This window comes from Rattus rattus, chromosome X (genome assembly GCF_011064425.1).
Source record: "Rattus rattus isolate New Zealand chromosome X, Rrattus_CSIRO_v1, whole genome shotgun sequence".
Classification (NCBI taxonomy): domain Eukaryota; kingdom Metazoa; phylum Chordata; class Mammalia; order Rodentia; family Muridae; genus Rattus; species Rattus rattus.
Window position 1 is genome coordinate 128256316 of NC_046172.1, and position 137277 is coordinate 128393592.

The window sequence follows — 137277 nt, forward strand, 5'->3', positions numbered from 1 at the left end:
TCAAGTCTATCATCTATGAAGATTAATCTTATGATTAACAGTTCCTTGGCTTTTAAAAAGCATATTCTTAAAACATATTCTTCTTGTTCTGAAGAAACGTTTTCATGTAGACCTTTTCTCACAACTTTGGGGAGATAGCAGTTTCTGGAGGTTGAATCTAAAATTTAATTCATGCCAGCCAAGTGCTCTACCACCAAGATAACTACATCCCAAATCCCCATTTTACTTTTGATTTTGAGACAGAGTCTCACTAAGTTTTCCAGTGTGGCCTTGAATTCACCCTGAAGCACATGCAGGCCTTAAACTTTCAATTCTCCTACCTCAAAATCCTGAGTGCTGGGTGGAATTACAGAACCAACAATTTTCTTATTCTTAGAATGGGTTGTTTCCAAGATTTTTTCCCAATTAGCCACACTGGCCAAGGGCTACTCCTCAGAATTTCCTAGAGACCTACAGAATGCCCTAACACATCCTTCTAGCCCCTCTGACAAATTCTAATTGAAGTATAAAGCCAGCCTTGCACCACCTAGATGACTTCCTGGGTAGAATATTTCCATGAATCACTCAACTTGAAGCTGTTGCAAAAGCCTCTTTCAACTCTGGGATTCTTCTGCTGAATGATAGAGAAGAGAACTACACTGCAATAAGGCTAGATGTAAGGTCTAGGTCATCAGACAGTATGTGCGAGACCACAATACAGCTTCCTGGTAACATCTGTGATAGGATCTTATAGTAGGATAGTAGGGGGATTAGGAAGCAGAGTGCTGAGGCAGGTACAGAGGGTGTTCCTTAGGGAAAAGGCAAACCTAAAATTCCTTGACCTCATAAGGAAACAACTTGATTCTGTATGGGGGGAGGGGAGTACTGAGCATTCATTCTGTATGCAGAGGCCTCTGGGAGAGGGGCCAGCACAGAGGGAGGGGGATGCTGGAAAATCTGATTTTGCCAAAACTAAAAAAAAAAAAAAAATTCATGAAGCAGCTGCTTAATGGGGAGAATGTCTGTCTCTCTGTGCTTCTCTGTGTGTCTATGTCTGTCTGTCTCTCTCTCTCTGTCTTTCTGTCACACACACACACACACACACACACACACACACACACACTCCTGCCCAAGAACTTTCTCCTGTCTTTCCTTAACACAGTATCTTTTCCAGAGATTCTTACAGCTCCATTTACAGGGATAGAGAGGGCACTGTCTTTTAAACCCATCCAACAGCAACTTTTTTTCATTAAGCACTTTGTATGTGGTCAAAACTGGGCTCCACCTCCTCACCATTGCCTACTTTAAACTTCTATAGAGGATTGGCCAGTGACCTTTACTAAAGTGTCATCAAGGCCAGCCTAGAGCTGACCAGAGTATTCACTATCACTATCATTTAGAAAACCCATGGGTTGCAACCCCTCTAATAAACCTCTATCTCCAAAAATATTTACATTATGACTCATAAGAATAGCAAAAATTATCATTATAAAGTGGCAACAAAAATAATTTTATGATTGGGAGTCACTACAACATGAGTAACCGTTGTGGTCACAACAAGGGTCACAGCATTAGGAAGGTTGAGAATCACTGATTTAAGAGATCAGGCATCCCACACACCTTTTCTGCATGTACCCCCTCTTCTAGATGTCTCCAGTAAAGGGCAGCTTACACCTAGAGCCACATGACTTTTCGTAGAATATAATGGTCATGCTCACTCTTCAAGGCAACCTTTCTCTGATCCAGATCCTTAGTGAGCCTCCGTCAATTCCCATGGTTTGCCTTTAGGCCAGCAGTTTGGAACCTCTGGGTTACTATTCCTTTGGGTCTCACATATTAGATATCCTTCATATTAGATATTTATAATTTATAATAGCAAAATTACACTTATGAAGTACAACACAATAATTTTATGGTGGTGGTGGAGTCATCACAATATGAGGAACTGTATTAAAGGGTCGCAGCATTAAGAAGGTTGAGAGATGGGGTTGGGGATTTAGCTCAGTGGTAGAGCGCTTGCCTAGGAAGCGCAAGGCCCTGGGTTCGGTCCCCAGCTCCGAAAAAAAGAACCAAAAGGTTGAGAGATACTGCTCTAGGCTTTGCACATTGTCTAGGCCTCTAAGGTCACACCGAGCTTAGAGACTCTGCCAAAGAAGACCTCTCCCCACAGTACTCCTCAAGGCCCAAGGTGGATGGAACAATGAGTTAGGCAGGTACAAGGTATACCCATCTACATGCATCACACAGCAGGCACCTTCTGATTGTGCCCATTGGCATGCCCTGGACCTTTGGAAAGCTGCTTGGTCCTACAGTGTTGGCGGCCTCTTGTCCCAGTGCTAGCCCCATTTCCTCCCGGATGGAACTAGGCGGCAGAGAGGACGGTGGGAATGGGCCTGTACAGGTGTGCAGGCCAGGGCCATGGAGCCTGTGAAGACCAGCGGAGATGGGTAGCGAGTGCCAGGGGTCTGTGGGTGGTTATGTAGGTGATGAGAGTCCTGTATGACAGCACTTGTGCACACAAAGAGCTCGCAACAGCGTCAGGCGCTGTGGAAAGGTTTGCTCTCAGGATTGGACTCTTCGCATAGCTGTGGACCAGACTGTGGTTGAGAATCCTAGGCACTGGAAATCAGAATGAAGCCACAAACAAAGGTGTGTAAGATCTCACAGCTTGGGAAATCACAAGCCAGTTTTGGTCTGCTGAGAACACTTGTCGCCCCTCTAGCACGTTGAGCTTTAGCACCCTCAGATATGACTAGCTAGCCCCGCCCCTCAGCTGCCTAGCTCTCAAAGGAAGTCTCAGCTGCCCCAAAATCTCTCCCGCAAGCCCCTCCCTCTTCCTGTTCGAGTCAATCTCACACAAGTGTGACGTTTGTATTTGCCAGTCCAGCCTGCTAGACTGGTCTGTACCGGCCGCTCCGGCGGATTTGGGCCTGCCCTGAGGAGAGCGCGCAACCTGCGTAGCAGCGGCTGTGACGCAAACGTGACGGCGGCTTGACGCGCCCACAGCCGCTCTTGAGGCGCTGGCGCTTCCTCTGCCAGGCTCCGAACTGTGCGTTTCTTGGGCCCTGTGTATAGGTGCCGGCCGCCCCTGGCGTTCAACACCGCTTCCAGGTGCCGGCCGTGTCTGCCATGGACGACTATGCGGTTTTGTCCGATACTGAGCTGGCTGCAGTGCTACGCCAGTACAACATCCCGCATGGGCCTATTGTGGGTATGCTGCAGCCGGTGGCGCTCAGAACCTCTCGGTCCCCCGCTTTCCCGCGCTCCTCCCTGAGCGTTCTTCCTACCTCCTCCTTCCCTCAGGTCCCCTCCCCGTGTTCCCTTGTGCTCTTGGGGTGCTCGGCTCGCACCCCCTGACCGCTTCGCACCCTGTGTCTGGGCAGGCTCCACTCGCAAGCTCTACGAAAAGAAAATCTTCGAGTACGAGACCCAGAGAAGGAGGCTTTCGCCCCCCAACTCGTCATCGTCTTCATTCTCCTATCGGTTCTCAGGTGAGGCTCCAACTGCACAGCCCCAAAGAGCAGCTTGGGGCACAAGGCGCACGGAGGGAGGGTGTGGCTGAAGCTACTGAGGGAGTAGGGGGAAGTCTGGAGATTGAAGGTCCTGTACCTCCTCCTCCACATGCAGACTTGGATTCAGCCTCCGTGGACTCAGACATGTATGATCTGCCCAAAAGGAGGACGCCTTACTTTTACCAGAGCAAGGGTAAGGCAGGTGTGGGATGGGCACTGATGTCTTTATCCCATGCTTCAGGGATTTGGGCACAGGGAAACTCCAGACCTCACCCCCTTGTACCAGTTCTCAGTGGCTTCAGAGAGGAGAAACTGGCACAGCACACACACAGACTAGGGGGGGCAGAAGGTGGCAAGAGGCCTGGTAAGGGGCACCACTTTTTCCTCTACCACTGTTTTCTTCCTCAAGACTATAATGATGACTACTATGAGGAAAGCTATTTGACTACCAGGACATACGGGGAGCCCGAGTCTGTGGGCATGTCCAAGAGCTTCCGCCGGCCAGGGACCTCACTTGTAGATGCTGATACCTTCCATCACCAGGTGAGTTGTCTGGTAGGCATACCTGGGGTGTATGTAGCCTTAGGGAATTCTAGGTTTGGATAGTTCAAGGAGATACTAGGTGCAGAGAGTGGATCTTAGGCCTTCAAGTATGGTTAGGATCAGCATACAGTTGTTGGCTCAAAAGTTCTACGTTGGAACCTCCAAAACTATTAGATTTGGGGATGAACATATATAGCTCAGTAGAAGAGCATTTACCTATGGTTTCATCTCCAGCAGCACACACAAATGTTTTGGAGGTTTTGGCATTTTTAAAAATTTAATTACTTTAATTATACCTATGTGTAGCCAATTTTTTGTTAGTTTGTGGGTTCCCCTCACCCTTTCACCCCCAATCATTAGATAGAGAAAGAAGAGTGGGGAGAGAGCTAAAGATCCCTGAATCTAATTTCTTTCTTCCTTGTGTCTTCTTTGACCCCAGCTACTAGCAAACTGTAACCAACCCCACCTATTGGGGCTCTAGTATTTACATACCCTCTGAAAAATTCCCAGAATTCCAAATACCACAAAATTGCAGAAACTATCTGCAACTCAAAAGCATGAAGCAAATCATAGCTGCTGTAAAACAGCCCCATATCCCACGTCTAGGGTTAAAATAAAAACATATTCTTATAATATTTCTGTGTTTCTTAAACCAAATTTCAAGAATTCTCACTACATGTATGTGTCTGTGGGTAGTATGCATGAGTGCTGGTGCCTACAGATGCCAGAATTGTCAGATTCCCCTTAGATTCCCCTTAGAGCTAGAATGGCAAGTAGTTGTAAACTGCCTGATGTGAGTGCTGGAAAATGACCTTAGGTACCTAGGAAGAACAATAGGTGCTTTTAACCACTGAGGCATCTCTGCAGCCCACAAACTTTTATGATCTGAGCATATATAACAGCCCCTGTACTCTAGGATGTAGGTTTAAGCCTCCTGAGAATCCTGGGGAATAAAAGGATGGTGGGACAAAGTTGACAAGGTTTGTAACTGGGTGGCAAGACCCCACAGTTAAAGAGGGCATGGACCCAGAATGATGGGGGGGCAATTTTCTGCCCCCTACAATGTGACTAGAGTAGGCTAGCCAGAGACATTTGGGGAAACCATTCTTTCCCATTTCTAATCCTAATTATCCGGCAGGTGCGTGATGACATTTTCTCTTCTTCAGAAGAGGAAGGCAAGGATAGGTGAGTAGTGAACACATGTAGGGATAGGGACAAGTTTGACACTCAGACTCTCCTGCCTACCTGTCCCCTTCTTTTGCTACAGGGAACGCCCCATCTATGGCCGAGACAGTGCCTACCAGAGCATCGCACACTACCGCCCCATTTCCAATGTCTCCAGGAGCTCCCTGGGCTTATCATATTATCCTACATCCTCCACCTCTTCTGTGTCCTCCTCTTCATCTTCTCCCTCTTCATGGCTTACCCGACGTGCCATTCGACCAGAAAAGCAGGCCCCTACTGCTGCTCTGGGCCAGGATCGACAGGTCCCACTCTGGGGCCAGCTGTTACTCTTCCTGGCCTTTGCTGCCTTTCTGCTCTTTGTTTACTATTCCATACAAGCTGAAGAAGGCAACCCCTTCTGGATGGATCCCTAAGGGTATTGGTTTCAGAGCAGCTCTTAACAAGAGTTTTGGCTGACTGCCTTAGCAGTGTTTGCTGGGGGTGGGGGGGTAGGGGCTTTTTTGTGTATTCTAGTTAGAGGGTACAGGGCCTAGCCTACGGCAGTGCTTGTCTCCACCTCATCTTGCCAAGGAAGCAGCAAATGCTGGCTTTCCACAGCCCAGTAGGCCCGTATGTACCTTCCTCTGGAGCCTCCTAGCCTTATTGCCTCTGACTCTTAGGGTATGGGGATCTGGTGGGGAGGACCTCACTTCATTAGAGGAAAACTTGGTGGTGGCAGTGGTAGTTGTCATGCATGCCTGTTTGTTGTCACCTTTTCAGGGGGTATTAACAAGGCCATCCTGGCTTTGCTTTCGTGGACACAATAATAATCATGTTTATTTTTACCTTGTTGTTTCTTCCTACTGGGATGGGAGCTGGGCTGCCATGGCACAGGTGCTTGGTTTTAGGTCTCAATAATCAGTGTGGCTTTTCCCTTTGGTTGTGCTTGGTCTTGGGGAAGGAATCAAATGCTACCCATAGATAAGTCTATGTTTTGGTTGTGGGTTTTATTTCTGGGCCAACTCCCTGAAATACTTATTATAACCACTTAGAAAAATAACTACCATGTAATTAAATGTGTAGATAAGCCTATGGGAAATGTAGGCAAAACTGCATATATGATCATATATGCAGATACTTTAGTCAGGAGAGGCTAACACCAACATCTGAGGTTACCAGGATAGAAAAGATATGAGGCATCATGCCAGTACATTGTTCAGCTCCTGGGATTGGTGGCATGATAATAGATTCAAAGGCTACAGTGCACCCATGGCTATTCTAATTCTTTGCCTGTTTATTCTTGCTCAGTTTTTAGATTTTCTTTGGAGATAATCTTTTTGTATACTGTGTTAAAATGTCTCTGTCCTTCCTTATCTGCCTAAGGTACCTACTGATTGGTTTAATAAAGAGCTGAATCGAGGGACTTCTGGGCATAGAGAGGGACTCTGAGGTCAGCTAGACATGGAGGAAGAATAGGTGACTGGTACTGAGGATCAGTTGTGAGCCATGTGGCAGAATGTAGAATAGTATAAATGGGTTGATGTAAGTTATAAGAGCTAGTTGGGGGTAAGCCTAAGTTAAGGCCAAGCTTTCATATTAATGAAAAGTCTTTGTCATTATTGGGAGCTGGCACTGACCTGGGTTGCCAGATGTAACCAAGCTGTCTCTTTGGTACCAGTTCCCAATAATGACATAGATACCTTTTATTATGAAAGCTTGGCTTTAGCTTGCTCACTCTCAACTAGCTCTTAATTTTTTTAGATTTACTATTATTTTATTTATATGAGTACACTGTCACTCTCTTCGGACACACCAGAAGAGGGCATCAGATCCCATTAGAGATGGTTGTGAGTCACCATGTGGTTGCTAAGAATTGAACTCAGGACGTCTGGGAGAGTAGTCAGTGCTCTTAACTGCTGAGCCATCTCTCCAGCCCCCAGCTCTTAATTTAACATACTTCTACATTCTGCCAGGTAGCTCATTACCTCTCCTCAGTCCCATATGTCTCAAATCTTCTACCTCTGACTTTCCCACAGTATTCCTTTCTGTCCAGAAGTCCTGCCTATCCTCTAAACAAGTCAGGAGGTGCATTGGGCAGGTGAGGAAGGACATACACACCTTTACACAGTGAGTGATTATCCCAACAGTTTTTCTGTCTTGGATACATAGTATATAATATTAAAAGGTGTGGTTTTTTTTTTTTTTAAATCCAGGCATGGTGCTACACACCTTTAATCTCTGCACTTAGCAGAAACAGAATGATCTCTTTGAATTAAAGGGTACCCTGATCCAGGACAGTGTCTCAATATGAAAATTTAAAAGATTAAATTCTGGGCTTCAGAGATAATAACTCAGTGGTTAAGAATATGTTGCTCGGGGCTGGAGAGATGGCTCAGATGGAGAGAAGAGCACTGACTGCACTTCCAGAGGTCCTGAGTTCAAATCCCAGCAACCACATGGTGGCTCACAACCATCTGTAATGGGATCTGATGTCCTCTTCTGGTGTGTCTGAAGACAGCTACAGTATACACACACACACACATAAAAAAAAATATGTTGCTCTTTCAGAGGACCCAGGTTTAGATCCCAATATTCACATGGTGGTTCATAAACAGTCTGCAACTCTACTCTCAGGGGAGCCAATGCCCTCTTCTGACTTCTGTGTGTACTAGACATGCATGTTGGGTATTATATAAACATATGAAAATGAATAACTGTACATATGAAAAAAAATCCTTAAAAAAAAGTCTTGGGCTGAAGAGAAGGCTCAGTGGTTAAAAGGCACTGACCGCTCTTCCAGAGTTCCTGAGTTCAATTCCCAGCTACCACATGGTGGCTCACAACCATCTGTAATGAGATCTAATGCCCTCTTCTGGTGTGTCTGAAGATAGCTACAGTGTACTTATAATAAATAAATAAATAAATAAATAAATCCTTTTTAAAAAAAAAATCTCAAAAACAACAAGAAATCCAAGATAGAGTTACATATTTTTAAAAGCTCATTTCTCCTGTTATCTCTCTTCTTAACACAGCTTATTTTTAGGGTTTTTCCAGACAGGGTTTTTCTTTGGGTAGCCGTGGCTCTGCTGGAATTGAAGATGTAGATCAGGTTGGCCTTGAGCTCAAAACTCAGAGATCCAAATACTGAAATTAAATGTGTGCACCACCACTGCCAGGATTAACAAAATAGTTTTATTAATTGAGATTTTTTTGTAAATTTTATAGAATATATTGTATTTTTCCTGGTAACTCCCCTTAAGTCCATTTAGAATTGTTTGTATGTTCATGTGCTTAGGGCTGACCACTTGTAATTGAATAACCTATCAGAAATCTTGTATCTAGAGAGGAGTGATTTTTCTCTCTTGTAGAAGATCCAAGTTCATACTCCCAGGACCACATGGTGGCTCACGACTGACTATGACTCTAGTTCCAGGGATCCAATGTTCTCTTCTGGCTTCTTTCTGTACCCAGCATGCACATGGTACATACATAGACATGAAGTCAAACCACTCCTAGCCATAGTTTTATTTTAATTTAAAAAAATACATGAGGATGGCTAAATATGTAAAGAAAATTACCAAGCCTAATAATGAGAATCAACCTCTGTAAGTCGTCCTCTGACCTCCATATGAAAGGCATGGCAAATAATATATTTTAAAATCTGTGTTTGTTATTTTGAGTCAGGATTTCTTTGTGTAACCCTAGCTGTTCTGGAACCCACTTTGTAGACCTGGCTGGCCTTGAACTCTGAGATTTGCTCTCCTCTGCCTACTGTTACTTTAAAGTGACCATAGGGCCAAGCTTGGTGGCACATACTTTTAATCCCAGCACTAGAGAAACATGGGCAGGTGGATCTCTGCATTCAAGGCCAGCAAGGATTACACAGTAAAACCCTGCCTCAAAAAATAATATATGTGGGGTTGGGGATTTAGCTCAGTGGTAGAGCGCTTGCCTAGGAAGCGCAAGGCCCTGGGTTCGGTCCCTAGCTCCGAAAAAAAGAACCAAAAAAAAAAATGATATATGGGGTCTGGTGAAACAACTCAGTGGTTAAGAGCCCTTACTAATCTTCAGACAGGTTCAGTTCCCAGCATCCATGTCTTACATCTCCAGTACCAGGTGATCCCCTTCATAAATATCTGCATCTATGTGATGTGCACATACATTTTGGTCATACAAAAATAATATAGGCCTGGCAGTGGTGGTGCAAGCCTTTAATCCCAGCACTCGGGAGGCAGAGGCAGGAGGATCTCTGACTTTCAGACCAGCATAATCTACATAGTAAGTTCCAGGATACTCAGGGTTACACAAAGAACCCTGTTGCCAAAAAAGTTTATTTAAAATAAGGTCTTCCTATGTAGCCTAAACTAGCCTGGAACTGACTACCTCTGCATCCCCAGTACTGAGATCATAGTCATGAACCACCTCTGTTTAATAACATTGTTTTGTGTATTTGAAATAAAAAGGAAAGGATACAGGCTGGTAATATACATGTGTAATTCCAGCATGAGAAGCTGAGGCAGGAGGATTGTTAAAAGAGTGGAAGATTAGTCTGGGCTATATGAGCTCCAGGCCAGCTAGAGCTACAAAGCAAGACTGTCTAAAAAATAGTGGATATAGTGGTATACATCTTTAATCTTAGGGAACTGGACATCCTCTTCTGACCTGCTTGGGTACCAGGCACACACCCAGTGCACATGCAGACAAAACACAAAAAAATTTTTTAAGTGTTTAAAATAATGGGAGTCTCTTAATTTTACTACTGTGAATAGACACCATGACCAAGGCAACTCTTATAAGGACAACATTTCATTGGGACTGGCTTACAGGGTCAGAGGTTTTGTCCATTATCATCAAGGTGGGAGCATGGCAGCATCCAGGCTGGCATGGTGCAGGAGGAGCTGAGAGTTCTACATCTTCATCTGAAGGCTGCTAGAGGAAGACTGACTTCTAGGCAGCTAGGGTGAGGGTCTTAAAGCCTACATCCACAGTGACACACCTACTCCAACAAGGCCACACCTCCTAGGGCCACTCCTTGGGCCAAGTATATACAAACCATAACAGAGTGATGGAACATGCCTTTAATCCCAGCACACGGGAAGCAGAGGCAGGCAGATTTCTGTGAGTTCAGCATGGTCTGCAGAGTGAGTTCCAGCACAGGCAGAACTACATAGGGAGACCCTGTTTTTAAAAATGTGATTATGTATGAGTACTCTGTTTGCATGTATATCTGTATGTCAGAAGAGGGCATCAGATCCTATTATAGATGATTGGAAACTACCATGTTTACAATCTGGAAGAGAAGCCAGTGCTCTTAATCACTGAGTCATCTCTCCAGCCCTCATAAAATTTTAAAATAATAAGTAAATATGGGGTTGAGGGTTTAGTTCAGTAGTAGAGCACTTGCCTAGATAGAATGCTTGTTTAGCAAGCATAATGTTCTTGGTTGAACCCCCAGTACTACATAAGCTGGGTGTAGTGGTTCACAGGGTAAGTATAGCACTCCAGAGATGAATACAGCAGAATCGGAAGTGCAAGATCATTCTCAGGTATATTAGTAGTTCTAGACCAGCCTGTGATTCTGTGACTGGGGAGACAGTCTCAGAAAAAGAAATGATCCAGAGAACCAATACTCTTTTAAAAAGAAAGAAATAATGCAGAAAAACATGAACCAACTAGTCATGGCGGTGTGATGCACACCTGCAATCCAGCACTCTAGATATGGAAATAGGGATGGCAAGGTAGAAGCCAGCCTGGGCAACTCAATGAGATTGTGTGTAATACTCCCAAAAAAGAATGAGGTGGGTTTTGTTTTGTTTTTTAACCACTCACAGCCTGTTTCTCTAGTTGCAAACAAACCATTTCCACTGACTGCTTCACCAGCACCCATCATTGTACCTATAAACCAGGTTACTGCCTTCTGCTCCTTTCCATCTTAGTTCCAATGTTAGGTACTGAAGTCTGGCCCTAGCTGCACAGTGTTAGTGTTGAGCATGCTACTTCCTTATAAGTCAGTCCTAAGGATGTACAAGTTCTGCCATTGGTTCTGTATATGGGATATCAGAATAAGCAGGTAACTTCCCAATAGCACCTTAGAAGGACATGGTGACAGCCTCCTGCTGAAACAACTGCTTACATGGTATACTGAGGAGAGACTTAATGTTTGGGACCAGGCAGAAGCAGATAGGGCATAACACCTGTACTGGGGCCTGTGGTAGTATCAAGGTTGACCTCCCAAAGCTCTAAGGCAGTAGGTGGTGAGGGGAGAAGGGACAGCATAGGAAGGGGATCTAGGTTCAGAAAAGTTCAGGGATAGGTAGGGATTGCTGTCAAGCTTTGGAACAAAGGGAGTCCACCATCACTTCAGGTCCCAAATCTGTTGCAGGTAGGTTGAATTTAACAGCTATCTATGTGGCAATTTTATGTTTTCTGGCATGGAGTAAGGAAATAATGACCTTATTATGTCTCCAATTTTCATTTATTCATTCCCTCAAGAGCTCCCAGGTTCATCCATGGCCAAGGACCAAATAGAAAGTCCATGGGGACTGAAGATATAGCTCTGCGGTTAAGAGCACTGACTGTTCTAAAAGATCTGGGCTCAGGTCACAGCAACTACATGGTTGCTCATAACCATCTGAAACTCCACTTCTGGGGAATCTGATAACTTCTGGCCTCCACAGTCACCAGGCACGTACATGGTGTATATATGTATATGCAGGCAAATACTTAATGCTCATAAAAATTAATGAAAGTGCTCCTGAGGGCCCTGAGCCTTTCTAGGGCACTCTAGAAACTTGCCTGGGTTATTCTCAGACTCACAAGGCTTCTCATTTTGGCTTGGTCTTCAACCTCTAGCTTTTAAGAGCTCTGAGGGTTGCAACACCGTGTTTCATTGAATCCTAAGGGTTCTGGTACCTCAGAACAGCACATGAGTGCCTAGACATGAGCTAAATGTTGTGCTGCAAGGCTTATGAAGGCTCTGTAGGGCTCCAGAACCCACTTTCCAAGATCTAAGGGGGAGCTGTGAGCATACTTCCTAAAAGTTCACGGTTACAAGTGGTCAAGACTTCAGATGAATCTAGGACTCTACATCCCTCCCTCGGCACTCTAGTAACCTATAGAGACAAAGCAGGGTGTATGTAGTTGCCCAAAGTGTCAACAAGCCTCTACTACCATGTAAAAAAGCCCATGGAAGTGCAATGTGCACAGTCACCATGACTGTGCTGTGCTAGGCCCTTATGAGAAGGAAGGAGCCAAACAGTGGGGTGTGGGAGTAGGGGGAATAGGAGAATTGAAAGTGCAAGAAGAGGGGGTTGGGGATTTAGCTCAGTGGTACAGCGCTTGCCTAGGAAGCGCAAGGCCCTGGGTTCGGTCCCCAGCTCCGAAAAAAAGAACCAAAAAAAAAAAAAAAGTGCAAGAAGAGGTCCAGGAAGGCCTGTGACCTGTAGGGCAAAGGAAGCAGGGTATACCCATGAACTAACATATAGAAGGGGCTAGCCAAAGAGTTCTTGTCCCTGAATTCCATGTGACAAAGCCAGAATTTGTACTAGGAGGGTACCTGCTAGGCAGTGACCACCTAGGGTGGTCTTGTGAACCTCAAGCTGACCTTTACAGCCAAGAATGACCTAGAACTCCTGATTTTCTGGCTTCAACTCCAAGTACTGGGATTAGAGTTGTGTGTCATAATACCCAGAACATTAAGTGCTAGGGATGGAACTGAAGGATTTGTGCCTGCTAGGCAACTACTGTATAAATAGATCCATGTCCCCAGTTGCTACCATCTCTTCTGAAGGAGAACCGAAATGTTGAGAGACAATAGGGCACTTGAGAGCAAAAATAGGATGGAATTGTCACCATATATTTTCTTTTTGTGCTGGACCCAGACTTTTTTTTTTTTTAATTCTTTTTTTCGGAGCTGGGGACCGAACCCAGGGCCTTGCGCTTCCTAGGCAAGCACTCTACCACTGAGCCAAATCCCCAACCCCTGGACCCAGACTTTCAATCCCTAGTACCAACATGTGTCCTGTCTGGGGATAGCTGTTCCTAGAAGACACTGCCCAGGAGACAGGCATACGCAACTAGATAAGTCCTTCCCTTAGTCCATTGGTATTGTTGGTCAACAGCCAGGATAGAGAGGAGGGGCCGACACTCTGGGAGCCTTCAGAAGCTACCCACCTGCACAGGGCGCAAGAGATAGCAAAGGCAAGTCCAAAGAGATGCAGCTCTAACAGAGGGGAACGAGACAGTTTCCTCCTCTACTTAGCTAGGATTCTGCATCCTGGGACACCCAAGGCCCAAATAACCAAGAGCCTCTTACCCGGCCAGTCCTAGCACCAGTTCTGCCTGCATAGGCTTTCACATTCTCTTCTCAAGCCAAGGCCTGACAAAGTTACTCAGGGGGAGTCACTGTCCAAGGCTGGAATTAGGTTAAGCAGGGTGCCTGTCTCCTTGCCTCTACACCATACACAGAGGGCTGAGACCCCTGGGGCTGTAGGGGAGTGAGCAGATGTCTGACTGGGGGTGGGTGGGACAGGCTTCTTAGTATACCTGGTCAGAGGCTCCAGGCAGTGAACTGGAAGATATCAGGCCAGGAGGCAAAAGGTAAAGAGATGGTGCCCCATACTGGCCAGGAGTCAGGCATATGACACCCCAATTATGCCTACCATCCTTAATGGGTCCTTTAAAAAAAAGAATTAGCTTATTTTGTGCATAAGCCAGAAGGAGGCATTGGATCTCCTGGCTCTGGAGTTAGAGGTTGTGAGTCACATAATATGGATGCTGGGAATCGTCAATTCCAGGTCTTGTGGAAGAGGAGCAAGTAGTTTTAAACACTGAGTACATACCATTCTGGAAAAGACCCAGTCATGGTAAATGCAGGTCTCGAGGCTACCAGGAAGAGGCAGGCCAGGTGCACATTTGTGACCACTTCAGCTGACTGCTCAGCCAGGCCACATGGCCTAGAATCGGGTGGGGTGGAGATGCGCAACCACAACTGATTCACGCCCTGGCTCTGTTGGTCAACAGGCACTAGAAGCCTAGGTCACAGAAGTCATGGTCTCATGACCAGATGCCCTCCACAGCCTGACCTCCCACCCAGTGAGACCAAGAAAGAAAATGGGTTTGTTAACTCCAGCTGGAAGCAGGGCCCAGAGACTGCAAGTTCAGGCTGGACTCAGGGCAGGGCAAGGCATGGGTGTAGGTGTACTTTTTGGGCTACTTGATTAGGTTCTTATATCTACCACCCTTCCAAACCCCCAACACTAGGTAGGAGAGAAGGAAGGTTAGAGGGGGGAAGGGGGATAGATCTCTTCAGACTACTTCCTGCTGATTATGGGTGTCGAGCGCGCCCCTTGGAGCAAGCCAATCTCCATAGTTAGGGTATATTCAACCAGTAATCTGGCAATCCACAGTAACAGCCATAGCCACAGCACTAGTAAAAGCAGCAGCAGCAGGTGGAGCCCTGCTTGGGGCTCTGCATTTATACCTCTCAAGGGTCTTCAGAGTCCCAAACATACTATATATACTGTCTGTAAAAATCATGCCCCTCCTAGAGCATGAGACAATCATAGTAGCTGTGGGACTATCCTAAGCAGTCCTGTATTCCATACCTGGGATTAAAACAAAACCAAATTCAAAAAACAAAACTGGGTTTTTTTTTTTTTGGTTCTTTTTTTTCGGAGCTGGGGACCGAACCCAGGGCCTTTGCGTTTCCCAGGCAAGCGGCTCTACCACTGAGTTTAAATCCCCAACCCCAGAACTGGGGTTTTAACGAAACCAAAATGCTCAGGACAAGGGGGCAGGCCCAGCTGACCATTTCTCCTCCTTTAGTCAGCCTGATAGCCCAGACATTATGCTCAAAACCCCACCCACTCCCATAAGGAAAGGGGGACAATGCCTTCAGTAGAGCTCCCTGAAGGGTGGGGACACAGCGTTTATATCTCACCAGGATCCTTAGGGTCCTAGTGGTCCCGGACACACTGGGAGCAGCTTCTGGAGACCCTGTTTTCTGAGAGCCTGGCCATGTGGTTCCATGTCTACTGGACACCTAGTGGAGAAATTAGAGTAGGGGGGAGCACCCGATATCCCAGGATGGGTACACGAACCAAGTGCCAGCTAGCACCTGTTAAGACCATGCCCATTTACAGAGAGGCCCATGAAGGGACCCATGGCAAAGGCACCAAGCAACATGTGAGCAGGCAACCTGAACACCCAACCCTGGTTCTCTGAGACCATCCCAGACAGGAGAAGCCTGGCTCCTTGCTGTCACCTTATTCCCTACCTTCTAATCAAAGCATGGGAAAAGTAACTCATGCTCACCTGGAAGACAAAACTCTGAGAGTGCTTGTGTAATGAATCTGGCTGTATCTCAAACAACTGAAGGACACTGCCCTGTACTCTGTCTGACAGCATATCTCATGTAGTACAAACATCCTCATGAGGGAAAGCCTGGGAGACCTTGCTCCTGGGGATCAAAATTTGCAAAGCAGGAGCCAGGCAGTGTCAAACCTTCAGACATATAAAATAAATACATTTAAGGACTGAAGAGATGGGTTAGCTGGAAGAGAACTTGTTCTTACAAACGATCTGAGATTGGTTCCTAGCACCCACAGGGAGGCTCACAGCTGACAGTAACTCTAGTTGCAGGTGATCTGACACCCTCTTCTTTCTTCTGCCAGCTTCAGACATGTATGCCATACACTTACGTGCATGCATGCAAAACACTCATACGAATATAAGTACATGGTTGGCTGTGGTGACACAGGTCTTTGATCCCAATACTCTGCACATATAGGCAGGTAGATCTCTTGTCAGATGGAGGCCATCCTGATCTACATAGTGAGTTTTAGGTCACCCAGGGCGACACAGTCAGATCCTGACTCAAGAACTAAATGTTTAATTGAAAAAGTGGTCAAAATATATGTTTAAATGTTTAAAATAAATCTAAAACATAAAATGTCAGAGACAAGAGGTGCCATTCATGGAGAGGGTCCTGAGTGAACCTAAGCTAAGCAATGCCCAGATTGAGTTGCAGAAGAATGAAAAGGGAAAAGGAAAAAGCTTGATTATCTGTAGGTAACTGAGAGATCATTTCTTCCAACAGTAGTAAGATGCTATGTCCAGGCAGGGTGTGGTGGCACATATCTTTAATTTTAGTATTGTGGAATCAGAATCAGAATCTGTATGCTTCTGATGTCATTCTGGTCAGGTCAGCCAAAGCCACCAAAAAACAAAAACAAAACATGAAAAAAACCAAACAAACCCTAGATTCTCATTTATCACTTTTTTTTTTTTTTTCAGAGCTGGGGACCGAACCCAGGGCCTTGCGGTTGCTAGGCAAGCGCTCTACCACTGAGCTAAATCCCCAACCCCTCTCACTTTCCACCTAAAGAAACAACCACCTCTACATCTACACAAATACCAATCAGGGCAAGAGGACTGTCAGGACAGAGCTGTCTTCTGGGGATAGATGGCAATATGTGGGTATAGACTACTGCTGTGCAGAAGCCTACAGGAGCTGTATAAGTGTCACAAGGAAGCAATTTGGCAGAAGCAAATTAGTAGCTATAGGTTGTGGCTGGGAATCTTAAATGTGTTGGAACGAGCTGGGCCCATGGAGCTGCACCACGGGAACCTTAGGGAGGGAAGTCTCCTGGTCCCTATACGAATAGAAAAGCTAATGGCTTTCTCTACAGTGTTGTCCCTATCATGTCTCCCTAAAGTGACACTGGACCCACGAATTCAAAGAGTCTGAGTGATTGATGATGCTCAGACACGTGCTCCTAGGTCAAAACAGTATTCCCTTTCTGGTGTCTCCCTAGATTGTAACCTTATATGGGAGAGTAGTTAGTGGTTAGCTGCCAATCCTCCCAGACGCATCCAAGTGTACATTTTTGAATTCTTCATAGTGAAAGGGTGAGCTACAGCTTGTTTTTCTTTTGGAACCTGGAGCAAAGGAACTCGGACTCTCCTACTAGGGCGTGGCACAAGGCATTGTGACCCTCCTCTGGCCAGCAGGAAGTAGTGATGTCGCCATCATCTTTGTCCAGTCTCCAATCTCCCTAAGAACACATCTTTACCCAAGAATTAGAGTGGGGCGGGCCCAACTAGTGAAAAGGACCGCGATCTCCTACGGAAGATTTTAATTGGTCTCTTGAACGCAATCAAGCGCCTATCATGGTGCTCTTTTGTTGGCTCTTCGATGCGGGTAGGAGCTTTGTGGGTGGGTCTCCAACCTCCCAGGTGACAAAAGAACTCCTGAGTCCCTACCATAGAGCGTTCGCGCCATTTCCTCTAGACTTGAGGAAGCCCTGAACCAATAATCTAGAGCCCTGTAAGCAAGGGAACACCTCCGTAACCGTCCAGTTCCACTGAGAAAGTCTTCTCTTTTCAAGTCTCAGAATATTGGTAGTCATTCCTTATAGCAAAACCTGTCAATGGCTCCCCGCCCAAAATGGCCAGGCGGAAGCTGATTTCTCTTGCCGATGTGTCGAAACCCCATTCGCCAGCACGCGGTTCCCTATTCCGGTATTCAGTCACCAATAGGGTCCGTGCATGTTTCGGTCCCGCCTGGTACACATGCGCAGAGCACCGCCGCATCTATGATTTTAGTGTCTGATAGAGCGTCGACACCACCCCTTGGCTGAGACTCTATGGTTCTTATACTGGAAGATAGGCCGCCTATATAAGGCATGCGCAGGCGTGGGAGCGTCTCTTTTCCTCTGGCGCGGTGAGTGTGCTCAGTTCCTTAGTCGTTTACAGTGGTCTCATAATTTTTTTTCCTTTGGGACTTTTACACTTATTCTGTGTCTGTATTTTTACTTTGACTATTTCATTACAGCCATCGACGATCCTAGTTGTCATCATGGGCCGCCGCCCCGCCCGGTGGTGAGTGTTGAACCCATGCAATTTTCCTACTGTGAAAACGGAGGAAAATTTGCACTTCTTTCAAAAGACTTTTATGGGTGGACTCTCCGCTACTCAGTGACCCTGAAGTAAATCCTCACCCCGGGTCTTTAATACTTTACTGGGAGCTTTGTCTTGTTGAGGCTGTACGTGGCTTTACCCAGAACTAGTTAAAGCGCTTGAGTAGAACTAGAAGCCTGTGTGTATGCATCCAACCCCACTGCCTCGCAAATAAGCCTTTTCACAAAGCCTACCATACCATACTTCTTGATGACTTTTGTGTCCATCTTTATTTCCCGGCCTTGAGCTCTGGTTTTAACCGGACACCATGGGCTGACCAGTCAATAAGCGCCGCCTAGCTGCGTGTCCTGAAGAGGGCGCCATATTCTCCTCACATGGCTAAGGCGGATATTCTGTCACATGCTCTGAAAATTGTGTTATCTCACCCTACTCTGGTTAGAGGGTGAACTTGGTGCTTGATTTCTTTGTTGTTTTGTAATTTTATGTAATCTGCTTAATAGTCTCCTTAGAATCAGTTTCCCTTCACGGAGACTAAATTCAGAGCTGGTTTAATCCTGTTGTCATCCTTAATTACATCTGAGTTTCCTTCCTCCTGTAGTTATCGCTATTGTAAGAACAAGCCATACCCAAAGTCTCGTTTCTGCCGTGGTGTCCCTGGTAAGTAATGAAAAACTGCAAACTGGGTCAGTGTTCTTGTCTAGTTCCCACTTGGGCACTCATACCACGTGTTTTTCAGATGCTAAGATCCGCATCTTTGACTTGGGACGGAAGAAAGCAAAAGTGGATGAATTCCCACTTTGTGGCCACATGGTGTCAGATGAATATGAACAACTCTCTTCTGAAGGTAAGACCCCTTTTTTAATTGGTACTTTATTCTGTGTACACTCTTTACGTGGTTGTATATTGTAATTTACCCGATTACATGACTACTCAGTCTTACTTCTATGGCATGCTGTTTCACTGCTATTGTTTCCCCATTCAGCACTGGAGGCTGCCCGTATTTGTGCCAACAAATACATGGTAAAGAGTTGTGGCAAGGATGGCTTTCATATCCGGGTGAGGCTCCACCCTTTCCATGTCATCCGGATCAACAAGATGTTGTCCTGTGCTGGGGCTGACAGGTAAGCTGTTGGAATCAAATAAGTTTTTGAGACAGGGTTTCTTTGTGTAGCCCTGGCTGTTCTGGGATTCTGTGTAGACCAGGCTGATCTTGAACCCTGAGATTTGCCTGCCTCTGCTTCTGAGCTTATTAAAAAAATACCACTGTCTTACAGTATTTTAAGGATTTTTTGTTTTGTTTTTGTGCAGCTAATTAAGCCGATCAAGTCCCTTTCCCCATGGGGACTTTGGTGTGCACTGGTTGCAAACAGCAGCCTCCTTGGTAGTGTATGTAGCCTATTGTCTATATGGGTTACCTCAAGGGACCTTGGAAACAGTTTTCTGGCAGTTGAATAATCAAGTGTCTGATCATAATTGCTGTCCCTGATCTAGGCTCCAGACAGGTATGCGTGGTGCCTTTGGGAAGCCCCAGGGCACAGTAGCCAGGGTTCACATTGGCCAAGTCATCATGTCTATCCGAACCAAGCTGCAGAATAAGGAACATGTGATTGAGGCTCTGCGCAGGGCCAAGTTCAAGTTCCCTGGCCGCCAGAAGATCCACATCTCAAAGAAATGGAATTTCACCAAGTTCAATGCAGATGAATTTGAAGACATGGTTGCTGAGAAGCGGCTCATTCCTGATGGCTGTGGTGTCAAATATATCCCCAATCGTGGTCCTCTGGACAAGTGGAGAGCCCTGCATTCCTGAAGGCTTCCACAGTGCTCTCCTATACCCTATCAAATCATGTTCAATAATAAATCTCACATCAAATCTGCTTATGTATTTGTTTCTGATTCTTTTGTTTTTGTTTTTTGTTGTTTTTTCAGAGCTGGGACTGAACCCAGGACCTTGCGCTTTGCTAGGCAAGTTTTACCACTGAGCTAAATCCCCAACCCCCTATTTCTGATTCTTAAATACCATGAAGTTTGTGACAACTTAGTGAAGTAAGCATACACGCAAAAGGTTAAAATTGGTGGCTTTATTGAACATTTTAAATGTAATACCAGTGCATGAAGATGTGGACATAAGAATTTTGAAGCAAGCCTAGGGGATGTTTTTCTTAGTTTTTTTTTTCAGTGTGAACTCATTTGTGTGAGTTGCAGAAATCTCTTTTAAGTATCATCTGAGCCCATTCCTACTGTAGCCTCCTTTGTCACTGGATTATCAGGCAAGAGAGCAGAGTTATACTACCAGCACTGGCTTACCTAGGATAGCAAGCAGCAGAAACTACATTAAAAAAGCTGTAGTTGACCTTCAGGTCTTGCTTCAGGAGACTACCAGTGTGGTGGTCAATCAAGTCAATGGCTATCTAGCCCAGCTGAGATAGTGACAGCAGCAGTAGAGTGGACAAACAGTGGGGTGGGATACCCTGAGCTGCCTTGTTCAGTTCCACTTCCACAGGATAATGGTCACTGATGCGAAGAGCCTAAGAGAACAAAACGTTTCGTGTCTGTGGCTGAGGGGGTTTAACAGCTCACCTCCACAATTCTGCCCTCACTCTTGTGCCAACCCAGTTTCTCTACCTCTTCCTCAGTCAGCTGAAACCTCCTGGGGAAGTCAAAGGTAGCTGCAGCCTTCAGCAGCTTCTGGCAACCCTGCCCATGCATCACAATTCGGTCATAGGTACAGTTAGTGCTGGCCCGCACTGTAGTGTCCTCCCCATCAGGAATCACCCAGTGGAAGCCTGCCTTAGTCCTGAGTAGCAGGCTGTTCAGACGTTTTTTTGCCAGTGATGCACAGTCTGCATTGAAGTCTCCAAGCAGAATCACATTCTAAAGATGAGACAAGCTGTTAAGTCTTGCCAAAGGGCAGTCCCACCATCCCCTCTCCCATGAAAGTTATTACCCCTACCTCATTCTGCCAGCGCTGGGAGACATCCAGAAACACATCATATAGGGCATTGAGCTCCTTCTCTACATCTTTGGGAGTGGTGTGGAGAGGAACCAGCACCACACTTGGAAGGACTGCAAGGCCCAGGAAGGTGAGGCTGCCACAGCTGCCAGCCCTTCTACACATCCACCTCTAGTTCCTCCAGGAACCAACCCACAGGAGAACCAACCACATCCCCCTCCCATTTCCTTGTACCAGGCCCAGACTTCTTCCCCCTCTTACTTTTGCTAGGAAGGGTGAACTGGGCCACAAATGGTTCTCGGGCAAAAATGTCTTCTGTGTCATTATACTGGTAGAAATTTAGGACCTGTGTCTTGTCAGACCTGGGAAGATGAAGAGGTAGGAAGTAGTGACCCCATATCTTATATAAAAATCTCAGAGCTAGTGCTTAAAGAGGAAGACTCCTGGCTCCTTGTTCTGCCAATTTCATGTGGGCAAAGCCATTTTTTTCCTAGAACTTCTGGTTCCCCCCCCCTGGGGCTGGGGATTGAACCCAGGACCTTGCACTTCCTAGGCAAGCGCTCTACCACTGAGCCAAATCCCCAACCCCAACTTCTGGTTTTTCTTTTCTTATTCCTTCTATTTTTTTTTAAAAAAGAAAAGTTCTATTATATAGCCCTGGCTGTCCTAGAACTAACATTCTCTTTCCTTCTCTCCCTCTCTGACAGGGTTTCTCTTTGTGTAGCCCTGGCTTTCCTGGAACTCCAAAAACTATGCTGACTTCAAACTCACAGAGATCCACCTGTCTCTGCCTCTGAGTGCTGGGATTAAAGGCATGGGATACCACTCCTAACTTGGAATTTTTCATTTATCACTGGGGATAAGTTTGCACCCTGTCACTGAGTTATGCCTACAGCTCCCTAGAACTGTTTTTGTTGGTTTTTAAAATCTTTGTTTTCTTTTTTCTTATACATTACATACTGACCTCAGTTTCTCCCCCCTCCACTCCTCTCCTCCAGATCCACTCCTCCATTTCCCTTCAAGAACAAACAAACAACAAAAAAAGCAGGCCTCCCAGAAATATCAAGCAAAGATGCTATAATAATTTACAACTAGGCACACACCCTCCTATCAAGGCTGACTAGGCAACCCAGTAGTAAGAAAGGGGCAAAAGGAATTAGGAGTTCCATAGCTACACAACCATGAGGTATATGCAGAGAACATAGCTCAGACCCATAAAGGGTCTGTGATTATCATTATCACTTCAGTCTCTGTGATTCTCTATGAGCCCTGCTCAGTTCATTCTGTGACTGTGTCTTGTGTTTTCGTTTTTGTTTGCTTCTTTTCTTTTCGAGCAGGGTTTCTCTGCATAAGAGAATCCTGTCTGTCCTTAAACTTGATTTGTAGACTAGGCTGGACAAAGATCTGCCTGCCCATGCCTCTTGAGTGCTGGAATTGAAGGTGTATGCCACCACTTCTCTTGGCTTAGAGATTTATTTCTATTTTATGCGTGTGAGTGTTTCTGCTGCATGTATGTCAGTGGACCATTGGTGTGTAGAGGCCAGAAGAGGGTGTCAGACTTTCTGGAACTGGAATTAATGATGGTTGTATGCTGTCGCATGGGTTTCTGGGAATAAAACCTTAGTCTTCTGGAAGATCAGCAAGTGCTCTTAACCACTGAGCCATCTCTTCATCTCACTTTTATAAGTTTTTTTTTTTTTTTGAGATACATTTTCATTATAACCCAATTGGTCTTAAACTCATGGGCTCCAGTAATTCATCTACCTGATTTAGCTTCTTGAATAGAATAACTGAGTCTTTAGACCACCCCCTAGAATTGTTGTGATGAGGATAGAATTCTTGACCCCTGTGCTCACCTGTAGATATACACATACTTTTCCTTGTATGTGCTGCGCCCCAGCAATGAGCTGTTTAGGAAGCTATAACTCCTGGAACTGCCAAATATACCAGGAAACAAACCCAGAGTTAGGGCTCTTGAGGCTCTAGATAGAATGCAGATTAGATTGAAAAGGTCCCTCTTTACCTTTGAAGATTTTGAAGTAGAAAGAGGACAGTATTCTGGGAAGAATCTACTACCTCCTGAAGCACCATGATATCACATCGGGCTAGGATCTGCAGGGAATCAGGAATACCCACTCAATTCAAAGGTGTCACCATGGAGGAGCTTGTATATGTAAAGATTGGTACCAGAGTGGCTGTAGACAACAGTGAAACTAGGAGAAACTCAGGAGAACAAACAATATCATTCCATTACACCTTACCCATTTTTAGAGGAGGAAGTTGGTAATTAAATGATGGTTGAAAGGCTTTTCACATCTGTACATTCACATTTCCAGATGTCCTCTCCTTTTACAGTTGGCAGGGCTGGGAGCTTTTGGTCAGGGTCCTTATGGACACAAATTTCTGAAACAATGAACTTACCTGAACTAAGGTATCCATCACTGATTCCTTGATTACCTTGGTCAGTGTCAGTCTGTGGGCATTGAAGGCACAGATACGAAAGGCATCAGTCCCACCAACCAGGAGAATGAGCAGTGAAGCCACGACAAGGCCACGCATTGCTATGTATGCATCAGGAACCCTCCTAGGGAATACAGGCTGTCCAGAGGGCATTGGCACTGCAGCTGATCTCAGCTAATTGGTGTTCTCCCTGCTGTTGGCACTGAACATTTCTTGAATCTCTTCCTGGGATGTATTTCAACTTCTGCACACAGAGCTTGACCACCTAATAAAATACATGTGCTGTGGCATAAAATTATCTCAGACTTTTAAGAACTTAAATAGCCAGAAGTACAACTGTTATTAGCCTAGATCCATAAAACTTTTTCATCTTCCCCAGGTGAAATTGTGTACTCAGTAAGTATAACTTCTTTGCCAAGATTAAGGTCAGGAGTTCATATAGGGTCAGTCCCAGCAACAAAATCTATCTGTCTATGTTTTGCCTTTCAGCCTATTTTTTAATATGTGTATATGTATATATGCATGACTGCATGTACATTTATGTGTGTGAACATTTGGAGGTCAGAGATCAACCCCAGGAGCCAACAACCCCTGGTTGGACTCACTGGATGGAACTCATGAAATTTGGCTAGCTATTGAGCCTTAGGGATCTGCTTGTCTCTGCCTCCCTAGTGCTGAAATTACAAGAACATTTCACCATGCCTGGCTTTTTACATGCATGCTTTACTGACTACCCCCAGGCCCTCTGCTTGTTTTTTTTATTATTTATTTATTTATTACAATAAATGTGGTCTTCAGACATACCAGAAGAGGGCGTCAGATCTCATTACAGATGGTTGTGAGCCACCATGCGGTTGCTGGGATTTGAACTCAGAACCTCTGGAAGAGCAGCCAGTGCTCTAAACCACTGGGCTACCACTCCAGCCTTCTGCATGTTTTTTGAAACACAATCTTGCACTGTAGCACAGCACAGGTCTCAAACTTGGAGCAATTCTCCTGTCAGCCTCCTAAGTGCTAGTATTACACGAGTTCATAATCACCATGCCTGGATGACTCATTCTTTTCTGTATGTTTTACTTACACTTCCCCTTTTGAGACAGGGACTGGTACATCTTAGTGTGTCCTCAAACTTGTCTATGTAGCTTAGGATGACCTCAAACCCTTGAGATTCCTTCCACCATCCAAGTACTGGGATTATAGGTATATGCCACCAAACCTAGAGAACCAATCTGTCTGTCTCTCTGTCTCTCTGTGTCTCTCCCTCTCCTCTTCTCTCTCTCCCTCCTTTCCTCTCTCCTTTTCAGTACTGAGGCTTGAACTCAATAGTCTTTATCTTTCTAGGTATGGTAGAGAAGCACTCTGCTACTAGATACTGCCCAGTCCTGAGATTCTGTCTTTCTTTCTTTTTTTTAAGATGTATTTATTAGATATAAGTACACTGTAGCTCTCTTCAGACACACCAGACCAGAAGAGAGCATCAGATCTCATTACAGATGGTTGTGAGCCACCTTGTGGTTGCTGGGATTTGAACTCAGAACTTCTGGAAGAGCAGTCAGTGCTCTTAACCTCTGAGACTTCTCTCCAGTCCAGATTCTGTCTTTCAAAAACCAAAAAAATACTAGGGATGGTGGCATTCTTTTGTAATCCCAGCATCTGGGAGGTGAAAGCAAGAAGTTCACAAATTTAAGGTATTCTTCAGTTATATAGTGATACCTGCTATATAGTTATATAGTGACACAAGCACAGTCACCATGCACAAGGCCCACTCTCTGGAACTGAAGACATTTATGGAAAAGAAGTTATCATTGAAGTTAAATGGAGACAGGTATGTACAAGGAATACTGTAGGGCTTTGATCCCTTTATGAATCTTGTGACTGACGAATATGTGAAGATGGCAACTAGTGGGCAGCAAAATAACATCAGATGGTGGTCATATAAGGAAATAGCATTATTATGTTAGAAGCCTTGGAAAGCATCAAAACAATAGCTCTTCAGCAGAAGAGTCCAGAAAGAGCCAGGTCATACACATTATATGAAACGTTTTGCTATAACTTTTGTGATAGTCAGGAAAAAAAAAACCCGCTCTTTCTGCCATCTTCTCTCACCGTCCCCATGGTATGAATGAATGTTCTGGCAGATGCTCTCAAGAACATCTACAATGCTGAGAAGAAAGGCAAATGCCAGGTCCTCATCAGGCCGTGTTCTAAAGTCATCATTTGGTTCTTAACTGTGATGAAGCATGGACACATGGGTGAGTTCAAGATCACTGATGATCGCAGATCTTGGAAGATTGTTGTGAACCTCACAGGAAGGTTGAACAAGTGTGGAGTTATAAGCCCTAGATTTGATGTTCAACTCAAAGACCTAGAGAAATAGCAGAACAATCTCCTGTTCTATCACAGCAGTTTGGTTTCATTGTGTTGACAACATCAGCTGGCATCAAGGATCATGAAGAGGCAAGACAAAGACATACAGGAGGAAAAATCCTGGGATTTTTTTTAATGTAAAGCATAAATAAAAAAGCCTCTGTGGGGTTGGGGATTTAGCTTCAGTGGTAGAGCGCTTGCTCAGCAAACGAAGGCCCTGGGTTGGGTCCCCAGCTCCGAAAAAAAAAAAAAAAAAAAAAAAAAAAAAAAAGCCTCTGTGGACTGTGAAAAAAAAAAAGAAAAAACCCCACAAACACCATTGTACCTCTGCTTCTGCATTTGTCATTTTGTCATCATAAAAGTAGAACACAGTTGTCTTTCTGTGACTGTCTTATTATTGAGTATCATGTCCTCATGGTTTATTCTTGTTGTATAACATGTCAAAATTATCTTTTTTAAAAAGCCTAAACCTTTCTTAGGTTTTATTTTTTTTCTTTTCTTTTTTCGGAGCTAGGGACCAACCCAGGCCTTGCGCAACGCTAGGCAAGCGCCTACCACTGAGCCTAAATCCCAACCCTTATTTTTAAAGATTTATTTATTTATTATATATAAGTACACTGTAGCTGTCTTCAGATACACAGAAGGGGGCATCAGATCTCTTTACAGATGGTTGTGAGCCACCATGTGGTTGCTGGGAATTGAACTCATGACCTCTGGAAGAGCAGTCGGGTGCTCTTAACCGCTGAGCCATCTCTCCAGCCCCTTAGGTTTTATTTTTAATTATGTGTATGAATGTGTAGGTCTATGTACATGAAGATGCCCAAGGCCATGCAGGCCCACTTACATATCTTGTCAGCCCAGAAATTCTCTTCCATTATTTAAAAAGATATATTTCACCTTCAATTATGTATATGTGTCTGTATGTGGGTATGTTCATATGAGTGAAGGTAGCTTCAAAGACAACACACACACACACACACACACACACACACACACACACACACACACACACATCAGATCCCTCTTAATCTACAGTTATAGAAAGATGTGAGCAACCCAATGCAGGTACTAGGAACCAAATTCAGATCCTCTGCAAGAGCAGTAAACACTGCTGAGCAATCTCTCCAGCCTCTCTTCTTCCTTTCTTCCAGTTTTTGTTTGTTTGTTTGCTTGTTTTTGTTTTTCAAGACAGGGTTTCTCTTCTCTGTGTATCCTCGGCTGTCCTGGAACTTACTCTATAGACCATGCTGGCCTTGAACTCAGAGACTCAGGTGCGTCTGTCTCCCAAGTACTGGGATAAAAGGCATTCACCACCAAGCCTGGCTGCCCTCTTCCTTCTTAAGGATGATTAATATTCCAGTCTATGCTTAGAAACACTTTGTCCATCAGCATTAAGGTATATCCACTACTTGAACTCTTATAGTTATTTATTTATGTTTTAATGTGTATACTGGGGATTGAAGATGGGGCCTTATATATGCTAACGACATGCTCTACCACTAAGCTATAGTCCTAACCCTGTAATGGTTTTTTTTGGGGGTGTGTGTGGCAAACTGACCTTGAACTTCTGATCCTCCTGCCTCTACTTTACCCAAACTGGAATTACAAGTGTATACCACCAAGCCTGGTTCATGCAGTGCTGGAGATAAAAACCCAGGGCCTCATATGTTAGCTATGTAGGGAGGGCTATACTATATAAGCCTCATAATTGGGCAAGCACTGTACCAACCAAATCACACTCCAGTTTATCAATTTTGAAAAACTCAAACACCTTTGTTTCCTGAAGCAGAACAGCTAATTCATATGAAAATTCTATTTTTAATTTGTAAGGTACACCAAACTTTTCCATAGCTGTTGTGCCATTTTATATTTCCACTAATAATAGGAATGAGGTCATTATTCTTTTAAGTTAATTGAGTACTGCTAAGTGGTGGCACACGGCCTTTAGTCCCAGTGATTTGGAGGCAGAGGCAGGTGGATCTCTGAGTTCCAGGCCAGTTGGTCTACAGAGTGAGTTCTACGACAGCCAGGGATACATGGAGAAACCCTGTCTCAAACAAACAAACAAACAAACAAACAAACAAACTGCTGTGCGCCATTTTCCACATAGGTCCTATTCCTAGCTTGAGCATAGAGAATTCCAGATTCAGGAAGGTCCAGTTTGTCCTATCCATATTATAAACTCAGACATGAACCTCTTCAGGCATTTCTTTTTTTCTTAATTTTTTTCACATTTATTTGTATGTGTTTCTGTATGTTTAGATATGTGCATGGGTCCATGTGGAGTATGTTTATCCTTCCACCAAGAGGGATCAAATTCAGGCCAAAATGTTTGGCAGCAAATGTCCTTATCTGATGAGCCATTACACCAGCACATCTCTCTCTATATGTCACATCTTATGTGCTTTCTTTTTTCCTTTTTCTTTCTTTTTCATTTGCTTGTGTCATATATATGTCTCAGTTTATAATCAGGGCTGGCCTAGGACTCACTATGTAGTCCCAGGCTGGCTGTCTCAGGTTTATCTTTGTCTCAAACTCACCTCTACCTTACCATATTTTTTGAGCTCAGCTCTTTACCATGCTTCCTGCCCATGTCACATTCTTGAAGCCTGGGACCTGCTTCTGTCTGCTTGTTTTTCTCAGTCACACCATCCCTTTCTCCTCTCTGTTAGTTTCTTCCTATCTGGCTGGGTTGTTCTGTCTTCCTGTTTCTGCACATCTTAGTGTTTCTGTCACAGAATCTTCCTGGCTGGACTTGATATTTGTTTCTCTCTGGCCACCTGCTCTGTCACTCATACTTATTTTGGTCTTCTTGCTCTGGTGTCTCTTTTGGAATACATGTGAGCACTGGTGTAGCTCTGCACTGGCCAAGCTACATTTGGAGACTGAAACCACTAGGACTCTTAAGAATGAAACAGAAAGGGCTGGGGATTTAGCTCAGTGGTAGAGCGCTTGCCTAGCAAGCGCAAGGCCCTGTGTTCGGTCCTCAGCTCCGAAAAAAAAATGAACCAGAAAGAATAACTGTTTCTGGCCTCAGCTCAATCCCCATGCCAGCCTTAATTGGGGAAATTCCCTTCCTTTTAAGTCCTTTCCCAGTTAGAGAGAACCTCCCCCCTTTCCCTACCGGCAGGACTCCCATACCTCCACAGACCAGGTCGGCCCCGATGCCTGCCTCAGCCAATAAAACACTCTACTCCACAGAATCGCCTCGCCAGCCAGGGAAGGATGAGGACGTGCAGTTGGGTCCGGAGGGGTGGGGGTGGTGGGAGAAGAGGAAGCCGGTTTCCAGATCCACCCAAAGGGGCCGGCCCCACAGACAACTTTCCTGTCCCAATAAGCAAGGCTGAGCTCCTCCCCTCCTCTCAGGAGGCGGTGCCTGGGAACTGGCTGCTGCTGCCCACCACGCCCATGATGGGTTTTTCTTTGCAGAGCGAACAGGAATTTGAGGACCTGAGTGTGGCTACTGCCACCCGCGCCAAGAAGCAGCAGTTATCTGGACCTAGGGACCAAGGTGAGGTTTGCTTGCTCATTTTTTGGCCGGTTCCTGCAGCAAAGAGCAGAGCAGAGACAGTCTTCTCTCCGGGTACTCAGGCCCTGAACCACAATGTAGTTGTGCACTCCCTAAATTAGGTTTGCCTGTGTGACTGCTCAAAAAACCCAAAGCAAATGACCTTCTGCACAGGATAGGTAGCGCGACTGGCTACTGAACCCGTTTAGGTTCCCACTGGATGACTCTGGAGTGGCAGTTTGGAAAAATGCCTCATAGAAGAAATGTTAGTTCTGGTACCACATGAATGTTAGGCATCATTTGGTTATCATGGAGATAACCAAACACCACCAACCCCCAGATCACTGGAGGAAATACTACAATAAAAAGTAGTAAGGCAGAGAATAATAGACACGGATACCCAATGCTCTTTTCTGGTCTCCCTGTGCGCCTTCAGAAGCAAGCATTAACCGGTTACACACCGGGTAGGAGAGAAAGAGAGAACAAGTAAAAATGTTCCACCAGCCTAAGACTTGCGTGACTTCAGGTAATCGTGCTGCGTAGCTAATGTTGCCTATAGACACTAGAATTAAGGAGTCAAAGAGACGCACTACTTCCGGTGGTTTGGAGACAAACCTTGACGGGGGAAGGGGGCGGAGCGAGGCTGGCGTAGGTCCGCCCCCGGCAGCCGTCAAGCGACCTAGGCGTGTTTTGCGACAACAGTCAAGGACCCTTCCCCGACTTGCTTTCCGGCAGAGTCGCCGACCTGAGGCCACCAAGACTTGCTTTTTAGTGCGCGTGGCTTTGCAACCCTGTCTCGTCCCCTGAACGGCGCCTCTTCTCTATCCGGAGAGCAGTGCTAGGGAGGCTCTGAGCTGTCCCTCCAGGCGATCTTAGTCTAGGTCTCTGCCAGTCTGTTGGAGAGCCCTCTCCTGAGTAGTGGAGGACACCGGCTGGCCTGGGGCCAGAGGAGCTCCGGGCTCCGGGGGCGGGGCCGGAGCCGAAGGAGATGCCCCTCCACGTGAAGTGGCCATTCCCCGCGGTGCCCCGACTCACCTGGACCCTAGCCAGCAGTGTCGTCATGGGCCTAGTTGGCACCTACAGCTGCTTCTGGACCAGTGAGTGGCCAAAGGCCAACGCAGAGTCTGTTAACAGGCCTCTGGCCTGGCTGGGGGCGGGGGTTGGGGACTGGGAATTTGGCAGGGGCTTTTCTGGCACACTAAGAGGCCTTGGGCAGGTGAAAATGACCTAGGGCTTGGGACTGACTTCTCTTCCCAGAGTATATGAACCACCTTACCGTGTACAACAAGGAAGTGCTGTATGAGCTCATTGAGAACCGAGGTCCTGCGACCCCTCTTATCACCGTCTCTAACCACCAGTCTTGCATGGATGACCCTCATCTCTGGGGTACGATGCCAGTGTCTGGGTTCAGGGAGGCAAAACAAGAACAGGCCCCCACCAAAGACAGAATAGATTCACTTCTCACCAGGCTCTTTGGGAAAACTTGGCCTTGTTTGGGGATATACTGCTTGGCTGCTGAAGTTTTGTGTGTCCCCCTTAGGATTCCTCCCGGGAATGTGATTTGGACAGGATATCAGAAATTTAGAAGGAGTGTGGAAGTAACCATGTCACATAAAGGACTTTCCTTTTTCATAGGGATCCTGAAACTCCGCCACATCTGGAACCTGAAGTTGATGCGTTGGTGAGGAAGAATGGGCCCCTTGAAGTGACCCATCCATTTCTGCCCAGATTTGCCTTTCTCCTCTGCTCAGGAGGTGGCATCCAAGCCTTCCAGGAAGGGCATGGGTGGGGCCCCTTAGGACCTTTTCTTGGAGCTTCATTCTGTACGACAGTGATGGCAGACATTGTATTGGGTGGGGAGAGTTGGGGACAAGCAAAGGGAAGTCTTGGAGGCAGGGATGACTGGGTCTGTTGCTGCTCTAGGACCCCAGCAGCTGCAGACATCTGCTTCACCAAGGAGCTGCATTCCCATTTCTTCAGCTTGGGCAAATGTGTGCCTGTATGTCGAGGTGAGCTGCTCCTCTGGGAGGCATGTATAGGCCTCCCTTGAGGGCAAGGAATCTGGTGGCCGATGTCTCTGTCTTAGAAGGACTTAGCGGAGCCATGCATGGCAGTATAGTTGATAGAAGATAGAGAGAAGGATGACCTCTTAGCATCTCTGCAGCTGCCTAAAGATTGTCCAAAACTCTGGTGGGAGAATTCAAGGATGCCTTATGCAGTCTCTTCTGAATCTACCACTCCTCTCAGGGAGAAGAACAGTATGGTGTTAACACTTTATGATACACTGAAGTGCATGTATAAAAGGCCAAGGGTTTTGTTTTGGGTAGAACAAACAGTGGGGAGGAGGCTTGGATAGGTCACTCAGTACCTTTCACAAACCTCTAAGTGTACGATCAGCTTGATTCCCATTCTCCACATAGGGCTCAGATTCTCTAGACAAAACTTAGAAGTTCAAGGTCATAGACTAACAGGTAGCAAACTTAAGATTCAGATCCACATTGCCCTTTTATCTGGGTAGGCAGATTCCTTTTCAAGCAAAGAATGAAAGGGTGTTCTAAAAATAGACTAGAAAAGACAGGGTAGAGAATGTCTGAAGGGTGGAAGGTTCTATTTCCATCTTTCTAAGCATCCCAGCAGAGACTATATCATTTTGCTGAATGATAGAGTCTCAGTGTCATTTTCTCTCAGGTCCTGCTCTGATATGTCAGCATTCTGATAATTTATACCTGTCCCTGACTCTAAGCCCCTTTCTTCTGCAAACTCAAAAGTCCTGTGCGTATGCATCTGTTTTCATTCCTTTTTTAAAAGATTTGTTTATTTTATGTGTGAGTACACTGTCTTCAGACACCAGAAGAGGGCATCAGATCCCATTACACATAGTTGTGAGCCACCATATGGTTGCTGGGAATTAGACTCAGAACCTCTAGAAGGGCATCCAGTGCTCTTAATTCCTGAGCCATCTCTTTACCTCTTTCATTTTTTTTCTTTTTTCTTTTGTTTTTAGTTTGGGGGTTAGAACACAGAGGCTTGTATATTCTAGGCATATACTGTACCTATGACCTATACTGCTAGTTCTGTTCTTCTTGATCTCATTCTAGACTTTCTTCCAGTTAAAAACCAATCTGAGAGGTTGAAGAAATGTCTCAGTGGTTAAGAGCACTGGCTGTTCTTTCAAAGGATCGGAGTTCAGTTCTCATTAACCACATGGCAGCTCATGCCTGTAACTCCAGTTCCAAGGGATCCTACACCCTTACGTAGACATACATGCAGACAAAACATAAAAATTAAAATAAATTAAAAGGAAAAAAATAGGATCTGAGATGGGCATGGTGGCACATGCCTGTAATCCCATCCCATCACTCAGTAAGCAGGGACATGAGGATTGCTGTGAGATTGAGGCCAGCCTGATCTACATAGCAAGTTCCAGACCGACCAGAACTGTAGGACTACATGGTAAGCTCTATTTTTCTTTGGTTGTTGTTATTTTTAAGACAGTTTGTCTGTGTAGTCCTGGCTATCCTGGAACTAGCTCTATAGACCAGATGAGTTCTCATCCACCAGTCTCTTCCTTCCAAGTGCTGGGATTAAGCCTAGCATGATACCCTATCTTACCAAAAATAAAAAATAAAAATGTAGAAGCTAGTCATGGTGGCTCATACCTTAATCCCCAGCATTCGGGCTGAGGCAGGTGAACCTCTGAGTTTGAGGCTAGTATGGTCTACAGAGCTAGTTCCAAGACTGCCAAGGCTATGAAGAAAAATCCTGTCTTGGAAGGAAGGAAGGAAGGAAGGAAGGAAGGAAAGAAAGAAAAAGAAAGAAAGAAAAGAAAGAAAGAAAGAGCGAGCTAGGTGTGGTGTATTATGCCTATAGTCCCAGTATTTGGTATGGTAGGTTGGGGTAGGTGATTTACCATGAGTTTGAGGCCAACTAGAAACTGAGACCCTGTCTCAAAAATAAAAGGTAGTCATGTGTATGTACCCATGCAGACAGAAAAATTGAGGGCTGGAGGTGTGGCACAGTGGTACAGTTTGTGCTTAGCTAGCACAGAGCCCTGAGTTCTATCCCCAGTATTGTAAAAGTAGAAAACAAAAACTAGAAAGTGAAACATTATTTTCAAGGACAGCAAAGATCTAATTACATGTGACTGAAACAGAGTTTGGGATACTTTGTTTCTGTATTTAAATCATTTTTCTAGAAGTCTAGGAATTTGTAGGTTGACCTTTAAGCACCAAAGTGATTTCGTACAAGTAGAAATAGCACTTGAAATAGCTGAAAACTATGCCAAAGATATACTATCCTTTTTTACTTCCCAATTTCAAGCACAGGGGTTATATTTCAACATCAAGGTTTAATAGAGGAGCAAATACCTGTGGTGACCACCCATGCTGTGCACTACCATCCCAAGTAGGGAATCTGTGGCCATTTTTGTTTCCTGAGGTCATCCCAACCTTTGCTTCCTTGATGAGCTGCCAGATCAGGTCCCTGTTGAGATTGGTCTGAGACTCCTAAACCCCCAACCCTACCTTCCAAACAAGAAGCTTACAGAGTACAACAGAAAGGCGATTCTTTTTTTTTAAAGATTTATTTATTTATTATAGATGAATACACTGTAGCTGTCTTCAGACATGCCAGAAGAGGGCATCAGATCCCATTACAGATGGTTGTGAGCCACCATGTGGTTGCTGGGAATTGAACTCAGTACTTCTGGAAGAGCAGTCAGTGCTCTTAACTGCTGAGCCATCTCTCCAGCCCCGGCAATTCTTTTTTAAAAATATTTTTATTTTATTTTCTTCTCTCTCTCCAAGCACATCTCTCTTTCTCTTTCCCTCACCTACCTCCCTTTCCTTCATGGTGACTTTCCTGGCCTTAGTCTTTAGGTCTACTGAACTTGCCTGCCCAAGAATGGCTTCTCAGGAAACCTATCTTTAATATATAAAAACAATAAAGATTTTATTTTCTGTATGTGTGTACACTGTCACTATCTTCAGACACACCAGAAGAGGGCATCAGATCCCATTACAGATGGTTGTGAGCCACCATGTGGTTTCTGGACATTGAACTCAGGACCTCTGGAAGAGCAGTCAGTGCTCTTAACCACTGAGCCATCTCTCCAGCCCTGGAAAGGCAATTCTCAGTGTACTGACCTGAGATGGCTCTAGTGTTGCTCTGTGTCCTGTGAGATACCCCCAAATTTATAAGATTAGGATAGTTACTAAATATAAAAATAAAAAAAGTTGGCCTCCTCACTTTCATTTTCTGATTCTGTCCACCTTATGACTATCTTTCCACTATGTAGGGATTCCTACTATGTCTAGATGACTCCCAAGTTGCTAGCCCACAAAAGGTGTTAGGCCACACCTCTTGAAATATTAATCAGTTCTCCCAAGTTTCCCAGTCTCTTCTGTATATTCTACTTCCTGAAGTGTTCTCCCTTAGCCTAGAAACCTCAGGGAAGGTTGAAGCCTTTCAAAAAGTAGAGAGACCCTGGAGCTGATTTGTAGTCAGCAAATGGATATGTGTTGGGGGAGCAGGTTCCTACAAAGCAGGCTATAGGGCAGAGGGAGGTTGAGTTGCCATGGTTATCATTTCAGTGAGAGATACTGTCTAGCTAGGTGTCTTGATGCATGCCTGTTATCCTGTACTAGAAAAGCTGAGGCAAGAGAATTGCTGTAAGTTTGAGGCCAACCTGGGTTATATAGCAATATCTGTCTCAAAAAAAGAAGGTGCTATTTGCATATGACAGGAACTAAGAAGTTGAGGAATACTGTTTCATTTTGATACAGGATCTTACTGTATTGCCCATCCTAACCTCCAACTCAGAGCAGTCCTCCTGCTTCAGCCTAAGTGCTGAGATTGCTGGCATGAGCCACCATTTCCATCTTGAGAGGAGGTATGGTCAAACCAAAACTGTGAAGGGCCAGAGTAGCAGAGAGAAACAGGCTCTAGTTGTTCAGGTATCTATGGATTGTGCTATGGGGAATGAACTGTTGCCTCCATCCTGATGTAGATGGATCAGGAATAGACCAGAATGTACTTCACTACGGTTTGTAGAGTTTGATTTCTTCCCTAGAGAATGGATTAAGGAAAACAGAACTTTCTCTACAGGAGATGGTGTCTATCAGAAAGGGATGGACTTCATTTTGGAGAAGCTTAACCATGGGGACTGGGTACACATCTTTCCAGAAGGTCAGTTGGGTGCTTGGTCAGGGCCCTCCAGCATTCGTGATTCTAGGCCCAAGTTTTGTCTCTGTGTTCTATCATTAGGAAAAGTAAACATGAGTTCTGAGTTCCTGCGCTTCAAATGGGGTAAGTATTGCTGGCCAGCCTGACACAGCCAGTTTCCCCATCCAAAGATGGCTCCTTGGGTCCCAGGCTTCATTCCTCTCTCAGGTGGGTGTGTCAGGAGCAGTAGAAAAGGTACAGGTGGTGAGTCAAGGACTAAGTCTTTAATTGGAAGACTGTAGAGGTAACATTGGCCAGAGTTTGGCAGGGAAGTTTGGCCCAGCTTGTGCCAAGGCTTTTGCTTTTGTCCGAAGTAGGAATTGGATGGCTGATTGCTGAGTGTCATCTAAACCCCATCATCCTGCCACTATGGCATGTTGGTGAGTCATGGGTTTAGGGTAGGAAGGGACTGTCTTAGATGTTGTAAAGGGGATTTCAGGTTGTTGGGTGGCTGAGAAGTACCTGGGATTCTCTGTGGTATCCTACTTCCCCCAATGTCTCACTTTCTATCCACTGTGGTACAGGAATGAATGATGTCCTCCCTAACAGTCCACCCTACTTCCCCCGCTTTGGACAGGTGGGTAGGCACTGCTGACTCTTCTCTGTTTGCTTGCTAACTGCCCTGTGTTTTCTAGTCCATACTATACAGGATTGGTTGATGATTTGCTGAACATGAGCTTGTAGTGGGGGAGCTAAGTGGGCTTTTGTAGAAGCAAGACTTTTAGAATAAGAATTGAAATCAGGTGGGGGTGAGGAACAAGGTAGAGTGGGATAAATCATTGACAGGATGAGTCCCAGGACTACTAAGTCCAACTGCCTGTTTTGGAGAGTGACAGTGGCTTTCAGGAACACCAAGCCCATCAGGGACAGAGAATGGCTCTGACTCCCCCCATTATTTGGGCTGGAACTATAGGTTCCTTGTCATCCTTGATGGCCTGCCTTCTTACAGAAAATCACCGTGCTGATTGGGAAGCCCTTCAGTACACTCCCTGTGCTTGAGCGGCTCCGGGCAGAAAACAAGTCAGCTGTAAGTTTCCTCCAAGGGTTCCCTAGCTGTCCTTCACCTTTTCAGTCCCTCAGACTCCCAGGGTACCCTAGCTATGGTCCTTGAGGAATGCAGGCCAGCACCGTCCTTGCTCTTAGGTGGAGATGCGGAAAGCCCTCACAGACTTCATTCAAGAGGAATTCCAGCGGCTGAAGATGCAGGCAGAACAGCTCCACAATCATTTCCAGCCTGGAAGATAGGCTTTGCCTCCTCAGTCTGTGCCCTGCAGTTCTTAGCCAAGGGAACACTGGGCCCTTCAGGGTTTGGGAAGCAGTGGTACAGGAGGACCCTGACCAAGCCTGCTTGGATCTTTACTACTTTTGAGATTCTTCCCTATACAAAACTGAGGCTGGGAAATGGACTGATGCTTTTAATTCAGATAGATTGACTCCTAATTCCTGCTGGATACCCTTTTTTATTCTTGAACATCTGACTCCTCTGGGTCTTGAACTAAAAGAAGAGCTTTGGCTGTCCCTTACACTTTGTGGAGAAGGAAGGGACACTCTTAGGCAGGGCCCTCCTTCTCACCTCTCTCAGGGAGAGAACAAAGCAGGTAGTTAAGCAACTAGTTCAGTAGGAGAATAGGTGTCTTGGTTATAGGTGCAGAAAGAAGACTCAAATGGTCCCTTGATAGGCTACCACTTGCCCACTGCTCACAAACCTCCTCAGGGATGGCTGTCAGCCAAGTCATTCTACCTGAGCTCCTGCTACAAGGTTTGTCCTTGGGTGGCCTGTAGATGAGAAGTGAAGTATTGGTCAGGATTCAAGCACAGCTAAACTTAGCTAGATGTTTCTTGTAGATGGCAGAAAAAGGACCCCAAGACCTGACCATGAACCCCCAATATCAGGGCCTACCTACTTCTCTCATCATTTTGCCTTGACCTCCTCTATTACCTGGAATCTGGGTTTTAATGTTTTTAGAGTAATAAAACATTTGTGTTGTGCCACCATACTTCTGTCTTCTGTGTAGGAGTGCAGATGAGAAGCACCTTGCTGGACAAAAAAACAGGATCCTTGCCCCTGGATACAGTGAGATTATTTCAGTAGATGGACATTGGAATCTCAGTATGCTTAGCCACTCAAGTCTTTTGTTATCACCTGTAAGCCAAATGATAATGTGGCAGGATTCATAAAGGTGGTAAAACAAGATTAATAAACTAGCTTTAAAACCTCAAGTGAAGTCAGACATGATGATACACACCTGTGATCTCAGCACTAGGGAGCCTGAAGCAGGAACATTGTTGTATGTTCAAGATTGGCCTGGGATACTGAGTGAGAGACTTAAAAAGGGAAAACACAAGAAGAAAAAGAAGAAAAGCCAAGCGTGGGAGGCAAAGGTAGGCAGATCTCTATGAGTTCAAAGCCAGCCTGGTCTACTAGTAAGTTCCAGGCCAGCTAGGGCTACATTGTGAGAACCTGTCTTGAGGAAAGTTGGGTGTACATAGTGATGCGCTCCTTTAATCTCATCACTTGGGGTGGGTCTCTATATTTGAGGCCAGCCTGGTTTACGTAATGAGTTCCACCACAGCCAGGGCTTCATGGTAAGACCCTGTTTTGGGGGGAAAAAGAAGGAAAAATTTAAAACTTTTTTTTTGTTAAGACCAGATTTCTATGTGTGACTCTGGCTGTCCTGGACTTGCTTTGTAGACCAGACTGACCTTGAACAGATTTGCCCGCCTCTGCCTCCCAGGTGCTAGGATTAAAGGCATGCACTACACACCCAGCTTTTTAAGACTATTTTAGAAGAGGAAGCCATCACTTTGTGGGCATAGAATACATGTAAAAGCCAGACATACAACTTAGGTTCAAGGATAACATCACTTTTTCATGGATCTATTTTTGTATTCATTTGAGAAATGCCAGTTACATTTCTTCAAGAGTTTTAAATTCATAGTTTCATTTATTCAAATATACACCTCTCACTAGTGTAAATTTATAATCCCAGCAGTTGTGATGTAAAGTGAAGTTAAAGGTCATCTTTGGCTACATAGTAAATTCAAGGCCACCCTGGGCTATGTGAGCCCTTTTATCCAAAAGAAAAAATAGGGTCAGCCAGATGCCTGAGCAAGTATAAAGCCTGTCAATTTGAGTTAGATGCCCAGAACCCACATGGTGGAAGGACAGAAGGAACTGCTGAAAGTTGTCTAATCTGACCTCTAGATACATGCCATGACCCATGCCCATGCCCATGTGTGTATGTACACACATAGAGAGTTGGGGGTTGGAGAAATGGTTCAGCAGTTAAGAGTGCCTGTTGCTTTTGCAGAAGACCTAATTTCTACTCCTAGCATCACTGTCAAAAGACTCAAATCACTTATAGCTCCAGGTTCAGGGGATCTGAACTCTGGCTTCCCTGGGCACCTACACACAAACATACACAAAGATAAATCTTTTTAAAAATAAAATACTTCCTCCAGTATGCTAGGCAAAAGAGTCTACTATCGAGTTATGCCATGCCTTCAAATATAGACTAACTATGCAAACAGAGACTGATCAGAAAAATTCAGTCACTTCCCACTGTATGGCCAGTTCCTTGCCAATTAGAGCTACTTAGCAAGACCTTATCAAAACAACAATGGCAAAAAAGGACTGGTTGGTATAGCGTGTGCCTAGCATATAAGAAATCCTGGGTTTGATCCCTAGCATGAAAAAAAAGACCTTAAGGAGCTGGAGAGATGACTCAATGTTTAAGAGCACCAGCTGCTCTTCAGAACCTCCCAGAGGTTCCAAGTTCAATTCCCAACAACTACCTGGTGGCTCACAACCATCTATAATGGGATCAGATGCTACCTTCTGATGTGTTTTGAGTCTGAAGACAGCAACTGTGTACTTAACCCACAAGCAAATTTTTATAAAGAAAGGAGGGGTATAGGAGAGATGGTTCAACAGTTTAGAACCAGGTTTGCTTCTGTTCACCTACACGGCAACATACAACCATCTGTAATTCCAGGTATGGAAGAGTCAATGCTCTTCTGACCTGTACCGGCACCAGGTACACATGTGGTGTGCTTGCATGCATACAAAACACACAGAAATGTAAAAAAAATAAATCATAGAAAGGGCTGGGGATGTGGCTCAATTAGTAGAGCACTTATCTAGTATGTGTGAGGTCTTGAGTGCCTGGTTTTAAAATCCAACCCTAAAAACAAACAAAAAAAGCAAGAAATAGGAGAAAAATGGTTGAATAAAGAGGACTTCCCCTAACCTAGGAATTAATTAATATTGGTTTTTCAAGACAAGGTTTCTCTGTATAGCCCTTACTGTACTGGAACTTGATCTGTAGACCAGGCTGCCTTCAAACTCAAAGGTCCTATCTGCTTCTGAGTTTTGTTTTGTTTTGTCTTTTTTTTTTGGACAGAGTTTCTCTGTAACAGCCCTGGCTATCCTGGGACACACTCTAGACCAGGGTGGCTTCAAACTCAGAGAGATCCACCTGCTTCTCCCTTCCAAGTGCTGACATTAAGGCATGTACTATCACCACTTGGCTACTCTTTTATTTATTTATGTATCTGTCTATTTGTTTATTTGTTTAAAATTTGAGACAAGTTCTCACATAGTTCAGGCTGGCCCTGAACTCTTTATGTAGCCAAAGCTGGCTTTGACCTCTTAAGTCACAGGCAGGTACCATATGTCTGAATAAGTTTATTGTTTTTAATTAAAAGTTATATAATTATGATTTCATTAAACAGAAACATTCAGCCAAGCACACATTTATATTCAAAGATATTTATTTGTAGTTGCAAATTTTGAGAACTTTTTTTTTTTATTCTTTTTTTTTCGGAGCTGGGGACTGAACCCAGGGCCTTGCGCCTGCTAGGCAAGCGCTCTACCACTGAGCTAAATCCCCAACCCCAATTTTGAGAACTTTTAACTAGACAAGGACATTGCCCAACCACTGCTGCTGCCACACCTACTTGGCAAATACCAGGATGTATTTGACTAGGTCAGAAGCTGACATGTTTTCCTTTCTACTTTTTAGATGCTGCCAAATTAAAAAGGCTGTATCAATCAGAGATACACAGTCTTCCAACATCTTTGTTGACAGGAAACATTTATTTATCTACTTAATGTATATGAGGACACTGTCACTCTTCAGACACACCAGAAGAGGGCATCAAACCTCATTACAGATGGTTGTGAGCCACCATGTGGTTGCTGGGAATTGAACTCAGGACCTCTGGAAGAGCAGTCAGTAAGTGCTTTATTAACTGCTGAGCCATCTCTCTAGCCCAGGACACATTTAAAAGCATTTATTTATTTACTTAGTCAGTCTCTCTCTTTCTCTCTTTCTCTCTCTCTCTCTCTCTCTCTCTCTCTCTCTCTCTCTCTCTCTCTCGCTCTCTCTCTCTCTGTGTGTCTATCTCTATCTCTCTGTCTCTGTCTCTGTCTCTGTCTCTCTCTCTCTTTTGTCTCTGTGTGTGTGTACATGTGCTTGTGTGCCAATGCCAGAGCATGGATGTGGAGGTCAGAAGACAACTTGTAGGAAGGAATCTGTTCTGTCTTTCCACCATGAAAGTTCCAGTGATTGAACTTAGGTTGTGAGGTTTGGGGTGCAAGCACCCATACCTGATGCACCACCTTGCTAATCTAACAAACACATTTTCCCCAACAAACACTCTTTAACACCCTTCTTATATTTTCTTCCTGTGAGATAGACCAAATAAATAGTGTATTAGTTCCCTAGGGTGCTGTAGCAAATTACCACAAACTAGACATCTTAAAACAAAACAGAATTCTTTCTGATAATTTTCTAGGCTACAAGTCACAAATCAGGGTTTTGATGGAGCTAAGTTTGCTCTGAAGGATCTAGGAGAGAATTGGTTCCTGCTTTTCCTTTCCTGGTTGTGTATCCTTGGCATGTAGCTACATCACTGCAGTCTTTCTTTATATGGCTTTCTTCCCTGTCTGCCTCTATGTTTCCCTTTTTTGCTTAGCATGGTGGCATTTAGAAGAGGTGGAAACAGGAGAATCAGGAGTTCTAAGTCATTATTGCCTATGTAGTGATTTCGAGGCCACCCCGGGCTATATGAGCCCATCACAAATAAACAAAAAGTAGGTAAATACATTTATCTCTTTATGACCAGCCATTGGGTTATGACTCATCCTTCCATATTGTGACATTAGCTGTCAGTATGTCAGTATGAGTTTATTATAAATTGATTACATGTGCAAAAACCCTGTTTCCAAATTAAGATGTATGTACAACTTAGAGGGGGACATGAATTTGGGGTAAATACTATTTTAACAATACATAGACCACTATAAAAAACATACATGAATTGGGGGAGTAGTTCAGTTATCTTACTACAATTTAAAAAAATGTTTATTTCATGTACATTGGTGTTTTGTCCACATGTGTGAAGGTGTCAAATCCTCTGGAACTGGAATTATCAACAGTTGGGAGATGTCATGTGAGTGCTGGGAATTGAACCTAGGTCCTCTGGAAGATCAGCTGGTGCTCTTAAGCCCTGGAGTAGCTCAGTTATAAAATTTATGAGTGGCACACAGGAAGCTCTAGGCTCAATTCCCAGTACCACCAAAACAAAGCAAAAAGATAAAAATTTGTACATACCACTGCCTAGATTCTGTTTTAGAAATTTAGCATATGTGTTTAATCACACACCGATCTTTGTAGCTTGACATCAGTTCACTTCCTCCTAAATCAGTGTTTTTCACTGCTGCAATCCTATAATACAGTTCCTTATATTATGGTGACCCCAGCCATAAAATTATTTTCATTGCTATGTTACAACTTTAATTTTAATTTTGCTAGTTTTGATAGCTGATATACAACTCCTGTGAATGGGTCGTTCAGGGTCATGACCCATAGGTTGAGAACTACTGCCTTAGATTAATCAGCTTATATGTTAGAGTTCAAGATTTGGTTGTAGTCTTCCTTCCTTCCTTCCTTCCTTCCTTCCTTCCTTCCTTCCTTCCTTCTTTCCTTTCTTTTGCAGTGCTGTAGGAATGAACTTATCTGTAAAGATAATCGGCAGACTAATAAAAATGGCACAGAAATGTAGGCAGGTTTGGTGGCTCACTGCTGTAATCCTAGCACTAGAAAGGCTGAGGTTTACAAAGTGATTTTGTTCATACCATAACCCTGTTTCCAAACCAAACCAACCAAATAAAACAAAACCCAGAAAAGTCTCTACATGCGTTTGTGATGGCGACTTCCATTTTGTCACTCTAGCTGTCAGTCCTTCCTCTAAGGCAAATCACAAGGAAGGATAATTCTCCCCTTGGAGTCACCCCTAATTTACAGTGGAATTGCCCTTGCCGAAGTTGTCAAGTGATGCTAAATAAAAAGAAACAAAGTGTTCTGCTCTGACCATATTACCTGCCTTTTAATGGCAAATGACACGGACATTGGTACTTATGTTGTTCTTCAGACCCGGCTGCCAGAAGAGTGGGTTTCCCCGCTCTTTTCTGATACTGCATCTGTTCTCTAGACTCCTCCATCCTGCCCATTTTAACTGCTAGCTGGTGTTCCCCTGATGGTACGGTGGGCCCTTTTCTCATTCTAAGGGAGTGCATTTTCTACTGTGCCAGAGGAAGGGTCTATCTTTAGAAACAAAGACTTCAGTATCGCGATTTTAAGCAAAAAGAACGAAAACAAAAAGGCATGGGGTACCGTAGAACCAACCAGCCTGTCTGATCCAGGTAGCAGTGGGTAGCGCTCGGTCTCGCCTCCTTTCTCACAAGGAGCGTGCGTGACTGGAAACACGTACAGCCAACCAGTGAAAAGAAATGGTCATGACTGCCACCCTTCTGGCCCAATCATAGGTGAGTATGTGAGAAGGCCCCTTCCCAGATTGATGGGGCGGGGCTTGGGCGGAGGTGACGGTCATCTGATCTGCAGCGGCACAGGCACTGAAGGCTGGGGCTATGATGGCGGCAACAGTGGTATCTCGGATACGAACCGGGACACGGCAGGCTCCGGTCCTGTGGCTGCTTCTGTCGTTGGTGGCAGTGGCGGCAGCAGTGGCTGCGGAGCAGCAGGTGCCACTGGTACTGTGGTCGAGTGACCGGTGAGCGGGCAGGGCCAGGTCTGGTTGGGCTGGCCGGCCTGGGTGAGTTGAATCAGGCCAGGTTGGGTTCGGGAGTGCCATGCGGTGCGCCGCTGTGGATGAGTCGCCCTTGCTGAATTCCAGGGCTGTCCTTGGCCAGAGGCTTCGAGGCCCAGATGGAGACTTTTTATTCAGGGGTTTGCTCCATGATGGCGAGCATTCAGATCTCAAGGCTTCGCACGTGAAGCCGGGAACCCAAAGCTTAGGATCTCAAGCAATGAAATCAGGTCTGACAATTCTTTTTCTGTCCACTTCCAGGGACCTCTGGGCTCCTGTGGCTGACACACATGAGGGTCATATTACCAGCGATATGCAGCTTTCTACCTACTTAGACCCTGCCCTGGAGCTGGGCCCCCGCAATGTATTGCTGTTCCTGCAGGACAAGGTGAGTCTGCCCTAGCCTGCTATGTCTTTGTCCACAGGAAGCAGACCCCACCCCACCCCCACTGCCTGTTTCATAGGTCCCACCTGTAGGTAGGTGTGGCTAGATTTTTAGGAAGATATGTAGGAGAAGCCTCAGTGAGAAGAGTAGACCCACAGCAACAGAAGGGACCTTTAAGGAAGCAAAGGATTAAAGACCAGATATCTACCTAGTACTAAGCATTACTTTCTGATGTCCTGTAGCGTGGTGGGAATTACTACTCAGTTTCACAGATGAGAAGATTTATTTTGAGGGAAGATTGGTGACTTGCCCAAGGTGTGTAACTGGAAAATGACCCTTTATTTAGCCTGGTATATATATTCTATTCAACTGATATCATTATCTTGGTTTAACTGCTAAGGAAAGTAATGTTAAAGAGGTAAAATGAATTGCTGAATTGTGAATTGCACAACAAACTACTTCCAGCTTGGGGGTATCAGAGCTGTCCCCCAGTTTTGTGCTGAGCCAGCATTCTATTTTTCTTTCAATCCAGGTATCTGCACTAACAGGAGTAGACTATGAAAAGGTTCTAGTGTAGCATAAAATTATTGTTCAAGAGGATGTCAAGTCTCTGCTTGTCCCTTCCTCCTTAGTAGCCTGGCTGGCTCTTTATGTTTGTGGCCTCCCTCTGTTGCTGGTGTTAGTAATTGTGCTGGTTGACAGTCCTTTCAGAAGGTGGTAAATAACAGGTCAGACCAGAACTCTGTCCTACCACTTTTCAACCTTTGGTCATATGGAATAATCTTTGTAAACCATACTTTTCCATAAGTGCAAAATGAAGATATCCACCTATATCAGGAGTCTGAGAGAAGTAATCTACATAAATCATCTAGCCACACTCTCTCAATCTTAGGGCATTTCCTTCTTTTGACAGTGGTGGAGTGCTTGCTATGTGTTTGGAAGTAGACATTCTTGTGAAGGCAAGTAGTTAAGAGCTAAGTTAGCACATGGTATGCTACCAGTCTTGTTAGTCTAGAGAAAGGAGTAGGCTAAGGCAACACAATAAAGGACACTGTTTCAGATGACAGTGAGATTAGGCAGGGTCTTTGGCATCTTATTGGCAGGAAGGAATCATGGCTTTTGAGGATGGGCATTACTGGCAGGAGAACATGTAAAGGCCCTGGGCAAGGGAGTGCTCTAATTGAGTTCTAGGGGGTGCTTGTGTGACGGGAGCCTAGTATGTGATTGAAAGGTTAGGAGATGATCTGCTAGGTCACATAGAGATGGAGGAAATGCCACAAGGGTTTCGGTTGGTCTAAAGGTAGGAAAGCCTTGCATACGTAGCACAGAATCTAGGAGAGGAGGCTAGGAAAGGAGGCTGGGATTATGTATACTAAACACAATGAGTTTAGGGAAGCTGGTTAAGACTGCCTCTGGGCCTAACTGGGAGAAGCCAGAGGAAGCTAGCTGGGGGTTGAGGGAAGGAGGAATAAAACACTTTTAGACAGTAGAGAGAAGGGCATGAGATTGGCATTACCAGGGTCCTGAGAGATCAGAAGTCTGCTTCCTCCATTGTGTTCCAATGTCTTCCTCTCTCCTAACTCCCACCAACAATGGTAGGGCAAGGACTTCTTCCTTTGAAAAGGATCCTGCCCAGACTGTATAGAAGTTCATTGGCTCTGACTTCTACTTCCCTCTTAGGAGACATGCAGTAAATGTCCTTTGTTGTCCTCTTCCTCTTCTCTAACTTCCCTTTTCCTCCCCAGCTCTTCTTGCTGCCTGACCCTTGTTTTGTAGGTTATCAAAAACTAGCTGTCCATAAATCTCCCAACCCTATGGCTACTTTCTATATCTTGTCGTCATGCCATCAGAGTGCTGGGGAGAAAGAATAAGCCTTCCACTCACTCACACCATAAGTCCTGATGGTTCACTCTTTTGTTATCCCTGAGAATTCGCCCCTCCATGTCCTGGCCCCTTGTTCTTTGTGTAGCCTCCTAAGACATTTCTTCTGCTTCCCTTTTAGCTAAGCATTGAGGATTTCACAGCATACGGTGGTGTGTTTGGAAATAAACAGGACAGTGCCTTTTCTAACCTGGAGGTAAGGGTCTACTCATAGCCAAAAGGAAAGATAATACATTCTGTGCTCTCTCTCCCAGAGAGAGGGCCAGAGGCTTTGAGGGTAGAGGGCTTGGGATGTGACTGTCAAGGCCTGGAGATGTGGGACATTTACTTTCTGACCTGTTGTGAAATCTAATCCCTATGGGGTGTGGCTTTCCAGGTGAGGCTTTAAGGGATTATTATAAGGTCCACTGATCCCTGGCTCACTTTGTCTTCCACGTCTTCCTTACCATCAGAATGCCCTGGACTTGGCCCCCTCCTCACTGGTGCTTCCTGCTGTGGATTGGTATGCAATCAGCACTCTGACCACCTACCTACAGGAGAAGCTTGGGGCTAGTCCCTTGCATGTGGATCTAGCTACCCTAAAGGAGCTGAAGCTCAATGCCAGCCTTCCTGCCCTGCTGCTCATCCGTCTGCCCTACACAGCCAGGTACAGCCTAGGTGGGACGGCCTCCAGCCCCTAGCCTTGCACCTCAGATAGGGGTAAGATCCTGAGCTCTGTTGGTGGCAGAGTTCAGTCAAAGGTGACAGTATCCCTATTCACCACCTTAAGACTCTTACAGCAAGTTCCTTGTATGCCAAGAAGAGGTTGTGACTTAAAAGTATCCACCACTGAGTTAGGTCTATTGGGCCTCCAGAGATGAGACAGACATTGTTCCTACTTAGAGAAAACTTCTTCACCAACAATGCCCACTTTATAGGACTGTGGACATACTTACAAAGACCAGAAAAGGGAATGGGATTCCAGGCAGGGGTACTGAAGCAAATAGAGCTGTGGAGGTGGGGATAGCTGCTGTTGAGCTAAGCCTCTGCGTGACTGTCAGAGCAACAGGTGAAGGCCACAGGCTTAGTAAGTGGGACTGCTGGGAAGGGAGATGCTGGAAGGGCTAAGAAAAAAGTAGTGAGTTTCAGAGAACTGTTCCAGGCAAGCTGTTTGTATTTGAGAACAGAGCAACCTGTGGGCCTCTCACTTTTTTTATCCATAGCTCCGGTCTGATGGCGCCCAGGGAGGTCCTTACAGGTAATGGTAAGTATGTTACTGGATGATTTGTGTCCCCATTTTGCCCTTGGGCCAGGAAAACAGCTGGTTTCTCCTCACTGCAAGGATACCCTCCTGTTTCTCAGAGTGGTTGACTGCTTGCATATATGTTCTTCTATAGCCAGCACCACCTGACAGAGGTGTCCAAGTACCTTATGATCCCCTGTGCAAGAGCCCCAAAATCTAGTTTTTGCACAAGTCTAATGAGTCTCTCTGTATTTAATAGACAAGTAACATGCAAAAACAATTAGGAGGGTTTATCTTTGTGGTAAAGGACAGTCCATGTGCATGGAAAGGGAGTTAGATATGGAGTTCTCTATATTACTATAAGTTTTGTTTTACTTAGGTTAAGCTTGCCATCAGAGAGCCAATGACAGAGACCATAGTTGTCCCCAGAGAGACTGGCAGAGTGTGTAGAAGGAGAAATAGCTGTTTTTAGAGGTCCTCAGTGGAAACTAACATCACTGAATTCTCATAGTCTAGAAGGTCTCTGAAGCAGACAATGGGTAGTATTTCTTTAAGCAAGCTACCCAATGACTTGGCTCTCTGTTCTCTTGTCACTCTTCAGATGAGGTCATCGGACAGGTACTGAGCACACTCGAGTCTGAAGATGTTCCTTATACCGCGGCTCTTACTGCAGTCCGCCCTTCTAGAGTATGTATTCTTCTAGTAGTGGGGGATAGGGGTGAGAGGCATTGTGGTGAGTGTGACTGGCGATGGAGGGGTATGCCATAGACAGGATCTCTCAGGAGCCTCCAGTTTGGGGGATTAATGGACAGAGGATTGCTTCCTCCATCCATAGTGTCTTTTTTCCAATTTGTTTATGCCACTTGGACAGTGTGATTATTAGTTTAGGGAGATGGAATATCAGGGCTAGGGACTTTCAGATGGTATACAGGGTACCCACTGTGGAAGGAATACCAATCCAGTGGATTAGGTTTTGTTTTTAGGGCTGTTGAGAGAAGGCTTGTTGAATGTTTCTGCAGGTGGCCCGTGATGTAGCCATGGTGGCTGGGGGTCTAGGTCGCCAGCTGCTTCAGACTCAGGTGGCATCACCTGCGATCCATCCTCCTGTGAGTTACAATGACACTGCCCCAAGGATCCTGTTTTGGGCACAAAACTTCTCTGTGGCATACAAAGACGAATGGAAAGACTTGACCTCCCTCACCTTTGGTGTGGAGAATCTTAACTTGACCGGCTCCTTCTGGAATGACTCCTTTGCCATGTAAGGGAAAAAAGGGTTATCCTGTCATATATGGTTTCCCTGCTACTGTGAGCCCAGTACAGGACAAGGATGTGGGATGGATGTGTGTGTGTGTGTGTGTGTGTGTGTGTGTGTGTGTGTGTGTGTGTGTGTGTGTGTGTGTGTGTAGGTATATAGATATATGTTTGGGGTGAGAAAGGTCTTTGTGTGGTGTGTTCACCAGGAGATGGATATCACAGTATCCCAGGCGATGTTGCTGGGATATTTACTGAGAGGATCCTCTTAGGATTTTGGCTTTTCGTGCTTTTTATGTCTTGGTTGTTGGGTCCTGAACACCACACAATCCCTTGGGACCCTGGCCCTTCTTTGAACCCAACCCCTTGGACTGCATGTAGGCAAATACCAGACCAACTGTTAAAACCAGTTCTAGGTCTTCTACCCTTGAAATCTCAGCTGGCAGCTAAATGATCCCAAGGAGGCCTACAGGACTCAGGAAAACCAGAGTAAGGAATCCTAAGCTGGAGATGTAAGACCTAATTGTGCTCCAACTGCTCCTAATTTGGTTATGACTGGAGCCTTAGTTTTCCCATATGGTAAATGGGGACACTGTATTGACAGCTGGCTGGCTGTAAGGATGGATCTAGGGTTGCTTAGGTTGGAGCCAACCTGATCAGGATCTTCTTAAGGTCCTTCTAGAGCCTGACAGTACTCCTGTGCCTTGTCCCATAGGCTTTCACTGACCTATGAACCACTCTTTGGTGCAACAGTGACATTCAAGTAAGTTCTGTTGGCTGAAGTTTGGCTGGGCTGGTGTGTCTTCACTCTATTTTGTTCATCTGACATCTCTGCAACCCCCACCTCCCAGGTTCATTCTGGCTAGTCGCTTCTACCCAGTATCTGCCCGATATTGGTTTACCATGGAACGACTTGAAATCCACAGCAATGGCTCTGTTGCCCATTTCAATGTTTCCCAAGTCACAGGACCTAGTATCTATTCTTTCCACTGTGAGTACGTCAGCAGTCTGAGCAAGAAAGGCAGTCTCCTTGTGACCAACGTGCCCTCCCTCTGGCAGATGACTCTTCATAACTTCCAGGTATTGAAAGGGTGATGGGCCCCAAGCTGGTGGCAATAAGGGGCGGGAAAAAGGGCCCAGAGAATCTCTGCATGGTTTGAGCATGTAGCCAAGAGAGTTCCATCCTTGTATAGTCTCTGAAGGTATAACTATTCATTGATTCCAGCATTCCAGCACTGAACTGTTTGTAGAACCTTGTGGTCCCATCTGATCCATGTCTATGTATCTCCTAGATCCAAGCCTTCAATGTGACTGGTGAACAGTTCTCCTATGCTAGCGACTGTGCTGGCTTCTTCTCTCCGGGCATCTGGATGGGGCTGCTCACCACCCTCTTCATGCTTTTCATATTCACCTATGGTCTGCACATGATACTCAGCCTAAAGACCATGGATCGCTTTGATGACCACAAGGGCCCCACCATCACTTTGACCCAGATTGTGTGACATATACCAGAGAGGGATTGAGGGAGTATTGGTGTCTAGGTTTCTATTTTGTGACACAGTGGATGGAAAGGTTTGTCCTCTTCCTACTATAGCATGAACCCTACATACACCACCCTCAACCTGTCTTGCTTCCTCTTTCCTGGACAGGGACTTCCCTGAGGCTATCCCCCACTTCTACCAACAAAGTGTATTCTTCATAGATAAATCTTCCAGGCTTCATCAAGAGGGGAAGGGACCTTAATTCTAGGGTCCCCCCCTTTCCCTTTCTCCTTATTTATTCTTGCCCCTCTGCTATTATTTCGTGTTGTTTATAGTGCTTTTGTGTAGTAAATACTCACTCCCCAAGCTTTATGGAGCTTTCCAGCAATAGCCATGAACTTGAGGTCCCTTAATTTGAGAGGTGTGGAAAGGCTAGTTAACTGTCCAGCTTAGCCTTTATGGGTTTTTTTTTGGCGGGTGGGGGTTAAGAATGAGCGGTACACTGGGGTTTATTTCTGTGACCTGAGAAGGAAGAAATCACCACGAGAACTGGAGAACAAAGTGTGCTCATTGGGTTTCTGGTTTGTTCTCACAAGGATTGCCTGTCAAGAAGCCAGAAGTATGTGTGTGGGTGTGGGTGGGTGTGTGGGGGGTGCTCTGTTGTTTCATTCCTAATAAAATAAAGACGTGTTGCCATGTGTTGGGCTCCAGCCACTTATTTCTACACTGGACAAGTAGATTTGTTCTTGACTGAAGGGAAGAACTGCTTAGATGTAGTCCTGTCAGGCAAAAGAAATGAGAGAGGAAGGGTGGGAGGGGTCTTTGGTAAGCCGATACCTTACAAGCCGGAGAAGAGGGGCTTGTTACTTTTCCTCGCCATGGGAGGAATCCTGACAATGGTAGCTCTCCCAGCGCTAGGGCCAGCTGCAACAACACACTTCAGGGCTTCCATGCCTTTCTGTTTCTCCCAGGGGGCGGTACGGGAGCGCGCGGGGCGGGGCGGGGCGCGCGCAGCTCCCGCGCAAGGATCCTTCGGTAGACGTAGCACCTGCCGCCGGCCTGCCCCGCCCCGTATTTCTCTGGGCTCACGGAGAGCCGCGTTAACCCCTGCAATCATTCTGGTGCTGGGACCCAGGTGCCAGAACCCCTCCTAGAAAACAAGCGAGGAAATGGTGGCTTTGGTTGGGCGTGGCTTGGCCAGAGGAGGGAGAGGGACTCATTGACGCTGCGTAGGGATCGGGAGACGACCGATAGACGCCATCTTTGGTTCAGTGCGGCGGCAGCGGCGGCGGCGGCAGCAGCAACAGCAACACTAGAGGCAGTGGTAGCAGCTGCTGAGGTGAAGGAGGAGGAGGAGAAGAAGAGCGGGCGCTGGTACCAAGGCCTGACCATGGATGAGGAATACGATGTGATTGTGCTGGGGACAGGTCTTACCGTAAGTGCCACCTCAGGCGCTCGTAGCCCTGCATCATGCCATCCCCCACCCCGCAGTGATGCAGAGTCCGGGTTACCCGACCCATCCTCCCATCATTGCGTTCCTGCCTCCAGCCCTGGAAAAGCCCATGCCCACCCCACTACCTCATCCTAGAGTGTTGATGCCAGTTCGCAATTCTTCGTAGAGGGCCCCACTTTGGCCAGTATTCCAGCACCCTAGATCTTAACCACGGACCCCTCATCTTCCCTATCTGTGTCACTGAGGTGGAAAACTCACCCCCCTCACACACACTGGACTCGTTGCATCCAACCCCACCCTTCGCCTGCACTCATCACCTGCTCAAGTCATTGATTAGCATCTTTTACCATCTTGTGATCACACTAGGGCATGAAGTATGAAGATACAGATATGGGGGCTTTTCAAGGGTGGGCCCTCATCCTGCCTCTCTGCCTTTTGGGAGGGATAGGGAACCCATGGAATGTTCCAGAAACAGCGGGAGTGAGTGAGTGAGTGTGTGTGTGTGTGTGGTGTGTGTGTAGGGAGGGGGTGTTAGTGACCGCGTTCCCTCTACCCCAATTCGGTTTCCCATGGAGACCTCAGCCTTTGTCCTTGGGTTAGTGACAGTGACTGGTGAGAGTGTCCGTGTCCCCGTCGTCCCCTCCCTCCCCTCCCCACCCCCTGCACAAATCTTTTTCGTTTGAACCCTGAGCCTAGAGCAGTGGATACACAGCCAGAAGAGAGTCAGGGGCTCCTGCCCTTAAAAGGAGGAGCAGGGTGGAGCCTGGGATTTCAAGGACTTGGCCTTATCTTTCAAAGAGCCTTTGAATTGTTTCTTCTGTAGGCTCATTGTCTTGTCTTTTTGTGAGCTCAGAGCAGGTAGATACTTTTGGCTTGTTGATGCTAGAAGAACTGTAAGTTCTGTCCCCCAAGCCTCCTTTAATGCTCTAGTAGTTTACTCAGCAGGGTTATAAAGGAAACGTCATATGAAGCTATCTTCCCCTCCCCAGTTTTAGGCACTGGAAAGAGGCAGGACTTTGCATTATGAATTTTGTAGTGGGCATGAGGCAGGGACAAATCAGAGATGCTCGTTGGAGGGTAGATGAGGTATAGCTGCCAATGCCACTCTTTCCCCAGGAATGCATCCTGTCTGGCATCATGTCTGTGAATGGAAAGAAGGTGTTGCACATGGACCGAAACCCCTACTATGGGGGTGAGAGCTCTTCCATCACACCCCTTGAGGAGGTAAGATTTCTTATTCTCAGACTTGGGCTTAGACCCAGACCCCTTGTTAGTCTCCCACATAGGTGTAAAGGGAGGAAGTAGTTCTCAGGTCCCAGGCAGGAGAGTGGGGAAGGGAAGCTAGTCCTTGACATTTGTCTTTCTTTCCTGTCCTGCTTACAGCTATATAAGCGCTTTCAGTTGCTGGAAGGGCCCCCTGAATCAATGGGCCGGGGCCGAGACTGGAATGTTGACTTGATCCCCAAATTCCTCATGGCCAATGGTGAGGGAGATTAAAAAGGGCGATGGGGGTGGCGAGTAGGAAGATGGGGGATGGGGTGTTCAATCTCCAGAATATGATCAGTCACACTACTGAGAGTTTTTTGAAGGAAAACACACCCTTACTCCCTTTGGACACAGGTCAGCTGGTAAAGATGCTACTATATACAGAAGTGACTCGTTATCTGGACTTCAAGGTGGTAGAGGGCAGCTTTGTATACAAAGGGGGCAAGATCTACAAAGTGCCATCTACTGAGACTGAGGCCTTGGCTTCTAGTGAGTATGAGTCTCCTTAAGCAGAAGAATGGGGCTGGAGGGGACAAACTGTTTTCAGGACAGTTGGGCAAAAGGCTCCTCTTTGCATAAACCTAATCTTAGCTCCGTGTAGTCCTAGAGGCCCCTTGCTTTATAGTTTCTTTATTGGACAGTGCTACCAATCTTGGCAAGTTGCCAGAAAGGAAGTTCACAGAAGAGGATTCTTTTTTGTCAAAGGGCCTACTTGCCCTAAGTGGAGCTGGGAGGGTCTCTTCCTACAAATAGGAAAATTGAGACCAAGAAAGGTGGAGCAGTGTTGCATAAGAGAGTTCTGGTGGGAGCCAAGGCACCAATTTTCCTGGCCTGCTCTGTTAGAAAGAGGAGCTCTATGTCCGAGTAATGCAAATGATCTTTCAATACCTTTCTTTCAGATCTGATGGGCATGTTTGAAAAACGACGCTTCCGAAAATTTTTGGTGTTTGTGGCAAACTTTGATGAGAATGACCCCAAAACCTTTGAGGGTGTTGACCCGCAGACCACCATCATGCGTGATGTCTACCGGAAGTTTGACCTGGGCCAAGATGTCATTGATTTCACTGGCCATGCCCTGGCGCTCTACCGCACTGATGAGTGAGGGGAAAGCTGGCTGGTGATGGGAGCCCCTTGTCTGGCTCACACCCTCTCCACACCTGCCTATTGTACCTACTGCCCACCCTGCATGTCACTTGTACTCAGCTCCAGGCTCACCTGTTCCATTTCCATCCCTCTCCATTTGACCCACATCTTTGCCAGGTCACAAAGGGTGGTGGGAAGGCTGGCTGGTGTCTTTGTAAATGAACAAGGGTGCTGCTATCAAAGCATATTCCCTGGTTCTTTTTCCGTAGTTACCTGGATCAGCCATGTCTTGAGACTATTAACCGCATCAAGTTGTACAGTGAGTCCCTGGCCCGGTATGGCAAGAGCCCATATTTGTACCCACTCTATGGCCTGGGCGAGCTGCCTCAGGGCTTTGCCAGGTGAGGATCTGTCTTTTTCAGCTAGCATTACTGGTAAGACAAGGCCAAGAATGGAAATTACCTTGAATATTTTTGTGGCATCTCCTACTTTCCCATCTAATTTTCATGTATATTACTGTATCCCTGGGTAATGGGGGCATAGCCCTAGTGCATTAAAGTGCAGAGTAGAGGTTGGAGAGATGGCTCAGCAGATAAGAGCACTTGTTTACACCGAGGACCCAGGTTCAATTCCAATACCAATATACATGGTAGTTCACAACCATCTATAATTCCAGTTTTAGGGAATTCATAACCTCCATCTGGCCTTCATAAGCACCAGGCATGCATGTGGTGTACAGATATACACGTAAACAAAACACACACGTGTGTATGTGTGTGTGTGTATATATATAATTTTAAAAGTAGGTGGAAATACAAAGTAAAGAAGTAGGTCACCATGAGCATAGCTTCCCCCAGTTCTTGGTAGTACCAGGACTAAGTCTAGGACCCCGGAACCTTGAGTCTGGGCTTCCCTGGAGTTTGAATCTCTTACAGAGAGTTCTTTATTCTTGACTCCTGGGCTGTTTCTATGTGGAGCTACTTCTTCATGCTACCTTCTGTTGACCCTTTGCAGAACAATATGGACAGAAACACCAGAGAGGAAGGAATATGTCAGTATGGGCCCTAAGTTTATGGGAGGGACACCTGAAACAGTTGGAGTTAAACTCTGTCTACCTGTGTTCTCTACCCCACTGGTGGGGTGAGGAGGGTACAGTAGAATTGGTCCCCACATTTCTGAGAAGACTTCCCCATCATTTTTCTTACTACAGATTGAGTGCCATCTATGGGGGAACATACATGCTGAACAAACCAGTGGATGACATCATCATGGAGAATGGCAAGGTGGTGGGTGTAAAATCTGAGGGAGAGGTAAGCCTGCCCTGTGCATTTGTATTACCATGGTTTGGGTAAGATTTGGTCTTTTTCAGAGCTATGTTCTTAGGGAACCTTATTACTTGTGAGTTTGTTTCTGCTTAACCCTGAGAACCTTATAGCTAAAGCCTGGGTGGTCAATAAAACTCTACATAGTTATTCCTGTTGGCAAGAAATATCCTTCAAACTACAAGGTGTAGTGGCACACAACTGTATTCCTAGTACTTGGGAGGCCAAGGCAGATGGATCTAAATTAATCAAGAAGTATCCTTCAGAAGTCACATACTTTGTAATCCTGAATGTATTCTTTTGGAAAGGGTGTCCTGTATCCCAGGCTGGCCTCAAATCGTGTATATAACTGAAGATGAACTTTTAATCCTTGTGCTTCCACCTTCTTGATGCCGAATTACAGGTGTGTGTCAAGATACCTGGTTTATGCATTGCTGAATCTAGCCGGGGCTTTATGCATGATAGCAAGCCTCTACCAACTGAGAGGTATGCCTATCCCCCAACCCCCAACTATCCTTCAGCCTTGGGGTGCTGAGTTTTCGGGCCAAACACTCTCAAGTAAAAACCCTGGCAACAGAAAAAAAAGTTTTTGTGATCATTGTGTTTCAGCAATAGGGTTATCTATCCCTGTATGTGAGGACTGATCTCTCTGAGCTTCAAGGAAAGGGTTATGTACTACATACAGGAGGGACAGTGTTGACAGCTCAGAGCTGCCTGGCTTTACTTTTGGCTCAGCTTAACACTACCTGGGACAAGGGAATCATCCAACAGGTGCAAAAGCTTCTGCTACCTTCACAGGTGGCCCGCTGCAAGCAGCTGATCTGTGACCCCAGCTACATCCCAGACCGTGTGCGAAAGGCTGGCCAGGTTATTCGCATCATCTGCATCCTCAGCCACCCCATCAAGAATACCAATGATGCCAATTCCTGCCAAATTATCATCCCTCAGAATCAGGTCAACAGGAAGTCAGGTAGGCCAGGCTATAAGGGACTCCCTTCTGTTGTTATGCCTCTCTTCTCACAAGAAATCTTGGGGATTCTTGTGATATTTTGTTACAGAATATATCTGGGGATTGGATGGCCAGGGCACTTACCTTCTTCATGAGAATGACAGTTTGGATGCTGTTTACATGTTTGGTTGAGGGCAGGGGCTTGTGGTCCAGATATCTGTCTAGCCTGTAGGAACTACCTTTTTGTGTGGCTATTTCCTCTGGTACATGTTAACCAAGTGGCTTCCTGTGGTCAGACATCTATGTGTGCATGATCTCCTATGCACACAATGTGGCCGCACAAGGCAAATACATCGCCATTGCCAGCACCACCGTAGAGACTGCAGAACCAGAAAAGGAGGTTGAGCCTGCATTGGAGCTGTTGGAACCTATTGACCAAAAGTGAGAGGCTGAGCCAAACTTGATGGGGAGGCTGGGGACTAGGAATGGGCAAGTCCCATTATGAGACTTTTCTCTTCTTCTTTTCTTCCATTTACCCCTCAGGTTTGTGGCTATCAGTGATTTATATGAGCCCATTGATGACGGTTCAGAGAGTCAGGTAAAAAGGCTGTCCCTGTCAGTCCTGGTTCTTGCTGTCTACCCAAGATCCTCTGCCTGACTTCTGTGAATCCTGGGGTTCTGCCTATTTACAGGTGTTCTGTTCCTGCTCCTATGATGCTACCACACATTTTGAGACAACCTGCAATGACATCAAAGATATCTACAAACGCATGGCTGGTTCTGCCTTTGATTTTGAGAACATGAAGCGCAAACAGAATGATGTCTTTGGAGAAGCCGATCAGTGATTGCTGACTCCCCTCCTCCAGCCCCTGTTCCCCTCTCCCCAACTTGTGTGTCCTTCTCTAGGGCAGGGGAGATGGTATGGCTGGGCATCCCTGTTTCCAGCATCTTCTGCTTCCCCCACCACATTCCAATCACCCACCTTAATTGATTTGATTCACTGACCATATCCTTAACCTTAGTGATGGTTTGGGAGATGGGAGTTGGATAGTATCCTCTTTCTTGATCTGTCCTTGTTCTATGGAAAGTGGAAGAGTGTGTGTGTGTGTGTGTGTGTGTGTGTGTGTGTGTGTGCCCCCAATTTTGCTGTTTGGGAAGGAGTGGAGGAAAAACTGACTCTAACCCCCACTGCTCTTAGTCCCAAATGTAGTGGCCTTTGGAGATACCCCATCTCCTCCCCCAACTCTTATGTGTTGGAGAGAAGGGACCCTCCCAGCACAAAATTGCATTCCTTCTCCTTATAATTTATTCTAATTTATTAACTTTGGAGTACCTGTCTGAGCCCTCAGCCTTTCTGTGCAGCCTAGGGCTGTAGAGTGAGCTACCCTGGCCTCTCCCAGCCCTGGCAAAGCCTGGGCTGGGAGAAGGTTTAGATGTGACCCCCTCTGGAGGTTGGTCTGTTTTGAATTTCTTTTGTATTGTGTTCACTGAGAAAAAGTAATGTGAGCAAAGCAGAAGGAGGTAGGAAAGTGGATCCAAACCCCAGTGTGCCCTGCCCCATGCCTTTTCCTTTAGTGGTGGGAAACCCTTACCTTGCAAAGTGAATGTGAACCCTTCCCCAACCTCTAGTGTATTTCACAGAATACAAAAACCTCCCAATAAAGTTATTGAAACCTAAGTCTGGATCTTCAGGTTCTTTGCTTAAAGGTTGGGTTGTTTTGCAGGACAGTGGCAATTTATCTTCTGGAATTAAGAGTTGTATCCTCACAGATCAATGCAGGTTTAGTAGATCAGCTGGTGTTGGATGGGTCATTGTTTACTAGTAAATCAGAGAGAAGGCAGTTAGATGTGGAGGTTTGGGTTCAAGGCTATACTGATCTCTCTCAGGCAGAATAGCACAGGTGAGATGGTTCAATGGGTAAAAGCACTTTTCAGGTAACCATGAGTTTGATCTTTGGAGCCCATGTAAAGGGGGAAGGAAAAAACTGACTGCAATATAACCTCTGCACATGTTCAGTAGCTTGTGCACACACATATAAACACATTTAAAATTTTATATGTATTGCTGTTTTGCCTAGATGGATGTGCACAACTTGCATATCTGCTGCCTGCAGAGGCCAGTATCTACAGGAACTGGAGTTACAGTTCGTTGTGAGTTATTTGGGTGCTGGGGATCGATCCTGGGTCCTTTGGAAGAATATCCAGTACCCATCATTGCCTGAGCCATCTCTTCTACCTCACACAAATTTTTAAGAGGAGAGGGTATCAGGAGTCCCAGTCCTGGGAAAACAGAGGTACCTGGACCTAGCCTTGGATGATAGTAAAAAAAAAATCCAAGCAGCCAAATAGCGTCTGTGTTTGACCAAGCAGGGAAAATCAGCCTCCGCGGGAAGGGGCAAAGAGTTTCATCAGTCAAACAGGGAGCAGTGCGCTTAGCCTTGGGGCCAACAGAAGGAAGTTAGGAGGACTGGAGGTCCAGCTTAATATAGCATTTAACTTTGAGGACAGACAGGAAGATAGAGGACCCAGCTCCATTTCGCAGTACACGATGTGGGATGAACTCAGCCTCCTGTGGGGCGGGGCGAGGTGAGATCACGTGTCAGAGCCGCGGGCGTAGGGCAGGGCCGGCGTCTGCACGTTCCCGGGTGGTGACGTCACGTATCAGCTGACTAAATTGCCGCCGCCACGGACGTCGCCTTCACTGCCAGGATTTCTTCAGGCGAAAGTCACTGTTGCCGCTGTTGCTGCCGCCGCCGCCGCTGAAACCGCCGCTGCCACCATGGCTCAGTACAAGGGCGCTGCAAGTGAGGCGGGACGTGCCATGCACCTAATGAAGAAGAGAGAGAAGCAGCGTGAGCAAATGGAGCAGATGAAGCAGAGGATTGCAGAGGTGTGGGCCAGGCCGGGGCACCTCAGAGCTTGCGCTCTGCGCGGGCCCCCTGGCGGTCTCCTGCCACTTGTCTTTAGGAGACCTCAACGGCGGGCTAGGAGAGCCCGGAGGGCGGGCCTCGCGTTGGTGGCGAGACTTGCTGTGCATCTCTGGTAACAGAAGTCAGCCGAGACAGTCTGATCTGTAAAATGGGCTCAGTGTTGATCCATGTCAGAGATTGAGAGCCACAGTCAGTGATTCTTGGTGAGACTCCCTGGCACTCCTCCTGAGTATAGAGCTACGTAGTTCATGTTCCTAGCCTTCCAATGCTTATTGGGAAGACCTCGCCTCCTGTGGAGAGGCACAGGGGTATGCCACTGAGTCTCACTCATTACAGAGCCTTTAGCATCCCAGAATTCTAGAGCTTCTCCCAGGGCTTCTTCAGTGAGTGGTCACTGGATTCAGGGGCATGGTACCAAGCTGACCTCAGCTCGATTCTTTGGCAAGACTTCTGAAAAAGGCAGGGTCTTAGTTCTCCAGGTGAAAGCAGGCCCTGTCTGGGGAAGTGAGAAGCCAAACCCCCAAACCACTCTAAAGATGGAGGTATTATCAACCCTCAGCTATGCTTGTATAGACACGTAGTCCTCCAGCTCTAACCTCATTGCCTCAGTGGCAGCTGGAGGTATATCTCTGCTGGCTACTCATTTGGAAGTCCCTTCAGAGTACCTACAGGGCACTTACTAATATGGATCCAGGCTGAACAGTGGTCTTCTGGAAAGCTGCTGACAGCATCCTGGGCCAAAATGGAGAATTCCGGGGTTTGGACATTTTGATCCCTCTTTTTTTTTTTTTTTTTTATTCCATTTATCTCTTTCTGAAATCCCATGACTTGGGTCTCAAGAACTTCACCTTAAAGACTGGGTAGGAAAAAGGCCAAAGGTGAGTAGGGTGGTGGCTACAGGCTACTGAGGGAGTACTAGTCCCTAGCAGGAAACCTGAAGGGGGGTGTGCAGAGCAGTTCAGGGATGCCAAGGAAAGGACCTCGTTTAGTTCCTTTAGACCTCCTAGCTTCATGGACTCCCCCACTCAGAAAAGGGAGGTGTCTTTCTTCTAAGATCATATTATAGCATGTGTAGGCACAAATCTAGGACTAGGATCTAAGACCCACAACCACTCTGTCACTTCCATAGTGCAGTGGTAGATGGTCCTCACTGATATGTCCCTCCTCTGCAGGAGAACATAATGAAATCTAACATTGACAAGAAGTTCTCTGCACACTATGATGCTGTGGAAGCAGAGCTCAAGTCCAGTACTGTGGGTGAGCAGGACACATGTACCACCTTCTTCCAGACCCAGGGGGGTCACTCCTTTGCTGGCCCTGGGTGACTAGGCTTTCCTCCATGTCTTCTTGCCTCACAGGTCTTGTGACCCTGAATGACATGAAGGCCAAACAGGAGGCACTGGTGAAGGAGCGAGAAAAGCAGCTGGCAAAAAAGGAACAGTCAAAGGAGCTACAGCTGTGAGTCCCCCATCCTCAGCAGCTCTCCCCTTACAGTGCAGCTTAGTGCTTGGGAACTCCTGGGGGTGGGTCAGGCTGTTCCCATTCCCATTCCACAGGGAGAACCCATTTCCTGCTTTGGGAGCAGTTGTGGTATCTATTGAGCTCCACACTGGTTCTCACTTTCCAGGTTTATCTTTCTTTCTGTTCCTCTGTAAAGGTGGTGAGTCCTTTCTGAGCCCTTTCTTTTTACTGGGTGCCTGAACAGCCTGCATTGTCCCCATTCCTTTCTGTCCCATGCTTGATGTGTCATAATCAGAGTACTGCCCTTGAGCTTGAAGTACCTAGAGCAAATAGAATCCCTCTGGGGTGCTGGGGAGATCCAGCCTATGCTGGGTGGACCCCATGCTAGGCACACAGTGGCTCTGGGTCAGGGAAGGGGCCTCAGGGCAGGAACATGGGGCATGATGGACACCCATGCCTTGGTAGGAAGCTAGAGAAGCTTCGAGAGAAGGAGCGCAAGAAGGAGGCCAAACGGAAGATCTCTAGCCTGTCCTTCACCTTGGAGGAAGAAGAGGAGGGAGGTGAAGAGGAAGAAGAGATGGCCATGTATGAGGAAGAACTGGAGAGGGAAGGTGAGACCACTGCCAACCAGAGCTCTGTTCTGGCATTTGGACTGACATTTGGGCCAGCAAAGGAAGAAGCACACTCATTTTTTTTTTTAGCTTCAGTCACCAGGAGACTGAATCAGAGCTAGGCTACTAGCTGCTGGTCTAAAAGGATTCAGAAGCTGTTCTTAGAGCACATAGGATAAACTGAGGAGGGGAGAATATAATCTGGACTAGAATTGCCTGCTAACACTTCCTGAAATAAGTCATGTATGGTAACTGCTCACCACAAGCAGCCACTGGGCAGTGATTAATTGTGATTGGTAAATTTGATCGAACCTGCTGAAATTCTGTGTCTCCATATGCAGCCCTATGTATACATATCTGTTTTGTTCCTGTCTGGGCCACAGGGTCAGTATGGACTCAAGACATTCAGAATTGCTGTTTTCCCTACAGCACAGGGGAAATTGCTATACTGCTCCCTTCCACCGTAATTTTGGCAGTACATTTAACCCAGCAGTATGTGAAATAATACCATTACATCTTGTTTAGCTAGATACATATTCAGTAGTGCTCAGGGGTATATGTGGCAAGTAGTGTTTTGTTTACTTCATTTATTTTGAGACGGTCTCACGTAGCTCAAACTGGCCGTGATAGTTATCCTGCATCCACCTTAGGAGCTGTCTAGTAGAAAGGTTGTCAGCCTCACTGTGTATTGCTGGGTTTTTTTTTTTAGATAGTCTTATACATCCTAGGCTGGCCTCCAAATTTCACTGCTTTTGCCTCAGCCTTCTGAGTGCTAGGATTACAGGTGTGTGTCACATCATCTAGTTCTCTGGAGCTTTTGAAAAGCACAGCCTGTTGTGTTTTCCACTTCCATCTGGAGATTTCATTTTGGGGTCTTAGCAAGGACCTGGACACCCAAGGCCCTGACATTTTTGTTGTTGTTTAGTTCATGCTTACTATTTATCATCTATGTTGTTAGTTTTGGTTTTGTTTGTTTTCTTTCTTTTTAAGAAAGGGTTTCTCTGTGGTTGTGGCATATCTGGCACTCACTGGGTATAACAATCTGGGCTTAAACTTAGATCTACCTGGCTCTAATCTTTTAAGTGCTGGGATTAATGGTATGTGCTACCATAGCTGTACAAGTCAGTAGGTTTTGTTTTTTTTTTTTGTTTTTTTTTTTTGGAGCTGGGGGTCGAACCCAGGGCCTTTGTGCTTGCTAGGCAAGCGCTCTGCCACTGAGCTAAATCCCCAACCCCAAGTCAGTAGTTCTTAAAGCAAGCTCCAAGAGCCTGAGAGACCTTATATAGGTTTATGAGATCAAAATCATTTTCAGGCCAGGCATGGTGGTACACTGATCTTCGGATTTGGGAGACAGTGGCAGGCAAATCTCTGTGAGTTTGAGCCTTCCCTGCTCTACATAGAGAGTTCCAGGACAGCCAGGGCTACATAAATGTGATTATGTCTATAAAACAAACCCAAAGAATTATTTTCTGAAAATTAAGATGTTCTTTGTCTTGTTTGCTTTAGAGATCACCACAAAGAAAAAGAAATTGGGGAAGAACCCTGATGTGGATACAAGCTTCTTGCCTGACCGGGATCGGGAGGTAAAAACTGCCTGGCCCTGGTACTGACTTTGGTATTAATCATGAACTTGGTGGAGATGCTGGCCCAGGAATAGGTTAATGCTGCGCCTAGAACAGCCCTGAATCTCATCTTTTCTCCATTTTGCCTTAGGAGGAGGAGAATCGGCTTCGGGAAGAGCTGCGCCAGGAATGGGAAGCCAAGCAAGAGAAAATCAAGAGTGAGTGCTATAGCTACATATGGTGGCTTGGCCTGTCACCCAGCACTCAGGAGACTGAGGCAAGAGAGTCTGAAATTTAAGGTCATCTTTAGCTACATGGCTAGTTTGAAACCCAATTGTGTGGTCCAGTGTTGGGCAGTGAAAGAACAGGGCTAAGGCCCAAACAGTTTTCTTGCAAATACCCCAAGGAATGTACCTATGTACACCAAAGAAACTCTAAGCTCAGATCTGGAGACCAAGAGGCAACTCATTTTGTTTTGTTTGTTTTGTTTTGTTTTGTTTTGTTTTTTGGAACAGGGTTTTTCTATGTAGCTGTAGCTATCCTATAACCCACTCTATAGACCAGGTTGGCCTTGAATTTAGGGATCTGCCTGCCTCTGCCTCTCTCTCTCTGCCTCTGCCTTCAGAGTGCTGAGATTAAATGCTTGCACTACCACCTGGCTAAGGCAATTTTTCTTTGTAGGTGAAGAGATTGAAATCACCTTTAGTTACTGGGATGGCTCTGGGCACCGGCGCACTGTTAAGGTAGGCAGTAGAAGGCCTTCCTTGGCTTGAATTCAATAGAAAGTAACTGAAAATCTTGACTTGGGAAACTCTGGGGGTAGCAGAGTTGATCTCTGCTTTCTTGGGAGCATTTCTTTGGGCTATTGTTTGTCCTTCTCAACTCGAAGTATACCTACTTCTGCAGATGAAGAAGGGCAACACGATGCAGCAGTTCCTGCAAAAAGCACTAGAGATCTTGCGGAAAGACTTCAGTGAGCTCAGGTGAGCACAGAATGCTCTATGTATGCCTGTGCTGTGCATCTGTAAAGAGCCTGTTTTCCCAGCCAGGGTATCAGACAACCCTGCTGACTGCTCCACAGCTGGAAAGATGCAATTCTGGGCACTGTACGCCTCAAAGAGAAGAGCTATGCTCCTTTTTCTTTCTTTTTTTTTTTTTTTCTTTTTTTTTGGTTCTTTTTTTCGGAGCTGGGGACCGAACCCAGGGCCTTGCGCTTCCTAGGCAAGCGCTCTACCACTGAGCTAAATCCCCAACCCTTTCTTTTTTTTAAAGATTTATTCATTTATTATATATAAGTACACTGTAGCTGTCTTCAGACACATCAGAAGGGACATCTGATCTCTTTACAAATGGTTGTGAGCCACCATGTGGTTGCTGGGGAATTGAACTCATGGCGTCTGGGAGGCAGTGGGGGCTCTTAACTGCTGAACCATCTCTCCAGCCCTGAGCCATCTCTCCAGCCCCTGTGCTCCTTTTTCTTACCTTTTTGCTGTAGAGAGCTTAGGTGCAATGGTCCAGAAGTGGAGGCCACTGTGGTTCATTAAACTACACAGCTTCCCTTAAACTATAATGCCTAAAGCACTGTGGCTACCACTTCCTGGCCCCTTTTGCCAACTCTGATGACTTCCACTTGCTCATCCTCTCCAATTGCTCCCTTAGGTCAGCAGGAGTGGAACAGCTCATGTACATCAAGGAGGATTTAATCATCCCCCATGTGAGTTCCTTCAACCCTGGGTCATGCACTCTGTGGTTTCATAGGAGAGTTACCATACTGCTGTGCACTCTTCCAGGGCTGGTGGATGCAGTGCTACCTGCAGGTAGGGGTCTAGAGAATAGTGGGTAATAGAACCCTAGATAGATAATCAAGCTGGTCTTTCTCATCCTCTGCTCCTAGCATCACAGCTTCTATGACTTCATTGTTACCAAGGCGCGAGGAAAAAGTGGTGAGTGACTCTAGCTTAGTTTACCTTATAACTTGCTCCAACATATTGGGAAGGGCAGTAGCATGGCCTTGAGCTTACTACTTCTCTCCTATAGGGCCACTCTTCAACTTTGATGTTCATGATGATGTTCGACTGCTCAGTGATGCCACTGTGGAGAAGGATGAGGTATGATAGTACCATGGTACTGGTCAGGCAAAGGTGCCCTGAACCAGTCTGGGGTTAACCTTAAGGAAAAATCACAGGAAGGCAAGGTCAGGTAAGATGGCCCTGATTTACAACCTTCATTCCTCAGTCACATGCAGGCAAAGTGGTGCTGAGGAGCTGGTATGAGAAGAACAAACACATTTTTCCTGCCAGTCGCTGGGAGCCCTATGACCCAGAGAAGAAATGGGACAAGTACACGGTAAGAAGACAGGGAAGGCAGGCAGTAAGGTCAGGTCCTGGTAAGGCACTACTTAGTGGTCCTGGTGCTGGACTGAGTAGGTGTCATCCTGGTTCTCAGTGATCCAGCAATCATCCTGTTATGAAACTAGAAATAACTAATATGACATGGTGGCACATCCTGTAATTTCACCACTAGGAAGGTTGAGGCAAGAAGAGCCCAAGTTCCAGCCACCCAGGCTACATAGTAAGACTCCACACACACACACACACACACACACACACACACACACACACACACAGACAGCGGGGGGGGGTAGGGAATAGGGTGATACGCTAACCTACCCTGCTTATTATATTTCTTGGCTTTCATTCCTTGTCACATATGTCCCCTTTTCTTCACACCAGATCCGGTGAGCATCCAAAAGTGGGCATGACCGTGGCTCTCTCCAGCGTGTCCCCATGTCTCCAGGGCTCCAGGTGACCATGGCAGAGCACTCTGGGAGTATGGTAGTTGCTATTCCTGACCTGATGTTGTCATTACTGCTTTTCCCTTTTACAATAAAAAAGTTCACATGTTGGAGTTGGAGTGCCTGCATTATAAGAACCTGTGCTTTATTTTATAGCATATTTGTGTTGGAGGGAGGCATATAAAGACCAGAAGGCAACCTCAGTTGTCATTCTGTTGTCCAACTTTTTTGTTATTTGATAAGAGTATCTTTTATTGGCCTGGAACTTGCCAAGTATACTAGGATGGCAGGTTGTTGAACCCCATGGAGCCACTTGTCTCTACCTCTTCAGTGTTGAAATTGCACATGTATACCATCAGTGTTGGGCTTTAGAAAATATGGATTCTGGGGCTGGGGAGATGGCTCAGTGGTTAAGAGCACTGACTATCTTTCCAGAGGCCCTGAGTTCAATTCTCATCAACCACATGGTGGCTCACAACAATCTATAATGGGATCCAATGCTCTCTTCTGGTGTGTCTGAGGACAGCAAGTGTTCTCACATAAAATAAATAATTCTTTAAAAAATAAGGATTCTGGGGATTAAACTCATAATCTCATGTTTGCAAAGCAAACAGCTTTATCAACTGAGCTATCTCCTAAGCTGCAAAACATTTTTGAAATAATATTTATAGAATATTTTGGTCATTTTACCAGGTGTGTGGTGTACATGTATAATCCTAGCACTTGGGAGGTAAAAGCAGGAAGATCATGAGTTTGAGATTAGCCTGGGTTGCACAGCAAGTTCCATGCCAGCCTGAGCTATGGAGTAAGATCCTGTGTCAACCTCTCCCATAGACCATACCAAAGGATTCTTCATTTCACCCATTCATTTTATTTTATTTTATTTTTTGAGACAGGTTCTCTTGACATAGTCGTACCAGTCCTAGAACTTACTCTGTAGATCAGGTTAGCCTCAAACTCAGATCTACCTGCCTTTGCCTTCTAAGTGCTGGGATTAAAGGCATGCACCACCACTGCCTAGCTATGCTGTTCTTTAATATGAGGACAAATCCTCAGGCTTAGATAGGGCTTTGGAATGGAAAGGGAATACTTATTTAAGCCTCCTTTCAGGTCCTTGCGTCCTGTTGTGTTTCCTAGATGCTTTTCCCATAGAGTCTTGGCTAAACAACCTCTCCCAGCTTTTCTCCCTAGTCCCAACACTCACGGCTGCTATGGGTCCTTGAAGTCACTGTTAAATTGCCACATCCATGTCTAGCCTGCTCAGTCTGCATAGTCAGTGTTACAGCTTCAGGGGCAGAATCCAGCTAGGGGTGGGCAGTGTGCCTCAATCTCTAGTACCAGTGGCCCTGACATCTCAATGTCCAGTTCTCTGGCCTGCTTGGAAAGCGTGAAGGTCAGCTGAGATTCCCTTCCTTGTTTAAAGCCAGGTGCTTGTTTGTGCTGTGGAGAGCACTTTGTTTCTCTGCAAGTACAAATATCTGATGGTACGATGTGAGTTTGCTATGATTGGAGGAGGCCTTGCTGCTAGCTAGAAGCTCTTATGTCCTTGACCCTTTACCTATGGTAGAGATGTCTGATATCACTTGGAAGAGGACAGAGGGTAAAGTAGGTCAAGGTACCTTAGGGGGAACACTGAAGTAGGTAGCTAGACCTTATCTAATACTCCAGATATATGCTGGTGGGAGCCCTGGATGAGAATTTTCTAGTCCTTTGTACCAACTCCAATCTGCTTTTTGAGAACCCATCAGAAAAGAAGGTACTGTGGGGAGAGTTCCCTCTCTGCTATCTCATCCAAGTATTAGTGCCTCAGGTTCCTTCTTCAGCCCCTGAAGTCCCTGAATCTACAGTCTCATAGATCTGAGGCCCAGGGGACTCTTGAGCCAGGGTAAGTTATACTTAGATAGGAACTACCTCTATCTAGTCCTGCATCTTCTGGAAAAAGAAATCCTTGAAGTTCAATCCCTAGCCTTTATGGGGAAGGATCTATTTCCTGGAAACAACCTCTAGTGCCTGGGAAGTCCTTAGGGTCAAGAGTAAAAGGATGAGGGTCTGTAAGGAAAAAAGAGGCCACTTTTGAGCTGGAGAGATGGCTCAGTGGTTAAGAGCATTGACTGCTCTTCCAGAGGTCCTGAGTTCAATTCTCAGCAACCACATGGTGGCTCATAACCATCTGTAATGGGATCTGGCACCCTCTTCTGGTATGTAGGCATATATGCAGGCAGAACACTGCACACAATAAATAAGTCTTTTTTAAAAAAAGAGGCCACTTTTTGTTTGTTTTTTGAGAGTTTTGTTTTTTTTTTTTTGGAGCTGGGGACCGAACCCAGGGCCTTATGCCTTCCTAGGCAAGCGCTCTACCACTGAGCTAAATCCCCAACCCGAGAGTTTTGTATTTTTTAATCTATGTGAGTACACTGTAGCTGACTTCAGACACACTAGAGGAGGGCATCAGATCCCATTACAGATGGCTGTGAGCCACCATGTGTTATCTTGGAATTGAACTCAGGACCTCTGAGCCATCTCTCCAGCCCCAAGACAGGGTCTTTTTATGTAGCCATGGCTATCATGGGACTCACCGTGTAGACCATGCTGGCCTCAAACTCACAAAGAGCCACCTGTCTCTGCCTCCTGAGTGCTGAGATCAAATAAGTCACATCAACATGCCTGGCTAGAGAGGTCATATTCTTGTGGCCAATGAAGACACAGAATGCTATTCCATGGTGGAACACAAGATTACTTTGTCTGAAATGTTGGGCTCTATTAGTTACATTCCTTGTTGCATTATAATTCCTGACAGAAGCTACTTATGGAAGGGGCTGGAGAGATGGGAGAGAAGGCTCAGTACTTCATATTAGCTGCTCTTCCAAAGAACTGGGCTTCTATTCCAATTACCCACATGGCAGCTTACAACTCTGGAGTTCTAATTCAGGGGATCAGACATCTTCACATATGTGCAGGCAAAAATAGCAATGCACATAATTTTTTTAAAGGAAGGAGGGGTTTATTTTGGCTCACAATTTGGTGGTGTCCATCATGGCAGAGAAAGCATAGTGGCAGGAACTTGAGGTGGTCACATTGCATATTGCACAGGAAGCAGGGAAAGGTGAAAGCTGGTACTCAGCTTAGTTCCTTCTTTTATTTATTCTGGGACTCTGGCCCATAGTATGGTGCTACTTATACCCACAAAGGGAGGTTTCCTACCTCACTTGATCTTGTAAGTCTAGAATCTAGACTCTAGATCCTGAAAAGTTGACAACATTAACCATCAGAGAGGACAAACTGGAAGAGTAGAACTAGAGGGGCCAGTTCCTCAGATTCCTGTGCTGTGGCTACTGGGGTTTAACTGTCTCTACATGAGCTTAATTCTTGGAGGCTGGTGCTGGCCTGAGGAGAGTTTACTAGGTGTGACCCAGTCTCAGAGGTCCTTGTGAGGTTCTCTGAGATAAATGTAGAGTTCAGAAGAGAACAGAGGACTGCAGAATGAAGTAGAGGAGCTACCAGGAGATGTCATTCAATGTTCTAGAAATTTATGAGTTCATGAAGAAACAGATGTGGTAGGTTTGGAGTGTATACACAGGTAGTGCAGTGAGAAGGGAGGCTATTGGTCTTCTGCTTGCTTAGGTTTCATTCCCGTGTTTCTTTTTTTCTCCTGTTCTATTTCTTTTGCAGTACTGGACGTTCTTTGAGCGTACTCTGCCACTAAGTAACACTCTCATTCCTTATTCCCTATCACTCGTGTGCAACAAAGAAATGAAAAATTAATCAAAATGATGGGGCCTTTTTGGCATAAGGGTATCACTGACATGTAGCATGATATGAGATTATAGGAAGTTGTGGACAGGAGAATTAAGAATTTGAGGCTAGAGCGTTTGCCTAGGGAGCGCAAGGCCCTGGGTTCAGTCCCCAGCTCCGAAAAAAAGAACCAAAAAAAAAAAGAATTTGAGGCTAGGGCTGGAGAGATGGCTCAGTGGTTAAGAGCTCCGACTGCTCTTCAAGAGGTCCTGAGTTCAATTCCCAGCAACCACATGGTGGCTCACAACCATCTGTAATGGAATCTGATGCCCTCTTCTGGTGTGTCTGAAGACAGCTACAGTGTACTCACTCTACAGTATACTCACATACGTAAAATAAATAAAAATCTTTAAAAAAAAAAAAAAAAAATTTGAGGCTAGCATGGGCTGCAAAGCATTACCCTATCTTACAAGGAAGAGCCAGGGGATAGGGGAGAGGAATAAAGGTCTGGAAAGTGGGATGATATTCAAAGAACAAGAAGCCATTAGGTGAACTTAGCGGTGCACACAGAATTCCAGAACTAGGGAGATAGAGATGGGAGGATTAGAAGTTTAAGGTCATCCTTAGTTACATGGTAGGTTTGAGGACAACCTGAGCTACAGGAGACCCTGTCTCAAACACCAAATAAAACAATGAAATCCAGAATCATGTAGGAGACACTGCTAGGTGTGTCTGTGAGGGTGTTTTCAGAGACATTTAACTGAAGAGGAAAGACCTGCCATGAATATGGGCAGCACCATCCCCTTGGGCTGAGGTTCCAAATTGAGTAAAAAATTAAACTAAGGAAGAAGAAGAAGAAGAAGAAGAAGAAGAAGAAGAAGAAGAAGAAGAAGAAGAAGAGAAGAGAGAAGAGAAGAGAAAAGAGAAGAGAAGAGAAGAGAAGAGAAGAGAAGAGAAGAGAAGAGAAGAGAAGAGAAGAAAAGGCCTAGAGAGATGGCTCAATGGTTAAGAGGAGCACCGACTGCTCTTCCAGAGGTCCTGAGTTCAATTCCCAGCAACCACATGGTGACTCACAACCATCTGTAATGGGATCTGATGCCCTCTTCTGGTGTGTCTGAAGACATCTACAGTGTACTCCTATACATGAAATAAATCTTTGGAAAGAAAGAAAGAAAAATGAGTTGAGCACCAGCGTGCATCATTCTCTGCTTCAGTGTGATCAGATACCTTATCACCAGGTCGTTTTGCAAGCTGTGAGCCAAAATAAACTCTTCATTCTTTAAGGTTTTTTTCTTTAGGTAGCATGCCATAGTAATAAGAGTCACTAATACAATGTTCTTATGCCCCTCATTTACCTTGAATGGTCAGCTGGAAGCCAGCATGGACAGCAGATAGCAAGGTACCTCATTCATTCCCAGCAACAGGGTTCTGGCCCAGTCTTGTTCCCATAATGACCCCAGCAAAGATTGGATGCGATGTACCCATTGATCCTCCATTCTGTCTGTCTATGCAAAGGTAACAGCATATAAATATGTATCCTGCCTCTCACTTTTGTATACAAAGTGTAGATTGTCTACACACTCCTTTTCCCTGGTCACATGCGTTACTTGATACCTGAACAGCTACATGTCTTCATATCGTGTTGTTTGTTATGCTGCATAGAAAATATTACAGATATTGACAGTTTCCTCCCAGGGTTTGTCCTATTTTGCAACTCTAACAGCAGTATGAGAGCACCAGATCCCCTGCGCTTTGCCCACAGAGTGCCAAGCTCTGGATCTATTAGCTAAGCTTAGATGGAAGACACAGAGAAAGTGTTTCTCAAGTGTGATGGTTTTTAAAACTTACTGATTCTTTGTGAGTTTCACATCATGCATCCCAGTCCCACTTATTTCCGTCTTCTCGTATCTGGCCTTTGCCCTTGCAACCTTTCCCTCAAAAGAAAAAAAGAAACAGAACAAAGCTTAGAAAATATCTCATCATGGAAGCTCTGGTGTGTCACAGTGCGCCACACAGTATAATCTTTTGTCTACACATCTTCACTTGCAAATGTTCATTGCAATGAGTCATTGGTCTGGTTCAAGATCTCTGTCTTCTTGCACACCATCAATATTAGATGTTCACAGACTCTCTTCCCAGTTATCCTGTTGTGGCCCTGTGCCATTGAGATCTTACAGCTTTAGATCTGCACGTCTGGCCCTTTCACAAGCTGCAACAATTCACAGATGATGTAGATTTGGGGGTGGGCCAACTCAAAGCCTTGGATCTGGACCTGAGTGGTAACTAAGTTGATCAGCATTCTGGTTCTACCATATCCACACCACCAGGGTGAGCTCTCCAGAAGTGCTCATCTAGGCCATCCAATGCCTCCATCAGCTGGAGGCAAGGTCTGCCCTCCTGCTGTTATGCCCCCAGAGTGTTTCACCTGCACCCATACCTCCAGAGCAAGTTTCATTGTGCTGCCCAGTCGAGATACTTGCTCATTCTCCTAAGTGCTGCAGCTCATGAGCAAGTGCCCTTGGGCTCTTGCCCTTGGGCTGTCTCACCCTTGCCTTCACTATCAGGGCCCATCTCCAATATATTGCCCTTTTGAGGTGCAGGACCTGCTCTCTCAAGTGCTGCAGCTGGTGAGGGGTAGGGACAGCTCACCAGCTCTCATAACCCCAGGGCCAGCTCTCTTGACTGCCTCAGGTGGTTAGGGGGCAGAAGTGTAAGGAATATATATATAAATCTATCAATAAATCATATATATATACATATATATACATATATATATGATTTATTGATAGGTTTGTCTTGTTTGTTTGTTTGAGACAGGGTTTCTCTACCTGCCTCTACCTCTCCAGTGCTTGGATTAAAGCTGTGCTACTACCCCCCAGAGAAGATTTATTTATTTTTATTTTATGTGTATGGGTGTTTTGCCTGTGTGTGTATTTGTGCAGCATGTGCAGTGCCTGCAGAGGCTGGAAGAGGGCAAAAGATCCCCTGAACTGGGCTTATAAATGATTATGAACACAGTATGTGTGCTGGAAACTGAACCGAGGTCTTCTGGAAGAGCAGCAAATACTTTTAATTTCTGAGCCATCTGTCCAGATATAGTTTGTTTTAAAATGAGGTCTTATGTTACTGGCCCTGAAGTCATTATGTAGCTGAGGATGGTCTTCAATTCCTGATCCTCCTGACTCTACCTTCCTAGTATGGGGACTATAGACATGCACCACCATGCCAAGTTTGGGGATCTTTTTGTTTGTTTGTTATGTTTCTGCATCTGTGTCTGAGTGTGTATGTGTGTGAGTATGAATATTATCATAGTGCATATGTGGATCAGAGGACAACTTACAGGATTCCATTCTTCCTTTATATATAGGGGTTGTAAGAATCAAACTCAGGGGCTGGAGGGATGGCTCAGTAGTTAAGAGCACTGGCTGCTCTTCCAGAGGATCTGGGTTCAATTCCCAGCAACCACATGGTGGCTCACAACCATCTGTAATGGGATCTGATGCCTTCTTCTGGTGTGTCTGAAGACAGTGATAGTGTACTTATATATAATAAACAAATATCTTAAAAAAATAATCGGGGTTGGGATTTAGCTCAGTGGTGGCGGCTTGCCTAGGAAAGCGCAAGGCCCTGATTCGGTCCCCAGCTCGAAAAAAGAACCAAAAAAAATAATAATCAAACTCAGGTCCTCAGATGTGGCAGCAAGTGCCTTTACCATTGATCCATTAAATGATATTGTTAGCCTCTCTAAAAAAATTTTTTAGATTTATTTGTTTCATATGTATAAGGGTTTTGTTTGCATGTAGGTAGATATTCACAGAGGCCAGAATAGGGTGTTAAGTGGAGTTACAAATGGTTTTGAGTTACCAAAAAGGTACTCAGAAGCAAATCCAGGTTCTCTGCAATAACAGTAAGTGTTCTAAACTAATGAGTCATTTCTCTAGCCCTATATCTTTAAAAAAAAATCCAGAATCTAGGTACCTTCCATGTATGAGGAAAAATAGTCTTTGTACCATGTAATATAAACATTTTCTTGGTTTTTCATGTATCTTAGGTTGTGATTCTTCACTTTATTCATTGAAGCATTGTCTGCAAATGAAGTCAGTACTCACTGGTATGGCTAGTCTGGTTAGCCAGCTTGTTCTGGGGAACTCCTGTCTCTGATTTCTGAGTGCTGGCATTATAGGAGAACTACACCCATGCAGCACTTATATGTGTGTTGGGGGTATGGATTCTGTTCCTCTTGCTTATATATCAAGACTTTTATTCACTGAGCCAGCTCCTCATCCCAGAAAACCTAAGAAAAAATTATTTTCCTGTTTGTCCTTTTGGTCTTATGGTTTGTACATTAGAAAGATCCTCTGCAGCCCCTCGGTTCTGTGAAGACTTGATGATCCAGCATAGGGGAATGCTAGGGTGCTGAGCAGGAGGGTGGGCAGGTGGGGAGGGCATCCTCACAGAAGCAGGGGGATGGGAAAGGGGATAGCTCGGGGAGGGGATAGGGGGTTTAACTGGGAAAGGGGATAACATTTGAAATGTAAATAAATTAAATAACCAATAAAATAAAATAAATAAAAAAAGTTCTTCTGTAATTCAATATTGTAAAGGGAGTGATTGATGTACTAATAATTATCCAAGAATAACTCCTGCAGACTCTCTTTCTTTCTCTGCCTCTATGAACCTAGGAATACAGTAGGGAAGCACTCTACAGCTCATCCAAAGCACACCCTTGCATATTTATTATATATCTCTGTCCCCATGAGTTTTAGAGGTTTGTTTCTGGTTTCTTGTTTGTTTTTGAGACAGGGTCTTGCTATGTAGGTAGCCTAGATTCCAGGTTTGAGCCACCATGCCTGGCTTTATTTCAGATTGAAAATTGAACTAAATGTACATAGGGTGAAAATCCAGGAAGTGATTAGCCTCTCTAAAAAGAAGGGTCACACCTTAGAAACAGGGTTATACTGACTGGTGGTAAAAACATTCTAGATTTGCTCTACCAAAGCTTAAAAACAGACCGAAGAAAGGATTATGTGCATCTAATAACTTAACCACCTGCCAATGTCTAATACTCTTTTTAGGAAGACAACAAATCCAGACATTCAAACACACAAGAGTCATGAATGTTCAGCATGTAATCAAAGATCCTTTGCTAGAAGAAATATAGGCTGGGGAGACAGAAAGAATTTCAAAAGATAAAATTAAAAAGAATATGGAGAGTCAATATAGAGCCATGCATCTTTAGGCCAAGAACTCAGAAAGTAGAATGCAGGAAAATCAGGAGTTCAAGGCAGTCTTGGCCACATAGTGGGTTCAAGGCTAACCTGGTATTCATAAAACCATGCCTTAAAACCCCCTAGGTGAATAAATAGATACATAAATAATTTAAAAATCTGGGCATAGTTGCACAAATATGTAATCCCGTTACTCAGAAGACTGAAGCAGGAACTATCACTATGAGTCTGAGGATAGCTGGGGCTACATATTGATATCCATATTGTCAGAAAACAAACTATGGTAAATATGTTTGCCACCAAGCCTGATAACCTGAGTTCAATCCATGGGAGCCGCGTGATAGAAGGAAAGAACTGACTCATACAAATTAAGTTATCCTCTGACATCCATAATACACTGTGGCATATGTATACACACACACACACACACACACACACACACACACCACAGAGGCCTAAATAAGTAAGTAAAAAAAAATAAAAGGGATCTGAATGTCTTGGTGCATACTGGCAATCAGAAACTGGCAATATCCATTATAAAATTAATTCTTGGAGCTGGAGAGATGGCTCAGTGGTTAAGAGCATTGGCTGCTCATCCAGAGGATCTGGGTTTGATTCTGAGCGCCCACATGGTGGCTGATTATTGTCTATAATTCCAGTGCCCTCCTCTGCACTCAGAATACTGCATGCTCACAGTACATATAGATGCAGGCAAATAATACATACATATACATTTTTAAAAGTTTAAAAAGTAAAATTCATTCTTTCTGGATGGTGAAACATGCCTATGATTCCAGCAGTTGAAAAGCTAAGGCAAAGGGGTTGAGGATTTGGCTCAGTGGTAGGCGCTTGCCTAGCAACTTTGACCCTGGGTTCAGATCCCCAGCTCCGAAAAAAGAAAAAAAAAAAAAAAAAAAAGCTAAAAGGCAAGGAGGATAAAAGAATTTGAGAGCAGTGCTGGAGACTTGTTTCAGCAGGTAAGACACTTGCTGGTCTTGTACAGGACCAGGGTTCAATCCCCAGCACCCACATGACAGCTCACAACTGTCTGTAACTCCAGTCCCAGGGGATGTGATGACTTATTCTGATCTCCAAGAGCAGCATCCTTGTATGTGGAACACATATAGAAATACAGAAAAAGCAATCATATATATAAAATAATAAAATAAATAAATCTTAAAGTTAAAAAAAAAACACTTTGAGGTAGAGCAGGTTTGTAATCCCTGCTAATCAAAAGGTTGAGTCAGGAAGATCAAGAATTCAAAGCCTTGGTAGGCTACAGTGTGAATTGAAAACTAGCCTGGACAAGTACTAAGACACTGTCTTTTTTTTTTTTTCGGGCCTGGGGATCGAACCCAGGGCCTTGCGCTTCCTAGGCAGCGCTCTACCACTGAAGCTAAATCCCAACCCCCAAGACATTTGTCTTAAAAATTAAAAAGATCAGGTGTAACGATGAACTTAATCCCAGCATTCAGGCAGAAGAGGCAGGCAGACCTCTATGAGTTTGAGGCTAGGCTGGTCTACAAAGTGAGTTCAGACAGCTAGGGTTATATGGTGAGACCCTGTCTTTAAAATCCCAAATAAATAAATATATACATACATACATACATACATACATACATACATCCCATACATGGGATAAGTTGCTCAGTGCAAGAAAATACTTTCTGTGCAAGTGTGAGGATTGGAGTTCAAATCCCCAGAATCCACATGAAGCCTGTCGAGCATGGCAGCCCACCTAGAATCCTAGTGCAAAGATGGGATCCCTTGGGCAAATTGGTTAGCCAGACTAGCTGAATTGGCAAATTTTCTGTTATCATAAGAAACCTCAATATATAAGGTGGAACATACTTGGGGAAGACATTTGACATTGACCTCTGGTCCCCACATTTGTGTGTCCCCACCCATGAAAAACATACATATGCACATGCATGCCTACCACATGCATATGTTATCCTCACCAAGACTGAAAATCTAACTCAGTAGTAAAGCATTTGCCTAGTATGCCCAAAGTTCTAGGTTCAATCAATAGTATAGAAACTAAAAAAGACAAAAGAAAACAAAAAAGACAAGCCTGGGCTATACACCATCTCAAAACAGCACATCTGGAACTTGTGCTTCACACCTATAATTCCAATTACTCTTGAGGCTGAGGCAGGAAGACTACATGTTTAAGGCCACTCTGGGATACAGAGTGAGTTTAAGACCAACCAGGGCAACTTATTCAGACTCTCTCTTAATGTAAAAACTGAAAAGAGGAGCCAGGTGTGATATTAAATACCTCTAACCCTAGAATTTGGAAGGCAGGGACAGGAAGATTACTGAAAGTTTAAAGACAACCTAGAATGTTGGTCTACATTCCAGTGAATTACAGAGCTACATAGAAAGTGTCTCAAAAATGCTAAAAGAAGGTTTGGGGAGATGGTTCAGCAGGTCAGAACCTTTGCTCTATAAGCATGAGAAAATGATTTGAATTCTCAGCACATATGTAAAAGTCAAACATAGGCATACATCCACAGACACAACTTTGGAGGAGCAGAGACAAATGACAATAAGTCAAAGAGCAGAAGACATCAAGTGTTCTGATCTGGCCCCATGCATGTGTACAAGGGTACAGATGCTTTCTACACTCACATACTCACACACATGAATACAAAAGAAGTGTAATCCCAATTTTTGGAAGGTGGTAAAGGTAGGAAGAATAGGAATTCAACAACAGCCTGAGCTATATGATCATATCTATAAACAAACAATGACTTGAAATGTTTCTAGTAATGTCTTAGGGCTTTATTGCTGTGAACAGACACCATGGCCAATGCAAGTCTTACAAGGACAACATTTAATTGGAGCTGGCTTACAGGTTCAGAGGTTCAATCCATTGTCATCAAGGTGGGAGCATGGCAGCACCCAGGCAGGCATGATGCAGGAGGAGCTGAGAGTTCCACCTCTTGTTCCAAAGGTAGCCAGCAGAAAATGACATCCATGCATCTAGGACAAAGGCATTAAAGCCCATACCTACAGTGACACACCTATTCCAACAAGGCTACAACTCCTAATAGTGCCACTCCCTGGCCCAAGCACCTACAAACCATCAAAAGTAATATTAAGCAAACAGCCTAAAGAGAAAAACAATTCAAAAATTATCACTTGATAAAAGAATAAATAAAACATGGCTTACCCATGCAACAGGATATTATTTGGCCCCAAAAGCAAGTCTTGATCCATGGTACAACTCTGAAAAATCTTGGAAATATTAAATGAATGAATGGACATAAACTACATACGTTTTTTAAAGATTTATTTTATTCATATGAGTACACCGTAGCTGTCTTTAGACACACCAGAAGAGGGCATCGGATCTCATTACAGATGGTTGTGAGCCACCATGGGGTTGCTGGGAATTGAACTCAGGACCTCTGGAAGAGCAGTCAGTGCTCTTAACCACTGAGCCATCTCTCCAGCCTAACTACATACATTTATATTGTATGATTCCATTTCTGTGAGATATCCTTAAGAGGCAACTCCACAGTCAGTAAGGGCATGAGTGCTTCCCAGAGCTTGGAGATATACACACACACACACACACACACACACACTCACACACACACACACACACAAACAAACACACACATAATGCATGCATACATACACACACACATACATACACACACATCTTTAGGGATTATATTAAAATGCCACTGAATTGTCTGTGTACATTAAACGCACGACTCATATGAAAAGTGAATTATATCTCAATAAAGCTGTTTACAAGGGGAGAAAAGAGGTTAGAAAGATGGCTCAATGGTTAAAAGCACTTGCTACTGTCGCATAGATTTGAGTTCCTAGCACTCATCCAGTGGCTCACAACTGCTTTTAACTCCAGCTCTATGGTGTCTAATGCCCTGTGCTGGTCTTCTTGGGTATGTGCGTGTGCGCACACACACAAAGGACAGCTGTACCTGTGGAAAATAATCTTTAATTCCAGAACATGGGAAGGTGAAGCTGGAGGATCACTGTAAATTCAAGGTCAGCCTAGGGCACAGTAGGAGGCACTATCTCAAAGCAACATGGAAAAAATGCAGATGTGGGGGCACAAACCCATAGTGATTAGGAGGATGAAGCAAAAGGGTAGTCAATTCGAGGCCACTCTGTACTAAAGGGAAAAGAAATGAAAGAAAAAAAGAGAAAAGAAAGCAATGGAATTGAATCCCAGATTCAGCAGATTCAGAGTCATGGTGACTTGCTGAGGAAAGAACTAGGTGAAAACAGCTATAAGTTGCAGTACTCCAAGCTTCGTGGCAGGTATTTGCATGTCATTAGCTCACCAATTTACGGACCATTGGGGAAAGAGTCCTGAGTTAGGGTGCAATCTTTGCTCGTGCGGTTTAGATGGGCCAGCCAAAGCAAAATCTTGTGACCTTAGCAGGTGGCCAGGGGCTGCTGGAGGCGCGCGCTCCAGGCCCAAGGGGGTGTGGCTCGGCCGCGCACGGATTCCAGGGTTGCTGGAGGCAGCAGGCAGGGAGATGGGGGTGTAGTGAGGCCGGCGCCTAGGACTCAGCCATTGAGCGAAGGGGACTGTTTCTCAGGAAAGGATCCCCAGAGACACAATGAGAGGTTTGCTCTGTGCATTAGAGTCCTGGGCCACAGGGACCAGCGGCCTCCCACCCCACCACGAGCTCTGCCTTTTAGGTCCCCCGTCCGCCCTCTCTGAGAGCCCCCTCCCGGTGTGGTGGTACGGTCCGGGTTTAAAAGGCCCTGGCGGCCGCGGGCCAGCCCAGTGTGTGGGCGGCGGCGGTTGCAGATTTTGCAACTTGCGGGACGAGTCTGCAGGGCCACGCGAGGGGGGCGGCTGTAGGGCACGGGGGCACGTCCACGTGACTACGGGTGGACACCCTGAGTCAGCCGCGGTGGAGGGACAGGTAGGTAGGTGGTCTCCATCCTTAAAGCCCGTGCACCAATAGTCTGCTGGATGGCAGAGGTTCAGACAGCCTGGGGGTCCAGATGGTTTCTGGGGTCAGGCCCTGTCCCTCCCTGCCTCTCGAGTTCAGGCTCTCCAGGCACTCCGTGCCCAGAGCGGGAAGAGACGGCCAACTCGATCGTAGTCCCATTGGTTGATAGAACCCTTTTGTAGAGAAAGAGCAGCATCTTTGAGCATTGCTGTAGCTTCTGCATGGACTAAGGTATCTGCGGGTCTGCCCGGGGTGTCCCCAGGGCTGGCTGGGTTCATAACACAGAGGGGAACATTGTGGAAGAGCGGGCTGTGGACTTGCATATGTGTATGGAGCTTTCCTCACCATCGTGCTCTTTGCTGGCAGTGCTGTAGCAGAGGGGCTGGGTGCGACTGTGATGCCTGAGATTGCCACTTAGATGTGGGGGCTGGGGTGGGGTCTTGGGCTGCAAATTACGACTTTCCAGGTCTCCTTCCCAACCTGTCCTGGCCAGTTCCTAAAATTTGGCTCTCTGCAGAGTGTAGAAGAGGTGAGGGTAGGATGCAGTTGCTTTTCTCTTTTGCCTTCCTTTCTTCTCTGGTTGTTGCATGAGGGGTCTGGGATGCAGACCCGACAAAAGAGCCCCAGAGCTGATCATTCTGAGCTGAAACTTGGCACTTTCAAGCTGGAATCACTCCATGTTCTAGCAAATGCTGGCTTTTCTTTCTCTTTGCTGTCCCCCCCCACCCCATTCTGAGTCCCTCCTGTGTCTCTTGGGAATTGGGCACTGAGAGGGTAACACTGAGCACTGCCCCGTTGGTTACAGAGACACTGCTCTGCTGTCTTTGCAGCGTGGAGCTGGCTGGGTGTGGCCTGGGGGTGAAGTGCCAACATTGGCCCTATTTGTTTAGGGGAGGGGAGAGTGCTCCATATCCCTAAGGCTTCAGCTGTATTTAAGGGTGCTGGTTTCTTCTGGGACTCTCAAAAGTGGGTTAAAGCCCTCTGCCTATATCCCTCTCTAACTAACCTTTGGCTCTTCAGGGAGAGCCACACAAGCCTGGCTGAGCATCTGTCTGCCTGTGTCTGAGCAAAGCTTGACTGATGTCTGTCTCAGCAAGAGTCTTGGCTTTGTGTTGCAGTGAAAAGGCCAGACAACAGACTCCTGGATAGGCAGCCAAGGCCCTCAAGGGGAGAAAGCACCTGAGGCCATGAGTTGGGAGATGTAGTGGCACTGAAACCAACCTCAGGCCTTAATTCTCCAGAGCTTTGCTCTAGGACTCCTGTTAGCAGTGCCACTCATAGAGAAGCACCCCCAATTCCAACTTGTGATTGTTCTCTCTCTGTGTTTCCTCGTGTATAATGTTAGGGTCCCAGTTCTGGGAGAACCTCCCACACCATCTTTTCAAGCATCTGGCTCTGATGCCCCCTTGGGTGTGGCCCAGTTGAGACAAGGCCTCTTGGCTTCTTTCCAATACAGGAGTGGGGCATGATTGATGGCCTGCAAGCTTGCCTGTGCTTGTCACTCATTCATTTGCCCTATTAGAGGCCCCTCCCCTCTTTTAGCTTCAGTCACCATCTGGGGCTCTATCACGTTGGATGAATTGCCCTGCCCCTGTATAGCACTGAACCTGGACTGCCAGGGTCACTGGGCCAGGCAGGGCAGAAGGAGGGAGAGTAGATTGGGCCTAGGGCATCTGACTCCCACTTGCTGTCTCTCCTCAGGCCTGTCCCTCGCGTTACAGCTGCTGGTCATGCCCACTGTCTGCCTTCTCCCATTGCTATTCTTCACCATAGGAGGGTGCCTGGGTAGCAGCAGGCCGTTTCGTACCTTTGTGGTGACAGATACCACACTGACTCACCTGGCTGTGCACCGAGTGACTGGGGAGGTGTTTGTAGGTGCCGTGAACCGAGTTTTCAAGCTGGCTTCAAACCTAACTGAGCTACGGGCCCATGTCACAGGGCCCATTGAGGACAATGCTCGCTGCTACCCACCCCCTAGCATGCGTGTGTGCTCCCACCGCCTGGTGCCTGTGGACAATGTGAACAAGCTGCTCCTCATAGACTATGCAGCCCGTCGCTTGGTAGCTTGTGGCAGCATCTGGCAGGGCATTTGCCAGTTCCTGCGTCTGGATGACCTCTTCAAGTTGGGTGAGCCCCACCATCGCAAGGAACACTATCTGTCAGGGGCCCAGGAGCCTGATTCCATGGCTGGCGTCATTGTTGAACAGGGCCAGGGGCCTAGCAAGCTGTTTGTGGGCACCGCTGTTGATGGCAAGTCTGAGTACTTTCCCACCTTGAGTTCCCGTAAGCTCATCGACGATGAGGACAGTGGAGATATGTTCAGTCTGGTGGGTGAGCCTGTTGGTTTTGTCCTCTTTCCCCTGCTTCTTATGAGCCCAGATCTTACTCACTCCTTCCTCTTAGTCCTGGTCCTTGGGAAAACTTTGTTTGAGAGAGGAATTTATGACCCTTCACCATCACATAGATGTAGACCATGCTGAGGACGGGAAAGCGGGATTTACCTGGAAAGTCTGTCTATAGAGAAGTACACTCTGTGGCATGGATTCAGTAATTATCGAGGCCGAGCAGATGGGAGATCACAGGGGAAACCTTTGGAAAACCACATTGTTGGAACAGGGTTGGGAAGTCAAGGTGGGGTGGGGAGCAGGCCTTCATCCCACCCTCATACTTTGCTCTAATCTCCAGGTGTACCAGGATGAGTTTGTCTCTTCTCAGATCAAGATCCCTTCAGACACACTGTCCTTGTACCCTGCCTTTGACATCTACTACATATATGGCTTTGTCAGTGCCTCCTTCGTGTACTTCTTAACATTGCAGCTGGACACCCAGCAGACACTGCTGGATACAGCAGGCGAGAAATTCTTCACATCTAAGATTGTGCGCATGTGTGCCGGGGACTCAGAGTTCTACTCTTACGTAGAGTTCCCTATTGGCTGCTCCTGGCGTGGTGTGGAGTACCGCTTGGTGCAGAGGCCCATCTGGCCAAGCCAGGCTCACATTGCTCCAGGTTTGGTGCTGTTTGACGCAGGATGTGCTCTTCACCATCTTCTCTCAGGGCCAGAAGAATCGAGCCAACCCACCTCGGCAGACCATCCTTTGCCTCTTCACCCTCAGCAGCATTAATGCCCACATTCGGCGCCGAATCCAATCGTGCTACCGTGGGGAGGGCACGCTGGCCTTGCCCTGGCTGCTGAATAAGGAGCTGCCCTGCATCAACACCGTGAGCCCTTTGCTTGCCCTGCTGTCCCTGTGCTGGATATGACAGCTCTGGCTTTCTGCCCTTCTGCTGAGTGGCTGTTTGTCCCAGTCCTAGGCTTGGCATGGTCATGGGAGTGGCAGCTTAGTTTTGATACCCGCTCTAGCTTTCTTGAGAGTCTTACTCTCTTTTCTCTTCTTCTATCTTGGCCAGTGTCTTGTTCATATACTGCCATCTTCTTTTTCCTGCCTCTAGATTCATCCCACCTTTCTCCTTGCTCTATCTCGTCTTAAAGGACCAGGCTTCTCCTTCCCCTGCTTTCCATCCCCAGTCCTGTTTTCCCATGGGGCCCTAGGGGAAACAAACTGTCAAGCATGTCCGGAGGGCAGTGGCTTCCAGGTTCTGCTCCTTTACAGAATGTGAAATCTGATAGCATCTGTCTAGCTTGAACTCTCACTCACCCCTCCTGTGTCACCAGCCCATGCAGATCAATGGAAACTTCTGTGGGTTAGTGTTGAATCAACCATTGGGTGGCCTACACGTGATTGAGGGGCTACCCTTGCTGGCTGACAGCACTGATGGCATGGCCAGTGTGGCTGCCTACACCTACCACCAGCACTCTGTGGTTTTCATCGGTACACGCAGCGGTAATTTGAAGAAGGTTAGTCCTAGAACCCTTGTCTTGTGGGATTGGGGATGTTTTCCATACTATGAGAAGAAGGGCTGAGGGACAGAATATGCACACGAACCTGGATAATCCTGGATAGGGTGTGATAACTTCCCAGGTTAAGCCTCAAGAACGGAGTCCTGTTCCTTTGGTGGCTCCTCTGCCATTGACCTTCACCAGCATTGTTTTGGCTGAATTGAGGATCGCATTTGCCTCAGTCTAAGACTATGGCTTTTGGAGCTATAAACCTACAAACTGAGTACAGGCTCAAGGAGGCCATGTCTAACCAGCTCGATTGTAATCTAGAAAGTCCCTGGCTGAAGAGTATGCCCTGGGTGCAGGGAGCTATGGTAGCATGAAGCTGACTTGTCATTTTCTCTTTTCTGTCTTGTGGCCCAGGTGCGAGTTGATGGCTCTCAGGATGCCCAACTATATGAAACTGTCTCTGTGGTGCAGGGCACCCCCATACTTCGAGACCTGCTCTTCAGCCCTGACCACCGACACATCTACCTCCTGAGTGAGAAGCAGGTGGGCCCATGGTGGGTGGTGGTGGGTGGTGGGGCAAGGGTGGGCTGTGTGCTGATGTGGCTGTCCCCAGGTGAGCCAACTCCCGGTGGAGACCTGTGAGCAGTATCTGAGCTGTGCTGCATGCCTGGGCTCAGGGGACCCACACTGTGGTTGGTGTGTGCTACAGCACAGGTGAGGGAAGAGGGTGCGGGATGTGGGGCAGCAGTGTGATCCCTGGGGCCATTATCTTGGGAGACAGAGGATTTAGGAGGGCCTTGCCAGCTGGACAGGAGCCAGCCACACTTGCTATTACTTTCCTTCACCCACTTGCCCAGTTTTCCCAGCCTGAGCCTCCCTCCTCCCTTCTCCTCCACTTTCTCCAGCTAATGAGCGGAACTTCTACCCTGAGTGACGTCCCTTGGATCTCAGGGGATGAGGCCAAGGTACACTGTTGCCTGGCAGTATGAGCTGGGTATGCTGTCCTCTGTCCCACCTCAGCCTCTTACTGCGCCCCAATCTGGGCCCTCCTGGGATAGTGCTCGGACTGTTCTGGCCTGTCCTCCTGCAGGTGCTGCCGTGAAGGGGCCTGTCCAGGTGCCTCTGCCCCACACGGCTTTGCAGAAGAGCTGAACAAATGTATACAAGTGGTTCGCCTAATAATGTGTCAGTGACATCCTCTGGGGTGCAGGTAAGTGACATAGAGGATACTTGGCCCTGTATATGCTTCATGAGTGAGGCTGAACCCTCCTCTGAGCCCTCTGCTTCCTCTAGCTGACAGTAGCCATGCGCAATGTGCCAGACCTCAGTTTGGGTGTGAGCTGTTCCTTTGAGGAAGTGACTGAAAGTGAGGCTATTCTGTTCTCTGAGAGCTAATGACACCCTTCACCATCCCTTCAGGGAGCTCCAGACACCTCTACCAGAGGGTAGCGGCTGCGGGGATGGGGGCAATCTGGAGTGTTGTGGGGCAAGGCAGGATCCCAGACTAGTTGGTGATAGCCATCTGGCTTGCTGCAGGGGCAACTCATACTGTGCGGCTTCAGCTGCTCTCCATGGAGACTGGTGTGAGGTTTGCTGCTGACTTTGCTTCTACAACTGCAGTGCTCCTCCCAGTCGTGAAGTACCTGGTCCAGAATCTGTCCCCAGCCCCTGGAGATAGTAGATAGGTGCTCTGAAATGTATAAGACTTGCACTGTAACTTTCTCTAGGGTTTCGGGGGTGAGTTGTTGAGTCTTCCTGCTGTCATCACTCTGTCCAATCCTGATCCTCACTATGTGGCTTGGGCAGGTCCTGCCTGCCTTCTTCGTTTGTTCCCCAGTGTGTCTTGTGGGTAGGTGACACAGCTCAGTATGACCTTCTCTGTTATTTCTGAAGCCACTTCTCCCTCCAGGTGTATGTCCTGTGTTGGCAGCCCTTACCCCTGCCACTGGTGTAAGTACCGTCATGTGTGCACCAGCCACCCACACGAGTGTTCCTTCCAGGAGGGCAGGGTCCACAGCCCTGAGGTGAGGTGGTGCAGTGCACTGTGCAAGAGGCTGGGCTCCTTGGGGGCTGGCCTCTCACATTTTTTGTTTGCTCTCCCATTTCCTTGTGCCTGGAGAAAGGTAGGTAGACCAGTATGCCTCTGACTGATGTTCTCCTCCCAGGGCTGCCCAGAGATCCTGCCTCGAGGGGACCTCTTGATTCCTGTGGGTGTCATGCAGCCTCTAACTCTGCGGGCTAAGAACCTGCCACAGCCTCAGTCAGGACAGAAGAATTATGAATGTGTGGTCCGTGTACAGGGGCGGCAACATCGGGTACCTGCAGTGCGCTTTAACAGCAGCAGCGTGCAGTGCCAGAATGCCTCGGTAAGACCCAGAGTGCAGGGTGGGCCAGTACAGTGTTGGCTTTGTTTGTTTTATTTTATTTTTGTGGTGTGTGTGTGTGTGTGCATGCGCGCGTGTGTACGCGCGCACACGCACAGGCAATATTTTACTGTATTTTGTATTTGGTTGGCTTTGGCCTATGCCTAGCTTACTTATGTGGAAGCCTCTAGTTGGCCCTGGCAGGCCCTTTTTTAGTCTTTTTTGAGGGATTCCTTCCTTAAGTTGGCAACGAATTTGCTTATCTTATTTGTGCTCATGGTTCCATTTTTCTTAGTACTTCTATGAAGGTGATGAGTTTGGTGACACTGAACTGGACTTCTCTGTGGTCTGGGATGGAGATTTCCCCATTGATAAGCCTCCTAGCTTCCGAGGTGAGGGGTGACATGGGGCCAAAGAGCATGACTCCTGGGGGCAGGATTGGCAGTGCTGGGGGCAAGTCTGGAGGTCCTAGAGCCCTCTGCTTTTCTGCCATTGCCTGCTCCATCAGTAGCCTCCTGTGCCTACAGCCCTTCTTTACAAGTGCTGGGCTCAGCGGCCTAGCTGTGGCCTTCTGCCCTGCAAGGCTGATCCCTCGATTCAACTGTGGCTATGGTGCCTCCCGGAGCACAGGTGCCAGCTTCGGGTTCACTGCCCAGCTCCCAAAAGTAACTGGATGCACCCAAGCCAGAAGGGGGCCCGATGCAGCCATCCCCGAATCACCCAGGTTAGCTTCACCTCCAAATCCTACCTTCTTTTTTGGGCATGTGTGAATCTGGCCTGATCTTGCCTGTTATCCTTCTCTGCAGATTCACCCACTAACAGGACCCAAGGAGGGGGGCACCCGGGTCACCATTGTGGGTGAGAACCTGGGCCTCACTTCCCGTGAGGTTGGCCTTCGAGTAGCTGGTGTACGTTGTAACTCCATTCCCACCGAATATGTCAGTGCTGAAAGGTGAGTGTGGCTATGTGAGCACCCTGTCCTTGTTTACTACAGCTGGTCCTAACCTTCTGTGACTCTTAGGATCGTATGTGAGATGGAGGAATCGCTGGTGCCCAGCCCATCACCTGGGCCTGCTGAGCTCTGTGTAGGTGATTGTTCTGCTGACTTCCGCACACAGTCCCAGCAACTCTACAGCTTTGTGGTGCGTGGTTTAACTACTTACTCCCTTCTCCTTCCCTATCTGGGGAAATGTGCAGTGGCCCTTGGATGAGGCTGGCTTCTACCTCTTCTCAAGGACTGCTTCTTCCCTAGACCCCAACATTTGACCGTGTAAGTCCTACTCGGGGCCCAGCTTCTGGGGGAACTCGGCTCACCATCTCTGGAACTTCTCTGGATGCTGGCAGCAGGGTCACAGTTATTATAAGAGATGGAGAGTGCCAGTTTGTGAGGTGAGCCTGAGTACAAGCTGTCTAGAGTTGAGCAATGTGTGGAGGGCTATTGGGGCAGGGTAGCTGAAGGTGCCAGGCCATCTGCTTCAAGCCTACCTACTTACCTGTGTAGGAGAGATGCTGAGGCAATCGTGTGTATCTCACCTATCTCCACTCTGGGCCCCAGTCAGGCTCATCACTCCTTGCCATCGACCATGCCAACATCTCCAGCACTGGAGTCATCTATACCTACACTCAGGACCCTACTGTCACACACCTTGAGCCCACCTGGAGCATCATCAAGTGAGAACCTGAGGACAGTGGGGTTGAGGACTGAGTTGGGGCCCTGAAAGTCTTGGGGCTTTATCTGTTACTGGGGCTTTGGGGCATCAAGTGATTCCTCCTTCCTGAACCCTCCCCTTAGTAGGGGCCACAGAGTTGTCCTTCCCATATAGAGCTTGGCACCATGCTGAGTGAAATCCAAGGTCAGAGGCTCTGAGCCTTGGGGAAAAACCTTTGGTAAATCTCTGCAGGGTAATGGAAGCCTGAGACCTTTACCCATCTATGCAGTGCAGAATCTCCATCAACGTGAGTGGAACCCATCTGCTGACAGCATAAGAACCCCGCGGTACGGCTGGCACTGTGTTGAGACCCACTAATGTGAGTAGTGTGGATTTCATCCCTGTTCCACCCCTTTGCTAATTACATAGAAGCCATTCTCGAGAGGTGATTGTTATTAGTTCTACAGGACATGCCAGGTGATCATCAACACTGGGTCAAGCAAGTGTAAGGCCCCTGTACTTTCCTTGGGCATCCTCAGCCTGGGCCCAAGGCTAGCACCCTGATGAGTTTGGCTTGCTGGACCACGTGCAGGGCAGCCCGCTTCCCTCAACTGCTTCCTTCACCTACTATTCCTGATCCCAGCTTTGAACCACTTGGGCCCTCTGGTGTGCTAGATGTCAAACCTGGTTCGCATGTTGTATTGAAGGTGCTGGAGATAAGGATAGGGAGTAGAAAGGAGGGGAAGAGCAGAGAGCTGGAGTGCTTGACTGTTTATGTGTGGGTTATCCACTGCTAGGGCAAGAACCTGATCCCTGCTGCAGCTGGCAGCTCCCGCCTCAACTACACAGTGTTGATTGGAGGACAACCATGTGCACTAACTGTCTCAGATACTCAACTTCTGTGTGATTCCCCTAGCCAGACAGGCCGGCAACCTGTTATGGTGGGTATGGGCTCAGGAGGCCACCAGGGCAGCCTTGACTGTGTGTGGGAGTTGGTTCACCTCAAGCTTCCCCTTACAGGTGCTGGTGGGTGGCCTGGAGTTCTGGTTGGGCACCCTGCACATCACTGCTGATCGGGCACTGACCTTACCGGCTATGGTGGGGCTGGCAGCAGGAGGCGGGCTCTTGCTGCTGGCCATCACTGTTGTACTGGTTGCCTACAAGCGAAAGACTCAGGATGCAGACCGCACACTTAAGCGACTTCAGCTACAGATGGACAACCTGGAGTCTCGTGTGGCCTTGGAGTGCAAGGAAGGTGCCTAAAGCAGGGGGTGTAACACCACAGTGTGTGAGAGCTGAGGAACTTCCCTGCCTCTTGCTCAACTCACTCTGCCCCATTCTTCCCCAGCTTTTGCTGAGTTACAGACAGATATCAACGAACTGACAAACCACATGGATGGTGTGCAGATCCCCTTCTTGGACTACCGGACCTATGCTGTGCGCGTACTTTTCCCTGGCATTGAGGCTCACCCAGTGCTCAAGGAGCTGGATGTGAGCCCCCCCTGAAGCCTGTCCATGTTTTGTTTCCCCCATAAACAAAATCACTACCTAGTCTCTGAGACTCCCTGGTCCCCACAGACTCCCCCCAATGTGGAGAAAGCCCTGCGCCTATTTGGACAGTTGCTGCACAGCCGTGCCTTCCTGCTCACCTTCATCCACACTTTGGAGGCCCAGAGCAGTTTCTCCATGCGTGACCGTGGTACTGTGGCCTCACTCACCATGGTGGCCCTGCAGAGTCGGCTTGACTATGCCACTGGGCTGCTCAAGCAACTGCTGGCTGACCTCATAGAGAAAAACCTTGAGAGCAAGAACCACCCAAAGCTGCTATTGCGCAGGTATGTAACTATCTTGTGTAGCCTCTCCCCCAGCCCACTCTTACATTTCCTGCTTGGGCCCCTACCTCTGTTCAAGCCTCACCCTTGTCAGACCAGGACCTTAGGACTATCTCTTACCATAGGACAGAGTCAGTGGCTGAGAAGATGCTCACCAACTGGTTCACATTCCTGCTGCATAAGTTCCTGAAGGTGTGCTTGGGTGGGCTGGGTTGCAGGGGAGGAATGTCCAGGGGTGGGTACAATTGATTGATAGGCCAGACAGGCAGCCAGCTATGCCCCTGACCCTGGGTGTAGGAGTGCGCCGGGGAGCCACTCTTCCTGCTGTACTGCGCCATCAAGCAGCAGATGGAGAAAGGTCCCATCGATGCCATAACAGGCGAGGCCCGCTACTCCTTAAGTGAGGACAAGCTCATCCGTCAGCAGATCGACTATAAGACCCTGGTGAGCATGGGGCCATGTGAACAGGAAATGAGGTAGAGGAGTCTGGCTTAGGAATCATGCTGAGGTTCCTTTATTCTTAGACTCTGCATTGTGTGTGCCCGGAGAGTGAGGGCAGTGTCCAGGTCCCTGTGAAGGTTCTTAACTGTGATAGCATCACCCAGGCCAAAGACAAGCTGTTGGATACCGTGTACAAGGGTATTCCATACTCTCAGCGCCCCAAAGCTGAGGACATGGACTTGGGTAAGGTCCCTGCCTTTTCTCCTAGCTCCCACATATCCAACCCTCCCAGGGAGCTCATATTCTGTATCTGAGCTCTGTTCCTTAAAAGGAGTGTGTCTAAGTCCTTGTGTGGGTGAATGTCCCTAAAAGTTGACTGTGGCCTACAGAATGGCGCCAGGGCCGTATGGCCCGAATCATCCTCCAAGATGAGGACATCACTACAAAGATTGAGTGTGATTGGAAGAGGATCAACTCACTGGCTCACTACCAGGTGAGGAACTTAGAGTCTATTCAGCCCCAGGGACACCTATGAGCAGTGGCGAGTTCTCCTCCCATCCCTTATCCCTATATTCATGAGTGCTTCTCATAGGGCCTTGGTTGCCACTGTACATGCATATGAAGAGTCTGAATGAATGGTGGCCCCTTGGCTCCTTCTGTATCTTTGGACCTCCAGGTGACTGATGGTTCCTTAGTAGCACTGGTGCCCAAACAAGTGTCTGCCTATAACATGGCCAACTCATTCACCTTCACCCGTTCACTTAGTCGCTATGGTAGGTATCTACCCATTGTGGTGGCCTTTCCTGGTCCCTATGCTCTTTAATTAAAGGCCGAATTAGGAATCCCCAAGTAGCTATCTTGATCCATTTGGAAAGACCTTCATTATTTTGGGCCCCTGAGTGGTCTTCAGTTCCATAGAGCCTAATAGGGAGGGGTGGCAAGGATAGGTGGGTCCCACAAACTCCTGGGCTTCTGGAAGAGAATGAAGCAAGAGGGTGGGTAATGGTCAGGGCCTGTATGGCTTAAGGGTCACATCTGTCTTCTGCCCTAGAGAGTTTGCTCCGTGCTGCCAGCAGCCCAGATAGCCTCCGCCCCAGCACCTATGCTCACACCCTGACCAGGAGGCGGGCACCAAGCTGTGGCATCTGGTGAAGAACCACGACCATGCTGATCACCGAGAGGGAGACCGTGGCAGCAAGATGGTCTCAGAAATATATCTGACAAGGCTGCTGGCCACCAAGGTGTGGGCCTGCCCCAGGCTCCCTTGGTGTCTGCATAGACATCTTCTAGTCCAATCTTAGCCATGAGATGCTCTTACCAGACAGGGGCCACTTTCTCAGGGCCTTTGCAATAGGACCTCTAGGCTTGAGGTCAAGCAAAGGTCCATTTTAGGAATGTTGGCCCTTCAGGGAAGTTCTTTATTGAGCTATTCTGCCCCTGTCTATCTGTCAGATTTGGGGAACTTCCTGACATGGTTCTTTTACTGTCACTTATAGGGCACGTTGCAGAAGTTTGTGGATGACTTGTTTGAAACTGTGTTCAGTACAGCCCACCGGGGCTCAGCCTTACCCTTGGCCATCAAGTACATGTTTGACTTCATGGATGAACAGGCTGACCAGCGCCAGATCAGTGACCCTGATGTGCGCCACACCTGGAAAAGCAACTGGTACTTGTTGGTTCTTGGCTGCTGCTGGCTCATTTAAGGGTGGGTGGGAGGAAGAGCCTAGTTACTTAGCCAAGCCCCCAGGCCAATGGAGACAGGTTGACTGGCAGCTGAATATCCTTCCTTGCAGGGGGGCTGGAATAGTAGTGTGGCCTGGAACTGAATATGAATATAGAAGGTGGGTGCTGCTGGGTTGTGCAGATGGGAACTGCTAGTCTAGCACTGGGATTGACCTTCTCTAGGGTGCTATGCAGTGTAGAGACACTGATGGCATGGTACAGGTGGAGACAGTGGATGTTTCAGGGGTGGAGATTGAAGACAAAAAGCCATCTACTCTTACTTCTTTTTCATTGCTGAGTCTAGCAGAAGGTAAAAGAAAAAGCCATTTACCCTAAACACGTTTCTCCTGTTACTTCAGGAGAAGACATGAGCTGGCCAGACAGGAACAAAGTGTGAAGGAAGGTAGTGGGGGAAACATAGGGCCATTAGAGAGTCTCAAGTGTATGTCCTTCTGTTTAGCTTGCCTCTGCGTTTCTGGGTGAATGTGATCAAGAACCCACAATTCGTGTTTGACATCCACAAGAATAGCATCACAGATGCCTGCCTCTCTGTGGTAGCCCAGACCTTCATGGACTCCTGTTCCACATCAGAGCACCGTCTGGGCAAGGACTCACCTTCCAACAAGCTGCTCTATGCCAAGGATATTCCCAATTACAAGAGCTGGGTGGAGAGGTGGGCCCTGGGATACTGCTGTGTGTGTCTCATGGCAGGCAGGAACTGCCTAAACAACCTGTCTGAGGCTGGCCAGATACAAGAAAAAGCCCCAGAGGCTGGCCAAACACTGATGGCATGAGCTTTGGCTTTTGTGACATGTGCATGATTGACTCACCCAGGGTCTCTACAGGTACTACCGAGATATTGCAAAGATGGCATCCATCAGTGACCAGGACATGGACGCCTACTTAGTGGAGCAGTCCCGCCTCCATGCCAATGACTTCAATGTCCTAAGTGCACTCAGTGAGCTCTACTTCTATGTCACCAAGTACCGTCAGGAGGTATGTTGATGCACTCCATGGACCCCTAGTTGCATGGCTCTGATGATGCAGTGGGTGAGATAGGCAGATTCCCATAGCTCATGAGCGCCAGCCAGTCTAGCCAATCACTGAGTTCTATGTTCAATGAGAGATAGCAAATAACAAGATGGAAGGCTGGAGAGATGGTTTAGCAGTTAAGAGCACCTGCTGTTCTTCCAGCACCCACATGGTAGCTCATAGCCCTCTAGCTCCAGTTCCAGGGAATCTGGTCTCCTGTGAGTTCTGTGGACACTATACACACATATGATATGCATACATACATGCAGGCAGAACACCTATACACATTTTTTAAAAGATAGGGAATAATAAAGACACCAGGTATTGAACCTCTTGCCTCCACACACATGCATGTATATCCATATGTACACTTGTACACAGACAAATACAGATGTGCATGGGAGATCAGGTACACTAAAGATAAAGCCCTAGACAGGCATGGTGGAACACACCTTTAGTTCCAGCACTCAGGAAGCAAAGATAGGCAGATCTCTGATTTAAGGCTAGATTGGTCTACAAAGCAAGTTCTAGGACAACCAGAGATACATAGAAGGTACTATATTTTAAAAAGGAGCTTACTAAGGGCGATCAAGGGGCTGTAGAGGACCGGGCCAAGCACAGCATTCTTGGCGACTCAAATGTCAAAGAGGAAAGAGAGAACTGGCAGGGAATGGGGAGGGAACCCAGAAGTACCGGGTGGAGTCAGCCCTATATCCTGAGCTAGGATCAAGAAGGCTGTAATGGCAGATTTGCCAAAGAGATGTTGGAGTTTGGGTTAGGAGGGAGCAGGAATTGATAACAGCAAGTATTGCCCACTCTCCAAAGAGGCTACACATGAGCCATGATAGAAGAGTTGGTAATGGTATTTGTAGTCAAGGGGAAGTGGGTGGTTTTGTTGAGAGGTTAGAGGTTTGGAGCATGAGACTGAACACTGAGAGGGAAGAGCACTTGTGGGAAGCAAGGGCTTTGTGCAGGAGTGGGGCACTGCCTTGGAGTCTTGCTCCAATGGATCATCATCCCCTAGATCCTCACCTCGCTGGACCGAGATGCCTCTTGTCGGAAGCATAAGCTTCGACAGAAGCTGGAGCAGATCATCACCCTGGTGTCCAGCAGCAGCTGAGTGGGGAGATGGTGAGGAGGGGGCTTCTCACTTCTGAGCCATCCTCCCAGTCAGGGGAGTGTCTGGCTCTAGCCTGGGTTTCCAGGGCTGAGACCCAGATCTGGTGTTGTTGGGGAGGTTACCAAGCCAAGATGCCCATCGCACCTGGGCCCCCTTCATTAGTGCCTTGCTTTGGGCCCTGCAGGGGGAGGGGATGACAGGACCAAGCTTCCCCCACCAGCAGCAGCAATATCCCCACCCTCTTGCCCTGGTGTTCCCATGTCAGAAGAGCCCTTGACCACCTTGCTCTGACATCCTACCCACCTATTTATTAATGTAATTCTACCTTAATTTCCATATGTAAATATATATGCCCCATGGGATGTTACTAGCCTCACAGACCTCTTCCTTGGTTGATCTGGGTCTTGTTTCCTGTTCTGGTTCCTTTGTGATATTGCAAGCCTTGGCTCAGCCTCTGGCATCTCATCTTTGCTGTGTCAGGCCCCACTTGTCTAAAAAGAGATCCTCAGTACCAGCAGCATTCAGGGTTTGATGATGCATCTGAAGCTGCCCTCAGATTGTCCAGGTCAGGCCAGGCCAGGCCAGGCCAATGTCCCTTTTCAGATATCTCAGAAGTCAGACCACATTTTCATGGGCCCTGCCGTCTCTGAGAGAACTATAGCCAGGCTGTGATTGGGCCTGATGTGGGCCTGGGCCTCTGGGACATTCCTTGTGTCCCTACTGCCAAATTTCCTTAGTGTTGTAGGCACTTGCCCTGAAACCTCTCAGCCTCAGCTGCCCCATCATATGCCCGTCCGTAAGGGCCAAGGTGGCAGTGCCTTACTGTTTTGTGTCTCCTGCTTCCTCTGAGGAATCTGGCCCTGTCTGATAGTCCCAGACCCTCAGTTCACTCTTCTTTTGTTGCATGAGTTTTTCTTTGTTGTAATTTTTTCCTAATTAAATGTTGGGAAATGGGGTCAGTGCATGTCTTTGTCTTTGGAGAAAGTGGGTAGGCCTGTTGGGCTATGGATGAACTAGATTCCCATTATGGGAAAAAATGTAACTCGATAGGACTTGTAATGATTTGAGGAAGGCCATGACCATGTACAGTCCATTAGGCAATCCCTGTGGCTATAGCTTCAAGACTGAATAAATCTACTTCCTTCTTGCATCTACTGTTTCCACTCAGATATGCCCATCTCCCTGCTTCTGCCCTGCCTATTTAGACCATTATTACTGGAGACAAAGATATATTGTTAAGAAATAAAGCACATGTCTCCATTGTGTTAAAAAAATCTTTTTTTTTTTTTTTTTTTGGAGTTGAGGACTGAACCCAGGGCCTTGCCCTTGCTAGGCAAGCGCTCTACCACTGAGCTAAATCCCCAACCCCTAAAAAAAATCTTTAATGGGGGCTGCAGAGATGGCTTAGAGTTTAAGAGCACCCCTTATTCTTCCACAGGACCCAGGTCAATTTCTAGCATCCATATAGTATCTTATAATCATTTGTGACTTCAGTTCCTCCTGGATGTCCTGGCTTCCTTAGACACCAGGCATGGACATGGCACACAGACATATATGCAAACAAAACACCTATACACATAAAATAAAATGAAACTAATTTTAAAAATCCTCTTCAGTGACTGCAGTTGTACCCAAGGTTCTGAAGATGTGCCAACTCATTGGACTATAATTACCATTGTACTAGGCCTACCTGTGAATTACCCCCATCACTTGTTAGATGATGCGATGTGGTAAGAGGGACAGCCTGTGACTGAGAAGGCAGCTCATTGGTAAAATGCTTTGCCATACAAACTTGAGGACTGGAGTTTAGACAGTCCACCTCCAATTACAGCACTTGCAAGGCAGAGACAAGGGTATACTGGAATAAGCTGGTTAGCCATGCTAATTATATGGACAAGATCGGGGTTCAACTGAAAACCCCCACCTTATTGAATAAAGTGGAGAGTGATAGAAAAAGATTCTCAATATGAATCATATATATATGCGCACCCATAGTCACGGGAACATGCATATACATACACATAAGACCAATCAAATAAAAAAAATGATAGCTTGCTCCTAGTACTTGGGAGGTGGCAGCAGGAAATCAAGGAAAACCTCAGATACATGCTAAGGTCCAGACCAGCATGGGCCACATGAGCCAGCCTCTGTCTCAAAAAACAAAATAAAAACCACAACTGGCCTGTGGGATTGTTTTTTGGGGGAGAGGCACCTAGAAGTTACAACATTTCTTGTTTTACAGCTGTGGCTGTGTCATAAGATCTGTACAAGATCAAGCCAGTCAACAATCGAGTGTTGAAGGGAAGAGGTCCTTGAGCTCCCACGTGTAACTAGGGAGCTATTAAGAGTGGGTGGCTTCGGGTTTGGGGATTTAGCTCAGTGGTAGAGCGTTTGCCTACCAAGCGCAAGGCCCTGGGTTCGGTCCCCAGCTCCGAAAAAAAAAAAGAGTGGGTGGCTTCTGGGAGAGGGACAAATCAGTTTTCTTTAAGGGCATGACCCTTCATTGGTCAACCATGCTCAGTAAATGGCCCACATACCCAAGAGTACATTGGAAGCAATAAATTGGTCTTGAGGTATTTTTAAAAAAAGACACAAAGTCAGGGTCAAAAAAGTAGTAGTGGATCTGGGAAGAAATAAAGGGAGGGGGGGGGGTGAATGATTATAGTATATTGTATGAAATTCTCAATTAATTTAAAATATTTTAATTACCTTGTTGGGGGGGGTGCTGAAGAGATGTCTCAGTCATTAAGGGCATATACAGCTTTTTTCCAAACGACTAGAGTTCAGTTTCTAGCACCTATAGCAAAGAACACATACCCACCTATAGCTTCAGCCCAGGGGATCTGATGCTGTCTTCTGTCCTCTAGGGGCACTTGAACTCATATGCACAAACTCATTTAGGACACACACACATAATTACATTTTTTAAAAAATTAAATCTTGCAAGATACAATCCACAGACCACATGAAGTTCAAGAAGAAGGACAACCAAAGTGCAGATGTTTCAGTCCTTCTTAGAAGGGGGAACAAAAATATTCACAGGAGGAGATATGGAGACAAAGTTTGGAGCAGAGACTGAAGGAAAGGTCATCCAGAGAGTGCCACACATTGGGATTCAGCCCATATATATACAGCCACCAAACCCAGACAGTATTGCTGATGCCAAGAAGTGCATGCTGACAGGAACCTGTTATAGCTGTCTCCTGAGAGGTTCTGCCAGAGCATGACAGATACAGAAGTGAATTTTACCAGCAAACCTGAACTGAGAATGGGTCCCCAATGGAGGAGTTAGAGAAAGGATTGAAGGAGCTGAAGGGACTTGCAACAACAATGGCAACCAACCAGAACTCCCAGTGATTAAACCACCAACCAAAGAGTACACATGGACAGACCCATGGCTCCAGCTGCACAGGTAGCAGAGGAGGGCCTTGTTGGGCACCAGTGGGAGGAGAGGACCTTGATCCTGCTGGACTCCCCAGTGTAGGGAAATGTTAGGGTGGGGAGGTGGGAAGGGGTGGGTGGTTGGGTGGGGGAGCATCCTCATAGAAGAAGGGGGAGGTGGTGGGATACGGGGTTTATGGACGGGAAACCAGGAAAGGGGAGAACATTTGAAATGTAAATAAAAAATATCCAAACAACAACAACAAAACAAACACAAAACAAAACAAAACTGTAAATCTTAGAGGGGCTGGAGAGATGGTTCAGTGGTTAAGAGTATTGACTGTTCTTTCAGAGGTTCTGAGTTCAATCAATTCCCAGTAACCACATGGTGGCATCCCATCTATAATGGGATCATGTGGGTCTGAGAACTGCTATAGTGTACTCATATAAATAAAATAAAATCTTAAAAAAAAAACAACCCTAAATCTTAGGCCAGGCAGTAGTAGCACACAGCTTTAGTCCTAGCACTTGTGAGACAGAATCAGACAAATCTCTGACTTTGGGGCCAGTCTTATCTACAGAGGGAATTCCAGGACAGCCAGGGCTACACAGGGATACTTTGTCTCAAAAATATTGTGTCTAAAGCATGTGATATCTTTCCCAATAGCCTACGTATATTGTTTCAGGAATTACTTGAACTTCCCTGACTAACAACTTGTTCTCATGCCTGGTATTGAGGGTTTTGATAATCTATAACTTGTGGGGAGCATTCTTTTTTTTATTTATTCATTTATTATATATAAGTACACTGTAGCTGTCTTCAGATACATCAGAAGAGGGGATTGGATCTCTTTACAGATGGTTGTGAACCACCATGTGGTTGCTGGGAATTGAACTCATGACGTCTGGGAGAGCAGTGGGGGCTCTTAACTGCTGAGCCATCTCTCCAGCCCTGTGGGGAGCATTCTTATCCTAAGTGGCTCAACTTCAATTAAAATATATCAAACAAACACTATTCCTTGAGGCTTTATTCATTATCCTTAGTATTATTTGTTCCTCCTCTTTCCTCCTGTATTGATGTCCTATCCCTCTCCAATTAAAGTCCCTCCCTATTTTCCCATTTCCTCCTTCATGTCCTCTGCATCCTGTTATTTCTCTCTCTAGTGTCCCTGCCCATAGTCCCTGTTTACTTTCCTGATTTCTGTGCTTATATATGTATCTGAATATTTGGAGCTGACAGAGATCATGTAGCATATGTGTTTATGAGTCTGGGTTATCTTACTAATTCAGTATTTTTTCCAGTTTTATTCATTTAACCCCAAATCTTATAATTTCATCTTTCAAGTTTAATCTACACTGAACAGTAGTAGTTCATATAGCTTTCATACTATTAGGAGGTCTATACGAGCTGCCAAGGGAGGGAAGCAATCAATAGTTCTAACCAGCTGTGACACCTATGAATCATAAAGACCAGAATGGCAAAATATCCCTGGAAGAGGTACAATGTAATGAGAATTTTGGTTTCTATAAAAAATGCAGACATATGAATGTTCTTTTAATGACAGGTGTGGAATGTGGGGCTGCATTGGGTGGCTTGTAGTAGCTGCCTATAATTTGTCTCATGCTGTAGCAGGGGTGTGATTTTGCCAGCTACAGATAGTTTCTGATTGTGTGACATTTGGCATTTTGGGGACTTTTCAGAGGGTACATAAATGCTAAGGCCTCGAGAGGCATGGTTTATTTGTTTGTTGGTGGCTGAAGTTTGTTAAATAGTTGTGCACAAAGAAGAAACAAGAAGAAAAAAGTTAGATAACTTGACGGTGAAGATCAAACTTGCCCCAAGGAACTCGATGCCCCTAATCAGCAGGAAGTAGTTTAACAATAATGCTGTCCCTTTTCTAACCCCTGACTTTGTTCAGGGATTTTTTTTCCCTCTCTCCCTCTACCCTTTTTTCTCACCTATCTAGGGTTAGGGGGTTGAAAGGGTGAAAGAAAGAACCCACAAAGTAGCAAAAAGACTGGCTACAATGCAATAGTGCCACTCATATCTTGGTGTTAAACAAGAGCTGTTTAATTGGACTTAAGGCCTGCTCAACAGGGAGAAATCATGTCTGGTATGAGAAACCTAGCCAACTACCCAGGGCTAGAGGTCATGGATCCCAGAGGAGAACCCACCATCACAGCTTTACTAGAGCAGCATAATTCCTGTGTTCTAAAACATACCCACAGATAAGTGTACCTCTCTTTTTTTTCTTTTTTTCGGAGCTGGGGACCGAGATAAGTGTACCTCTCAACACACACATCAAAGAAGCATCTTTGCAGCAGAGATCATTAAAACTGGCTAAAATGAAGAAATTAACTGATTGTAGAGAGCCTAGCCTCAACAAAACTCCTGCACCTAAGGCTAAGGGAACTTTGTGGAAGAGGAGACAGAAAGATTGTAAGAATAGAGGATCAAGACATCTGCTGTATGATACTGTGTCTCTTAGAAATGGCAAGGAAGTTACACCCATGATGCCTCAACAATATGGCTGCATAAAACAAGACTGGAGGGTTGGGGGATTTAGCTCAGTGGTAGAGCGCTTGCCTAGCAAGCACAAGGCCTGAGTTGGGTCCCAGACTCAAAAAAAAAAGAAAAAAAAACAAACAAACAGAAAAAAAAAAGCAGAAACAATGATGATACCATTAGACATATTGCTCAAGAAGGGGGGAATCTCCCAAGTCCCAACTCTAGCAAAGAACTATAGGCATTGAATGACTGCTGAGAAAGAATTACTCTCTCAGGGCTGGAGAGATGGCTCAGTGGTTAAGAGCACTGACTGCTCTTCCAGAGGTCCTGAGTTCAATTCTTAGCAACCACATGGTGACTCATAACCATCTGTAATGGGATCTGATGCCCTCTTCTGGTGTGTCTGAAGACAGCTATAGTTAACTCATATACATAGAATAAACAATTTTTTAAAAATGTAGTTTTGAAGCTAGGTGTGATTGTGCATGCCTTTAATCTCAACCTTCAGGAGGTAGAGGCAGGCAGATTCTATGAATTCAAGACCAGCTTGGTCTACATAGAGTTCCAGGCTAGCCAAGCTCAGGTCTCATAGTGAGACTGTTTCTCATAATGGGAGAACAAGGAGGGCAAGATCAGTTGATAGTGCTGTAAAAAGAGATTCTTCCAGGGTCTGGGTCTGTAGAGATGCTCAGAGGTTAAGAGCACTTGTTCTTGCTGATGACCTGGGTTTGGTTCCCCCAAAATGGTATCTCAAAATTGCCTATAACTCTAGTTCTTTAGTTCTGTAGTTACAATGCTGTCTTCTGGCCTCCGTACAAACCTGTAATCTTGTACACACACACACACACACACACACACACACACACACACACACACACACAGAGCCACAGAGAGAGAGAGGGAGCAGGAGAGGGAGAGGGAGAAGGCTGAGGGTCTGGCTTAGTGCTTAAGAGCAGCTGTTCTGGGCGCTGGAGAGATGGCTCAGTGGTTAAGAGCACTGACTGCTCTTCCAGAGGTCCTGAGTTCTATTCCCAGGAACCCCATGGTGGCTCACAACCATCTGTAATGGGATCTGATGCCCTTTTCTGGTGTGTCTGAAGACAGCTACAGTGTACTCAAGTACATAAAAAAAAGCAGCTGTTCTTCTTGCAAAGGACCCTAGTTCAATTCCTAACACCTGCAATTTGACTCCCATCCAAGGAAAGAGACTAAGGCCTGGGAAAAGAATCTGCCCTGTGATAAAGCAGTCCTGAAAGTAAGACTAGTAGTTGCCTTCTCTTTTGGAAGGCAGCAGGCAGGGTCACAAGGTTATAATCAGTAATGAGGAAAGCCTACTTTATACACATCTCTGCTCTGCTCCATGCAGCATTCCCTCAGAGTAACACACAAAGGCTCATATACTCTCTGAGGGATACAAAGAAGCAGGAAAACTCAACTTAGATGGAAGGAAAGAAATTAGTCATTCATCATAGAAAGGAAGAGGTACAACAGCCTTTATTCTGAGAAACATGATAACCTAGAAAGAAAATTCTGATGGCATCTATAAATAAACCACTGGACTGAGGGGAGCCAAGTTGTAGGACATATTTTATGGGAAGTTGGCCTTAAATGCCAGTTGTCAGACACTTTTCCTTACAAGGTGGAGAAGCTACCTAAGCTCTGTTTCTGGGCTATTTGTTCTTACATAAACAACATTTTTTGGGAGGAGGTATGCTGGCATTTGGTTTAGGAGGGGGAATATTAGCAGTGCTAAGAATTTGAGAAACCAGGGCTGGGGATTTAGCTCAGTGGTAGAGCTTACCTAGAAGCTAAGGCCCTGGGTTCAACCCCCAGCTCAAAAAAAAAAGAACCAAAAAAAAAAAAAAAGAATTTGAGAAACCAGTGGGTAGACTTACTTTCAGGAGTACATTCACTAATGTACATCAAGAACATTCAAAGAAGTCTTACTAATAGCTCATAAACTAATCAAGAATAATCATTTGTTCATTTATATACAGGAATCATATCCAAATTATTTCTCAGGAAACAATGCAGGAGAACCTGCATTGTTCAAGGTCATCCTAGCTATTTAATGTGGCTGAGAAAAAGGGATAGATGAGAATTTCAAAAAAAATGAAAGAAAAAATTGGAAGAATTAAATGATTTGAGACAGGGTTTCTCTGTGTAGCCTTGGCTATCCTGGAACTCACTCTGTAGACCAGGCTGGCCTTGAACTCAGAGATCTACCTGTCTCCCAAGTTCTGGGATTAAAGCTGTGTGCCATCACCACCCAGCTGATTTTTAATTTTTAAGTATTCAACAATTATATTAAATTGCATCACGTATGTGCCTATTTCACAGTGTTTAAATTTTATTTTTTATGCACAAGCCAAGGTTGATGGGGAATGCCTGAGGTCCCAGAACTCTGGAAATAGAGATGAGGATAAGAAACTGGAAAGTTGCTGGAGAGTTAGCTCAGCAGTTAAGAGCACTGACTGTTCTCCCTGAGGTCCTGAGTTCAATTCCCAGCAACCACGTGGTGGCTCACAACCATCTGTAATGAGATCCAATGCCCTCTTCTGGTGTGTCTGAAGACAGCTACAGTGTATTTATATATAATAAATAAATCTTTAAGAAAAAACTGGAGAGTTTGAAACCAATGAGTCCTTTCTCAAAAAATAGAGTTGGCTAGAAAGAAAAATGCACTTTAGATGAAAAAAATACTTAGAATTATAATGCTAAAATTAAAAATTGTATTTATTTGGTGTGTTTGTATGTATGCACATGTGCAAGCACTCTCCAAGGTCAGAGGACAACTCTTTTTCTCCTCTCACTTTGTAGGATTCAAACTACAATAGTGCATGTAGTTTTAATTTTCCTCTATTTCTAAAATTATCTTCATTCACTTTTTTCTTATATTTTTCCAGTGCTGGGACTTGAACCAAAGAGCTTATACATATTAAGTGAATATTCTTACCTTGTATTAACAAATACCTGGATTCCAGAGCCCCTCCTCCAACACAAAATAAAAATCAAAGAAAATTTAGAGGCTGAAAATAAACACAAATGTAGATTAGCAGCATAGCTTTATTTTCTTTAGCAACAAACATTGAAGCACCAGAACAAATGGCCCCTACGTGCGTGAAAAAAAAATTAGGCCCCCACATTTATGTAGCAGCTACTATTTCTGGAATCTTTTCACTAAGGAAACTTGTACTGCTTAGTCGATGGGGATAAGGTCAGACCTGGGTCCCCAGCCAGGCTTAACAGGAAATCGGGGGCCCAAAGAGCTGAATGGTGTTCACCACTAGAGAAAGCTGGTCAAAAAAGTTCATGATGGAAATTCGGAGGAGGCGAGAATCTTCCGCGATCCAGTGTCTAAGAGTAAAGAAAAGAACATTAAATTCAAACTAGTAGTTTCCTATTTCTTTCCTATTATTATTATTATTATTATTATTATTATTATTATTATTATTATTATTATTATTATTTTGGAAAGAGATAGCGAATCTCACTATGTAGCCATGGTTGGCCTAGGGCTTGCTATGTAGACCTAGCTGGCCTGGAACTCACAGTAATCAGACCATCCGCCTTTCTCCTGGCTCCTATCGGTTCTTCATCTCCCCTCCGGCATCCATAGTAGGTAGAGACTGGTTTAGCGCACCCTAGTGTGATGTCTCTGAGGAAGTGCATCCTTGGGGTGGAAAATGGCCCAGACACCTACCCAGCATGCTCTACTCTTTCAACACTTACACCTCCAGCACGCTGCCGCTCACTTTAAGTTCCTTCTCTACCAGTCCTTGGTGTGGTTCGACATCAGGAGCTAGGGACCCACAGGCGATTTCCGCCTCCAAAGAGGTAGGGAAAGGCACGAAGAGGGCGCTGGTGGAGACTCAGGAAAGGCACCATCTTGAATCGACTTTGCCTCCTTAGCCTTCTAAAATCATCGCATCTGGTCTAAGATCCCCAGGCTACATCTTCCCACAATGCTTGGGCCATTCCACTCATTTCCCTCCACCCTTCCTTCATCCCTCCTCTGTTCTCAAGGAATTTCTCATGCCCAGACCATCTGTGGTTAACATACCCCAATCGCGGGTCCCTCTGCTTCCCCCCCCCCCTCTGCTTTTTTCCCTTTTTTACCCTCCTCCAGACTACCCCCTTTCCCGCTTCAAGCAGCCCGCAGATGGCCCAGCTGTCCATGTCCGGTAGGATACAATTTATGATGTCGGATTCCAGGCCTTTGGGTTAAAAGCACGGAGCTTTTGCTGGAATTTCGGGGGGCTTCCAGTGCTCTTGCAACAGGGTGAGCTCCACTGGGAAAAACTGCCATTGTGCCTGCATTACCAGGACAGAAGCGGCCAGTCGGATTGTCGGCGCCATCTGCAGTATGGCTTAACCCTGCGTGTGCCGTCTGCATGGCTGCTGTTGCTCCTCCTTCAAACCCATCCTCCTGTCACCAGCCCGCCTCCTCCGCCATTGCTGCGGCTCAGAACCCGCCTTATCCTCCGGAAGCTCCGCCCCCGCAAGGCTGCCATTCCACAGGCGCCTGTGCGAATTGAGAGAGCCGGCAAGAGGACTGTCCGGGAATCTATAGGCTTATCTGGTTGGCTTCTGCTCTAAAGTACATCACCACGCCAAGCTGTCCCTTCAGGCTCCTAAAAGGGACCTAAGGTTATATTTTCCAAAAAACAAAAACCAACCAAAACCAAAACACTATCAAACCAAAAAACTATCAGGTGGCCTGGTATTGTGATGCTTCCTGAAATCTTAGCATTTAGGACCGCGGTTCTCAATCTATGGATCACAATCGAGGGTCACATATCATATCCTGCGTATCATATATTTACATTAAAACCCATAACAGTAGCAAAATTACAGTTATGAAGTAGCAATGAAAAATAATTTTATGGTTGGGGTCACCACAATATAGAGGATTAAAGGGTTACAGCATTAGGGTGGTTGAGAACCACTGATTTAGGAGGTAGGAGTAGTTCTTTGCTTAAGCTCGAGATCAGTCTGATCTACATAACCACTTCCAGGCCATCCAGACTTACATATTTATACCATCTCAAAACCAGTCACAAAACCAAAAAACAAAACAAAACAAAACAAAACAAAAAAAAAAACAAACCATCAACAAACAAATGAAGTGAAATGAGATTTTGAGTATCAGCAAACAAGAGGTTTTCCTTTAAAATAGGTTGTACGCCTGCATTTTTGTCTCCTCTATGTCATTTCCCAGCAAGATCCGTAATCTGTGCCTGAACATGCTTTTTTTTAAAAAAAAAAAAGATGTGTTTATTTTTCCAGATAAGTTCTCATAGCCAGGGCTACATGCCTTTAATTCCAACACTTTGGAGGTAGAGCAGGTGGATCTCTGTGAAGTTGAAATCAACCTGGTCTTCATAGTGAGTTCTAAGACAGCTATATAGTGAGACACTGTTGAGGGTGGTGGTGGAGGGAAAGGAAGGAGATAGAGAGGAGACAGAGAAGAGAGAGGTGAAAGAGATTCTATGAAGTCCTGGCTGTTGTGGAACTTGTTCTGTAGACCAGGCTGGCCTCAAACTCACAGATCTTCATGCCTCTGCCTTCTGAGTGCCAGGATTAAAGGCACAAAGCATAACCCTCACCCCAGGTAAGATTTATTTATTTTTATTTTATGTCTTTGAGTGTTTCCTCTGCTTGTATATAAGTATACCTCCTGTGTGCAGTGCCTGGTGTCTGTGTGAATCCTGGAACTGGAGTTATGGGTGGTTATATACTGTCATGTGGGTTCTGTGAACTGAATCTAGGCTCTTTGTAAGAAAGAGCAGCAAGTTCTAATTACTGAACCATATCTCCAGCTCCTCTCCTTGAACACCTTCAAAAGCTCTGAGATTGATTTTCTTTTACAACTGTCTACAGCTTATCCTCCATACAATCATTTCTAATGGGCTAGAGAGAGAGATGGCTCAATGGTTAAGAGCACTGACTGCTCTTCCAAAGGTCCTGAGTTCAAATCCCAGCAACCACATGGTGGTTCACAACAATCATCTAATGAGATCTGATGCCCTCTTCTGGTGTGTCTGAAGACAGCTACAGTGTACTTATATACATAATAAAATAAATAAATCTTTAAGAAAAATCATTTCTAATTTCATTTTTAAAATATCTCTTGGACTGGTGAGATGGTTCAGTGGTTAAGAGCACTGACTGCTCTTCCAGAGGTCCTGAGTTCAATTCCCAGCAACCACATGGTGGCTCACAACCATCTGCAATGGGATCCAGTCCCCTCTTCCAGTGTGTCTGAAAAGAACAACTGCGTACTCACATAGAAGAAATAAATCTTTAAAAAAAATTGGAGCTGGAGAGATGGCTCAACTTTTAACAGAACTGGCTGCTCTTGCAGAGGACCTGGGTTCCATTCTCACCACCCATCTAACAGCTCACAAGAAATGATTCAGGAGGATCTGATGCCCTATTCTGGCTTCCATGGTCACCAGGAATATGTCTGTTGCAAAGAGACACATACAGGACAAACACCCATACATATAAAAAATAAAATAATTAAACATTTTTAAAACTCTAAAAATGGGCTGGAGAGGTGGCTCAGTGGTTAAGAGCACTGACTGCTCTTCCAGAGGTCCTGAGTTCAATTCCCAGCAACCACGTGGTGGCTCACAACCATCTGTAATGGAATTTGATACCCACTTCTGGTGTATCTGAAGACAGTGACAGTGTACTTATATAGAATAAAATAAATAAATTGATCTTAGAAAACTCTAAAAATAAGAAAGGTGGCAGTGGGTTGGGCAGCACACATTTGGTATAGCACTTATGTGACATTTCAAGGTCCTGGTTTCATTCCTAACCGACCAACCAAAAAACCAACCATCTCTAAAATGTTTTGTTGCACTTGGAGTATAATCCAAAGTTTCTGCAGTTGTTTATAAGATCCTTGTATAATGTGGCTCAAGTTCTCCCTCTGGCCTTGTGCCCCCTGCTGGGTCCATATTCTGTACAGTAACTGGGGCCTTCTCTCTGCTTCTGAGCAAGGATGGCCTACCCTCAGCATTTTGTACTTGCCTCTTCTATTAGTAAGAATATCCCTGAACTTTCTTATGACTTGCTTATCAACATTAGGATTTAATTTCCAATGTTACCTTTCAAAAACTAATCAGAAATGCTAGAGCTAAAAGATGTTATAAACCAAATGTACCTAAATCTATAGAACATTTCACCCAAACACAAAAGAATATACCTTCTTCTCAGCACCTCATGGAAGTGTCTCTAAAATTCACCATATTGGTCACAAAGCACACTTCAACAGATATAAGACAACTAAAATAACCCCTTGAATTTTATCAGATAATCATGGACTAAAACTGGACTTCAAGAACAACAACAACAACAACAACAACAACAGAAACAACAGAAAACCTACAAACTCATGAAAACTGAACAACTCTCTACTCAACTTCCAGGTCAAATAAAGACAGAATTAAAGACTTTCTGGAATTCAATGAAAATGAAGGCACAACATTCCCAAACTTATTGGTTTGAAACTATGAAAGCAGTGCTAAGAAGAAATTTCATAGCACTAAATGCCTTCATAAAGAAATTTGAGAGTTCTCATAGTAGCAATTTAATAGTACACCTGGAAGCCTTAAAACAAAAAGAAGCAAGCACAACCAAAAGGAGTAGATGGCAGGAAATAATCAAATTGAGGGGTGAAGAAGAAAAGAAGCAAAGAGAACAATACAAATAATCAATGAAACAAAGAATTGGTTCTTTGAGAAAATCAATAAAATAGAGAACCCTTAGCCAAACTAAAAGACACTGAGAGACAGTATCCAAATTAACAAAATCAGAAACAAAAGAGGGACAGACACCAAGGGAATCCAAAGAATCATGAGGACATACTTTAAAAACCTGTACTTCATCAAATTAAAAAATCTAAAAGCAATGGATAACTTCCTCAGCAGGTACCATTTACCCAAGTTAAATCAAGATCAATATAAGCAATTTAAACATATCTATAATCCCTAGTGAGGTAGAAGCAGTCATTACAAGTCTCCCAACACCCCTCCCCTGCAAAAACCATGGGTCAGATGGTCTTAGCACTGAATTCTACCAGACTTTCAAATACAAGCTAATACCAATTTTTTAATTATTACATGAAATATAAAGAGAAGAAACAATGCCAAATTCATTTTATGAAGCTGCAATCACTGATACCCAAACCACAGAGACTCCCATAAAAAGAAAATTACAAACCAATTTCCCTCATAAAAGTTTAAGCCAGGGGTTGGGGATTTAGCTCAGTGGCAAGCGCAAGGCCCTGGGTTCGGTCCTCAGCTCCGGAAAAAAAAAAAGAAAGAAAGAAAAAAAAAGAAAGTAGTTTAAAAAGTTTAAGCCAAAATACTCAATAAAAAATACTCACAAACCAAATTGAAGAACACATCAAAAAACATCATCTACCATGATCAAGTAGGCTTCATCCCAGAAGTGCAGGCATGATTTAATATATGAAAATCTATCAGTGTAATCCACCATATAAACAAACTGAAAGAAAAAAAATCACATAATCATCTCAGTAGATGATGAATAAACCTTTGACAAAATCTAACACTTCTTCATGTTAAAAGTCTTAGAGTGATCAGGGATACAAGGCCCATACCTAAACACAATAAATGCAATATACAGCAAACCAATAGCCAACTTCAAATTAAATGAACAGAAACTCAAAGCAATTCTTTGTTAGGCAAAAGACAAGGATCCACTCTCTCCCTGTCTATTCAATATAGAACTTGAAGTTCTAGCTAGAGCAATAAGACAACAAAAAGAGATCAAGAGGATACAGGTTCAAAAGGAAGAAATCAATGTATTGCTATCTGCAGATGATATGATAGTATACTTAAGTGACCCCCAAAAGTTCTACCAGAGAACCCTTATAGCTGATAAACACTTTCAGCAAAGTAGCTAGATACAAAATTAACTAAAAAAAAAAAAAAGTAGCCCACCTATATTCAAACTTAAACAGGCTGAGAAAGAAATCAGGAAAACACCTTTTACAATGGCTACAACTAATATAAAATATATTGAGGGTAACTCTAACCAAGCAAGTGAAAGGTCTATATGACAAAAACTTCAAGTCCCAGAAGAAACTGAAGAAGATATCAAAAGATGGAAAGATTGCTAGGCAGTGGTAGCACACTTAATCTCAGCACTTGGGAGGCAGAAGCATGTGTATCTCTGTGAGTTGGAGGCCAGCCTCATCTATTTAGTAAATTCAGGACAGCCAGAGCTGCTACACAGAGAAAACCCATCTCAACAATCAACAAACCAACAAACAAAAAATCAAAACAAAAGACAAGAATAGAAAGAAGATAGCACAATCTCCCATGCCCATGGATCTATAGGATTAACAGTAAAAACGGCCATCTTACCAAAAGCAATTACAGATTCAATGCAATCCCCATCAAATTTTCAATATAATTCCTCACAGATCTTGAGAGGACAATTCTCAACTTCATGTAGAAAACAAACAAACAAACAAAAAACCAGAATAACTAAAACAATCTTGAACAATGAAGAAACCTCTGGAGGTTTCACCTTTTCTGATTTCAAGCTGTATTACAGAGCAAAAGTAATAAATACAGCATGCTATTGACATAAAACCATACACATTGATCAAACTGAATCAAATTGAAGACCCAGGCATAAATCCACACACCTTTAGACCACTGTTTTTTATTATTATTTAAATAGCTGGGAAATACACACTGGCAAAAAGACAGCATCTTTTTTTTCCCTCCGCTGTCTACAGGGAACACCCTGCAGACAAAATTTTATTCTTTATAGAAACAAAGTCACTGCTCAGCACCTCCCTTGTCTTTATCCATAGGGAAAAAACCAGCTGATCCCTCCAGGGGGCGACAGCAGCCAGGGGGGTGGGGTGGTCCAGCGGTGATGAAGAACTTGCTGGAAGTCCCTAGTTCTGGTTCCCAGAATCAGCTGTCATCCACCTCCTCCTCAGACTCTCCCTCAGACTCAGGTGTGCTCTCGGGCAGGTCATCGTCCATCTGCTGGAATCTCCCTGACTGGGCATCCCACATGTATTTGATGGTCACTTTGAATTTGGCCATCTCATACCCAAACAGCTTCAGGACACGGGCCTGCTCTGGGGTCAGCACGTCACCCTCCTTTCATACTTCATAGTCAAGACAGCAGGGTCACCACACAAAAGACAGCATCTTTAACATATGGTACTGCCAAACTAGATTTCTGAATGTAGTAGAATGTAAATAGATCCATTATTTATCACTGTGCACAAAACTCAAGTCCAAGTGGATCAAAAAACCTCAACATGGGGGCTGAGAGATGGCTCAGTGGTTAAGAGCATTGACTGCTCTTCCAGAGGTCCTGAGTTCAATTCCCAGCAACCACATGGCTGCTCATAACCATCTGTAATGAGATCTGATGCCCTCTTCTGGTGTCTGAAGACAGCTACAGTGTACTTCTATATAATAAATAAATCTAAAACAAACAAACAAACAAACAAACAAACAAACAAAAAAAACCCCTCGGGTTGGGGATTTAGTTCAGTGGTAGAGTGCTTGCCTAGCAAGCACAAGGCCCTGGGTTTGGTCCCCAGCTCCAAAAAAAAAAAAAAAAAAAAAAGAAAAAAAAAACTCAACATAAAACCTGATACACTGAACATGATAGAAAAGAAAGTGGGGGATTGTAGGGGGAGTTTCCCTGATTGTTTCCCTAATTATTTTCCTAATTGTTGATTGGCTAATAAAGATAGCAGAAGTTAATCATTGGGAGAAGATATGGAGGTGGGATTTTCAGGGCAGGGCAGGAAGAGAAGGGGAGAAGATTGAAGTCGGACTGGGCAGGGGGCGGATGAGAAGTTGTGGACATGTAGTTTCTCGGGTCACCGATAGTTTGTGACATAAGCACCCTGCGGAGGCCAAGGAAGATGGGGCAGGATAATCTTCGCCCAGCAGTGCTATGTGGATGGTTTTAAAGTGTTAGAACTCTCTAGTGTTTTCCATTTGTGACGATTTAGGAGGGCGAGAGAGAGGGCATAACCTCAGAGCGGTCTTTGGTGGTCAGTGTAGCCAACCACTGGGGTAGTCAGTCTTTAGCTCCAGGCGTTCATCAGAATAGGTTTGGATTAGCAAGTCAGCCTCAGGAACCAGGGCCAGATTGCAGTTTTCGGCAAGGAGGAATGGGCGGCTACCAATTCTAGAGCCTAGTCCGACCAGGTGTGGATTTCTAAAAAGTATACGTAACAGGGAATAACCTTTGATACATTGGCACAGGAGGCAGCTTCCTGAACAGCATGCCAATAGTTCAGGCACGAAGATCAACAATTAATAAATGGGACCTCATGAAACTGAAAAGCTTCAGTAAGGCAAAGGACACTGATAGTAGGACAAAACAGCAACCAACAGATTTGGAAAAAGATTTCACCAACCCTACATCTGACAGAGGAACCTATACCGAACACTGCTTGGATGATCAAGAACCAGAGACTAGATAGCCTAGAGACCTAGGGTAAAACCAAGTACCACAGGTTTTAAAAAGTAGCAATATAATGATTCCTAATGATACTCTGCCATAGATCAGTGCCTTGCTCAGCATCATTAGAGAAGTATCTCCTGCAGCAGATGGGAACAAATCCAGAGACCCACAGTCAGACAATGTGCATGTGTGTGTGTGCTGTGTGTGTGTGTGTGTGTGTGAGAGAGAGAGAGAGAGAGAGAGAGACAGAGAGAGAGAGACAGAGAGAGAGAGAGAGAAAGAGACAGAGACAGAGACAGAGACAGAGAGAGAGAGAGGTATCTTGGAAGACTCAGCCTCAAATGGAGTATCTCCATCAAATTCCTGCCCTCAAGGCTCAGGGTACCCTACAAAAGAGGAGGAAAAAGATAAGAGCCAGAGGGCATGAAGGACACCAGGAGAAGACCTTCTAAATCAATTGAGCAAAGTTCATATGAGCTCAGAGATTGAAGCAGTAATCACAGGACCTACATGGGTCGGCACCAGGTTCTCTGTTTATATGTATAATATTATAACAATATAATACATAATATGCATTGTAGCTTTCAGTTTAGTATTTTTATGGGACTCTTGGGTGTGTGAACAACTGGGTCTCTGATTCTTGTGCCTTCTCTTGGGATCTTTTCCTTCTGTTGGTTTACCTTGTCCAACTTTGACGTGATGGCTTTTGTTTTATCTTACTCTATTTTACTTTGTTATGTCTTAGAAACCTATTCTTTTCCAGTGAGAGACAGACAGAAAGGGAGTGAATCTGGATGGAAGGGGGCATGGGGAGAAACTGGGAGGAATAGAGGGAGGGAAAACTGTAATCAGGATATATTGCATAAGAATCTCCCTCCCTTCCTTCTTTCTGTTTTGAGACAGTTTCTCTATGTAGCCTTGGCCCCTGGCTGTCCTGGAATTCACTCTATAGATCAGGCTGGCCTCAAATTCAAGAGATCAGCCTGTTTCTGCCTCCCAAGTGCTAGGCATGCACCACCACCACTAGGCAAGAATCTATTTTCAATAGAAGGGAAAGAAAATGAAGTTAAAAAGTAAAAATGTTATGCTGAAACCAAGCTTCCTAAGGTAACCTAAAGGATTAATTTTATTTTTTATTTGTTTTTGAGATAGAGTCTCTCTACATAGCCTTAGCTGCCCTGGAACTCACTATGTAGACAAAGTTAGCCTCAAACTCACAGCAATCCTTCTGCCTCTGCCTCCTAAGTGGTGGGATCAAAGGTGTGTACCACCAAACCAGAATTTTAAGATACATTTTAAATTGGGAGAAAAGCTGAGGGTATATTCATTGTTTGAATTGTTTCCTTAGAAGGTGCAAAGTCCTGGGGTCATTCCCTATTACCACCAAAAGTACCTAAATAAGCAAACAACCTCAAAGCAAAGCTGGGCATGGTAGTTAAATCCTCAAACCAAACCCAACAGAGACAGAATTGAACATACATAACCCTGAGGTAAAAGTTTCAGAAGGGCTAAACCAGAAACTACTTAAAATGCTTTTCTTTTTTTTTTTTTTTTCTTTTTTTTTTTTTTTTTTTCGAGCTGGGGACAGAACCCAGGGCCTTGCGCCTGCTAGGCAAGCGCTCTACCACTGAGCTAAATCCCCAACCCCTTAAAATGCTTTTCTATAGGGGATTGAGATGGTTATTCTCCAGGCTTCTGCAGCAAGTGCTTTTACCTGCTGAGCCGCCTCAATGTCTCTTTTCCACTTTTTAAAAATCATTTTTTTGTAGAGGGTCTCACTGAGGGTCAAGTTGCTCTTTATGCCTTGTGCTGAGGTGACCCTTTCACCTTAGTCACTTGAGTAGCTGGCAGGTATGCACTGCCACACCCAGCCAATTCAGGACCCTTTAAGTACAACACTGTTACCATACTCCTTGTGGGATATATCCTAAGGACAAAAATAACTGACTTTCTTTTTAGCATATTTAATGCTGATAATGTAGATGAGGTGAGTGTGAAGCTATTTTGGGTCTATGTTAAGATAACATTTTCTTTATCTGGTAAAGAAAATGAGTAAATATATCATTGTTGTCAGAAACTAGACTTCTCACTGTGGTATGAGGAAGGTGTCAGCATGATCTTGTGATTTCTTAAAATATGTGAGTATATATATTTCTAAGGTTTATCTATTAAAGGGGTCTAGAAGCAGTGATCATTCACAGTGAAGTATCCGTAGATCTTGGTTTCAATGAACAGACAAATACTATTCTCCAGTAACAGGCTGATCCTTAGTCATGGGCAAGAAAATATATAAGGTGGGCCTAGAGTATATTGTGGTGCTAGAATAAAAGATGTTATAATAGAAAGGAGGCCATTAGACACGAAAGAAATCACAAGTTCACCCAGCAGTGGTGGCAATGCCTTTAATTTCAGCACTTGGGAGGCAGAGGTGGTAGATCTCTATTTCTGTTGAGTTCAAGGCCAGCCTGGTCTACAATGAGTTCCAGAACAGCCAAGGATATACAGAGAAACCCTGTGTCAAGACAAACAAACAAAATTTTTTAAAAGATAAAGAAGAAACCAGAAGTTAATACCAAAACTTCTCTTATTAATTAATTTGTCCCCTGTGAATATCCAATTCAATGAGCTTCACCATAAATGCTGAGCTCATGAGTCTGTCCCAGCTCCCAGAATATTTGTCTTTGGGAGGCCACTTGAGCTGGATTCTTCATTCATGCTATCTCCTAGTGTGATTGTGTTCACATCACATACCTAGGACCAAGGCCCCAATCTGAAAGTCAGGCAGTGGCTCTCAGTAACTTGTGTTGGGCAGGGGGCAGTAAGTGGATTAATGCCACTTCTTGGGTTATACAGGACCATGTCTATGGCAAATATTCCTATCCCTGATATTCCATCTCTGATGAGGGCCCTTAGAGTTGAGCCTGCTGGTGTATAGGGAGCCATACCAAATTCAAGGCAAATGCAGCATCTGCATCCTGTGTCCACTATTTTCACTAGCCTACTTTATGGCTCCTTTCCCATTTCTCATCCCAGCAGTATTTGTTGCCTCTTGTCTTCCTTCCTCTTATCTGCCACCTTGCTCTGACAGAGCTCCCCAGGGCTTAACACCACTTATTTGATACTCTTCTGTTGTACATATATCTTGTGGAATGAGGTTTCTGAGGACTTCTTGGCCTACCATACAGTGGGAACAACCTCCATCTTGTCCCTGTAGTGGCAGCGCTGATGGGCTCTCCCTTGTAGATGCCTGTCCTTGAGTTGAGTTGCACTGGTGCTATCCCTATGCTCTGGCCCCTCTTTAAATTCCTCTGTGGTTGGTAAAGCCCCTTGGGGTTGAGACCTCACCTTTTTTTTTTACGAGGTGGCTTTTGACTCCTGATTTTATTATTCATTTTTTCTATTAAAAGTAGTCTTTTTAAAGCACCTTTCTCTGGGTAGCCACCACAATCATCCTTCTGGTATCTAGGGCTCCCTGTTTATAGATAATTCCTAGGCATAGCAGTCTGGTTATATGAGCTTAGGGATAAAGCTAGAACTGGGTTCAAGTTGTGGATCACCCACTTCCCCGACTTGGCAGTTAAATGAGGATGAAATAAGTGCCCTGCATAGAAAAGGTTCATAATAATCCAATAGCTGACTATCAAAAGAAGCCATCTTCTTGCTTTTCTGGGCCACCTTTTCCATTATAGGGCCCCCAATGCATATTTCAAGGGCTCCTCACTTATCTCCATGTCCAATCTCATCTCACCTCTGCTACTGACCTCCCACATACACAGACATCTTAGCCTCCCAAGGCAAACAGACATCAGACCCCTTTCAGAACTCCTTCCTACATTTGTGAGTTTTTTGTTTCAGTCATAGCTTGATTCAGGAGGAACTCTCAAGAATAGTTCCTTTTCTATAGGTAGCTACTTAGCCAAACCTGTCGATTGTCCCATTATATAAACTAATCCAAACACTGTCATCTCATCTTTGGGCAAGGTAAGCATGTTGCAGGCTTCTGGCACTCTGAATTAAGAAGCATTGGCTCAAGAGACTCATGAACATATCTATGGTTTGTTTTTGCTTTTAGAAACTTTAAATATTTTTGAATTAAAGTCTCAGAAAATGCTCCTTGTCTGAGTCCTCATCCCTTCTTCCTCTACTATCTCTAAGGAAGTCATGTTCTTTCTGGTGGAATGTTTCCTGTATTTGACAGTTGCCATCTGCACCCACCAGGACATCCATTTACTTTTTCTCCCTGGTACAGTTCATGTGTCCAGGAAAGAGACCACAAGACCACCTAAATAGGTGCTAATGCATAATCAACAACAACTTTTCCCATATTCCCAGCCCAAATATTACACAGGATTCAGTTCTGACCAATAAGAGACAGCATTTATTTGCTGGGGCATCTGAGACAGAAGCTATGCTACAGAGAGAAAGTGCTCCTCACTGGCAGTGAATAAAAGATTTTGATGAAGCTGTAGACAGCTTTGATCCTTGGAAGTGGTGGTGAGGATGAAGCAGATCCTGGAGAATTCAGAGGGAGGCAGGAAAAAAGCTGGATGTTTGGTGAAATTGTTCATCCACTGCCAGTACTCCTAGGCTTTTTCAGTTTTATAAGCCAGTAAGTTTACTGTTCTTAAACCAATTATTGGAAACCAAAAGCACTCTAGCTTATTAATAGAGTTCCTTTTGGTGAAACATCTCACATGCATCTTTAGTGTTAATTTTATAAATACATTCCCTGACTCAAAGTGAACAAGGTCATTGGCAAGCTCATTATCTGAGCTGCCACTCTCTACATAAGCTCACAAGCAGGTCCCCGATGTGGTACCCCAGGTCTTAGGAATACCAGGGTCTATCATCACCTGAACATCCCCGCAGGCCTTACTTTATATTCCTGTACTCAAGATTTGATCCACAAGGCCTATACAGGAGGCCAGTGGGCAGGAAAGGCAAGTGTAGTCCAAGAATATTCAGAGTAGAGTGGCTTTCCTAGCAAAAGTGGAAGGACAGTAGTGTCCTGCAGGTGACTATCTTCTAGCTTGACTGCTCCCAGGGATCCTCCTCAAAGGAGCTAGTACTTACATGACCTTTAGCACCCAGACATAGGTACAGTGAAAAGAGGAATCACTGTCTTCAGTATATATTTCTCTTTCTCAGCACCCTGAGTTCCTTCTTAAGCAATGAAGGTGTGCAAAGTAAAAGCCCCTGTATACAGGGGCAGAGGAAGCATCCGTCCCATACTGTGGGTGAACACTTGGTAAGGAGACCAAGGCAGAGAGTCCTAGTTGTGACACTGCCTTGCTGAATCACTGGTTGTCCCTTGTGGGTGAGACTTACTGCCAGGAGGAGCCAAGCAGATAGGGTGTCCCTCCCCCGGAGAAGAGCTATGTTACAAAGGCCCAGGATACTCCATCCAGTGGCCCATGCTTGGCTATCACTTCCCTTTTGGCTTCAGTTTGCTTACTGAACTGCAGGTGATGAGAGCAGAGACTCCTACCTTGAGCTGGGAAAGGGGGAAGGAAACTTATTCAGGTCAGAGAAGTGGCTAACATGGAACAGACTAGACTCACTTTGGTTGGGGACCAAAGTAGCACAGAAAGTTGACTCAAGTCATAGAATGGAGCTGGGGTATCTTTCTGATCCTCCAGCCCCTAACCTGCTTGTTATTCAAGAGCACACTGGCTGCAGCAGTGGAGGGGCCCTGGATAGCTATCACTTGGCTTCCTATGGAGATTTGCCAAGGGCTATGACAGATATACTAGAGGGCAGGTGACAGGGATTAGTGGCTTCCTGAGGGAGTCTTTTGAGGGTGTATGCTGAGTGGGCTAAAGGGAATGCTAAGGCCCATCTCTCAAAACATCACACTCTTTCTCCTCCAGAGGCACTTCTACAGGCTGTCTAGACTTGGACCCTGCCTGTCCCAAGCCATTGCTAGGTGTCTCTACAGTGAAGCCTCAACTTAGCTGTGGGAGGCAGAAGAGAACTCAGGCCATGTACTCTGAGTACGTAGCACCTAGCAAGAGCCGGATACATACCAGCTATTATTATCACTATGAGCCAAACTGCGACATGAGAACACATTTAATGCAACATGCAGCTGTGGCCTGACCTGGGATTTCTCCCCACAATCCCACAATGCTATTTGCAGAACCCTTTTCCATGGCCTCAGTCACTTCAGGGTGTAGAAAGCGGCTGGCCAAACGTTCGATGTCATCCAGTGTTAGGCGGCTCAAGGACCTGTCATAATCCTGAAGAGAAAAGACCAGGTGGATTCAGGGGGTGCCAGTGGGAAGGAGTAGGATGCAATAGGTAGGGCTGGGGTACAAGCATTACGATGGGAAGTCCAGCATCACTCTTCTCACCCTCTGTAGTTGTTCCAGGACCCTGCTGGCATCTCCTATACTGAAGTGACGAGCCAGGACTTTGGAGATCAGCTGCCAGATAGGGGTGGCTGAGGAGTCGACCAGTCTGTGGGCAGACCCTTCTTCCAGTAGCACCTTCTCCAAAGGCTTAACAACTAGGTTGAGCTTAGAATTGGGCCCAATGTTGTAATCTGACAGTCGCTTCTCATCTGCCAAAGAGAGATTGGTGTGGTTCCTTCCTCACTGATGGTGGCTGGGAAGCAATTCTGCCACAGACAGCCAGAGTGAAGCATTGCAGCATCTGGCTATGGGGAGGTGGGGTGGTGATGGCTCAGCTACTTTTCTGAGGTCCAGTGGCATCCAGTGCCCTGATCCGTTACACTGTCCTGTACATCCCGTCCCCTAGCTTCCTATGGGGCTCCCTGGATGGCTCCTTTCCCTGGTTACCTGCTAGGGCCTTGCCCTTGAACAGCAGACGTTGCTGGCGCACAGGGACATTCAGCTTATCCGAGACCAGGTGCTTCAGTGTTGACACTAGCTCGTCCTCCGCCACCTGATCCGGCCGAGGTGGAGAGGCAAGGGCTCAGCCCGAATTCCCTGGGCGGTGAAACCCTCGCACCCCCTCCTGAGGTCAGCTCTCCCGGCCTCCCGCTACCCGCCTTCGGCCCCCAGCGGCAGGAGTGGGTGAGTGCAGCAGCAGCCTGCAGGGTGACCTTACCTGTAGGCTGCACTCCCTGCCCTGGAGCGCTTTCACGGTCAGCTGCATGATGTCCACCGCACCGTCCACTACGGCGAACGCAAACCCCAACGGTCTCCTACTGCGCGACGCTGCCCCGGGCGCGCGCCGGAACCGCCCGCCGCCGCCGGAAGCCGTGAAAGGGGCGCGCCCGCCTCGTGGCTCCCGCCTGCGCGTTCTTCAGTCCCGCCTCTGGGCCTTTGTATCTGCCCGGGTAGTGCCTTGGGTAGTCTGCCACCTGGGCTTAATGGTGTGGGGACGTGGGCATGCCCCGCCTACTGGGATCGAAGTGAGGCCAGGATTGCTTAGCTTGGGAGCTGTGGCTTGAAAGGAAGGACTCGTCCTGTGCTAATTCCCACCCTGCTGGTTGACCAAGTCAGTGCAAACACTCGGTAATGTCTCTCAGATACAGAAATGTTCCAGTCTTGCCTGCCATAGCTTGATGGCGTTCTACTGCCTTTTTAGTCTAGCTGCAAAAGTATCCTGACTGAAGCTCAGAAGTAGTGGACGGAGGCCTCTGCTCTCCTCGCTCATAGTGCAGAGGTCTGCCCTGTTGGGGAGGGTTGTTAGAGCAAAGCCTTTGTAGATCTGCGGATACAGCTCAAAGGTACATGTCTACTATGTGCAAAACAGAGTAAGTGAGGAGGAGACAGTGGGCTCTGTGCAGGGTCACAAAGCTTATTCACCATTCTGGCCCATACCTTTCCAGACCCACTTTTCTTACCCCAATTCACAGGCTCCAAGGGACAGACTGGAAGGGACCCGAGCTTGCTTTTGTTTTTTTTTATTGAAATATATTTCTGGGAAATACCCAACTATCTAACTCAGCATGGCCTCTTTGGCACTGAAAGCTGGGGGGAAGAGTAAAAAAATAAGCCTAGATTTGTCTGAGTGCATAGTGCATGAGAACTAAAGGCCTTTGGTATACAAGAGAGGAGTATGGGGACTGGGGGTTATAAAACTTGATCCAGGGGGGCTCAGGGAACAGGAAAAAAGCTGCTGTAGATGAACTGGCCAATAACCAAAACCAGCATCTCGGAGGTACCACTCAGTGCCACAATGAAAGGGGCCTGAGAGGCATAGTCTGCTTGAAGGCGGCGCAGAGACAGCTGTAGCATGGCTAAAGCTAACAGGCTGTTTTGCACCCCTACCTCAATGCTGACTGTTCGCCGCTGGGCCACTGGCAGCTTCAGGCAGATGGCCAGGCTGTAGCCCACCAAGAGGCCAACAAGAGGCACTGTGAAACCCACCAGTACAATGGGTAACCTGACTCCACTAGGATGAAGACCCCCATGTGGTAGGCTAGGAACAGGCCACCCAGGAGAAGTACAAAGCTGAAGGGCTTGATGACCTGTAGCAGTAGCTCAGAGAACTTGGGGAGTTTGGACTTGATAACTACACCTGCTGCTATGGGGATGGCAATGAACAGCAGGGTCCCAGTATCTTGGAGATGGGCACGTGGAGTGTTTCATGGATGCTGAGAAGGTAGCTGTAGATGGCTGATGAGAGTGGCAGGAAACCAGTGGCAGCTACTGTTGAGATGAAAGTCATGGAGATGGCCAGGGTGACATCTCCTCCAAGGAGGAGACTGAAGAGGTAGCTCCCTCCACCACCAGGTGATGAGCAGGTAATGATGAGGCCCAGAGCTAAGGCCTTGGGTAGCATGAAGACTTTGGCCATCAGGAAAGCATAGAAGGGCATGACCAGAAACTGGCCCAAGAGGCCCAACAGCATGGGTTGGGGGCTCTGTAGGAGCTCCTTCAAAACTTCAAGTTCCACTTTGCACCCAAATGAACACTTGTTGACAAAGATAAGAGGCAGAAGCAGGTAGAGTATTGATTCTCTGAGAAGTGGCCCAAGTTGGCGTTGAGGGCAGAAGAGAGGTCTTCAGCAGGTGACACCCTGATGCAGAAATCTCTCCGTTCTTCGATCAGCAGGGGTGGGGCCTCATGGGAATCCATGAGCTGGAGGTGGAGTGGGGCTAGCCCAGCCAGACCCGAGTGGATGCTCACCACGAAGCCGCCTCCACTGCCCCAGGTTATGGCACTTACATTTTTAACGGTCAGCACCTCTGTGTCCAGGGATATAACCCTCAGTGTGGGGCTGGGGCCTGTCCCGTTGGCCTGTCCAGTATACTGGCTAGAGATCACAATGATACCCTCACTCTTCTCAGGGAAATCAAACTCTGTCACTGAGCCATCCCCAATACTCAAATAGTGACCAATTCTGTGGCCCAGAGCAGTGCTGATGTTGGCACTGGCCATCACTTGGGCCCCCCATGTCAAGCTGATGAACAGCAGGACAGTTCCAAGCATGCCTACAAAACCTGTACAACCACCCTGTCCTCTCAGGCCAGGCAACTGCTGGGAGCTACCTCTGCTTTTCCTGACCACCATGGCACTTCACAAAGGATAGTGTTTTCAGGCTTCTTGGGTATTAGGGGAACACCTTTGCTTGTGCTGTTGGAATGTCCTGAGAAGGGTCCATGGGAAGGTCCTGGTCCTTTGTTTTCTTCCTTGATATCAGGACTTTTCCTGAAAAGAGAAGGGGCAAAGAAAGAGGCTAATAAAGAGGAGAAACTGCATGCTTAGGAGCATGGGGCTCTCAATCCTTTACCTCTAGTTTTGGAATAGTGCTGGCCCTTGAATGTTATTCAGCCATCTCCTCTTTGAGCACAACTGCCACAAGCTTCTCAGCCCTCAAGAGGGGTCACTTACATATGGGAAACTCCACTTAGGCTGCCAAATTCCATGGACTTTGTTACAATGGGAACCTCATAGAGAAGTTCTAATACTGAGGGCAATCTCTACCCTGTCACCACTAGCCCATCCCACACTCATTTTAAGATGCAATGATACCACCATGAGAATGAACTAAGTTGCTGCCTGGAGGGGCTAAGTATGGTGTCTCACTCCTGTCATCCCAATACTTGGGAAGTGGAGCCATTTATTTGATTTGATTTGTTTGGAAATGAACTATCAAGTCTCCCAGGCTGCCCAGGAACTGACATCTTGGACTCCTGATTCTCTTGGCTCCACCAGGGGGGAGACAAAGAGACTGGTCAGATGAGAACAAAAGGTGCTGATAGGAACACTGGCTTGGGCCAGATCCAGGTCTTTAAAGAATAGAATAAAGGAGTTTAAGTGCCATTTGCCAGCTACAAAGTCTTAACAAAGTGCTGTAGGTGACTTCCTGAACCAAATGCTGCTACTGACAAGCTGTAGATATATGTCTTGTTTCATTTGCCCTATAGTTATGAGATGGAAGTTCTTGTGGGAAGCACACCCCTGTTTCTCAGGGAAGTTACACTAGGACTTCAGTAGGAACACAGTAAGGATACAATAGGTATTCACTGAGCAACCTTCTCTTGTCAGAGCTCCCTGGTTTCAAAATGGGAACTCTCATAGCTGCTGCTACATCTGAGACTCTGTACTTAGAGTCTTCTGGCATGTATTACCCTACCAGAGTCTTTTGGTTTGAGACAGGGTCTCTGTTCTGTTGGCCTGCAACTCAAATGTAAACTAGGCTGGCCTTAAATTTACAGAGATCTGCCTGCCTCTATCTCTTATGTGCTGTAATTAAAGGTATAGGCTACCACGTTTAGTCCTATGAAAGTCTTTTTGTTGTAGTTGCTACTGCTGCTGCTGCGGAGACAGGGCCTCATTGTGTAGTCTTGGCTGGCCTGAAATTCACCATGTAGACCAGGCTGGAACTCGGATCCACCTAGCTCTGCCTCCCAAGTGCTGAGATAAAGGTGTGTATCACCTACCAAAGCTTTAAACTTATAGTGAGCCTAAGTATTTCTAAGGGTAGAGTAATATGGGGCAAAAGGAGAGGTCAGCTTCCTTCCCTTTCTCAACTGGCTAGTTAACACTTTTATATCATCATCTGCTAGAACTGGGGCAACTAGATGGCAGTGGACATAGCAGGTTTTACATTATGCTGATTTTGAATATTGATCACTTACCCTGGAGGCCCTGGTTCAGTCTTGAGTCTCACTGATGAAGAAGGAGGCAGGAAAACCAAAGTAAAGTAACTAGTCAAGTAGAGAGGAAAAGATTAGGCATCAGAATAGTGTGAGCCAGTTAATGGAGCGGCTAAGTGCCACCCACCCATACTTCATCCTACCCGTATGATGGACCATAGTCACTGCAAAGAGGGATTTAGGATTTGGTCCCTATCCTACACCTCTGCTGATAGAGGAGCTGGAAGAGTTAAGAGTATACACACTCCAAGGCTAAGGAAGCAATACCGTCCGGAAGTTTTTTCCACAGCAGCAAAGTGTATGGTCTGAAGGATAACTAGCAGTGATGACCAGGTCTCCTCCGCACCTGGAGTCCAGGGGTTGTCAGGTGGTTAAAGAAGTTAGGAAGGGCTCACAACCCCTACGGGCAGTCTTGGGTTCAGAAGAGCCTTCACGTCACGCCCGCGCCCACAAGGCCTCTCGCTGGGTCTGTCCAGAGCTGGTGATCGCGCACAGCGGACGGAGCCAGAAGTCACTTCCCATCCTTCCTTACCTGGTTGAAGTCTCTCACCTGCTTCCGCGACTACAGAGCTCCTCACCAGCAGCGGCCGGGCCGGCAAACGCCGGCGAGCGAGGGCCGCCCCGCCCGGGCCTCGTCCCGCCCCCACAGGCTCCGCCCCACCAAGGCTCCACCCGCGTGCTAGGACTCCGCCCTCTCACAGAGGCACTAGGCCCTGGCGGGCTTGTGTCGAGTTCCCAACGGAAGTGACGTTTCTGGAAGTGACGCGCTGGCTCTACCACGTGAGACCCGACTTCCTAAGTCACCGCTATTGGCGTATGGAGCTATAAGTACGTTCTTGTGTGGTTACCGCCTCAGATAAAAATGGGGTGCTGGGAAGGTGATGTCAGAGGACAGTAAACTGATATTGAATTAAAGGTCATGCGGGGGTAGAAGTGAAGGCTCAGTGAGCGCTTTCTTCCTTTTCAGAGGACTCTGGTTCGATTCCCATCACCTACTTAGCAGCTTGCAGCCGTCTGTAACTACAATTCAGGAGATTTGATACCCTATTCTTGCCTCTGCCCATATTGGATGCATGTGGTGCACAGACAAACATACACATAAGTCATTTTTTAAAAGGTGACTTGTATGCAGGTGGTTGTTATTGCCATATCTACTCTTTTTGAAGTGTACAAAGTAAACTTGTTTATTTTACTATTTGTTTTGATCTCTCTCTTTTAATAAAAAATGAGGCTTGGAGACAGAAGCAGGCAAATTGCTGAGTTCGAGGTTAGCCAGGTCTACTGAGAGAGTTCCAGGCTGGCTGTCCAGGGCCACAGAGAAATCCTGTCTTGAAAAATCTATAAAATAAAATAAAGAATGAGGCTTTTGAAATGGCTCAGTTGGTAAAAACACTTGAGGCCTATCAATAGTACTAGTTCAATGGAAGGAAAAAACTGACTCCTAGAAGTTGTCCTCTGACCTCTGAGTACTCATACACAAATCATGCAAACGCAATTTTTAAAAAAAGGGTGATCCCAAAGTTACTGGAGAGTCTAGAATAAATGAGTATTATTCTAAAATGAACCCTTTCTCAGATATGCTAGCACTCCGAAGACTGAGACAGGGGTATTTTTTTTTTTTCTTTCCCTGAGACAGGGTTTCTCTGAGTAGCCCTGGTTGCCCTCGGTCTGCTGACCAGGCTGGCTTGGAACTCAGAGATCTGCCTGATTTGCTTCCTGAGTGCTGGTATTAACGTTGTGCACCACCACCTTGCCAAAGGATTGGATATTTTTTTTTTTTTGTTTTTTTTTCGAGCTGGGGACCAACCCAGGGGCCTTATGCCTCTAGGCAAAAAGGATTGGATATTTAAAGGCCAGTTTATCTTTTTAAAATAAATGAGGTGTGATGGTCCAACCCGTAGTTGGGCTCAACCAGAAAGGGGAAGTGGAGGGAGGAGCTAAAGGTCACCCTTAGCTATATAGCATGTTTAAAGCCAGCCTGAGCTACAGGAGACCTTACCTCACAACAAACAAGTGCTAAAGAAGGGGAGTGAGGGGTAGATATAATCTAAATACATTGTATTCATATATGAAATTACTGAATAATAAATAACTTAAAAGCCAAGGGAAAAAAGTAACTCCAGAGAGACAAGAGTGCATATGCTTGGGAAGACCTGAGTTTGGTTCCCACATTGCCATGTGGATCGCAACCTATGACTCCAACTCTGAGGGTTCTGACAGCTGGATTCCAAGGGCACCAGCACTCACATGTACTCAAACACATACATGAATACACAACTTAAAAATAAGTAGTTTTTAAAAATAAAAAAATAAATAAAGCTAAAGAACCTATTGGAGCTTGTGGTATATTTCAGTCACACAGCGTTGTCTAGTTTGCATTAAGACCTGGGTTTGGGGGGGCTGAGAGATGGCTCAGTGGTTAAGAGCTCCGACTGCTCTTCCAGAGGTCCTGAGTTCAATTCCCAGCAACCACATAGTGGCTCACAGCCATCTGTAATGGGATCTGATGCCCTCTTCTGGTGTCTGAAGTCAGTGACTGTGTGTACAAATACATAAAATAAATACATAAGTCTTTAAAAAAAAAAAAAGACCTGGGTTTGATCACCATAGAAATGAAACTCTGCCACTGTTGTGGGAGAAGCTAATTGCTCACAAATTTGGAGGTACTTGCTTCCAGGAAGTGCAAAGACATATGGTTAGGTGGTTGGGCATGTGGAGGAAAAAAAAATCACAAAACTCATATTTTTTTTCTTTTTTTCGGAGCTGGGGACTGAACCCAGGGCCTTGTGCCTGCTAGGCAAGCGCTCTACCACTGAGCTAAATCCCCAACCCCCTCATATCTCTTTTTAGCTTTCAAGTAAATAATAATTTTGATATGTTACATTAAAATTTTTTTAAAAAATACATTTATCTGGGACTGGAGAGACTGCTCAGTGATTAAAAGCACAGACTTTTCTTTTAGAAGACCTGAGTTTGTATACTAACACTCATGTCAGGTGGTTCCCTACTGCCTATAACTCCAGTTCCAGTGGATCCACTATCCTCTTCTGGCCTCATCAGGCACTACATGCATATGTACAAACTCATACACACGCTTTTTTATGACATTATTCCTGAACAGACTTAAACAAATGTCTACTTACCCCAGATACAGAACCAACAATAGACTAAAATGCAGATACCTGGACTTTATTGTGGGTTACGTACAGGAATATGGGTGAGGAGTTACAGGAGCAGAAATAACTGAAAGATAGCTCCATCACCAAAGCCCACTCCTGTATGGATGACAGTTCATAAATTCTGGAAACCTATAGCACACTGCATAGCCTGCAGGCAGCTCAGTGGGTCAGAGGGTATTCTTTTTCAGTGGTTCGGTTGGTCTTAGCTTGTACTGGGCAGCTCATCTGGTGTCTCTGCTTCTTTTGGGCTGCTATGTCTTTTTTTCTAGACTACCAGATCTGAGCAGCCCAACTGGCCTGAGAATGTCTCTCAGCAGTCTTTATTGCTTCTGTATCTTAGAGATGGAGGAGTAGAGTGAATCTGGTCAGTTTCATGGGCTTTCTGAAGCTATTTTGAGCTGTTTACTTTCTGTCTAAACTACTTTCCCTTCAAGATGGAATATTTCACTCTCTGAGGAAACTTCTACACAATACATATACACAATTTAAAAATAAAAAATTTAAAAAGTATTAAATATACATTTATCTAGCAGCCAGACAGAGAGATGGTTCAGTGGTTAAGAGCATATATTGCTCTTACAGAGGATCTGAGTTTGGTTCCCAGTACCCACACCAGGCTTGTAACTCCAGCTATAGGAGATCTGATGCCCTTGTCTGGACTTTGAAATCACCTGCAATCATATGTACATACCCCTTACAAAGGCACACACATATAATTTAAAAATAATAAACTGAGACAATAAATACATTTTAAAATCTATTATCAGTTACATTTATTTAACGGGTAGTTTCAGGCTCAGAAATCTCTATAGATGATATTCGATCTCTTTACAAAACGTTTGGGCTTTGAGCTTGTACAGAAAGCTTCATTCTGTGAATTTCTCCTGTTGTAGTACATTCTGAAGTTCTTTTGAAGAAAACTAAACCCAACCTCCAACTCTATGCAAGCCAGTCTCTCTGTCAAAAGGTACAATGCCCTTTTGTGTATGACCAAACTGGGCAAAGTGTGTTCTTAGGTCACTCGAGGCTACTATCAGAGGAACCCAGGTTACCATCAGAGGAATTTTTCTAATAAAAGCAATATGCTAACTGCTGCTTGTATGCAGTTCCATAGAACCTCTCACTGCTGGAACAGCCATGTTTAGACAATTATTTATTTTTGAGACAGAATTTCAGAGCTGGCATCAAACTTTTAATGTAGCTGAGAGGATGACTTTGATCTTTATTTGAATTCTTCTGCTTTCATCACCACAACAGAAAACCCAGTTTATATGGTACTGAGGATCAAATTCAGTACCTTGTTCATGTTAGGCAAGCATCCCATCAACTGATCTACAGCTACAGCCCTGAAATTCATTGCAAAACAATTTAAAGTGTATTTTAAAATATATTTTTGTGTGTGTGCTTGCATGAGTTTATGTGAACCATGTGTAGGCAGAAACTCTCTAAGGTGTTGGATCTCCTGGAATTGGAGTTACAAGTGGTTGTGAGCTGCCATGAGGTTGCTGGGAACTGAACCCAGGTCCTTTGGAAGAGCAGTAAGTACTCTATCTCCCCAGCCCCATATTGTGTTTTATAAAATTCAAATTAGTACACACACATATGACATACAAGTATGTATATATTTTAGGAGTATACATGCTCAAAGGCAATGGTTCTCAATGTGTGGATTGTGATGCCTTTGAGAATTGACTAACCCTTTCACATGAGTCACCTAAGACCATCTACATATTAGATATTTACATTATGATTCATAACAGTAGCAAACTTACAGTTCTGAAGTAGCAATGAAAAGAATTTTATGGTTGGGGTCACCACAACATGAAGAACTGTATTAAGAGGTTGCAGCATATGCCATAGTGGTGGTGGCTCAAACACCTTTAATCCCAGTACTCGGAAGGCAGAGGCAGGTGGATCTCTGACTTCAAGGCCAGCCTGGTCTACAGAGTAATTTCCAGGATAGCAAAGACTATAAAGAAACACCCTGTCTCAAAAAAAAAAAAAAAAAAAAAAAAAAAAAAGGTTGCAGCATTAGGAAGGTTGAAAAGTAGTGCTCTAAGGTGGTTGATGTCTGAATGACTAAATATTTACAGCTAGGAATTACAATTACACTTGTAATCCTAGTAAGAAGGAGCTGAGACAAGGAGGGTCAGTTTGAGGTCAGCTTCTAAATTAGTGAGCTTCAGGCAGCATGTTTTTTGTTTTTTGTTTTAAACATTTATTTATTATGTATACATCATACAGCTTTCTGCCTGCATGTATGCAACTACAGGCCAGAAGAGGGCACCAGACCTGATTATAGGTGGTTGTGAGCCGCCATGTGGTTGCTGGGAATTGAACTCAGGACCTCTGGAAGAGCAGACAATGCTCTTAACCTCTGAGCCATCTCTCCAGCCCCAGGCAGCATGGTTTTAGAGTGAGACCTTGTCTCAAAACAAAACAAAAACTAGGAGCTAGGGAAATGGTTCAGTGGGTAAGAATTCCCAATACTCCTGTAAAAATCTGTAGATCATTGCATGGGCTTGTAATGTCAGTGTTGGGGTGGGTAGAGACATGGATTCCAGGACTTTGCTGGCCAGACAGCCTTGCCATAACAGTAAACTTAGATTCAGTGAGAAACAAATATGAATATGAAAATGTCTTAAAAAATAATGTAGAGTGGTAGACAAAGTAATCTCATGCCCCCCATACCTCTCTGGGTTTAACACATGGCACACCTGGGCATGCAATGCAACATACATACATACACAAACACACACACACACACACACACACACACACACACACACACACACACACACACACACACACACGGGCTAGAGAGGTGGCTCAGAAGTTAAGAGCACTGATTGCTCTGTAACTTCAGTTCCAGGTGATCAGACACCCCTCTTCTGGCCTCTGCAAGCACTGGGAACAAAAAGTAGTGCACAAAGATATGTGCAGGCGGGGCTGGGATTTAACTCTCAGTGGTAGAGCGCCACCTAGGGAAGGCAAGGCCCTGCCCGGGTCCCCAACTCAAAAAAAAGAACAAAAAAAAAAAAAAAGATATGTGCAGGCAAAATACACAAAAATTAAGGTGGCAAGTAAGTGTAGAAAACAATTAAGGTTGACTTCTGGCCTCTATACACCTGTGCATCTGTACCCACCCCATATACCCTAACAAGGTGGACAGCACTGGAGGTACACCACTGGAAATTGTCCCCTGGTGTGCATACACATTCTCTCTCTCTCTCTCTCTCTCTCTCTCTCTCTCTCTCTCTCTCTCACACACACACACACACACACACACAAAACATACATACAAACAAAAAGACAAAGATTGGACAGTTACAATTGTCTGGGATGCACAGGTGGGTCTCGGCTTTTCTAGCTAATAGTAAGCATATTTAGCAAGATTCTGCTTCACCTGGGAGTAAGTTGCTAACCCAGAGAGCTTACACATCTCGTTCCTAACCTCTAGGGCCTGTTGTAGCTTTCGTAAACTCACCAGGGTCCTTTAACTTTTCTGTACAATGGCAATAATGACAAAACTTTCTAGAGTTGTGTGAACTATGTAAGCAAGCTGTATAAAACTAAAATCTTGAAAGAATAAGCTGAGACTTGTCTGACCTCTATTGGGAGCACTAGAAGTGTAGCTGAGGCAATACTGGCTACATTGTGGAAGCAGGTGAAAGGTGTACTGTATTTTTATTCTCTGTATACCTTGAGATTTTTTGAAATTTTCCATAATAGAAAAATCAAGAGACAAATATATTTTGATAATTGTGGATATACATCACTATCTGATTTTGTCAAAACTCAAAGAATGTGGGTCTAGGAGATGGCTCAGTGGATAAAAGCCTGAGTTTGATCCCTAGGACTCACATGATGGAAGGAAAGAATCAATTCCTGAAAGTTGTCCCCTGATTTTCACATATACACATGTAAAAAGATTAAAAAGTATGAACATCAAAGAATGCATAATACCCATAGCAAACATGATGTAAAAAAATTATTGTGACCAACATGAGTCTGATGGGCAGTTTCTGTAATTTTCACTCAGTTTGCTATGAACTTAAAATGGCTTTAAACAAAAAAAATGTTTTGTAAAGGGGACAACAGAAGTATAATTTTCTTTTGACAGTGCTGTGGATAGAACATAAGACCACTGAGCCCTCAGAATATACTTCATAGAATTTGGTACAGAGAGGCTGGAAGAGTGTTTAGTTTATAAAGTACTTGCTTCAAGTGTGAGGACCTGAGTTTGACTCCAGAACCCACCCACATAAATAAAAAGGCAGGGGAGGGAGACATAAATGGATACTTGGAGCTTAAGGCCTTAAGCCTAGTTCTGAGTTCCAAGCCATTTGAACGAACAAATAAACAAACAAACATACACAGTGGAATGTGGTGGCACATGCCTTTTATCCCAGGACTTGGGGGACAGAAACAGCCAGATCTTTGTGAGTTCCAGGACAGCCAGGGCCGAATAATGAGATACTTCTCTTTTTGATTTTTTTTTTCTTTTTCTTTTTTTCGGAATTGGGGACCGAACCCAGGGCCTTGTGCCTGCTAGGCAAGCGCTCTACCGCTGAGCTAAATCCCCAACCCCGTGAGATACTTCTCAAAACAATGAAACGAGTAACTAATGCTAGGCTTGGCACCTGCCTTTAATTTCAACAGTTGAAGTAGAGGTAGGATAAAGTAGAGGTAGGATGACGTTTGCAAGTTCCAGGACAGTCAGAACTACCGTAAGACCCTGTTTAACAAATAAAATTCTCTCCAAACAACAGCAATAAACTCCACCAAAAAACCAAATCCAAACCAAATAAAGAACTCAACATAGACAGCATTTGAAGGACACTCAAGGTTGACTTCTGGCCTCCATGTGAATGCACACAAACATGCATCCATATGAACATACCTGCATAAGCACACAGGCACACAGACTTCAGTATAGACTCAGAGGGATGGGTGTAGCTATTATCATCATTAAATCTGAGACAAAGAGCTGAGACCTGCTGACTTTCCTGCTTGACTCTGTTAGTCTTGGATATACAACTAGCTCTTCCTTAGCCTTCCTCCCCTGGACACCCCATACCTCTAAACTAGCATATTCCCGCCATCGAATACTTCCATTCTTTTTCTTCTTTTGTTTCCTTTTTTCCTTCTTAACATTTACTTACTTGTGTATGTGCATGTACTTGTCTAACACGTGGTCAGAGAAAACTTGCAAGGGTTGCTTTTCTCCTTGTACCATGGGTTCTAGAGAGCACCAGGTTTGGCAGTAGGTACATTTATCTAAGCCATCTCCCCCATCGCCCCTTTTAGATGCAGCACTTCATGTAGTCCAGGATGCTCTGGAATTTGCTATGTAGTCACAGATTTGATTTGAACTTTTGATCTTTCTGCCTCACTCCACTTCCAAGTGTTTGAATAACAGATGTATAGTACCATATTCAGCCCTACTCTCATCTCAGAGATGCTTTATGGGATCCTCAAATGACTATGCCTTGATGTCTCATCTAGAAATGCCAAGTTGTGTTGCTTCTGCACTCCTGGAGTTATTTCAGTGGTTGTACTTGTTCTTCCCCCTATAGGCATGCACTGGGTTATTGAGTTTCCTTGAGTTCCTCAGTACAGAACCATGTCTCAAATCAAATCCATGTGTAATGTCAGCTGGGAGCTATTCTACCTCATATCTCAGTCACATCTGGCCACAGGGCTTGTTGACAAAGGCTGTCTGCTTAAGCTCCAGGAGCATTGCTTGAGACTCTGGGGCTTATCTGTCTTCTCCACACATACAGGACACCACCTTGACTTTCCACTGAGGACATCTGAATATGCTTTTATTTCACTGCAAAAGATTAGTTTATTAACAAACAGGTCATTTAGAAGGTGAACCCTCTGACAAACTGCATACTGTCATACACCTTGTGAGGGACTTTGATTGGACTCCAGCTACTTGGGCACTAAAGGTCAAATTGCTCTATTAAGGCTTGCAGAAGTCATCTGATTAAGCTCTGATTCGGCTTAATTAAAAGATCACATTTAAAACAGGGTTGGATAGCAGTTCAGTGCCTCTGGGATGGAGAGTTTCTTGAAAATGTCCCAACCTACCGGATGGCTGTTCCAGTAGGAGGACCAAGCACTGAAGACCTTTGCCTCTGGGGGGCACTCAAGAAACAGAAGATGAAACAGGATGGGCAGAGGAAGGGGCTGGTTGGTAACTGACTGTGGGATCAGCTTTAGGAAAACAAAGACACAGGTACCTAAACTCCCTGACAAAATGAAACGGGCCAGCCCTGTAGCCCCCATCACCTTGAGGCCAATTTCAAGCCCTAATGTGTTAGGAAGGGGGAGCCTCATGCCTGGGCATGGGGCACAGTCTCCACCCTACACTGGTGCCATGCTGCCTCCTTCAGTCTGGTCCCAGAGCTCTGCTGTGTTAGCCCGCCATGCTCCTTCGAGGAATACAGCCTTCCATCTCCAGGGCCTCTGGCCAGCCCTCATACTTGTTGGTGTGCTTACTGTTCTTCATATGCTGTAGAGGTTAATAGGAAGTCATGATCTGGCTCTCAGGGGCCAACCACCAGGGTACTCTTCAGTCTGTTGCCCTTTCCTTCACACAGGGAAAATTGGGGATGGCCAAAGTGGTCTATTATTTTACAAGTGAACTGGAGATAGGCAAAGGTGAACACTGTGGGCAGGAGGGAGTCCATATGGCCCTGGTTCCCCCAGAGGCAGGGAAATGCTAGAAACTGCTGCCTTAGTTGGGGTGAAGGGTCTTGGGGGGCATGAACTTGAGTTGTTTTTGTCAGCCAAAGCAAAGGAGAAATCTGTATTTGTTGAAAGCAGTGGTTGGAAGCCTACCTAAGACTTTCTGCTCAGGGCCTCCTTAGGTAAGAATGATGCCAGGGCCCCTCCTTTCTCTGGCATCCCCTAGCATAAACCCTGACTGATATACCTAAGAGTGAACCAGGAGAGGTGATAAAGGAGTATGTAGCAGAAATTGACAAGGCTAGGATGGTAGTGAGCATCTTTTTTCTTTTTAAAATTTGAAACAGTATTTCATGTAGCCTAGGCTGGCCTCAAATTTGATATGTGGCCAAGGATAATCTTGAACTTCTGATCCTCTTGCCTTTACTTCCACAGTGTTGATATTACAGTATGTGAAGTATTGATATTACAGGTGTGTCCCTGCTCAGTTTTATGCAATGCTAATTAAACACAGGGCTTCATGTATGCTAGACAAACACCACCATAAGTGAGCTATATCCTGGACTGAGCATCCTGAAGGTGTTTGCAAATATTTCATATATATATATATGGCTAATATGCAATCTGATATTTAAAGACTCCTTAGGTTGAAATATGTATAGGACAGGAAAGATCAAAGTTATTGTTTTACCCCATTGTGATAACAAGGAGCCAGGCCTAACTAGGGCATAGGTCAGGGACAGAGATCAGAACCCAGCTGGGTACAATTTAGGGAAGCTTTGATGTGAAGTGAAGGGGTATCCAGGTTACCAGGGATAGAAGGCGGGGGTGCCAGATTCTCTGCTGTACCTGCTCAAAGGGGCTCTTGTTCTGCACACCCTTGGCTCCCACAAACACCCAGCTGTCACGGAAGGCTAGCTCCTTGGCATTCCTGCTGCCCAGCTCAGAAAAAAGCTTCCTGGTCTCTTCATTCATCCTGTCACATAGTAGGAAGAAATGTGAACTGGAGATTGTTACTGTACTGGAAGAAGATTGAAGCTGGACTTGGCAGTCACTTACTTGGTAGCTGGATCATCATAGGATGCCACAAACACCAAGGTACCTTCATGCAACGGCCGGATGAACTTCAAGAGATCATTGACATCTGGTGGAGATGGGCCCACAGAATACAGAAATTCAGGTTTCACCAAGCAGCCCTTCCCCATCAAACAATATTCTTCAAATGAGGAAAACAAAGTAGGGACTGGCTTAAGGCTGTTCCACATCAAGGACCATCCGTATAAACACAGACAAGCTGGTAAAAAGCTAGGGCCATCCACTCACAGAACAGAATCCAGACAGATTTCCCCATCCCCTGCATTGTGAACTGAAGGCAATACTTGAACAGCTGAGGGCAAAGATAGAGGGCAGGGTTTCAGGGAGAAAATGTACAGTAGGCTGCTGTGATAGCCACTCACCTCCAGCCCACATGTCAAAGGCTCTGGCTTCTAGGAGCTCACCACTGACCCCTGTATAAAGAGGAAGATCTACTGAGCAAGCTGGGTCATGCCACTTTACTACCTAAGCCCCCAGCCCAGGCTCAAACATGGTGGGTGGCAGCCCTTTCTAGAATCCTCAGACATGTCTTGTCATCCTCTCATTCACAAAGCTGCAGCCCATAGAGCCACTGGCATCTGAGGTCCTAAGCGTCTACCACTATTGTCTCGATTGTCACTACTATCACATCCACTGGGTGACTTCCTGTGTGGAGCTTTCAGCTGGCATAGAATACTTCCCAAGACTCCTAGGGAGTGCCTAGAAGACACCTGCACCTGCATGGGGTAATGAAGTGGAGAGAAGGCCATACCATAGTATCTGCTTCTATAATCTGAATTCTGCCCCTACAACATGGTGGACTCACCATTCACCAGGGCGATGTTCAGTCCACGGCCCACATTGTCCTTGATGCTGCTCATGAGCCTAGCAGGGGGGAAGAAGATCTCTTGTGGGCATATCATCTTTGCTCTTCCTCACACAACCATCAGGCCTTGGCCTTTACAGACTTGGCCTCAGGTTCCCCTCCCACTTCCCAGCCCATATGCTCACATCTTGTCCTCGAGGCAGATCTTGGGCCCGATGACATTGGCAGCCCCGCTGACTATGCGAAAGGCCAGGTGCTCCTCAGGACACGGCTGGGGCAGGCCGCACTTGTACTTCCTGGCCCTTGGTTCTGAGTAATGATAGCAGATGTGACCCATTTGTCTGGCCTGGTGTCACCTAAGATCTGAGGGTAAAGGTCAGGACCAGGCACAGAACTGAAGGAACAGCTACAGAGCATGGAAATGGAGAAGGAGGTGTAGAGGGCTAAGATCAAAGCTGGGGATGCTTCCAAGTGGTGTGTTGGCAAGGAGGTAGGGACTTCAAGAATTAGATTTTTCTGCTACTGGTAGGAAAAGGGAAAGGGGGTAGACAGCTGGCTTAGAACCCTTGTATAACCAGAACAAAGTAGAGGGTCCAGAAAGTCAGGATAGGAGCTATGTGAATGAGGAACACAGACCAAAGTAGATGAGCTGAGGTGGATGAGCACAGCATGGGGCTCTACTAGCCTCTGTATTTTTTCAGGGTAAGGGTGGAGATGACTTCTGTAATGGCTTAAATTATGATCCTACAAATTATACTGGAGTTGGAAGTGGCTGGGAAACTTACAGATAGGTAAGTTATGATAAAGCCATACTGGAGCATGTTGAGCCCTTAACATAGTGTGACTGGTGTCCTTATGAGACAAAAGCATACAGGAGATGTTGTGAGAAAGTACAGGCAAAGGCAGCAGAGTGGAGCAGTTGCAAGATAAGGCACACAGAAGGCTTCTAGAATCTGCAGGGGCACAGAAAGACCCTTACCTGGAGCTTTCAGAGGGAGCACAGCCCTGTTGACACTTCCATTCATACTCTTGGTCCCAAAAATTGTGAGAAGATAAATTTTGGTTGTTTAAAGAACCTGCTTTATTCTGCTCTTCTCAGAGTAGCTTCAGGAAGCTAATAATAGGTTTTGGTGCCAGGAATTGGGGGTTTATATAAACAAATACCACAAATACCTAAGGATGTAAAAATGGATTTGGAACTGGGTAGAGTGAACAAAAGCTACAGAGTTTTGAGATGTGTAGTAGAAAGAGCCCTGCACTGCTTAAAACAAAAACAAAAACAAAAACAAAAACAAAGAAAACCCGAAACCCTGCTGGTAGGAATACAAAGTGAAGCCAGGTATGGTACTGAATATCTGTAATCCCAGGACTTGGAAGGATGATGTAGAAGGATCATGATTTCAAGGCTATCCTGGCCTGTATAGTAAGCCTTTATATTAAAACAAATTTAGTAACATGGATAGTAAACACAATTCTGGTGCAAGCTCAAAAAGAAAGAACAATGGAGAGTCTTCTGTTGAAGCTTTCATTTACATCATCCTAAACAAAGTATCGATAGGAACATGAATATCATAGATCTTTTGGTGAGACCTTAGAAGGAAGTTGAAGAAGCCATTATTGGGTGTGGGAGGAAAAGTTAGCCTTGTTATAAAGTGCCAATTGCTCTGGGGCTTTATAGGAAAGGAGATTCTCAAGCATACTGTAAAAGGCATGGTCTGGTTTTTTTACTGCTGCTTATGGTAAAATGAAGTAGACAGAACAGTTGGGAAAAGAAATAATCATGAAAAAAATGAATATAAAGATATAAGAAAAATCTCAGGCTAGCCAGACATAGGCTTGTAATCCTAGCACTTGGGGGATGGAGACAGGAAGATCAGGATTTAAGGTTACCCTTGGCTTTATAGTAAGTTTAATGATAGCCTGGCATTCATTAAGTCCTGTCACAAAGGGAAGGGAAGGAAAGAAAATGTTGGCTTAATTATATTGCAAAAATTGATAAAGCAGTCCAAATCCCAGAATTTGATAGGGTAAGGCAGCAGGAACATAGAGCTTGAGAGCTACAGAGTAAGTTCAAAGTCAGTTTGTGTTATAGAGTGAAACTCTGTTAAAAAAAACTGAAACATTTTATGGGCCAGAAAAATAGCTCTGTGGAGAGAGAGTATTTGTTCAGTATGTGTGAGGTCCTGGGCTTCATTTCCAGCACTGTAAAACTTTTTAAAAGTATCCTTTAGAGGGAACACAGAGATGATGGCTGGCTAAGAACTTGCTAAGGAAAGGAAGCCCATGATTTTATGTGGGCTCCTGCCTCTCAGAAGCCTGGACCTCAGATGGGATTATACAGAATAGATCTGTGAGGGGCTCTTTTGTCTTATAACTTAGGCCCTCATGAGCTGCATGAGAGCCCAGCAAAGTTTGCTTGAGATTTATACCAACAGAAACATTGTCAGTCTATGAAAAGAAGTGAGATGAGAATACAAGAATAGAAAAAACAAGGGAATGAAAACAAAAGGAAGGAAGAAAGATGGAAGTGAGGTAAGGGGGAAAGAAGGGAGGGAGGAGGAAGGAAAGAAGGAAAGGAGGGAGGGAGGTTGATTTTAAATACAGAGCTAGGGATGAAGAGGTCAAAGAGGGTCCAAGCCCAGAGGGTGACACTATCTTCCATTCCAGAGGATGTGGTCACTTTGGTGGGCCTAGAGAGTAGAGTATAGAGATTTCTTCTTAGGCCTTTACATCTAGAATTTGCCGTGTTATGATTGGACTTGCTTAGGACCATGAACCCCTGCTTCAACCCAATGTCTCTTGTTTGGAATGAGAATTTTTTCCCTATGCTTGCCCCTTTCACCTTCTGATGGTGGTTAACTCATTTACTAGGTTCACAGCCCAGAAACCTATGATAGCTAGTTGGGAGACGCCAGATAGAGAATGGAAATCCTAGTGGGTCTGGCTGGCAACAAAAGGCAGTATGAAATGCAGGCACAGGAGGGAAGAGGGAAGGGACAGGAGACTTACCTGCAGTCACTGAGTTCTCTGGGCCTGTAGGTAGAGAGTTTTTTCTGTTAGCATAGAGGCCTCCAGGAGTCTACAGCAGAGTAACTAGGCTCAGGGACTCGGGGTCAAGTCAGGCTACATTTGGCATTTTCCCTGCTCAAGTCTCAATGATGCCCTGATGTAAAACTGCCTGCTCAGGGAAAAGAATGAACTTTGTAAACAGTGCTTATGTGACTTGCACAGTGACCAAGTATAAAATCCTTGTGTGTCTCAGAGCCCTTGAAAAGTCAAGATGATCAATATTCAATGGGCCTTTCTATCCTTGCTCCTACTCTATCCTTCCACTCAATATTGATTGCAATTGAGGGGATGTTCTCTAGGATGGTTTTGTAGGAACAAAAGGATGCATTTGTGTTAGAAAGGGAGGCCCTAGGGCAGCAATAAAAGCCTGCCAAGAAGGGAATGGAAAACCCAACCACCATAACCTCTATAGTGAATCAAGAGGGTCCCCACACTCACTGGTGAAGAATTGCTGAATTCGAGGAAGGCCAACACCAGGACCACCTAGGAGGATAGTGACTAGGATCCAGGTGAGACCCATAACGATGATTAGGGCCACGATGCGCAGGGGGCCTGCAGGCAGGATAGACACAAAGCAGGACTATCTCAGACATCAGGGAACAAACCCTGAAATAACCCACTACTTCACATGACCAGATCTCTCCTTCTACTTGGGAACAGGTGATGGT

The 137277-nt window shown here is 45.6% G+C and overlaps 12 protein-coding genes, 1 long non-coding RNA gene, 1 other non-coding gene and 2 pseudogenes across 19 annotated transcripts in view; 10 read left to right on the forward strand and 6 right to left on the reverse strand.

The window, feature by feature from the left end:
* Positions 1–2894: 2894 nt before the first annotated feature.
* Emd (emerin) lies at positions 2895–6043 on the forward strand. Its single transcript, XM_032890230.1, has 6 exons — positions 2895–3190; positions 3363–3470; positions 3607–3684; positions 3901–4034; positions 5173–5219; positions 5302–6043. The coding sequence occupies exons 1-6, from the start codon at positions 3109–3111 to the stop codon at positions 5630–5632; spliced, it is 780 nt and encodes a 259-aa protein (XP_032746121.1). The 5' UTR covers positions 2895–3108; the 3' UTR covers positions 5633–6043.
* Positions 6044–17894: 11851 nt separating this feature from the next.
* On the forward strand, positions 17895–19999 carry Rpl10 (ribosomal protein L10). The gene is made up of 6 exons (XM_032890113.1): positions 17895–17922; positions 18034–18080; positions 18718–18776; positions 18856–18963; positions 19102–19240; positions 19611–19999. Exons 2-6 carry the CDS (start codon positions 18058–18060, stop codon positions 19924–19926), a joined length of 645 nt encoding a protein of 214 aa, XP_032746004.1. The 5' UTR covers positions 17895–17922; positions 18034–18057; the 3' UTR covers positions 19927–19999.
* On the forward strand, positions 19422–19557 carry LOC116889463. The gene has a single exon (XR_004386417.1). It is a non-coding gene; the product is annotated as a small nucleolar RNA SNORA70 (small nucleolar RNA).
* A 178-nt stretch (positions 20000–20177) lies between the features above and the next one.
* Positions 20178–29151, reverse strand: Dnase1l1 (deoxyribonuclease 1 like 1). Of its 2 annotated transcripts, XM_032889717.1 has the most exons (8): positions 29038–29151; positions 23491–23794; positions 23093–23181; positions 22926–23003; positions 21331–21431; positions 21070–21182; positions 20742–20990; positions 20178–20644 (listed from the first exon to the last, which is right to left on the reverse strand). In XM_032889717.1, exons 2-8 carry the CDS (start codon positions 23680–23682, stop codon positions 20528–20530), a joined length of 939 nt encoding a protein of 312 aa, XP_032745608.1. In that variant the 5' UTR covers positions 23683–23794; positions 29038–29151; the 3' UTR covers positions 20178–20527. The 2 variants fall into 2 exon arrangements, with proteins under 2 accessions (XP_032745608.1, XP_032745607.1); XM_032889716.1 differs by lacking the exon at positions 22926–23003.
* On the forward strand, positions 25281–25507 carry LOC116888212 (annotated as a pseudogene).
* On the forward strand, positions 25643–26037 carry LOC116888213 (annotated as a pseudogene).
* Positions 29095–37623, forward strand: Taz (tafazzin). Of its 3 annotated transcripts, XM_032889715.1 has the most exons (12): positions 29296–29407; positions 29841–29930; positions 30140–30501; positions 30662–30790; positions 31040–31085; positions 31328–31413; positions 35510–35590; positions 35669–35710; positions 35944–36006; positions 36151–36203; positions 36576–36653; positions 36770–37623. In XM_032889715.1, the coding sequence occupies exons 3-12, from the start codon at positions 30393–30395 to the stop codon at positions 36869–36871; spliced, it is 789 nt and encodes a 262-aa protein (XP_032745606.1). In that variant the 5' UTR covers positions 29296–29407; positions 29841–29930; positions 30140–30392; the 3' UTR covers positions 36872–37623. The 3 variants fall into 3 exon arrangements, with proteins under 3 accessions (XP_032745604.1, XP_032745606.1, XP_032745605.1); XM_032889714.1 differs by having other exon boundaries at positions 29841–30501; XM_032889713.1 differs by lacking the exons at positions 29841–29930; positions 30140–30501 and having other exon boundaries at positions 29095–29407.
* Positions 37624–43032: 5409 nt separating this feature from the next.
* Positions 43033–50656, forward strand: Atp6ap1 (ATPase H+ transporting accessory protein 1). The gene is made up of 10 exons (XM_032889321.1): positions 43033–43702; positions 44000–44126; positions 46126–46200; positions 46457–46650; positions 47207–47247; positions 47828–47913; positions 48246–48484; positions 49193–49240; positions 49329–49557; positions 49770–50656. Exons 1-10 carry the CDS (start codon positions 43560–43562, stop codon positions 49977–49979), a joined length of 1392 nt encoding a protein of 463 aa, XP_032745212.1. The 5' UTR covers positions 43033–43559; the 3' UTR covers positions 49980–50656.
* Positions 50657–51203: 547 nt separating this feature from the next.
* On the forward strand, positions 51204–57709 carry Gdi1 (GDP dissociation inhibitor 1). The gene is made up of 11 exons (XM_032889322.1): positions 51204–51393; positions 52528–52635; positions 52795–52894; positions 53032–53166; positions 53577–53775; positions 54030–54161; positions 54971–55070; positions 55881–56052; positions 56328–56472; positions 56575–56629; positions 56724–57709. The coding sequence occupies exons 1-11, from the start codon at positions 51349–51351 to the stop codon at positions 56874–56876; spliced, it is 1344 nt and encodes a 447-aa protein (XP_032745213.1). The 5' UTR covers positions 51204–51348; the 3' UTR covers positions 56877–57709.
* A 366-nt stretch (positions 57710–58075) lies between these two features.
* On the reverse strand, positions 58076–79032 carry LOC116888979. The gene is made up of 5 exons (XR_004386356.1): positions 78675–79032; positions 77528–77592; positions 77208–77337; positions 64563–64686; positions 58076–58858 (listed from the first exon to the last, which is right to left on the reverse strand). It is a non-coding gene; the product is annotated as an uncharacterized LOC116888979 (long non-coding RNA).
* On the forward strand, positions 58690–65508 carry Fam50a (family with sequence similarity 50 member A). The gene is made up of 13 exons (XM_032890200.1): positions 58690–58921; positions 60134–60218; positions 60320–60419; positions 60888–61033; positions 62540–62616; positions 62747–62813; positions 63277–63338; positions 63502–63578; positions 64255–64309; positions 64490–64538; positions 64633–64703; positions 64831–64941; positions 65328–65508. The coding sequence occupies exons 1-13, from the start codon at positions 58811–58813 to the stop codon at positions 65334–65336; spliced, it is 1020 nt and encodes a 339-aa protein (XP_032746091.1). The 5' UTR covers positions 58690–58810; the 3' UTR covers positions 65337–65508.
* Positions 79033–79168: 136 nt separating the features above from the next.
* Positions 79169–94455, forward strand: Plxna3 (plexin A3). Its single transcript, XM_032889508.1, is given in 40 exon segments — positions 79169–79268; positions 81000–81625; positions 81984–82324; positions 82326–82518; positions 82973–83155; positions 83561–83689; positions 83760–83860; positions 84237–84313; positions 84316–84356; positions 84440–84593; positions 84680–84748; positions 84751–84780; positions 85040–85170; positions 85312–85512; positions 85805–85901; positions 86037–86233; positions 86316–86461; positions 86531–86651; positions 86762–86898; positions 87011–87069; positions 87072–87180; positions 87453–87465; positions 87751–87789; positions 87791–87865; positions 87956–88099; positions 88179–88413; positions 88507–88649; positions 88737–88993; positions 89116–89182; positions 89288–89434; positions 89515–89674; positions 89821–89924; positions 90108–90204; positions 90483–90525; positions 90527–90542; positions 90544–90672; positions 90928–91097; positions 91614–91826; positions 91999–92149; positions 93210–94455. Coding segments are annotated over 39 exon segments (5412 nt in total). The 5' UTR covers positions 79169–79268; positions 81000–81028; the 3' UTR covers positions 93306–94455.
* Positions 94456–102243: 7788 nt separating this feature from the next.
* On the reverse strand, positions 102244–103678 carry Lage3 (L antigen family member 3). The gene is made up of 3 exons (XM_032890332.1): positions 103389–103678; positions 102928–103056; positions 102244–102552 (listed from the first exon to the last, which is right to left on the reverse strand). The coding sequence occupies exons 1-3, from the start codon at positions 103589–103591 to the stop codon at positions 102438–102440; spliced, it is 447 nt and encodes a 148-aa protein (XP_032746223.1). The 5' UTR covers positions 103592–103678; the 3' UTR covers positions 102244–102437.
* An 11360-nt stretch (positions 103679–115038) lies between these two features.
* Ubl4a (ubiquitin like 4A) lies at positions 115039–117910 on the reverse strand. The gene is made up of 4 exons (XM_032889860.1): positions 117760–117910; positions 117489–117594; positions 117042–117250; positions 115039–116927 (listed from the first exon to the last, which is right to left on the reverse strand). The coding sequence occupies exons 1-4, from the start codon at positions 117805–117807 to the stop codon at positions 116730–116732; spliced, it is 561 nt and encodes a 186-aa protein (XP_032745751.1). The 5' UTR covers positions 117808–117910; the 3' UTR covers positions 115039–116729.
* A 635-nt stretch (positions 117911–118545) lies between these two features.
* Positions 118546–122099, reverse strand: Slc10a3 (solute carrier family 10 member 3). The gene is given in 5 exon segments (XM_032889859.1): positions 118546–119053; positions 119056–119217; positions 119220–119615; positions 119618–120311; positions 121745–122099. Coding segments are annotated over 4 exon segments (1413 nt in total). The 5' UTR covers positions 120174–120311; positions 121745–122099; the 3' UTR covers positions 118546–118754.
* An 8637-nt stretch (positions 122100–130736) lies between these two features.
* Fam3a (FAM3 metabolism regulating signaling molecule A) overlaps positions 130737–137277 on the reverse strand; it is an 8511-nt gene continuing 1970 nt past the window's right edge. Inside the window, exons 2-9 of one of the 3 annotated variants that reach the window (XM_032889897.1) lie at positions 137048–137161; positions 136550–136573; positions 133726–133849; positions 133541–133599; positions 133098–133148; positions 132700–132784; positions 132490–132616; positions 130737–131464 (exon numbers count right to left, since the gene is read on the reverse strand). In XM_032889897.1, the coding sequence (XP_032745788.1) occupies positions 131369–131464; positions 132490–132616; positions 132700–132784; positions 133098–133148; positions 133541–133599; positions 133726–133849; positions 136550–136573; positions 137048–137161 (680 nt within the window). In that variant the 3' untranslated portion in view covers positions 130737–131368. Of the gene's footprint in view, positions 131465–132489; positions 132617–132699; positions 132785–133097; positions 133149–133540; positions 133600–133725; positions 133850–134519; positions 136071–136549; positions 136574–137047; positions 137162–137277 lie in introns of those variants that run through there. The other 2 variants (XM_032889900.1, XM_032889898.1) reach the window with 2 other exon arrangements.

What these genes read in the sequence shown, in the direction of transcription:
- Emd (XM_032890230.1), top strand. Translation starts at nt 3,109, where the DNA reads ATGGACGACTATGCGGTTTTGTCCGATACTGAGCTGGCTGCAGTGCTA. An exon ending in TTACTTTTACCAGAGCAAGG is followed by an intron (nt 3,685 to 3,900) that starts GTAAGGCAGGTG and finishes TTCTTCCTCAAG; the next exon opens with ACTATAATGATGACTACTAT. An exon ending in GAAGAGGAAGGCAAGGATAG is followed by an intron (nt 5,220 to 5,301) that starts GTGAGTAGTGAA and finishes CTTTTGCTACAG; the next exon opens with GGAACGCCCCATCTATGGCC.
- Rpl10 (XM_032890113.1), top strand. Translation starts at nt 18,058, where the DNA reads ATGGGCCGCCGCCCCGCCCGGTG. An exon ending in GGCCGCCGCCCCGCCCGGTG is followed by an intron (nt 18,081 to 18,717) that starts GTGAGTGTTGAA and finishes TTCCTCCTGTAG; the next exon opens with TTATCGCTATTGTAAGAACA. An exon ending in TTTCTGCCGTGGTGTCCCTG is followed by an intron (nt 18,777 to 18,855) that starts GTAAGTAATGAA and finishes CGTGTTTTTCAG; the next exon opens with ATGCTAAGATCCGCATCTTT.
- Dnase1l1 (XM_032889717.1), bottom strand. Translation starts at nt 23,682, where the DNA reads ATGCCCTCTGGACAGCCTGTATTCCCTAGGAGGGTTCCTGATGCATAC. An exon ending in CTACTTCAAAATCTTCAAAG is followed by an intron (nt 23,004 to 23,092) that starts GTAAAGAGGGAC and finishes TATATTTGGCAG; the next exon opens with TTCCAGGAGTTATAGCTTCC. An exon ending in CCCAGCGCTGGCAGAATGAG is followed by an intron (nt 20,991 to 21,069) that starts GTAGGGGTAATA and finishes TCTCATCTTTAG; the next exon opens with AATGTGATTCTGCTTGGAGA.
- Taz (XM_032889713.1), top strand. Translation starts at nt 29,122, where the DNA reads ATGAGGACGTGCAGTTGGGTCCGGAGGGGTGGGGGTGGTGGGAGAAGA. An exon ending in ATCTGGACCTAGGGACCAAG is followed by an intron (nt 29,408 to 30,661) that starts GTGAGGTTTGCT and finishes TTCTCTTCCCAG; the next exon opens with AGTATATGAACCACCTTACC. An exon ending in CCTGCCACTATGGCATGTTG is followed by an intron (nt 36,007 to 36,150) that starts GTGAGTCATGGG and finishes ACTGTGGTACAG; the next exon opens with GAATGAATGATGTCCTCCCT.
- Atp6ap1 (XM_032889321.1), top strand. Translation starts at nt 43,560, where the DNA reads ATGATGGCGGCAACAGTGGTATCTCGGATACGAACCGGGACACGGCAG. An exon ending in TGCTGTTCCTGCAGGACAAG is followed by an intron (nt 44,127 to 46,125) that starts GTGAGTCTGCCC and finishes CTTCCCTTTTAG; the next exon opens with CTAAGCATTGAGGATTTCAC. An exon ending in CGTCTGCCCTACACAGCCAG is followed by an intron (nt 46,651 to 47,206) that starts GTACAGCCTAGG and finishes TTTTATCCATAG; the next exon opens with CTCCGGTCTGATGGCGCCCA.
- Gdi1 (XM_032889322.1), top strand. Translation starts at nt 51,349, where the DNA reads ATGGATGAGGAATACGATGTGATTGTGCTGGGGACAGGTCTTACC. An exon ending in TGCTGGGGACAGGTCTTACC is followed by an intron (nt 51,394 to 52,527) that starts GTAAGTGCCACC and finishes CTCTTTCCCCAG; the next exon opens with GAATGCATCCTGTCTGGCAT. An exon ending in TCAGGTCAACAGGAAGTCAG is followed by an intron (nt 56,053 to 56,327) that starts GTAGGCCAGGCT and finishes TCCTGTGGTCAG; the next exon opens with ACATCTATGTGTGCATGATC.
- Fam50a (XM_032890200.1), top strand. Translation starts at nt 58,811, where the DNA reads ATGGCTCAGTACAAGGGCGCTGCAAGTGAGGCGGGACGTGCCATGCAC. An exon ending in GGAAGAACTGGAGAGGGAAG is followed by an intron (nt 61,034 to 62,539) that starts GTGAGACCACTG and finishes TGTTTGCTTTAG; the next exon opens with AGATCACCACAAAGAAAAAG. An exon ending in GGCACCGGCGCACTGTTAAG is followed by an intron (nt 63,339 to 63,501) that starts GTAGGCAGTAGA and finishes CTACTTCTGCAG; the next exon opens with ATGAAGAAGGGCAACACGAT.
- Lage3 (XM_032890332.1), bottom strand. Translation starts at nt 103,591, where the DNA reads ATGCAGACGGCACACGCAGGGTTAAGCCATACTGCAGATGGCGCCGAC. An exon ending in GGAATCCGACATCATAAATT is followed by an intron (nt 103,057 to 103,388) that starts GTATCCTACCGG and finishes AGTCTCCACCAG; the next exon opens with CGCCCTCTTCGTGCCTTTCC. An exon ending in AGCGGCAGCGTGCTGGAGGT is followed by an intron (nt 102,553 to 102,927) that starts GTAAGTGTTGAA and finishes CTTTACTCTTAG; the next exon opens with ACACTGGATCGCGGAAGATT.
- Ubl4a (XM_032889860.1), bottom strand. Translation starts at nt 117,807, where the DNA reads ATGCAGCTGACCGTGAAAGCGCTCCAGGGCAGGGAGTGCAGCCTACAG. An exon ending in CAAGGGCAAGGCCCTAGCAG is followed by an intron (nt 117,251 to 117,488) that starts GTAACCAGGGAA and finishes TCTCTTTGGCAG; the next exon opens with ATGAGAAGCGACTGTCAGAT. An exon ending in TCCTGGAACAACTACAGAGG is followed by an intron (nt 116,928 to 117,041) that starts GTGAGAAGAGTG and finishes TTTTCTCTTCAG; the next exon opens with GATTATGACAGGTCCTTGAG.